Raw genomic sequence first — 144,179 nt, 5'->3', positions numbered from 1 at the left:
GATTATTCAAGTTAGTTGTGAACACGTTCTTGTAGTGGCCACTTAACAGAAACACCAAACACACCCAGTTTGAGAGGCTCGGACGGAAAAGTATTTTTTTAAAGTCTCTGCTCAATAAAGAACTTTTAAAAGCACACATTATCTGGCAACGCCTAATTTTTTAAATTGTGAAATAGATGTTTTAAAAAACGCTATTATGGGGCGCCTGGGTGGCTCAGTGGGTTAAAGCCTCTGCCTTCAGCTCAGGTCATGATCTCAGGGTCCTGGGATTGAGCCCTGCATCGGGCTCCCTGCTTGGCAGGGAGCCTGCTTCCTCCTCTCTCTCTCCCTGCCTCTCTGCCTACTTGTGATCTCTGTCTGTCAAATAAATAAATAAAATCTTTAAAAAAAAAAGCGATTGAAATTTGGTAGAATCATAAAAGAAGCAGGTTTCATATAACGAATTTGCAAAAAAAAAAAAAAAAAGAAAGAAAGAAAAAAACCCTTCAGGTTATTCCCACCAGAGATAACCGTTCTGGTGTACATCTTGGTGTTCAAGCTATCATACTATATATATATATATATATATATATATATACTTTGCATCATGGTTAGCATTCTAACCTAAGCATTTCCCCAGATCAGTCGATTCATGTTCATTGAGATGATTTTTAATTTTTAATGGCTGCATAGCAGAAAGTTGTTTTTTTTAACCGTTTTTTTTTTACATTTAGTTTGTTCCTACTTTTTGTTCTTCTAAAAAATATTTAATAACTGTCTTTGCACACTTATCTGAGTACATACTCAGATAAATGTGGCTTACTTAGGATAAATGGAGGTTTACTTAGGATAAACCTCCTATAAGTGGAATTTCTGAGTCACGGTGTAAGAACATTCTAAGCCCATGGCGTATCCCACCCTTGCTGGCTTCTCCCTCTGCATCCCCAGAAACCATTCCCACCTTGAGATCAGGTATTTGCTTGAACGTTTAGTAATGTTATGATTTTGTCATTATACGTCTGGATTACAGCCCATCTGGATTAATCATAACACTAATAATAATACCAGCTGACAGTTATCAGGTAGGTACTATGAACGGGACACAAGGCTGAGAACTTTACACACATTACCTTGCATAACCCCTCATTACCCTACCAGGCAGGAACTGTATCTCCTTGGTATTAGAAAGACACAAACTTTGGATTTAACTCGGCACATGGGATGAGGTAGGGACCTAGTACAACATATTCATCATATACTACTAATTTCCTTTTATATATAGGATCTCTTCCTGGGTTTCTTCTTCTTCTCCATTGAGCTGTCTTGTTTTGTTCCTCTCTGATTTTGTGGGTTTTTTTTAAGATTTTTATTTATTTATTTGACAGACAGAGATCACAAGTAGGCAGAGAGGTAGGCAGTGAGGAGGGGGAAGCAGGCTCCCTGCTGAGCAGAGAGCCCGATGTGAGGCTCGAACCCAGGACCCTGAGATCATGACCAGAGCCGAAGGCAGAGGATTTAGCTCACTGAGCCACCCAGGTGCCCTATTCCTCCCCGTTTTTATCACTGAAACTTTAGAATGTATTTTATTTATTTTTTTTATTATGTTTTTCATTTTAATTTCAGTATACTGAGTATGCTCCATGACATTTGTTTCAGGTATACAATACATACGATGTATCTTAATACCTGGCAGTACAGGTCCACCCAGTTCTTTTCTTCCCAGCAATTTTTTGATTCTGTTCACCATTTATTCTTCCAGCTAAATTGTTCCACACAAATGCCTTGTGTCAGGTTTTACAAACCTTAGATATTTTTATCAGCATTGCATCAAACTCATAAATTTGGGCAAATGGCATTTTACCATATTAAGAGCTCTCGATGTGATGTTTTGCCATTTATTTAATGCCCCTCAGAGCAGTTTGGTAAAATTTTTACGAGCACTGTGCATTTCCCGTACACTTATGTCTTGGTGTTGCTTTTGTAAATGGGACCTTTTTTTTTTTTTATTTTTTAAGATTTTGTTTATTTATTTGAGAGAGAGAGAGAGATCATTAGAGGGGAGAAGGTCAGAGGGAGAAGCAGACTCCCCACAGACTGGGAGCCCGAAGTGGGACTTGATCCCGGGACTCCGGGATCATGACCCGAGCCGACGAAGGCAGTCGCTTAACCAACTGAGCCACCCAGGCTCCCATAAATGGGACCTTTTGCATACGGAGCCCCTGACCTGGTGTTTGCTGCATGGACAGCCTCTCATTCAAGGGCAGCAAACACCTGACCTCAGCTCCCGGACATGACTGTGTTCAGCAAACCCTAGCACCCAGCTAGAGCTGACCCCGTCAGGTGGGAACACCTGCAGGCAGGGGCATAGAGGAGCTTTGACTCCTTATTTGAAAGCAGTGATTCTCACTGTTTGGGGTCAGCGTCTGGGGAAAAAGAACTATGGACTTTCAGAAAAATGTTCCCAATGCTGCCAACACTCCCAGAGGATTCATGGACAGCCCCCAAACACACCTAAGAACTATAATTAACACACTTGCATTAAAAGGATGGCCTGGGGGCACCTGGCTGGCTCAGCGGGTTAAGCCGCTGCCTTCAGCTCAGGTCATGATCTCAGGGTCCTGGGATTGAGCCCCGCATCAGGCTCTCTGCTCAGCAGGGAGCCTGCTTCCCCCTCTCTCTCACTGCCTGCCTCTCTGCCTACTTGTGATCTCAAATAAATAAATAAAAATCTTTATAAAATAAAATAAAATAAAATAAAAGGATGGCCCGGGAGCGTCTGGGTGGCTCACTCCGTGAAGCATCTGCCTTTGGCTGAGGTCATGATCTCAGGGTCCTGGGATCGAGCCCCGGTTGAGCTCCCTGCTCAGCGGGAACTCTGTTTCTCCTTCTCCCTCTGCTCCTCCCCCTGCTTGTGCTCTCTCAAATAAATAAATAAAATCTTCAAAAGATAGATTAAAAAAAATAGTCCAGCTACAGTCTCCTCCAGGTGGGTTGTGTTGAGCACAGAAGGCCTCGGGTCTGTGTGACCGTAGGGGAGTCACTTCTCTGTCTGAACCTTTATCTTCTTCAGGAGAAAAATATCCACGCAATGCAGTGACAGCACCATCTGGGGATCAATCGAGGTGGTATTTGTGAAAGTGCTTCGGAATCCACGGATCAGTAACACAAAGGTAGGAACCATTCGTTCCAGGAAAAGGCCGGTGACAAGGCCTGGCTCAGACACAAGGCGAAGCCGTCGCGGATTCTTAGAGAGCATTATCCACCCCTGCGCCACCACCGCCCCCCCCCACGAACTTGGCCTTCGTCCTCAGGAGAGGCCGATAAAGACGTTTGAGGCGGTCTTCTTCTGAGGTTACAAGACTGTTACGCTGACCCGGCTAAAACCATGATTAAGTGGCAGGATGTTGGAAAAAAGGCGTCGGGGCTCGTGGTTCACAGATATCAGTTTCAGGGTTGTTATAAAAATTAATAATTAATCCTTCCTTGCATGCTGGAGGAGAACAGCCAGGAGCCTTAGCGAAGCCTTGCACAGAGTGATGGAGAACAGGACCGGCCAACCGGGGCCCCGGGAGTTCTGGCTCTACATGACCACAGGCTGGCCCTCTTCTCTGACCTCCCGGGGTCCCCACTATAGAATGAGGGGCTACACTCCATGAAAGTTAATTTGCCACTGAAAAATTCTGCAAAGTGTAATGATAAATGCAAATGCCTTACAAGAGACTTTAAAGGTCTTCCAAGTTATTGTCCTGCTCCCGACAGCTGAGGCCACCTGATCTCATGCCCCAGCTTGAACTTTGGGCTCTAGACACATCAGCCCCTGTGTGTGTGTGTGTGTGTGTGTGTGTGTGTGTGTGTGTGTGTGTGTGGTAGGGATGGGGGTGGGAGCACATCATCTTGGGAACATTTTTCTAAATACAAATGAATGGCCACTCCCTTCTCCCCAGGATAAATCTGAGTGGGGGAGGGGATAGGCCCATGGTTCTTACATCCACCCCCATCCATATCCCGGACTTTCCAGGGTAAAGGGCAGAGGATAGAGCTGCAAGGGAATTAGCAGGAGCATTTTGGACACTCCACTCTCCATGTGGAGGGTAGGAGGGAAGCCTCATTCGGCTTTCATCCTCTCTCCTTGGAGAATGAGCCCTATGAGGCGTGGAAGGCTTTTCTGAATTCCCAGTTCCTGGCTCAGTGACTGGCATACAACAGGAGCTTAATAAAAGACTCTTGGACAAATGAACAAGGGCTTCTCCCAGGCTTTGCTTAAACCTTGTCATAGCCTGGGTGGTGCAGTTGGTTAAACACCTGCCTTCCACTCAGGTCATGATCCCAGGTCCTGGGATCGAGTCCCGTGTCAGGTTCCCTATTCAGCAGGGAGCCCGCTTCTCCCTCTGCCTGCTGATCCCCTGCTTGTGCGCACGCGCTCTCTCTCTCTCTCTGACAAATAAAATCTTTAAAACAAACACACCAAACCCTTCTCATACCCTTTCCTGCCCCCCTCTCTGCTACTTGGGTATCTCCTCTCCTTCTGACTTCTGCTCAAAACTCACCTTCCCAGGGTGCCTCCCACTGAACCCTCGCCCCTCCCTAATTTTGCATCCTCAGCCTGTGTCCCCCTGTCTCTGCTAATCCCACTCAGAAGCTGCCTGTGTGTGAGTTCTTGTAAATGGCCCTACAGATAATTTAGTGAGCAGCATTACAGATTATCTCTGTCTTGTCCGTTACAGTAACAAATGCACACGCTCTGCCCAGACGAGCAAAGTTACAGTTTCTGCTTCCTGTAATGAATCTAACATTGTCACAAATTCCACCAGGTAGCGTAATGGAATCAATAGGCTAATTAATTGACTGGTTTGGGTAAATATTCAGCAAATTTTAAGTTCAAAACAACGAGCCGTTTCAGCCTTCCCAGATCCCTTGGTAATGTGGTTACGAGTCCTCATGCCACCGCTCAGGCTCGTGGTGGGTCCCGAGCTGACCGTCGAGGGGCTCTCCATTCTAGGTAGCCATCTGCCTGGTCCATAAGCCAGCCTGGTTTCCCCCAGCCCTCAGCTATTCCCACTACCAGAATTCTCAGCAGGGATCAGGGCACAAAGGACCCTCTGCTTTTGCCTTACCCCTCAGTCTTCTCATCCGCTTGCCTCCTCTCTCGAGGACAGCATCCTGGTACAGAAAAAGGGGCACCCATGATTCTGGCCACTCGTGTCCCAGGTGTGGGCCCATCTTCCTCCCATAATTCCCAGGCCCAGGAAGGCGGAGCTCTTCCCACAGAAGCCTTGCTATCCCTCTCACCTGCGCGGCCGGAGAGTGGTCCAGGGACCGCGGGACCAGTATCAGCTGGGATATCAGCTCTCTAAGATTCTCAAGCCCTGCCCCGACCTCCTGAATGGGCGCTTGCGGTTCTACAAGACTCAAGGGCAGGCGCGTCACAGACCCCGTGCCAGTCTGCACAACAGGACACCTCCCAGGGCATCCCGGGTGCTCTCTGCCCTCTCCCGGCTCGGGCTCTGTACTCTGGCCCTCAGGTCCTGGGTCTTGATATTCTTGGGGCCTCAGCAAATTTAGGAAATCCTTTTTGCCACTTCCAAAGCCCAACTCCCGGATGCTGCGGACCCAGAAATCTTGCCCCAGCACCTGTCACTTTCCCGGACATGGGCTTGGGGGGGGGGCACCAGCAGTCTGCGTGGACGGGACGGGAGAAAGCGCTGGGGCCTCGGTGTCACACAGGCTGCCGAGATGTCACCTAGGAGCATCCTCCCCTCTCACCCCCATGCCCAGACAGCTGCACACTCCTTGAGCGAGCAGACGCCTGTCTTTGTCTTCCGGGCCTAGAGGGGATAACTAAGCACTTCCCCCGTTTGCTGCCGGGAACCTTCCAGTCAAATCCACGGCCCAACGGTGGTAAGTGTGTAATTCTGTGTGATCCCCTCATGTGGCTTGTTCCTGCCAGGTGGTGAAAGCCAGGTGAAGCCAGGTGGAAGAAATTTACAGGCAGGCACCGTTCTAGGTCCCTGACCTCATTTTGTCCCACTTCATCGTCACCGGGATCACGGTATCTTTTTTCGGGAGGAGGAAAGGGAGCCTCGGAGAGACTCGAGACACTAGCCAAGGGCAGCAGCTGAGTGCCTAAGTTGGGGGTCTTGGCTCTCTGCATTCAGAGTTGGGCCCCCAGGAGGGCTTTCATGGAAGGTGGGCCGACACTGCTGAGAGGGAGCCCCAGAGAGACACGTATTGGTTTGTCTTGGGCCCCAGAACTCTCTACCAGGCATTAGGGGGATTTGCCCAGCAGAAACGCTAGCTGGAAGGCTTGTTTATGCTAGGCCCTCTATTTCCCCCACTTAATTGATGATGAAGGTCCTTTTTTTTTTTTTTAAGATTTTATTTATCTATTTGACAGACAGAGATCACAAGTAGGCAGAGAGGGAGACGGGGGTGGGGGGGTGAGGGGGTGGGAAGCAGGCTCCCCGCTGAGCAGAGAGCCCGATGCGGGGCTCGATCCCAGGACCCTGGGATCATGCCCTGAGTCTAAGGCAGAGGCCTAACCCACTGAGCCACCCAGGAGCCCCCAATTTGTGTGTTTTAAATACACAGTCATATGCATACACACACACACACACACACACACACACACACACACACACATAAGAGGTCTTGAAGGAAACCTCAAACACCAAATTATTAACAGCTACTTCTGGAAAGAGAGACAGAAAGTGGGGTTATGGGTGACAGAACTTTTTTATTGCTTAATTTTTACTATATATACTTCCATACTGTGAGAGCTTTTTACACTGATGTTATCACTTCATAATTTAAGGGAAGACTGATTTTTTTCAGTGTAGTGAATAAAGTCAGCCACTGTGAACATGTCCTGTGAATGTGTGACTAAGATTGCGGAATGCCTCGTTGCATCAAAAGGGCCAGTGTGTTGCTTCAGAGAAAGTCTGAGCAGGTGGGAGGAGGGGATATTTGCTCCCTGGCTGGGCAGTTGTAGGGAGTGATGGGCAGCCTCACGAGCCTGGGGTTTTAGCAGCTCAAGCAGAGTTGCCATGGCTGTGGCCTCAGAAATGTAGGAGAGGAGCCTCGGTGAAGTAGGCAAGGGTGCCCCTACTGGTCCCTCTGAAGGCGGTGTGGAACCCAATTTCAGAGGTAGGAGGCTTCGGAGCAGCTGACCCCTGCTCCTCCATGGGGGTGGGGGCGGGGCAGAGTGACCCAGGGCGGTGGGGAAGGCCTGCCTCACACCCCCAGACTCCGTCGGCTAGCCATCCGTCTGGGAGGACGGCTCCCCTCATCCTCCTCGGTGAAAGCCATCCATCCAACATGGATCCTGTCTTCCCAGCCACCCGGTCACAACGGACGAACGGACGAACGAGCGTCCTCTCTTGACGGGCCACAGAAATTCTCATTCTTTTTTAAACAGCTGCCTTGTGTCACCTTTTACAGAACATCCTCGGTTCATTGCAGGGGGCAGGCTTCCCTCCAGTCTTTGAGGGAGCCGCCGGCCTAGGGGAATGGGCTTTGTCCTGGAAGGCCTAAGGTCAGCTGGAAACATCAAATACCCTGGGGGGGGGGCGGGGCGAGGGCTGCAGAGGAAGCTGGGCCTCTGGGCTGGGCTTTGGAGGGCGTGGAGCGCCGGGAGGTGGGATGGAGGATGCTGGGGAGAGGAGGTAAAGCAACTAGTCTGAAGCCATTAGGCCTGGGGTCTACTGGGATCCCTTGAAAGCCACCTCTCCGCCCCCCTCCCCCAACACCAACCTGTCGGTCCCAGCACACAGATCCGAAAGGCCACTGGGCCCTACCATGCCTGCTCCACTCCCCCCTCCCCTGGTCATGCAAATGTCGTGGCAAAAGCCCAGGGATTGTGACCACCCCTCATCCTTACGGGAAACTAGACGGTTTGGGGACAAAACGGACCTTTGCGGGCTTCCGCAGGCGGGCAGTGGAGGGTCGTACTCAGGACCATGAGCTCTGGGGTCGAGAACAGTCCAGAAACCAGCTGTGCGTCTCCCCAGCGGCGAACCCTGAACTTCAGCTTCCCCGTGTGAATGTGACGCTAATGATGCCATTTCTCAGGGGGTGTTCTGAGAACTGGATGAAATAACAGGAATAAGACATTTAACCAAAGCCTGCCAAGCAATCTCCCCGTAATGACCGGTCGCCAAGGCCGCAGGCCCGAGTCCGACGTCTGGTCTAACGGAGCCATGGCGCCACCTTGTGGCTGCTGCTCACAGCAGTACTTAATCGCCCTCAGATCCAAAGACCCTTTTTTTCCAATGCCCGGGAACCAGCCGTGCTTGATAAAGCTCATTGTTTGAATATGTAGAGTCTGTAATGGTGAGTATGGGATTGGTGTCCAGCAAAGCATCTCAAAAGGGTCTTAGAGTTGCCAGAGAAAGATCATTTGGGAGGGCTCTCCCCTTCCCGCCGTCGGAGATCACCTTTCATCTGTTATCATTGCCCAAATATTCCCAGGCATTCTCAGCTTTAGAGGTGAGCAGGAAGCAAGGTTTTATTAGCGTTAGCACAAGCCGGTGAGAACGTCTGTGCTTAATTTCCAAGTGCCTGTGTCTTCAAGTTCTGTGCTATTGCGCGATTCCCAGTCGAGCTCAGTTTCCCCCCCCCACCCCCCCCACCCCCCACTGGCCTGGCATTCTCTTCTCCCTCTGCATCACTCAAAACTCGCCCTTCCTTTTCTCCCCCAGCCCCACCTAAACCCTAACCTACAGTCAGCCTTCTCAACCTACACACTAAAGACTGTCTCTTCTAAAATCGCACCCTGGTTCCCTCTGCTCCGTCACTCTGCTCCTTAGAACAAGCACACCCTGTAGGCGCTTGTTTCCTCTCTGGCCCCATTTGAATGGAATCTCCAGGAGGGCAAGGATTTCCATATTTCTCCTCTGCTGTATCTTCAGCGCCTGAAACCTGTGCCTGGCTTACAGTTGGTGCTCAGTAATTGTTTGTTGATTCAATGAAGAAGGAACAAAAGTGAAGGTGGAGTCTGAGGTGGGGAAAAGTCATCACAGACTCAAAAATGAAAAGGAAAATGTTTTCCTAAGGTAACAAGGGAGTTTCCTAAAGAAACAGCTGGTTTCCTGAGAGTGAGACCAGTGCAGACATCCAGGACCCACACGTAGGAGGACCTGGCTCTCAAAAGGGCCCGGGACCCAGGGTTTAAAGGTCTGTGCTTGCAATCTTGAAAATTTGAATCATTGTATCTTTGGATGTGTGTTTTTTTAAGTAAAGTCTGATGGGACCACAGCACCTATAGGGGCTTAGAGCCTCAGCTCCTTGAAGGGCCTGCCTCCCGCTACCAGCTCCCCCACTCCCTGGTGCACCAGTCCCCCTCCAGCTTTCCCATCTTACCTGTGTCCCATGACCACTGACCCATTCTGATCCAGAGGGGCCTGTACGTGGGCAAGGGAGAGGCCCGGATTGGGGGCCTGAGGCCTCGCGGGATGGGACATGAGAGCAGCGCCCCCCCTGCCCCCAGGCCTTCCCCATCCCCACCTCCCAGGCTGGCAGCTCCATGGCAAGGCTGCCAAGGGTGACCCACTGGAGACCTTGTCTTGACAGGGGCGATCCAAGAACCCTTAACCAGGTACCAAGAAAATCCCAGCTTAGAGGTCTAAGGTTGCTTAGGAGTGACCTGTCTGCTGTATGTGGGTCCGAGGGGTCGATGCCTGGCTGGGCTGCTCCAACCTGACAGTAGGCAGGTCTGGAGGCTGGAGGGATGAGGAACTGGGCAAGCACCCAGCCAGGGGTCCCTAGACGCCTGTGTGTCTCTTAGGCTCAGCTTTGAGGCACCCGCCCGGAGGAGCCACAAAATACAGATTCTACACATGCACAAAATGCGCTGTTTCCATTTAAAACTGCCATGGCACGATATAAAAGAGCAGTGCTAAATTCATGCTAATAATTCACAATTTTTTCTTTACTTCAAACGTTAAATAGCAAATGACACTGTAAGCAGAGAGACCTTATAAAAAGGACAAGGTTTTCATGTACTTTTAATGGTACTTATTTCCTGCTTTTTGTTTAAAGAGCCCTACATTTTTATTTTGCACTGGGCCCTGCAAATTACATTCAACATTTATATCAAAGTGGTCCTGTTCGACTTAATCTGTGGGTATTTCCTAAAGGCATAGATAGTATCTATGCTTCGATAGTATCGTTTCGATAGTATCATTTGTCTTTATTGGAACTGCATTATCAACTGTGTAATAAATCAGCCATAAAATAGCTAATAAAGGGGGCGCCTGGGTGGCTCAGTGGGTTAAAGCCTCTGCCTTCGGCTCAGGTCATGATCCCAGGGTCCTGGGTTCGAGCCCCGCATAGGGCTCTCTGCTCAGCAGGAAGCCTGCTTCCCTTCCTCTCTCTCTGCCTGCTTGTGATCTCTGTCAAATAAATAAAATCTTTAAAAAAAAATAGCTAATAAAGGAGCGGTTTCTTCCCAAGTATCATTAACCCCTCATAATTTGGTCTCATTTCATGAAGCCGGAAAGATTAGCATTGCTAGGAACCCGTCACAAACTGTGCGGGGCATGGCCAGCCCTGCTGATTTGTATTAAGTCAGACGCGTAAAAAAAGAATCCATCCGAGCTAAGTTTCCTGAAAGGGTGGGGTATGTTCCAGCAAGTTTTAGCCTCCATCAGATTTCTCAAGAGTAGTACTATTGAAAGAAAGAAAGAAAGAAAGAAAAAAAGAGAGAGAGAGAAAGGAAGGAAGGAAGGAAGGAAGGACAAAGAAAAAAGCAAAGACACTATTAATAGACATTTTGTGGCGGGCGTGGTCCCACACATTGTAGGACATTGAGCAGCGCCCCAGCTTCTGCCCACTAGATCCCAGTAGGGCCCTCCCCGCAACCATTACAGTTTCTGTCTCCAAGACTGTCGAATGTCTGCCGGGGTTGGGGGGGGGTGGCTAGTTCAGGAAGACTAGCTTAGATGGATGAATGAGATGGGGGGAGTAAAATACCATCCTGGCTCTCATGAGCGTCAGACACACGTTCTCTCCTCCACCTGCTGGGGCCCAGGAAGCACAGACACAGACACCCTCCACTGAGCGATCAACAAATGCAAGAGACATAAATATAGGAAAACTAGAGCATTCTTTTATTTAGTGAGAAACAGGTGGTAAACGACAGCCAGCTGAAACACTCTTAAATAGAATAAAAAGGAAGAATATAGACAGCACAGTGATGAATTTCACAAAAGGGGACACATTTCCACTGCAGACCAGTGGGACACTTACAAGCAAGAGGTCACAGTATTAGTGGCCGGTTTGTATCCAATTAGGTTTTGTAAGCTCAAGAACATCTAAAACCTTACAACGAGGCACGACAACTGTCAGAACACCACTCAGTCATTTAAAACTTCTCACTAAGTGCTACGCCTGGCTATTTTTTTTTTCCTAACATTATTTCCCCCCAACATTTAGAATGTCATATTTCATGTTCCAGTAGTAATCACTCACAGGATTAAAAGCCCAACCCACCAAGAAAATACCATTCTTTCTATAAAGAAAGAAAAATTAAAGGTGTGTACATTTTGTACAATTGTTGCGGAAGAACAACCAAAGTAATTCTAAAATATCTTGCTCACTATACAGAAAGGCATGGCTCATGGAACCGAGTATGTAAAGCTACAGCAGTTGAATATCAATCTTTAAAAGGTAGGCAAGGCTACATACTGTACACAGCTCTGGGGCTCTCTGCTGGGCTAGCGCATGCCCAGAATCTGTCTGCTTTTCAGCTGGTAATTTTTTTCAATATCTGACAAGGCTTGGGCGCGGAGCTGAGCAGCATGAAGCCTTTTCTTCAGGTCTTTGCACTTGGATTTGGAGGTGAGCAGACTCTCAGAATTCTCACTCCTCATGATGTTCTCTTTACTTTCGCCACTGAAATGAACTTTCTTCTTAATTATCGAGGATGGAAGATCGAAAAGTTCTTTAGAAAGGAAAGAGAAAGGGTTTTAAGTTCAACTCCTCCGTACTTATCAGACTTCTCAAAAACATTTATTCTTCCCATTCACATTGGAAATCTGGGGACCTGTGTTACTTTCTCTGGGATAGGAGGCTGGGGGCGTGATGCTGGCAGCAATCAATCCATTTTTTAGCCCACAGCATTGAAAAACTTGATCCTGGAATGTGCCAAGAAACATAGTCTCTTAACAACCAACTCTTCTTTCAAGGTTAAGTGCATTGGGGATTACAGGCCACAACGTAAAACTTCTGGAAATCGATGTGATTTATCTCTATTCTTGAAAACAAGTGCTACTCTACCTAGAACACACAACTTCCACAAAAGTAAGGAAGCAGGTTGGTTTTTTTGGTTTGTTTGTTTTTTACAGAGAACATGTATAGTTTTGCTTAAATATTCAAGAACACTTATTTCAAAGCAGCTTAATTGAGCAGAAACTTATTTCAAAAAGAACCTAGGCAAGTTCATCTTGGAAAAGGTAATTCAAGTTAATGGTGTAGTGAAAACTGTGAATTGTGCTTTTATATGAAGAAAAATGTACTTGAAGTGGCTACATTATTAGCTACTGACTGAACTATCTGGGGGTTGGGGACTCGCAGTTTTGAATTCCAGAAGCTTTCTATTTTTCCTTTGTGTTCTTTTAAAGGAACTATGTTCAAATATTTACTGAGCTCACTGTATGGGCCATTGTGGACCAAACAAAGGTCCCATTCTCGTAGGAGGAGACAGACCATAAACAAGTAAACAAGCACACAGGGGGAATATTTGAGGTGATGTGGGCGGGGCGGGGGCACTGAGAAAGGGAGACAGAAGGGCTGGATGGTGTTTACAGGGATGAAGGTGACTTGTGAGCAGGCCTGATGCAAGGGAGGAGGTGAGAATCCATGTGGCTCTCTGAGGAGACACTCTAGGCCCAAGAAATGGAAAGGTTCTGGAGTCCAGCCGGTGTTGGGGCAAGGGTGGGATGGGGGGAGAGCAGGGTGGGGGCAGGCTGCAGAGAGAGGCGCTGCCCTCCAATTGTCCTGGGACTTCCCATTCCATACACCGTGCCTGTTCCAGCTGCAAAGCAAACTTGATGGCTTTCAGACCTTAACTCTGTTTCAAAGATGTCCACCTTTATTATAACAAATCTCTGTCTTCATAAACCATCAACTTGTAGATCTAACGAATAGGGTAGTTTTAGAAGAAATAAGGGTTTAGAAAAAGAATTCGTATCTCACTAAGTAAAAATGAGTTAACATTTCATTAAATAGACTAAGAGCATTTACAGAGATGCTGCTGCTGACTGGGATGATGTTGATATATTATACTTTTCTCTGATCGGAATTTTATAGCTTAAAGGCAGAGAGAGGATGTTTCCAACCACCCTGAGTGCACAAGGGCACCCACTCGTCCCTGCTTTGTTTATGACTGATGTGCTCAGTGCTCTCTACCGTCAAGTAGCTCCTAGTCCCAGGGGGTCCTTGATTCCTACAGCTCATTTCAAGTGTTCGCCACGACTTGCATTGAGGTAGGTAGGTAAAAAAAAGTATATTTATATATTTTATATATATATATATATAAATATACATATTTTTATATGTATATAGAAATATACACATTTCTATATATTTATATATATAATTTGTATATTTATAATATATTTTATATTATTTATATATTTTAATATATTTATATATATTTACAATTTACAATAAATTTATAATACATATATTTATAATTTATATATTATATATATAAATATATATATTTCTATATTCTATATTGAAACACATCATCCTGCTCTAGCTCTTTCCAGACTTTGTCCAAAGACTCTCAGGGCAAGATGGAAATAAGCTCTTTCCCCGGAGGAGCAGACCTGGCAGGACCTTCAAGAATTCTGGACAACAGGTTTGATGTGTGAAACCCACCCAGATAAAAATGTCTCCTACCTCTATCTACCACAGTGATCATAATTTCAGCCTACTTTGTCTTTGTGGGTGGCATTAAGGGAAAAACTAGAATAAATATTCTAAAGCTACTGAAATGGTGGGTAGTAATACTGAGAAAAAAGAAGATATTTCGAAAGAGATGAAGCCCAAGTTTTAAATAATTCTTGTTTTCATTTACTTCCATCACGTATCTCTATCATGTCATTATAACCATCAGATTAACTTAAGGAGTTTTTTTGGTCTGTTCCATATACAAAATACTGTCACTCTCACTGAAGTAACCAGATTCTCTCTCTGTTTACTCCAGATGGAAGGGATAGCCTTCTCCAGTGCTGCCCTCCAGGGTAGTGGGAAGCCCTAAGAGAACGCCACCGGTTTCACTGGAAAATTCAGATGCTCAATTTTTAAAACCAACAAAAACACTCTATATAAAAAAATTGGTGTCATAAAGGCATTTAGAGAAAAGAGGTTTAACCCTGTGCTTTTCCTATCATCTTAAAGACTGGATTAAGGTGGGGGGAGGGTTTCTGTGGACTGGAGAAGGCCCGTCAGAGCTGGCCCACGGGGGAGTCTCACAGAGCGGAGCGAGGGCACGAGGCCCGCGCGGGCAGGGCCCTGGGAAGGCTGACTGGTCCACGACCGACGCCGAGTCACGGGAGAAACACAAGCAGCGCGTGGAGCGATCAACCAACCACATTCTGACAAACACACGTTTCAGCGTGAAGGGGTCTTTGCAAAGATCCCAAAGTGGTGACTTGTTCTACGGTCGGTTTACCACATCTGTTAAGCCATAACTTCGGTCAAGGAGGTGGCACGTATGGCCTCCTCACGTGGCAGGAGTAAAATGCCGGGATTTCTGCTTGAAAATGGGGTAGAAATGTAGAGTTTCGATAATATACCCAGAGAAAAATCTGAAAAGCACAACATTTAAAAAAATGTCCTAACTTTTAAAACCAAGTCTCAAAAACTGAACGCGTAGTTTGATGAAGTAAATCAAACTGAAGACGAAATCAGGACGACTCATCGCCTCAAGTGTATGAACCCATGAAGTAAATCGCTGCCATCGCCGCGTCATTTTTTTCCATCGAAATGCGTACATTCAATTAACTCCATGTTAAAACGGGAAGCTTGGTCAGGTAAAAGGGCCGCCGACGTCCCCGGGGCGGCAACGCGGTGCCCTTCCCCGGGGGCCGCTCCTGCTGGCGGAGCCGCTTCTCATACCTGCACCGCTCGCCAGACGCAGGAACTTCTGCTCCTTCAGCAGGCTGTAGTTCTTCAAGAGACTCTCGGCCCGCGCCAGCTTGTCCTCAGCCAGTCTCTCCCGAACACAGAGCTCCCGTTCCTTCTCTTTAAAAAGGCAAGGGAGCGAGAGCCACGTTAACCGGAGGCGGCGGGCAGAAGGCAGCTCACAGCCGGTCACCGCCCTGCCTCACGTCTCCTCAGGACCAGCGCGCCTCAGTTTTCTGACCGGAACCCCCCGGGCAGCCCGCTGTGCTGGGTTCTAATCCAGCACCTCAGCGCGCGCGGTGCTGCCGCAGGCTTTCGCCGGAGGACCGGTTTGGGCACAAAATACAAAGCCGGCCTCCACCTTTGGTCAGGTTGTCCGAGAGGAACTCATTTTGGGAGAATAAACAACTAAAGTCCTCTCTGCTCTCCACTGAGAATGGGCAACGGTCCACTTTCCGGGCATTACCTGACCTCACAGGACAAACCCTCCTCCTTCTGGGAGAAGGAAAAAAAACCAAACAAACCCACAACTAATGAGGAGGTATTTCTTTAGATCAGCGACATTTTTTAATCCATGGCCCAGAATTCAGGAAGTTCGGATTTCAGTTGCTGTAAGAAACTACAGAATGGGGCCGCCTGGGTGGCTCAGTGGGTTAAGCCTCTGCCTTCAGCTCAGGTCATGATCCCAGGGTCCTGGGATCGAGCCCCACATCGGGCTCTCTGCTCAGCGGGGAGCCTGCCTCCCCAGCCCTCTGCCTGCTCTCTGCCTACTTGTGATTTCTGTCTGTCAAATAAATAAATAAAATCTTAAAAAAAAAAAAAAAAACTACAGAACAGTGGGGCAAGTTTTAATAAAGATTTGTTTGTTTGACAAATTCTATTGACAAATTCTACTGACAGAAGCCTCAGGCAAAGGTTTCTGGGTAAGCCCAGGTTATACTTCCACAGAAAGCCTATCTCACACCACGCTACGGCCGTCATCAGGAGGTAAAAACTGAGATGACTGCGTTGGATGCTTTCTAAGTTCATTTGAACAGAAACGTGTCTAGAGTCGGCGTCGGCCACGCAGCTGCAGAAGCCAAGTCAGCTGAGCCACGAGGGTGGCCTGACGGGAAAAAGCTGACGTGAGGCCTCCAGGCTGCCGCTACCCTGCACTGTACTGAGGGGAGTAGACAGACTTTCAACGTCAAGAACTCATTAGCACCTGATCAGTTAATCCCCCTCAGGGTGTCTGTGGGCCTCGAACACCGTGTGCTCGGCTCAGTTGACCGAACACATCGAGGCCCGCCACGTGCCAGGATTTTACATCCGGACTGTGCCGGCTCAGCCAGATCAGAAAGTGGAACTGTTGGCTTTTATTACGGAAGCAGCAAATGTGCAAACCCTCCTTTACAACGGGAAAAAATGTAGGGTATAAAGACGCGGAGGAAGGGAAAGTGTGATGACTCCTGCGGTAGGGTGGTCACGGTCACAGTGACCGCCAGTCGGAGCGACCGAGCTCAGAGAAAGAGGCTCAGCATGCAGGTGCCAGCACTCCTCGTGTACCGTCTCACGAGACACGGTTCGGTTTCTCAGGTATTTACAGGAATGTTCTAGAACATAACGCGTGTCAAATACTCCATTCAAGCAGATCGAACACACCAGGGAACCCTGCGGAGCTCTCCCGAGCTCGGCCCCGTGCGGACTTACGCTCCAGCCTCTCCTCTCGGGCTTGCAGGGCCCGCTCTCGCTCCTGCAGCTGAAGCTCCTTCAGTCTGAGCTCTCCCAAGACCGGGCTGGAGTCCTGGCGCTTCTCTGGCTCTAATCGGCGCCCTCTTCTCTCGGGATTTCTTCTTTGCTCTTCTGCAACCAGGTCTGCTATCAGAGGATTCTCAAGAATTTCTTCAACAGAAGGTCGGTGGTAATCCTGGGGGGAAAAATGTTCGGTGTTACAGTCGAGATTTTATGACACGACACTCATCCTAAAAGAGCAGGTACATGGAAAACTGCGCACATTCCCGAGGAAGAAGGAAGACTCCTTCCTGGATGAGTCTTAAACACCTGGACAGATGGAGTTCGCTGGGGGCTTTATTAACCCATGCGGTTCTGGGTCCACAAGGTAATGCAGATGTGAGCTCACCTCTGTTCCCGCTTAGCCTTTCTAACAAAAGTTCAGTCCCCGAGCTGGTGCTTGGTGCACGTCCGGGTCTGCTCTAGGGCACGTCCTGCCTCGCATCTCCAATACTATGTTAAGTGAGATCCTCTCCCTGAACTTCAGGCCTGTTAGGTGGCCATTATCCTTCTTTGTAATTCCACAGCATTGAAATCCTGCTCTTACATCAGCCTGACCCTAGGACATCTCCCTTCGCATCCCATGGCCAGATTTTTTCCACTGAATCTCTTTATTTCCCCTTGACTCTTTCTAGCCAGGCCTCCCCCGCCCCATCTTTGATCTCTGATCTGGAGAGAGAGGCAGGGTAATGAAGTCTTAATTCGTGGCCCCTTCCCTTGCCACCTGCCACACTGAGCAGACAAGGGAACTGAGGATTTGGAGCTTTTCTGCAATCTTGCTTTGCTACCAACCATCTGCCAGCAGGGCACAGAGAGAGAGGGAGGAGACAAAAGAGAGCACAGAAGGTAGGCCAGCCAGGAGGCACAGTTTGCCAAATTTACATGTTTTTAACAGAGTAGATTTAGCTAAGGAAATACAGCTAATGCCGCTTCGGTTTCAGTGCTCCGAGAGCGAAAATGTGCTACTCCACAACGTAATTGAGAGACAGACAATATAATCTTATGGTCTTTACCTTCAAATTTAACATCCTCGTAATAATGTCATTCAATTCATCAGAGTAACGATAGGGAATTCGCCTGAATTTGCCTTCTCTAATCTTGCCAGCTAGTTCTTTCTGGTTGAAAGCTGTAAATGGAGGCCTGGGGGAAAAATGTTTTTAATGTAAAAATGAAAATACGGAATAGGAACCAAATCGAGAGCACAGTTTAAGCTCGTTTGTGTTTATGTGTCTTCTGGCACTGTCTTCCACAGTTAAGTTGCCCAACCTTAGCATTAGACGTTTAGGGTGATAGAATGTTTGTTAGGGGGCCTGTCCTGTGCATCCTACAACTGTGTTTTACAACATCGCTTGCCTCTATTCATGAGATGCCAGTAGCTATGCCTAGCTGTGACATCCAAATAGGTCTCCAGACATTGTCAAATGTCCCCTGGACGGCAAAATTGTTTCCCACTCCCTGGCTGAGAACCACTGCTCTACAGAATAGTTTAGAAGGAAAAAAAGGAAAAGAATGGGAGCTCTTTCTTGTTCTCCAGTTCCCCAGACCTGTCCCCTAGATTTCTGTTTCATTTCTTCCATAGGCCAGACCTATGTGTTCTCCCCTTGAGCTAAGCATCAGTCTGGCAAGAGACGCATCAAGTCAGGTTAAAAGTGTGAACCAGCCTCAGGGGTCACACTATTAATTTGTAAAAATTTTTAACCAGCCCATCTATCTTTTTTAAAAAAATTATTTTATTTTTTTATTAACATATAATGTAATATTTGTTTCAGGGGTACAAGGTCTGCGCTGTCCATCTATCTTAATTTTAACCCAAGGTATGAGTCTTTCAGACCTGAATACACATGGATGCTCAAAAAGCTGAACACAGTGAAAGGTGACAAGCCTCTGTGACTATGAACTTCACACCAGAAATGTGTCTTCATCATACTTACATTAATGCACACAATTCATACAGCAAACAACCTAGCGACCAGATATCTGACTTCTCATTGTAGGACATGCGATTCATTTGTTCCTAAAGGGGAAGGAGAGGGTAAAAATGTAGGAGTTAAAAGTTTGTTTTAAAACTTACACAATGACCTGAGATAAAAATGGAATCTTTAAGTTTGATTATATTGACTTGGAGCAAAAAAAAAAAAAAAAGGAATATATTATAAATATTTTATATCTGTAACAAAAATATTAAATAAAAAGGCCCGTTCAGTTTATGTCTGAACCTGTATCATAATAACAAGAAATGGTACTTTATATTTTATCTTCAAATGTATAATGGAGAAAAGATAATGATCTTATCCTAATATACTTTGTCCTATACAATTCATTCACTTATTTTTCATTCATAAATGTTATTGTGTTACGATAGATCAGGGGCTGATAATTCAAACCTCTACCCTGAAGGCATTCATAATCTAGAAACTCCATTTTAAAAGAGCCAGAGAAAATTTCAGAATAACCAATACATATATCTGGCCATTTAAGTGACAGAAGCATAAATGGCTAATTGAATTGTCCATTTATGTATTTTCCCTTCAGCCCACAGTATAAATCACAGTATCAACTAATATTCTCATTTTCTAGTTTAATCATTTGCCTGTCTCCCACACAAAGTAATAGTCGACCATAGTTCTTATTCTCAACAGAGGGCACAGAATCAAGTCCCAAAACCTTCAAGAAGCATCTTGGTGTTTTAAACTCCCAGCAGGTGAATCTGATACCACTTCCTGACAATCCATGCCTTATGGAGGGCTGAACTGATCTAATTATAAGGGCAGGAGGGAAAAGGAACAAAAGAATCACAAGGTTTCAAGTTTTCCAAGAACGGCTTCTAGATAATTTTCTTTTATGTTAAAGCCTTTCTATTTGGAATCTGATCCACTGAGAAAATGACAGGGTTCTGGCAACGTCTAATCGTAGTCAACAACAAAATTTTTAATTTACCAAGTGTTATACTATAGTCAGCTTGGTGAAAATAACCCAAAAAGATCTGGAAAATCCTGGAAATGTTTGTGAACTGTTAAAAAAAAAGAAGAAGAAGAAGAAGAAGAAGAAGAAAAAGAAGAAGAAATCCCCCTCTTGATCTGCTCAGATTTCATATACAACACATCGGTGATGGCATTTACTGCTTCAAGCTTTTCAAGAGCCATCAGGTAATATCTACAGAGTCATAAACAGTTCATATCCTTTGACCTTTCAATTTCATTGAGAGCTACATGCCAAGGAAATAACCAAAAAGGAAGAACGAACAATTCACAAAAAGGTATGCAGAGCAGGGCTCTTTAGAAGGGTAAGGAATTTTGGAAACAAAATATCCAGCAACAGAGGGAACAGAGACTTAAGGTAGGTGGGCTCCCCTGCCAAAAAGGCATTAAAAAAAGCACAAGTACAAGAAGTGAACACTGTAAAAACATGTATCTGAACTGAGCCCTGAATCTGCATGCCCAAGAACCAGCCAGAGAGTGTGTTAAAAGGCAGAGTCCAAAATGAAAAGTGGAAGGGGTTGGGGGAAGCAGAATCCAAGTCCAGTGCAAGAACCAGTCACTGGATTTGGGTTTGGGGCCCAGGACTCTACATTTTAAACAAACCCTCCAAATAAGTCCAAGCTGGTGTACAGGACCCACGGCACTTTAGGAAATGTTGCTCTTGAGGCCAGAGACAAAACCCATTTCATCTTCATAATCCCAGCACTTGGCACATAGCAGTCATTCAATAAAAGCTTCTGTTTAGGGGCGCCTGGGTGGCTCTGTCAGGTAAGCATCTGACTCTTGGTTTCAGCTCAGGTCATGATCTCAGGGTCCTGGGACTTAACCCCGAGTTGAGGTTTGCACTCAGCTGGGAACCTGCTTGAGATTCTCTCCCTCTCCCTCTGCCCTTCCCTCCACTCAGGCGCTCACATGCTCTCTCAAATAAATAAATAAATCTTAAAAAAAAAAAAGCTTCAATTTAATTGCTCATCAGAAGAATTTAACAGTTTGATGATCCATTTGGAAAAATGTAAATTTTCTTCCTATAAAATGAACAACATTATTATTCCCTGGCTATTGTGTATTACTAAGCAAAGAAATAAACAAAACTTCAATTTCCCTGCATTTGAATGCTTAGCATTAGGATGTTTAAAAAGTATCTAAATTCTGAAGTACTTACAGGAGACATATAATAGGGTGTGCCAACAAATGTTTTTGCAAAACTCGTATCATGGTTTAATATTCTAGCTAGCCCAAAGTCGCCAAGCTTAACGTTTTGCTTGCCATCCAGGAAAACGTTGGCTGGTTTCAGATCCCGATGCAGCACGGTATGACCACCATCGCTCCGTCTGTGGCATTCCTTTAGGGCCAGAGTCAACTGAGTCATCACTCGAAGAACAAACTCTTCATCTAAGTATTGTCTGAAACCAAAGCAGTTATACAGCTTTGTGTTCATACACACAGACACACACACACACACACACACACACACATTATATTAGTAATATATTATTGTTAATTATTAATATATTATTATTAATATGTCATTAATTATTAATATGTTATTAATTATTAATATGTTATCAATATATTATATTGTATATATTATATATAAAGATTGATTTACCACATATATATTTATACATATATATATGACTTCTGAACAAAACCGTTAAAAAGATGGGATTATGTGAAGTATCTAGTTTTTGAAGTGTACAAATAGGGAAATAAACTCCTATTTTCAATATGAGATAGGGATGTTCATTCACCAGGGATTTTCTAAAGTACTGTGGACCCACCAAACAAACAAATACAAGAACAGTCTTTTACATTACTAAGTACTCCATCCCTAGTCCTACAACAGGATGCTTAACAGAAATGAAACTTGGCCCATTCTCAGCTTAAGTATAAAAGATTAATTTACCTTTCCTTTGTTCCCTTTGTAATTACACTAGCCAGGTCCCCTCCTTCACAATATTCCATTACAATGTACAGTGTTGTGTTGGTTCGGTCAATAATTCGATCATAGTAACGGACGATGTTTGGATGTTTCAGTTCACGGAGTAAATTCACTTCAGAAACAAGCATCTGTTTCTCAGCTTCTGTCATGGAGCCATAGTCAAGTTCTTTCCAAACTAATATCTGAAGTAAGAATTTCCAAGATATGAGTGTACTCTTTATTCTCAAAGACAAAGAATAAACATTCTAAAATTTAAAAATTTTTGAAGTCACTTCTCTATTAAATAACTCACACGATCATTATCATCTAATTTATTTAGTTCAGTGAACTTTAGAACAGCTGCGTTTATTTCCGTAACTTTACCCTAAATTTCAATCGATAAATTATGCAGTGAGAGAGGGCGGGATGAGGCACCTTAGGCCTCCCCCAACCCCTTACCCTCAGTTGCTTTGTGGCAGGTTGGCGGAAGGTACTTTGGTCAAAGCTGGGGCAGAGGCAAAGTCCCTCATCATTCCAACCAAACTTTTCCAGGGTGAGAGACCTTAGTAAAGATCCCTCCGTCAGCAGTCGAGCAGTTTCCTCTCCATTGTTTCTTCCTGTATAAGATCTACCTACACACACTGGGAAATTAAGAATCCAAAAATCCGAAGAACGGGTATTTTAAATGAGTTCTGACTGCAAGACAAAATCTCCAGGTTCTGCTGATCCTGCCTCTTTCCCATGTCCAAGAGGACTACTCTACTCTGAAAGAGCTCAAGACTCAGCTACCTGTCACTAATGGGAGGCCCTTAGCAAGTCAAAGCGGGAAAAAGGAAGAAAGGGGAAGAGAAAGGGAAGAAAACAAAAACAGAGAGATCTTAACAGATGCAGTCTCCCAGCCCTTGCGCGACCCAGGGCAGACACAGACCTGGAAGAGATGAGCTCTTCCAGGCAACCCGCCTTGGAGACCCACAGCCCCAGGCCTCCCGCTCTTCCGCCATCCCAGGGGCCGAGGGCGCTCGCCGCAGGCGGGCGAAACCGCTGCAGGGGCGGAGACACGGAGGTGGCCCGCGCTCACCTTGCCGTCGCTCTTCCTCCGGATCTTCTGGCAGCGGCCATAGGAGCCCGTGCCAATGGTGTACAGCACCTCGTAGTCCTCCGCCCGAGCGGGCATGGCCGGGCCCTCCGCAGGCCTCCTGCAGGTCGCTCCGCCGGCTCGGAGGGGTCCCCGAGCCACACTACCTACCTGGCCGCACCAGTCTCCAGCCCGGTTTAACCGACGCGGGCCCTGGCCTGGCCGCCTATTGGCCCGCGGTGAGACGGCTTCGCCTCTCTGATTGGTTGAAAGAACACAACATCCTAGGCATCTTGGGAAAGGCGCATCGCTAGGCAACCGCGTCGGCGTCGCCGTCGGCGTCGGCTTCCCTTCAGCCCGGCGCCCCCGTCGGGAGAAAGGGGCGGAGCTAAACCAAAAAGAGGCGGGGGATAGAAAGCGGGTGTAGGCGGGTCTCTGCAAGTCTGTCCCTCCCGCTGAGGTCGCCAAGGTAATCGAAGTCCGGGGAGCTCTCCTCGGACTTCTTTGCACACTGCCGCCACCAGCCACCTTCTGACCTTTGCACTCTGACCCCTTCCACTAAGCACTCTCTTCTGCACACGCCCGCCTCCTGGGTTCCTGAACCCTGAGCCTGGGAGGGGTCACACTGCAGACTGGGAGCTCAGTGCTGAGATGCAGAGTACAGGTGCTCTGCTGAAGATACGTGAACGATTCAGACTGTGGTCGGGGACTGTGCCAAGCACTTTACACGTGTTGTCTCGTTTATTCCTCAGCACAGACCTATAATGCAGGAATTAGTGTTCTTCCCCTTGAGGAAATGGAAGCACAGAAAGGTTAGATTATTTGCTTTAGGTCCAACAGCCAGGAAGAGAAGAAATCGATTTGAAAACAGTAGATGCTCATAGAAATGATTTAAAGCTTACGCACGACTTAAGGGTGTAGTCATCATAGAGAGACTGTATTTTTGAACACTAAATTTAGAGTCCTGTTTCACATGCACAGGATGTATGCAAAACCTCAGTGTAGAATTTGGAAGTCTTTGATATTTTGGAATACCCAGGAAAATATGGTGGTTCTAGGACAGAGACAGTCAGGTTTACCTTTAAGACTCATACAAAAATTTTTTTTATTAGAAAAGATTACCACGTAGGTTATTTGGGGTGCCAAACACATAATTAATTGACAATTAAGTCATAAGCTATAGCTTCTTCCCAGTGCCTCGCTCACCTAGTCAGATCAAAGAGTCCCATTTTTACCTGGGAGGGGGACCAGGCCTCGAAGGAGAAATAGTCCATTATCAGAAGACTAATAATTTGGCAGTGCATAAGTAGGTCAATTTTCTTTAAATATCTGTTCAACATGGAGTTGAAAGGAACTGGATTTTCTATTAATAAGAATTACAAACCAGTTTCTGTTAAAAATAAAGAATTTCTTATATGTACTGAATACAGCATAATTGGAATTGCCAGCCAGAAGCATTATTAAAATAACATTCAAGGACACTGTCTTACCTCAAGGGAATAGGACCAATTTAGGTTTCAAAAGTTATGTAAAGAGCCACAAGTGTCTGAGCTAATTGACATTGTATTTTTTATTTTAGTACTTCTTAAAGATTGACATGCATGGGGCTCTTTGACTGGTCTGCCCCAAATCCAGTCCTGCACCTTCTCTCTGGCCACTCTTCTGCTCTCAGGCTTTGTCCCAGTTCTCCAAACCTGGCACACTTTCTCAGCTCCCACCACCACCATCACCTTTGTACCTGTTTTTCCGCTTGCCTGGAATACTGTCCACCCAACTCCCTTAACCACTCCTTCACCCCGCAAGTCTGTCCAGAGGATACAACTTGTCTTTTGATACTCAATGCCAACTTACTTTCCTATACCCTAGGAAACCCTTTTAGCTTGCTAAAACAAGCAATTTTTCCATTTACAGTGTTCACAGACCCCCTTGTACATAAATCAATACTTCCCTTGTTATTTATCATTATTTGTTTACATGGGTCTGGCAGTAGCTCCAAGTTCCTTGCAGCCATTATAAGTCCTGTAAAAGGAGGCATGCAATAAATTTTTGTTAAGTGAAAGTATGAGAAAGTAGTTGATTAATAATCATGCAAGGATCTGGAGTGAGCCCTGAAGTACACATGTTTCAAATGCCCCAGCCCCGTGGCAGAAAATATTGGGGGACGGCCATCCCAGGAGTATGGAGAGTGGCATCTAGACACATACGTTCATTCAACAAATATTTATTGAGCACTTACTATGTGCCAGGTGTGATGATAGGAGTGGATATGCTAGGTGTTCATTAGAGAAGAGACAAGGGAGCCTTGATCACAATGATGAAGAAAAAAGTAACATAGACATGGCATGACAAACCCTGACAACCAGCCAAAGTTAGTCCATACCACTGGGGGACAGTAAGGGGCAAGACAGACCAGCAGAGTCCACTGGATACTCTGCTGGACAGAGCTCCACTGGACACTAGAGCAGAGACACTGGAGGCCAAGGAGCATATGCAGGCCAATCAGGAACACTGTACAGGAAACACCCCTTCCCCCATCACTTCCTCTCTCCTTCCTCCATTGTCCGCCAAGTTTTTAAGACTTGGATTGAACCCGGTTTCTTCCCCGAAAATTTCCCTACTCCCTTCAACCCACGGTGTTCTCCTAAAAGAGGAATTAACTGTACTTTTTACTTATTCAGAATATGCCGTTTACTAGTCTATATCCCTAGTTTCTCGTGTAACTCTATCTTCTCTGACCTATTACAACGAAAACTCTCAATCTTCAACAAACATAAACTGAGACCCTGCCAGGTGCCGAAGATACCCCAGTGAGTAGGACTCACATGCAGTCCTGACGGTGGAGAAGAGAGACGTACTCTCTCGTGCCTCATGCACAGAGAAACTCAACCACTACAAATTGTGGTCAGAATTAAGAAATTAAGAAAATAGAGAACCGAGACAGAAACCAAGATAACATTGAACAGAGAACTAAGAGCCGAGCAGTTCCATGAGAACGGGGCCAAGGCGTGAACTTCTCGCTCACACCCAGGGTCAAATTCACCATCTTCACCGGCTTCTTACTCATGTGATCAGTTTTAACGGAAATGTGGCGAAATCCCAAATAAAGAGATTATCTGCATTATGTGTGTTCGGCTCATAAGTGTTCTACAGGGTTCTCAGAGACACAAGCTAATTTTGAAAAGAAGCTAGTGGGTGGACTAGTGAGTATCTCTAACTTAATATGTTCAAAATCAAGTTCCTGGTCTTTGCCCCAAATGTGTTCTACTCACTGTTTTCTTTGTCTCGAGTAACTAATGCATGGGACTTTTGTTGCTGTCTATTTTGTTCACTGCAGTATCTCCAGCTCTTGAAACGTGCCTGGAACAGAAATGGGCACACCACTGGCATATGTACATTGAATGAATGAATGAGTGAGTGAGTAAATGAATGAAGGAAGGGAGGGAGGAACAAATGAAGGGACAAACAAAAGAACAAAGCCAGACCTCAGTGCCCTCAGCTTCCCTTATAATGTTACGTGAAAGACCCACTAGAGGGCTGTAAATCACCATGTAGTAAAGGAGGAAGCATCCCTCACGCACACCAGCCCACGGGCAGGGCCTGTCCTGACAGGAAACTGAGATTTGCATATTGAACGTTTCAAACCTCAGACAAATGCTTTGTGTGTTTTCTTTCCACAATTCCCAGGAGCAAGCTGAAGTCAGGGATTACGGAAATTCTTTCAAGTGCTTAATAAAGATTTCTAGTAGAAAAAAAAAATGGAGAGATTCTTTGTTTATAAAAATCAGAAGATAAAATATGTTTCCGAAAAAATGTGCATGACAACGTATGTGCTGAGGAGATAACTACGTTCTAGAAAAAAAGAACAAGATGTTACCAAGACTGGCCCCAATGGCGACACACTGTTTCATATAAACAGAAGGGCAAGACTCAGGCTAAGAGACAGCTTTGGATTTGATGTCAGGCAGCAGAGGGAAGAGTATGATGAGAAGCAGTTCATCTTTGAAAACCAAATAGTGTCAAGTTCTGAGCTCTACCACATGTTCAAGACAGAGAGTGTACCCAAGGCTGACTTGTGTTCAACATAAAGATAAACTTTCTGACAAAGAGAGCCATCCACAAATTTTACATGATTTTTCATGATATTTGTGAAATAAGGTTATCCTTTATCTCTGAGAATATTGAGAATATAAATTGGTAAAGAAGAAATGTCAAAACTAATCTCAGATGCTGAGGCCATGATGTGTTTCTAAGGGAGCAACCTCCGGGGAACCCTCCCGGTTCACTCTCTAAAATGAGAGTGTGAAATCAGATGACCTTAAATGACCCTTCCGGCTTGACACGTTATGATTCTCACGTTCCAGAACATTCACTGGAACTGCTGTTAGAGCCAGAACACTGGGCTGTTGAGCTCTTGGTTTGACCCCAGGTGACAGTTTTTCTTAGGTAACTATGTCTGCATTGGATTTGTCGGCATCCCCTCTCCTCATTCTTTACCTTTCCAGCAACATAGACTGAATGACAGACACAGTGTGAGAGGTCCCCTTGGAAAGGTGAGACAGGTGTAAATCAGCTCTCCCTACGCAGGGTGATAATCACTCTGGAAGAGCTTTCCCTAAATGTTCAGGGAGCTCAGGAGGAGGAGCCCGGACCTGATGAGGATGGCAGGGAGTGCCCGTCAGGGCATTAGGAGGAAAGGGACTGTGGTTAAAAGCAGGGAGGCAAGAGATGGGCTGCAGGTTGGTGAAGCAAAGCGTGTGCGTGGTTACCTTGTGAAACAGGTGGTCAGACAGGTGAGCAGGATGACCCGGGGGTGGAGGCAACCTTCTGCCAGCGTCCCCGTGGAGGCTTTGAGCAGATGCCCATTACCAGACTGTGCTCTTGAAAGGTCAGTTTGGTAACAGCGTGGAGCATGACCGTGGTGTCGTGTAGAATGCAGGTGAGAGCTTACAGAAGTAAAACCCAGGGGATAATGATACCAACGGAACTGAGGGAGTGGCTGGGGGAATGGAGAAGATGGGGGGAGGCAGCGAGACCGGGGTAGGAGGCAGACCGGCTGTATGCATGTAGGGGAGGATCGGGGACAACTCCTGGCTTGAGTGACCAGATGGATGGCCGTGTCCTTACTGCAGGATGAAATGCAGGGGGAGGAGCACGTTGGGGTGGGGAACACTGAGCTTGTGTTCAGCCCGAGGGCCTCTGGGGGAGCTGGCCAGTGGGCAGTCAGACGTGACGTTTCAGCAATGGGGTCTGGGCTGGAGACAGAGCTGGAAGAAGGTGGTGACAGAAGCCAAGTGTGGGGGTGAAAATGCCCCGAGAGGGACAGAGTGATAAGGGAGAGGGGAAGGGAGCCTGGAGGGTGTACTGGACACGAGGAGGTGGAAGAGCCAGGGAAGGACCCCAAGGAAAGTGACCAAAGAGGTAGGAAGCAATTGGGAAATAACTTGTAACCCAGCTTCCAACCCAGGAGATGGCTTGAAAAATGTGGGCATAGTCCACGGTGCTGGATATTGTCGAAAGAGCAAATAAAGTTAGGGCAGAAATGGAAACACTGGATCTGGTCATTTGGAGAGCCTAAGGGAAACGCCTAGGAGCATTTTCTTGTTTCTTCTTATTAGAGAAAGAGAGAGGGAGAGAGTGGGGGGTAGAGGGGCAGAAGGAGAGGAAGAGAGAGAATCTTAAGCTCTACTCCCAGCGGACAGCCTGACATGAGGCTCGATCCCATGACCCTGAGATCATGACCGGAGCCAAAAACAAGGGTCAGGCGCTCAACCCATTGAGCCAGTCAGGTGCCCCACCCAGGAGCATTTTCAAGGGGAATGGTGTAGCCGGCAGGACCAGATGGTGAGGGCAGATAGAGTGTGTGTGTGTGTGTGTGTGTGTGTGTGTGTGTGTGTGTGTGCACGTCCTGCGGGGTCCTGCCTTTCTGCCCGGCCCTGTCCCCAGAACAAGTGGCCTACCCCTCTCCTTGCCCCTCTCCCCTGACATCAGCCTGCAGCTGGCTGCAAGTTACACACTCACGACGGGTCACCTCACGGAGCTCACGGTCCATCACAGTGTAGGCTTCCCCGCCGGCCGTGGGTGAGCTCCCGCCGTAAAGGCTCAGACCCCACAGGCAGCACGCAGCCCCCCAGAGGCCTCGAGAGGGGCGGCATGGGCCTGCCTCTGCTCCTTGAGGAGGGTTCACAGGAAGTCAGAAGAGGAGCTTCTATTTCGACTTTCAGGGGAAAGAACTGAAAGTCTAGGCACTAGCTGGGGTCTGCTCCATGGTCAAAGCACATAATGAGCTCCCAGTGTCTCCCAGCAGCAACCAGCTTGAGCCCGGATTCCATCCAGAAGAAGAGCCCCCACACCCTTTTTTGTTGTTTCTCAGTTCTCACTCTTTGACCAAGGCCTGCGGGCGAGTAGCCTCAGTGCTGTAGCGTGTGGTCAGGAGCACAACCCAGGGCAGGTGCAGAAAGGAGAGCCTGCAGCGAGGGGCCTCGCACGGTGACTGGTCACTGAGCTCAGGCCAGGCCCTGGGCCAGCACCGGTCCCATCTCACAACTGCTGCCCACGGGGAATTCACAGACGAGGAGCTGGAGGCACAGAGACATGAACTGGCTGACTCAGGGTGGTGAGAGCCAGATGCAAACCTGACCCTGTCCAGCAAGCGAGCAGGATCCTGACAGCTGGTTTGTGGGGTTGACCTGGTTTTGTCCAGGACAGAGGGGATTAAAAAAAAAAAAAATCAACGGCAACAATCCAATGTCTAGGGTAGTTTCTGTTTAACAGCTATGCCATGAGGCCTGTCATCTGTCATCTGCCCACAGGCGAGAGCTCGCCACCCTCGCTGGACCCCAGAGAGCTCACCTACGGCAACAGTGTGGCGTGGCGGGAGTGTGAGTTCTTGTGCTCCTGAGTCACACGGACCTGAGACAGGTGCCCGGCCCCACACACACAGGTTGGATGAGGCAGTTACCCATGGCCCCTGCCCCGGAGAAAGGGGGACCTACGGCCTCCCTTGCAGGGCTTCACTGAGGGTTCGATGAAATCACGGCTGTGGTGTCGGACCTGCTGTAGACGCCCCTGGTGTGATAGCGACGGGGGTTCCTAGTATAATTCTCTTGCCGCAGAGGGAAACACAACGCTAGACGTTCTGTTGACTTCTGAGGCTCCCAACAGACACTTTTTTTTTTTTTAAGATTTTATTTATTTCACAGAGAGAGAAGAGAGCACAAGCAGGGCGAGCAGTAGAGGGAGAAGCAGGACCCTCCCGACCCTCCCACCCCCCTCACCCCCCCATTGAGCAGGGAGACTGACCTGGGGCTCGATTCCAGGACCCTGGGATCATGACCTGAGACACCTCCCCCCGCCCCGACGTGCCCGTGCGGGGCATCTCTCTAACCTCCAGCCTCCCGCCCGGTCCAGCATGTCAGACACCAGCACTGCCCCACGGGGCCGGGCTCCTCCGCCTAGCCTCGGCGTTCCTGCTTCCCGGTGGCAATCTGCCTGTCGAGGGCATTGGAGACAGGGGGAGCAGACGCGAGGCACAGCTGTTTCCAAGGTGTTTTTAAATTCACTTCCCCATTGATGAGCAGATGGAAACAGCTCCCGGGGCCTGTCACCCTTCTTCGGCTGCGCTTTCTCTCCCTCTCGCTTTCCTCTCTTCCCTCCTCACTACCTGTCCAGGGCAGACAGGCAGCCGAGGGGAGGTGAGGGAAGGAGAGGCCCTGGTCCGTGGCCCTTCAGGGCTAATTCCCTCCCTCACAGGCCTCAAATTCCAGAACTGGCCTCCCTCGGGTCTGAGACACGTTGCAGAGACCTCACTGCCTCTGGGAAGTTTGTTAGAAATGCAGATTCTCGGGCTGCACGCCAGACCCGCCCTTTACCACAGAGCTCACGTGACTCCCGTGCAGGCTCAAGCCGAGAACGATGACTTCCAGCCTCACTTTGCTCAGAAACACAATGTGGACAGCATCTGCTTCTGAGGCACTTTTTCCTGGGAGCCCCCAGTTAGACCCGGGCCCAAGCTTTGGGAAGGCCAGGAAAGTGCTCGACCAATTTGAAACCATCCCAGCAGTGAGTAGCTGGTCAGTGGCAGCCTCTCAGGGAAGGAAGGCTCCCGTGGGATCAGGAGGCCGGCCAGGCAGCTAGCGAACATTTCCTCCCTGAGGATACGGGGGTAGGGGGAGCAGAGTCAGAGGACTGGCCTCCCATCTGCTCTAACTTAAATATGGAAGACGATGAATGCATCAAAACGTTGGCACCTTAACTCTGTATGATTAGCCGGAAGGTATTTGGGACACCTCATATCTGATCTCAATATTCTATGGTTCTCAAATTGAGTGTTGACCCGAAGCCCTGTGGGGCTTGTTTTCCTAAAAACAAAAATGCCAGGACCACACTTGGGACCTCCTGCATCAGGGTCTCTGGGGAGGGGCCAGGTTTCTGTGATCTGGGGAAGTCCCCCAGGTGGTTCTAGAACCCCAAGGAGCAGAGCCTGCAGTCAGCTCAGCCCTGCCCTCTCCCTGCCATCCCACCTGTCACCAGATGAGGGTGCCCTTCCTTCCCTCTAGAAAGCACTGAAGGGACGCCTGGCCCCTCACCTACTTGGGCCAGCAGCACTCTTTGGGGGAAGGGGCGGGTGGAGGTAGGAGAGAAGTCGTGGATGGTGAGAGACCAGACTCTAGAGAACACAGACCCTCGGGTGCTTAGATGCACAGTGTCCAAATATAGAAACCTGGACTCCATGACTGACGGAGTAACAGCAAACTTCTGCTTTCTGGCGACAGACATGTTCCTTCCTGAACGCGCCTCAGGACCTGACCGACCCTTGAGCTGGGTTTTGAAGGTCAAGTAGGAGTTAGCCAGGGAGCTAGGCCAGGGTGGGGGGTAGTGCCATAGAGAACAGAGAGGCCGCCCTGGGTGTGTGCGTGTGTGATTATGCTGCTCTAGCAAGAGGCTGAAGCAGGCCTTAAAATTTCTTGAATCTCCGGAGGTTATACTCCAGCCTGACGGTGACATGGAGCCCCTGGAGGGTTCTCAGCTGGAGGGAGGGGAGCGCCGTCAGATGTGCATTGACACAGGTCACCTCAGGGTCAGAGAAAGATTTGAGCCCCAGGGGCAGGGCATCCAAAGAAGAGGTCGCTGTGGAATCCAGGGCATTTGAAGACCCCTAACCCAAGACAAGAGCCATAGAGAAGAGAGGACACACTCTGGTCATGTTTAGAAGATAGAACAACTGGGACATGGTGGCTTGAATGGGTGCAGTGAATGGGAGGGAGGCGTGGAAACAGATGCCCGGGTTCCTTGATGTGCCCCCTGGGGAATGACCGCACCGCGTAGACATCAGCAGGAAGGAGGGGTGGCCTGTGGAGGAGGTCAAGCCCTCCCTCTGGAGATGCCTTTGTGCAGCGGACAGACGATCGAGGGAGGAGAGAAATAAGAGATCTGGAGTCAGCAGCAGGTAAGTGACCATGTGGAAGGCTGGGAGGGTGGGGTGGAGGAGGGTTCCGGGGAGGGGGAACCCCAGCCACACAGGGTGTGTGGGAGGGGGCTATTTTCATGACTTTGGATTCTGTTGAACCCAAAACTGGCTAAGTTCCGCCTACAGTCATGAAATTAGGAATGGTGCCTGAGGTTAAAAGCAGTTCTCCACTAAATCATTTGTTTTATGTAATTATTGGTGGCTGCTTTCATTAAGAGTTGTTGGTAAAAGCCTTGAAACTGCATTTACGGAGCCTGCTTGAGTGAAAAAGGAAATTACAGTACAGAAGCAAGTTAGAGGAGTCCCCCCCTCCCCATGCCCAGTGCCACGATGGACCTTCACAGGAAGTGAAGAAGGGTCTGGAATGAGGACACCTAAGGCCTGAGGAAAGGCCCAGACGGGTGGCGCTGCAGCTGCTCAGCTGGTCCCACCGGGTCCTTTCTTCCTGTGACACACAAAAGAGGAGGCGGGGAGGGGGGCGGTGTTGTAATTTGCACCCAGGACAGGAAGCGCCGGAAAGGGAAGTTGGCAATGCCTGCCTGAGCCATTTGTTCCCGCGGCCACCTGGGCTCGGGCTGCTCACGGGGCAGCTGCTGGAGGAGGACAGGGGCTTCCAGCTGCTCCTGCAGGGTGGGGCTTGCTCCCTGGGGCCCCTCTGGCCCTCCGCACCTTATCTATCCACCCCAGCGAGCAGGTGCAGCTCTGGAAGAATGCCTGGGTGGGACCTTACGTCCGCTGCTTGGGGCCAAGCACCTTGGGTCTTCCCACAGTCTCACTTTCACTCCTAACCTATTTTCCTAGGGATTTAAAGGAGGAACCAACTCCACTAACACCGGGATCTTAGACTTCCGGCCTCCAGAACCATGGGACGATTTCTTGATTAAGCCACCCACTGTGTGATATCTGTTAACAGCAGCCCCGCACAGTCCGGATCTATCTGGATGACCGCAGGGGCAGGGCACACCAGGCTGCGCTTGTCATACCTGTGAAGAGGTGACCCCTTTCGAAAAGGGAGAGGGGGATGTATCTGTCTGGCAGTTAACCTTCCGGCTTCTCAGCAAGTCATGCTCATTCCTACTCCCCAGCCTGTCCCTGCCTCTGTCTGAGTTTGTTTGCTCACTTATTCATTTGCTGGTCCACTGTCCATTAGTTTATTTGGGCCATTCTGTTCACTTTTCTTGTCTGCATTCTGTGGGCCAGCCATTGTTCTAGATGCTGGGTGCGTGCTGGGGAAGGGGACAGACAGAAGGCCTGTCCTCTGGGCACTTCTGTTGCAGTGGGAGGCCGGACATTAGCTGTGTCAGTCATGTGCTGGATGCTGCAATGACAGGAGCAAGGTGTCCTGGGGGTCTTGATGTCCCAGTGAGCCCTGACCTTGAACTCCCTGCTTCTGTGTGAGCACGAAGATGGCTCAGGTGTGTATAAACAGCCTTGTTCTGCTGTTAAGTGTTCTGCTAGTCATGAAAAGCTATGCATCTTGAATACAGATGGGGGCCTTGGTGTGGTCCGCCTACCCCCTCTGTAAGCCCCGTTTTGGGGAGAGGACTGAGGGACACTCTGATCAGGTGGCATGGATGTGTGACCACTGGGACTGGATGTTCTAGCTAAAGACCACAAGGTGACAACAACCAGAGGGTCATCAGACACTCAGGGGGTCTCTGTAGGAAGTTGAGGGTCACAGGTATTGTTCAGGGCAGGGCAACTCAAAGCGTGCCTCCTGGGATCACCAGGGCCACTTGGGACCTTTGGAGAGATGCAAATTCAGGCTCCACCCCAGACCTACTGAATCAGGAACTCTAGGGTGGGGCTCCCCAGGAGTTGCTGATGTGTCCGGAAGTTGAGAAACATTGGTGCTAGGGATAAGCATGGCTCTGGGGACACACGGGGTCCAGTTTGAGAACTGGCCTTCTGCTTACTGAGCTTTTGTTCTTTATACTTAATAAAGGCATTTTGAAAATGCCTAACTTCCCCCACCGACTTCTAAAGTTGTGAAGTGTATTAGATAATGCATGTGAGTGCGGGATCCAGTACAAAGACAAGAAACACTTGTCTTATCATAATTATTATTCTCCTGTCAGCTTCTGGAGAGCAGGTTTTCCTACCCAAAGCTTTGGAGCCTCAGGAGCTGGTTAGAAACCCTCAGGGGGATCCCAGCCCTCTGTCAGACTGGCTGCCCGGCTGCCTCGGAGCTCTCTGCCACCCAGCAGAGCCGGGGAGGCCGCCTCGTTCACGGTGCTAGAGGCCTGAGGGCTTATAAGCCAAGAGTTGTCAGGAATCTGGGCCCCAACTTACTCCAGGAATTCTGGCCTAAGATAAGGCAACACCATCATTACCCCCACGCGACAGTGCAAACTCAGGGCCTCAGCAGGATCCAAACAAGGAAGCCTGGCGGCATTCTGGGCAGGAGGGGGTTCTGAGGGGAAGAGCAAGGTGATCGCTACGTGTGTGTATGAAGTGGGGGGAGCCGCAAAGATTGCCCAGGCGCCCAGGCAGTCCAGGGTTCCAGGTACCAGGGAGGGCGGGTACCAGTACGGGCTTACTGTTCCTGTTGTCTCGCCCACTTCTTGATTAGGTCGTCCCGTTGAGCACCTGGATTTGTGACCCAGAGAGGAGGAGGCTGTTCAAAGCTGTAACAGAGCTCTGTGCTTGTACCGGCTTTACGGCTGCTGGAGACAGTCGCCCCGAGCAGTTCAGAAAGGCCAAGGGAGACGGGCACACTCAGCGAGCTCACGCCCGGACCGTGCCTTTCCTGCCCTGCCCCACCCCTCCACCAGGAAATTTACTGGGTGATGCTGGATGTGGGGCTGGGGGGCACGGCCTTAGGATTCCCAGACCTGCTTACGTGCACAACCCAGCTACAGCCAGCCAGCCTCTTCTTGCTCAGGGGCTGACGTGGGGCCCATACTCCCTCACACCTTCCCCTAGCTCCTTCCCAAGATGCCCTGGGAGGTTATCCAGGTGTTGGGCCAGTATGTCATGAAGAGGCTGAAATACAGTGGCTTCCCCTGAGGTCAAAGGGCTTTGGCCCTGTCTGCACGGGTGACACGTTCCTGGTCTGCTCTTGACTTCGGTGTCCCTCTGCAGTGGGCTCTGATCCCTTTCCCAAGCATGACCCACCCCAACCCCTGCAGAGACAACCAGTCATATTCCCCCATTGACTCTCCTGGCCTCCCCTCTTGGGTTCGTCAAATGGGGTGAGAACACTAACACGCCAGCAAAAGATACGCGCAGCCACAGACAAATCAGAGAGAGGACATAAACGGTTATATATGCCTGTCCGCCTTACGTTCAGATATATATTTTCCTCCGATCATCCTTATTTACATGTCTCTTTTATTATCTGGATTCTTGAAAATGATCTAAAATTATTTATGAAAAATACACGTTTAGTGGCAATCTACTTATCTCAAAGGGGGATGAAGTGTGAGGAAGAAAATGAACCCCCAAGTCAAGGCGCAGTCTGGCTAAGGCACGTGGAAAGGGACGGGGGTGGGGGGGGCAGTTGTCTGTGCTGACTTGGCCATTATGCCCACTCAGGGTCTTGACCATCTCCCTTCCCATCCCCGCCCCCCTTTCCCCTGTTCCCTCCCCAAGAAAGAGAGGAGGATGCCACTTGCGGAGAAACATCTCTCTCCCTCTGCTCCTCACTGGTAAGGGGAAGAGCTGGGGGAAGCAGCTGCTCCTCTTCCCATCAGCCGCCCATTCCCGCCCCCTCCCCCAGCCGCCGGGCCCCTCACTGAAGGAGGCTTCTTGGCACACCCACCCTCATCCAGCCTTCCACACCCTCTCTCTCCAGCCTGTCCCAGTCTCGGGTCAGGGTCACTCGGTGTCCCCTGAGCCTTCAGCAGTGAGCCTATAAACCTTCCCCATACAGCGGTACTGGTAATTATTTTAAGGTATACAGTTCAGTGGCAGGAAATACCTTCATACTGTCGTGCAAATCACCACCTCCCAGCTCCAGAACTAATCTTGCACAACGCAAGCTCTGGAAAATTCTGACAACATGGTATAACATGGATGAATCTTGAAGACATTATACTAAGTGAAATAAGTCTGTCACAGCAGGACAAATGCTGTAGGATTCCACTGCTAGGAGGTAACCAGAGTTGCCAAATTCATAGACACGGAGAGTGGAAGGCTGGGGGCCAGGAGCTGGGCAGAGGGGGACGTGAGGGGGTAGCACTGAATGGGGACAGAGTCAGTTTTGCAAGACGAAAAGAGTTTTTTGGAGGTGGGATGCAGAACGATGTGAATATTTTTAACACAAATGAACTGTACACTTTATGTTACATGTAATTTACCATAACTAAGGGCGTACATTTTATGTTACATGTAATTTACCATAACTAAACATTTTTAAAACTAAAAAAAAATTTTTTTTTAAAAACTGGAAACTCTGTACCCTCACCCTGCCTCTATTTGCCTCAGTTTATTCATTTGTCAAATAGGAATAATCCTACTACCCGATCTCGGAGGAACGTCGTGAAGATCTGCTGTGTGATCTACAGGAAGGGCCCACGTTGGTGCCTGGCCACCTCTGTGCCCTGTGTCAGCTGGTGCTATTACTAGTGTCCCACGTGGAACAGGGTGGGAAGGGGGAGGTTAGTAGGGCTACCTTTCCGAGAAAAGGGACAGGGATGATAGGACAGGGTGGGGAAGGGTGAGGGAGAGGAGTCTGTGCCGGGACCTTGGGAATCTATCCCCCGGACGGCGGCATTCCTTAAGGCTTGACCTGCACTCCTAGGTCCCAGCAGAACTGCTGAGTCTGCCAATTATGTGGCCTCTGATCACTTTGAATTTGTGGTCCCGTATCTACAGCAGGCCGGGATTTCTGAGTCTTTTACCCAGCAGAAGGGTGAGCTGAACTCAGTTTTGGCGCAAACCAGATAGGTGAAGTGCAGGGGAGATTTTTAAATTTCCTAACAGAATAAACTACCTCCACGCCCTGCAACAGGGTTGCTGGGAATATGATTGCAAACTGTCTTACCTTCCAGTTCAGCAGACCCTCAGAGCAATTTTTAAAAATGTATTCATTAAAAAAAGCCTTATGAAACTATAAATATAATGGCATGTAATAAGTAACCTTATTTAATGGGGGGGAAAAATCACATCCTTGAAAATCTGAGCATGGTCCCCCATTATGTGTCACCGCAGTGATGCCCGGGGTCCTGGACTTTCTCCTCCTCATGGCAGCCCCCACCCCGTGCCCGCAGGACAGCGACTGAGCAGAGCCCCCCAGTCCTGCGGAAAGATTCAGCTGCAGATGGGCAGCAAAGACTAATGAAACAAAAAGAGGAGATTACTCCAAGGGGTTTTACAGCATCTGTTGGACCAAATGTTTTCTGACGTTTGTACTGATTCTCCGGGGATCTTGCTCCAAGGACTCTAATGACCTCATTCCTCTCTGACTTTGCTCTCCATCCAGACTGCAGGCAAGCACGAGCAGTCAGTCTCCTGATGCAGGGGCAGAGGAGTGGGGACGGGCTGCCTCCTCTCCCTGGGGTGGGTGTATGGTGGGGGTCAGCTAGCGTGGCGCCTGGGAGGGCGGGCTGCGGGACCCCTCAGCCTCGCCCCTTGCCTCCGTCCTCCATCCTCCGGCAGTGGCTGCAGTACTAATGCTAGGAATGCTGGAGATACCGGCTCTTCTTTACTGTTCTATAGCTTTCTCGGGTTTAAGTGACATACGATACACGGCACACACTGGAAGTGTGCACTTTGAGGAGTTTTGACACATGCGTACACCCACGAAACCATTGCCAGGAGGTACATATCTACCCTCCCTCCCCTCCACACCTCTGCGTCCCTCCCAGGCAACCACAGATTTTTTTTTTTATTTTATTTTTTCAGTGTTCCAAGATTCATTGTTTATGCACCACACCCAATGCTCCATGCAATACATGCCTTCCTTAATACCCACCTAACCCCCCACTCCCCTCCCCTCCAAAACCCTCAGTTTGTTTCTCAGTTTCGACAATCTCTCATGGTTTATCTCCTCCTGTGATTTCCCCCAACTCCCTTCTTCTCTCCATATCCCCATGTCCTCTCTGTTATTTCTTATGCTCCACAAATAAGTGAAACCATATGGTAATTGACTCTCTCTGCTTGACTTATTTCATTCAGCATAATCTCTTCCAGCCCCGTCCATGTTGATGCAAAAGTTGGGTATTCATCCTTTCTGATGGAGGCATAACACTCCATTGTATATATGGACCATATCTTTACCCATTCATCTGTTGAAGGGCATCTTGGTTCTTTCCACAGTTTGGAGATTGTGCCCATTGCTGCTATGAACATTGGGTACAGATGTTCTGTAAAACCCCTTCTTTTCACTACATCTGTATCTTTGGGGTAAATACCCAGTAGTGCAATTGCAGGGTCATAAGGTAGCTCTATTTTTAATTTCTTGAGGAATCTTCACACTGTTTTCCAAAGTGGCTGCACCAACTTGCGTTCCCACCAACAGTGTGAGAGGGTTCCCCTTTCTCCACATCCTCTCCAACACTACTTGTTTATTGTCTTAATTTTGGCCATTCTAAGTGGTGTAAGGTGGTATCTCCACGTGGTTTTGATTTGAATCTCCCTGATGGCTAGTGATGATGAACATTTTTTCATGTGTCTATTAGCCATTTGTATGTAGTCTTTGGAGAAGTGTCTGTTCATGTCTTCTGCCACTATACATTCTTTTCATGTTATAGAATTTTATATAAATGGAAGGGGACGTTATGTCCTTCTTTGGTCCACACTCACTCTGCATCATTATTTTTTGAGATTCATCCATTATGTGTATCACCTATTCATCTCTTTTTAGTTCTGTAATTTGTTTATCCATTCAAGTGTGGATGGGCATCTGTGTACAAGACTTTGCGGGGACAGAAGCTTTCATTTCTTTGGGGTGAATAGCGAGGCGTGGAACAGCGGGATCACGTGGTAAGTGCATGTTTATTTAAAAGATTACCTCACTGTTTTCCAAAGTGGTTGTGCCATTTTACATTCCCACCAGCAGCACGTGAGAATTCCAGTTGCTCTGCATTCTTGCCAGCATTTGCTACCGAAGACCTTTAATTTTACACATTCTAATAGCCGTTCGGTACTATCTTGTGGTTTTGATTTGCATTTCCCTAACTGATGATTTTGAGCCTCTTTTCATGGGCTTATTTGCCATCTGTATACCCTCTTGGGTGGCTTATCTGTTTGAATCTTTGTCTATTTTTAAAATTGTGTTGTTTTTTATTATTGAGTTTTGGGAGTTTAAAAAATATATGACACAAGTCCTTTATCAGATAGATGCACCACAGTCTGTGACTCGCCTTCCATTCTCTTAACAGGATCTTAAGAAGAGCATGAGGTTTCTTTCTAAGAAGTCTGATTTATCAATATTTAATTTTATGGATCACGCGTGGGTGTCATGTCTAAGGAATCTTTCTTCAGGGGAGGTCCCAAAGGTTTTCTTTTACGAGTTTTTCCAGATAATTACAGATTTGGTTTTATATTTAGGTTTGGGATCTGTTTTGAGTTAATTTTTATATATGCTGAAAGGCATGATTCCAAGTTTATTTATCTGCATATGTATATCCAACTGTTGCAGCCCCATTTGTTGGAAAGACTATTTTTTTCGTCACTGAATTACCTTTGCACCTTTGTAGAAAATCACCTATACATTTGTTTCCTAGAACTGCCTAAGAACACACCACAAACCTGGGGGCTTAAAACCACAGACGTGTATTCTCCCACAGTTCCGGACGCCTAGAGTCTGAAATCATGGGCTTGGCAGGAAGCCCTCTCTCCAGAGGCTGAGTCGCGAATTCTCTCTGAACTCTTCCAGCTTCTGTCAGCTCCACACACTCCTTGGTTTGTGACAAAAGAACCCCAGTGTGTGCCTCCCTCTTTGCCTGCACTCCTCCCTACGTATCTTTCAGGATCTTCCCTGCTTCTTATAAGGATACCTGTCACTGGATCTAGGGCTGATCCTAAATCCAGGATGTTCTCATCTTATGATCTCCAACTTAATTACATCTGCGGAGACCCCTTTTCCAAACAAGATCACATTCACAGGTTCTGGGTGGACATTTGCTTTGGGGAAGGGAGGAGCACAAGTCCGCCCACTACACCCGTCTAGATGTGGGGCTATTTGGCTACCACTGCTTTGTAGTAAGTTGTGAAATAAAGTAGTGTTAATCTTCCAACTTCATTCTTTTTCAAAGTTGTTTTGGCTACTCTAGTTCCTTTGTATTTCCACATTAATTAATTAATTAATAGAAAAGGGAGGGAGGGCAGGGGGAGAGGGACAGAGAGAATCTTAAGCAGGCTCCATGTCCAGCATAGAGCCTGGTGTGGGGCTCGATCTCACGACCCTGAGATCACGACCTGAGCAGAAATCAAGAGTCAGATGCTTCACAGAGTGAGCCACCCAGGCATCCCTCCACATGAATTTTAGAATCAGCATGTCAATTTCTACCCAAATGACTACTGGGATTTTTTTGAGCTTGTCTTGTATCTATTTGGGGAGAATTAACACCTTAGCAATATGGTGTCTTCCAAACTATGAACGAGGTATGTTTTCTCCATTTATTTAGATCTTTAATTTCTCTCATCAGTGTTTTGTAGTTTGCAACATGCATGTCTTTCACATCGATGGTCATGTTTATCCTCTTTTCAGGTATTTTGATCCTATTAAAAAGGGTATTGTTATTTTAGTATCAGTTCTGAGTGTTCGCAGCTAGTATACAGAAATGCAGTTGATTTGCAGATATTTACTGTATCCTGCAGTCTTACTAAACTCACTTATTAGTTTAATGGGTTTTTTGTAAGGTTAATCAGATTTCCCTCCTATCATCTGAGAGTAAAGACAGTTTTACTTTCTTCTTTCCAACAGGGATTTCTTTTCCTTGCCTTATGCATTGGCTGAAGTCTCCAACACAATAAAATTGTTGAGAATGGATGTTCTGACGGACACCTGACCTCAGGGAGAAGACATTCAGTCTTTCACCAGCAAGTATGGTGTTAGTTGTAGGTAGAGTGACCAGTCGTCCCAGGTTTCCTGGGACAGAGAGCTTGCGTGGGCTGCACCACTCTCAGTGCTAAAATTGGCCTATTCCCAGGCAGACTAGGACAGTGGTCACCCTAATTGAGGGTTCTGGGCCAATTTCAGTGATGATATTTTCTTCTCATTATAGGTTGTATTTTTCTATTTCTTTGCATGCCTGGTAGTTTTTTATCGGATGCCAGACATTGTGAATTTTACTTTGTTTGTTGCTAGGTATTTTTGTATTCTGATAAATATTCTTGGATGTGTTGTGGGATGCAGCCATTTTATCCTTTCATGCCTTTAAGATTTGTTACGTGAGATGAAAGCAGTGTTTAGTCTAGGGCTAATTATTTTCACTACTGAAGTAAGATCCTTCTGAGTACTCTACCCATAAATTATGAATGCTTCCAGTCTGACTGGTGGGAATAGGGACTATTCCCAGCCCTGGTGAGCTCTGGGTACTCTTCCCTTCATCGATTTGGGTGGCTCTTTCCCCAGCTCTGAGTAGTTTCCTTACACACATACGCGGGTCATCACTCTGCTTAAAACTTGGAGATTCCCAGGGTTCTCTCTCCATGCAGCTCCCTCCTCCTTAGTACCCTCTTGTGTACTGTAGCTGCCTGGCTCTCCCCAGACTCGCAGCTCCTTTGACTCACTCACAAAATCTGCTGGGCTCTGCCTCAATTTCCTTTCCCTGCATTGTGGCTTAGAAATTCTCTCAAGGCAGTAAACTGTGGCAACTGTAGGGCTTGCTTGTTTGTTTTCCACCTCTCGGGTGTCCTTGAACTTTGTTGCCCGAAGTCCATTGTCTTGGAAGCCATCATTTCCTGCATCCCTCTCTCACGATAGGAGCCCTCAGAAGGCAGGGGCTGTGCTTGCTTCATCAGGCTGGTGCTCCTGGAGAGCAGGCAAGACCTGGGCCTCTGCCTTCCTCCTTATCCCTCCTTCAAAGCCTGTTTTAACAGATGCTTAAGACCATAGCATTTTACTCATGGTTATATGTCGAAGTACATGTTTTGCTTTCATGTGACACAGATCAAGCTGCAGTCCTTGAGACTATCCTTTCTTCTCTCAATGATTCCCAAGATCACACATCGTCTAGAAAGTCTTCCTGGATGGAGTGAGCTAGATGACATCTCCTTGGCACACCATCTGCCCCTGAGTTTATGAATCCTTTCCCCCTGGTTTGCCACTCTCCCAGTGACTCCTGGAACTAATGTCCCCAATCTTGGGTTGTCCCAGGAAGGTCTTAATCAACCTTACCAGTTCCATGGGAATATGTGGGGGTTAAAGTTGAAATAACATTAGAAAATATTGCTGGTCATATCCTGCTCATGGAGATTCACAGAGCATGTTAAGATTTTATTTATTTTTAAAAAAAAATTTTTTTTTTATTTATTTGACAGAGATCACAAGTAGGCAGAGAGGCAGGCAGAGAGAGAGAGGGGGAAGCAGGCTCCCCGCTGAGCAGAGAGCCCGACTCGGGGCTCGATCCCAGGACCCCGGGACCATGACCTGAGCTGAAGGCAAAGGCTTTAACCCACTGAGCCACCCAGGCGCCCCGCATGTTAAGATTTAAAAGGCACTGATAAATATTGTAGTGGAGAAAATGTGTGCTTTGTTGACACATATTTGCTAAAATTTATTTGATTCCAGTAACTTTTCTTTGATCTCAGAATCTCTCTGGACTATTTATTGTTCTCACGAACATACTTAAAGAAACACTAACCCAAATCATCATGAACAAATCAGAGTTTCTCCTCCTCCGTATCTGTCTCTTCCAAGAGAACAGACGAATGTTTGTTAAGCAAATGATTCAAAGAAAGAATTTGAAATCACTCTCAACAACCCGTTCTGACTTTATCTTCACAGAGCAGGCTGGTTTTCCATGGGATTCTCTGGAGTCTCACCTCCAGTATGTTCTGTCACCTCCTCCTACCCTGTGTTTTTTGAATCTCACGTTAGTCATTTGCTCCTATGTGGAACTGGTTTGGTGTCACACGAGTAAGGCTGGGGGCACAGACTAATAAGGACACAGAAGAGGGGGGAGGACCACACCATTACACAACTTCAGGGGGCACCCTTTGTGCTGGACTCCATGTGACAGTCACTCCCCCGGAATCATGCAACATAGCAGCCCTGCAGAAGGGTTTGAAAGTAGACACTCCGTGGGCTTTCGCATTTCCAGATCTCTGACCGTACCACGGCTCTGCATGGAATGTTATTCCGCACATTTTCTTGTTAGAAGTCTATTCCAGTCATAGCTGAACGCCCCTTCAGTGAAACCATCCTGGGTTCCTCAGGGGGCGTCCACGTCTTCTTCCTCTGGACTCCCATGGTCTTATCAGAGTCTGCCTTTGAACGTGATTAGTTGTGTCCAGGCCTTTCTCCCTGGCTAGAGTGTGCATTTCATGAAAACAGGGACTGTGTCTTACTCATTTCTGTATCCCTGGCTCTTAGCACGGGACCTGGCCTGGCAGAAGCTCACAGATGGTTTAATGGGTGAGTAAAATAAATGAGTTGAGATTCAGTTGAGATTCAGCGGAAGCTCCAAGGATCAGCCGTTCTGGGAAAGTCTTTGGTGTAGCATACGAGAGTTCTTCAGGGGCTCAGGGCAGGCTGAGGAGGGAGAAGGGGTATCTGAGACATTAGGATATGTGTTTGGTTCTGGACAAAGCCAGGGAAGTGGTGAGACTCGGCTCAATGTCCAGCCAGCTGTGTTGATGTTGTCATGTTGCTGGACATTAAAACCTGTTAAGTTTCATTCTCAACGTCCTCAGTGAGGATCCTCCAGCACACATGACTAGACACATTCATGTGTGCATAGGCGCAACTTGGGCAAACACGGGAATTATCACACGTGGTCACATCCACAGGGAGATATGCAGACGTGCACTTGGATGGCTGGGCGTAGAGATGCATGAGACAGAGGCAGGGACATGCAGACGTGCACAGGCTCGGCAACCTTCGAGAGCCCGGAAACATAGTGAGTGTGATAACAGGTAGTCAAGGGTAGGGAAGAGAGAGCCCTGAGCAAGCAGATGGGCTGTTCTTGATAACCAAAGCCAAAGGAAGCTTGGAAAGACTGAACACCGAACTCCTCCCTGCCTTCCCTTCCTCTCTTCCAGAGAGTTCTGGGACTTAAGGCAACAAGCCAGCAAGATCCTTCCAGCATTGCCCCCCATAAGGAACCACAGTGTCTGATAGGCAGCCGCCAGAACCAGCACGCATCCAACTCGCTTAGACCCTTGCTGGCACAGCTCTGCACAGAATGGCAGGGAGGCCTCTGGGAAAGGGTCAACTTCAGCAAATCCCCTCCTTTGGGCCACGCTCCTGCAGTGGTCCAGCTAGTGCCAGCCTCCAGAATAATTGCTTACACCTTGCCTGTATCTTCCAGTTGCTGTCCTTAGAGACACAGTGTGTGTGCTGGGGCGGGGTACATGTGTGTAGATGTCCCCGTGTGTCCTCCCTCTGGCCAGGCGCTCCCAACAGCTCCTCTCTCTTGAGTAAAACCATGCCTCCCCGGGCTCCTCTAGAAGGCGCTGTGTTCTCCTCACCTGCACACACACCAAGGGCCCCGAATGACTGTGGGTTCTGAGTTGGGCTGTTGCCCTCTCAACCCTCTGGAACATTTGCGCAATTCTGGCTGCAGAGGACTTTGAATATGGGGCCCTGGTGAGCCTCCAGACTTCAAGTTTCAATCTCTGGCAGGCTCAGAGGCCACAGGCCGGGGAAGCGATCCCCGGCACAATCCCAGCTGCGGCACCCCAAGGGCAGAGCCCTCTCGGGTTTCTTGGCATATCTGACTCTCTAGGGAGCTGTTGAGAACCTGAGGTTTCCTCAATAATTTACATCCATGCTCCTCCCGTGACAGGATCACATGGCCCTGGACAAAGTCAGCAAACACTATCCTGGGGAACCTGATCTCCTGGGTCCAGTAACAACAACAGAGGGAACAATGCCGAGGATTGCTCTGAGTTCCAGCCAGCACCTGGGAGGTCTGGACCCAGCTGGAGGCCTGTGACCTGATAGGGCCACTCCGGCTCAGCAATGGCCTTACTTGCTGGGAGGTGGAGGGTAATTGAGAAAAAGGCAGCCAGCTGCTCTGGGAGTCTCAGGAAAAAGATGGAGGCTCAGTTTTGCCCAACCCCACTAGCCTGTGGAGCTATAGAGTGAGGTGACTGTGCCATGGCCGCTCCATTCCCCACCCTGTCTCTGTCCTTGCCTAAACTGAGCGTCTGCTGGGTCTTCCTGTTCCTTGTCCTCCCACCTGTGCTCTGGGCCCATCCCCCTCTCCTGGTTCCACGCCCAGGTCGTCCTGCATCCTCAGCCCTCTCTCTTCACTGGCTCATTCCCTCAAATAGAAACACACTCGGAACTTTGGAATCTTCTAATAAATCCTCCCTCGCCCCTCCAGTCACCACCCAACTACTCTCCTTCCCTCCTTGGATAAGGCCCTGGAGACAGACTGAGGGCCTTCCTCACAGCCCACTGCCCACAGCCCACTGGCCTCTACCTGTTCCACCAGCATCCCCCGCAATGATGAATACACCCACAAACACTCCTGGGCATCCGAACGTTCCACAGACAAGCTCTGAACTGGCTATTGTTCACCAAAAGTTTTTAAAATACCTTCCCTGGGCCTCTCTGCCTACTTGTGGTCTCTCTCTGTCAAATAAATAAATAAAAAAAATTAAAAAAAAAAAAAAGAAGGGCGCCTGGGTGGCTCAGTGGGTTGGGCCGCTGCCTTCGGCTCGAGTCGTGGTCTCAGGGTCCTGGGGTCGAGTCCTGCATCGGGCTCTCTGCTCGGCGGGGAGCCTGCTTCCCTCTCTCTCTCTCTCTCTCTCTCTGCCTGCCTCTCTGCCTACTTGTGGTCTCTCTCTGTCAAATAAATAAATAAAAAAAATAAAAAAAAAATAAAAAAAAAATACCTTCCCTGGGCCAGAAATGGAGGTATAATGTGAATGCAATTAAGGCTAAGGAGCTCATGATTTGACAGTAAGCAGAAATACGAACCAAGTGCGACAGATCTGATTGCCGAGGGATACAACTGAAACATGCCCAGAATCTTATGGGAACCCAAGAGAAGTGCCTGGAACCAGGAGGGGAGGAACAACTGGTTCGAGGAAACTTTCTGGGAGAATTAGGTTGGAACGGAGTTTTGAAGGATGTGTAAGAAGTGGATATTAGAAATTGGGATTTGGGTTATAGGAGTCTTTCATTTTCTTTCTTTCTTTTTTAAGAGGAGATGGGGCAGAGGGAGAGGGAGAGAGAGAATCTTAAGCAAGTGCCACACTCAGTCCAGAGCCTTATGCAGGGCTCAATCTCATGACTCTGAGATCATGACCTGAGCTGAAATCAAGAGTTGGATGCTTAAACCACTAAGCCACCCAGGCGCCCCTGAGTCTTTTGGTTTTAAAAGTGACAGGATGAATTTAAGCAAACCAGGGATAACTGGATGAAGCGGGCCTCTGAACTCACAAAGCATTCAGGCCCACTGCTCTCCTTACATCATCTCTGTTGTTTCTTTCTCTGTGTTGAACTCATTCTCTCCTTATCAGTTAAGCTTCCTTCACGTTTCAGGGGACAGGAGGGTCATGGTCACAGGAAATCCTAGGCTTATATCACCTCAGCTGTTTGTCCCCAGAAGAAGAAAGAACCCTCCCAGCATTAACATTTATTATTTTTAATTATTTTATATTTATTATATATGTAATATATTATGTTATATATAATATATATTTATAACATATAAAATAATAAAGTATATATAACACATAGTTATATTTATAAGTTATATCTATATGTAAAATAATACATAATATATATATTTATAAATTATATTATTTTAGTTAATAAATTAAGAATTAAAAAATTAATAGTTATAGATTTTTAAAATCCCAGAGGAGGGCTCTGATTGGCCCTGCTTGGGTCACGTGCCCATCCCGGGCCAATCATGGCAGGATGGGATACCCTGGCTTAACCAGGCCTGGCTCTCCTCACCCCTGGGGCCAGCGGGAAGGACGTGATTGGCAGCCCTGTCAGGACCCCACGGAACAAGAAAGGAGAAGTAATCCAAAGGAGAGGGTACTGAGAACACAAACAACAGATGTTCACTGCAGAGCACTTTCTAGCCAGAGGGAATCACACGTACAAAACTACACAGCAGCCATGGAATGTGTCTTGGAATAACCAGGAGTTTTATATAGCTGTATCTAAGGATGAACTTAGGGGAATGCAAGAAATAAGCCTAGAGGAGAAGGAAGAATTTGGAGGGCCATATGTGCTAAACAACAGAGTTTGAATATTATCCTGAAAGCTGCAGAGAATCTTTGGTAAATGTTATGTCAGATAATTACATGATCAAGATTCTTATATTTGAGAAGAAAACCCCTTTTGCCCATAGACCTGTTTTTTTCCTCTCTTCCCTGTTTCAGTTAATGGCATCCTCATTCTGCTGGTCCCATGAGCTAGACATCTGAGGACAACTCGGGGTCATCTCCCTCAGTCAAGTTCTTCCTGGAGCCTCTCTCCCCATGAGCCAACCCTTTCCTTTCTGTGCTCTGTGCTCTGCCTTCGTTCAGGCCTGGGTCTGTTCTTGCCAGGACTGCTGTGGTGGGCCCTGCTGATGAAGACCAAGCAGGGAGGTTTCTGCGGTGCAGCCCAGGCTGGGTTAGACCTGGTTCTCTCTGCTTCCATGGTGCTCACGGCTCGCCTAGCATGCATCCCATGGCTTCGTAACCGTGGGCCGCCTGGCTTGAACCATGCTGTCTACATATGCTCTGTGGGGCCTCGGGAGCATGAGCCCTGTTTTTCATTTCTTACCCCAGCTGCACAGATAGTGTCGGATACACTAAGACACTGGGTCAACGTTTGTTGATTAATGAAAAGACAAATGAATGAATGAGCCCCACCTCCTGCCACTAAGAGAGGCGAACACGAAGGCACCCATAGGTGAAAACAGACAATGTTCTAAGGCCTCGGTGAAGCACTCTGAAACAAGGGTGTTTGCCTCATCGACTTGCAACGGGCATGTGCGTTTTCTCTATCCTCAGAGGCCTCTTTCCAGTTTCCTTGTCCCTATCCAGCTCTCTAGCTTGTCTAGCCCTGCATGCTGTGGAACTGAAATCCATACCCTGTGTGTATACGTGTGAGTGTGCACTAAGTGCCTTTTGTTACCTATTTTAATTTTTAAAAAAATTTTCTGAAGTAGGCTCAACGCTGGGCATAGAGCTTACTTAAAATTTAAAAAATAAGACTCACTACCTTGAGATCAAGACCTGAGCAGAGACAGGAGTTGCATGTTCAGCCAATGGAGCCATCCAGGTGCAGCACCGATTTTCATTTTTTTTAAAGTAAATAATCTCCAATCTTTGGGATGTCATGATTAGTACCACTTATTGCAAACATTTCACACCTGACTGTTTGAAGAGTCTGAGTTTAACCCCCAGGAGCTCTTTACTGAGGGCTGAATCATAAGGAAGGACTCCTCCGTGTGCACACTAGCTAGGGACCCATGGCCAGCCAGCATCGGGGTCAGGGAAGCACGCAGAGCAGCCCTTCCCAGCAGCTGAGCTGAGGCTCTTGGGTTCCTTGGTCCAGAACTCACCTGCTCTGGAAAAGCTCCTCAGGCAGAGCCCACCCTCCTCCTGGCACTCTTCTCTCTCGTCCCAACCTCATGGCCTTGCATCTTCCCGGCTGGATCCGCACGTGCCTGCCCACTCAGGAAGTCAGTTGGCCTCATGCTTTGGAAACTCTGCCAATCCTTGCTTTACACTTTCTCATCCTTCCCTCCTTCCACCTAGGAGATTCCTAGGGGCGATGGCAGAACATGCTACTTTCCTCATCTGTCCATCTCCCCACCCCTGTACTGCCTGGTTCCAGCCTGGACTCACCCAAGCTCATGGTTCACCAGCGCGTGATGATCAGATTCTCTTTCATTCTCCCCTGAGGCTCTTCGGACAGGTGAGAGGAGGCTGCTGTCTGACCTTTCATTTCAGTTGTCTGGGGCAGCTGCGTGTCCCTCTGTTCAGCTTCAGTTTTGGTCTCTCCCAGGTGGAGTGGAAAGTGTGCGGCAGCGAGGCAGAAACTCTGACCTACGCTATCAAACCCACCACCAGTTAGCTCCGTGACCTCGGGGGTCATCTGTGCCCCCTGGTCAGTTTGTTCATCCATTAGGGCACAGGGTGAGATCGCTCCTCCTCTTGTCTTCTGGGACAGCTGAGACAAGTGCCTGCCAAGTGCCGAGCAAACTGTACGTTCCCTTCGGGGGGGTCGAGGTCCCAGTGATATTTTACCCCTGGTTCTCTTGTCCGTGGAACACTAAATTACAAGTGGCTTCAGCCGCGAAGACATGCCTTGTCTCACATGGCAAGGGGCCTGGAGGGAATTCCAAGACGCAGCAGCTTCACAACGTCCAGGCTCTGGCTTAGCTTCTGTACGAGGCTCTTGGCTTTCTTACTCGATGCCGCAGCTGCTCCCGGGCTCAGCCTCTCACGCCAATGGGGTTGAAGCAGGAAGGTGTGGGCAATGGCGGCGAGCGGGGTAGGGGAGCTGGTTAGAACTGTGAACCAGCTATTGTCCACTGGGACAAGACAGGGTCCGGAGTGGCCTCCTTGGTGAGGAGGAGGGAAGACTCTCCTTTGTTCCTCTCTCGGTTTTTATCAAGGACGGAGCGCTTTCCCAGAAGCTCCCAGGGGACCATCCCTCAGATTCTATTGGCCAGGCCTGGGTCTCCGGACTAAGCTGACCCCGGATATAGTAAGATTCTAAACCAATCACGGTTCGTCCATGGGGTCGGGAGGAGGGCCCTTCTGACGTGCGGGAGAAACTGGGGTTTAGCCCGCATGGGGGAGCCCATCCTGCAGCCCCTCCCCTCTCCTCCCTGCCTCAACCCAGGCTCTGCGTGTTGGGCCCTGCCGTGCTCTTCCTTTCTGGGCCCCGCCTCCCCTCCAGAGACATCTTGCCATTTTTGTCTTCCTTTCCCAGGACTCAGAAGTCCGCTCGCTGCCCTGCCGACCCACCGTGCCCGGTACCTTCATGCACCGAGCCCACGACCCAAGGGTGACGATGACCTGCTCCTCCCGCGAGCTAGAGGCTGAGTCTTTCTCTTCTGCGCCGACTTTCTCAGATGTTCCGGAAAACATTTCAGGACCGTCTAGCCCTCATGGCCAGATGTGTGCTGTGGAATCATGTCGGAAGGCCTTTATTTTTCCAGGAACAATCCCCAGCGTCCACACGGCACCGAGCGTGTCGTGTGAGCTCAGACCCATGTCCTCTATCTTGACCCCCCGGGGGGCCCCAGGAGGCAGACGGGCCGGGCCGCCTGGTCACCACCTGTGTGGGATGAATCACGAGGCTCCAGGAAATCAAGGAGCTTGCCCGAGGCCATGGGGCTCCCAGCCGCTGGGTCTGGAGCGGGGATGCCTGGCTCGGGTCCTGACTCAGGGCCTTTTCCATGGCGCTGCGACTTCAAGACAACTCACAGCTGGCCTGTTTAGATTTCAGACAAGCAGGAGTTCGCCAAGCTCATGAGTTGCAAACAACAAAGTCCCTGTGTGTGCCAGGAAGAGAGCGTAGGAATCGGGTCTGATAGGAAGCCAGGCAAAGGGCGGCCAACAAGGGTTCTAATGTGTCCCATCAACAACGTCGCTCACAGACGCTTCATCTGATGTCTCAGCAGCCCTGTGAGGTGAACATGGCAGGGCAGATGCCTGCTGCACGTGGGGAAACTGAGGAAACGTGGCCTCACTGGCTAGAAAGAAGCTGAGCTGAGATCTTAGCCGAGATTTCTATTTCCCAGGCTGGAATTCTCCCTGCTCATAGAAGAACAGGTATTATAAACCCGCCCCTCTGCTTGCAGGTTCGGGGGTTCTGGGCTGGTCATCTTGTCAACTAGTTTCTCAGAACAATACAGAAAGCAACCAGGGCCTAGAGAGTAGTTTCAGGGAAATGTGGCCAAGGGAAGAAGGCCTCGGGGAGGGAAGGAAGGGGTTGACGAGAGGCTCAGAGCACGCCTGCTAAGCCAACAACCTTGGCTGAGCCCAGGCCAGCCTCAGGCAGGCAGCCAGCTGTGTGCAGGAGGTGACAGAGGGGTAGGCTGGCGGGGTCTCCAGGGTCCTCCAGCCAGCAGGGAAGCATTACTCAGAATTTTTTCCTGGGCTTGGCGGCTCCTTCTCTAGATGGCCTCTGGGGATCAGCCTCTCCCCTGAAGCCCTTCATCATGGCCACAGCCAATCTCTGTGATGCCATCCGGGGTGTGTCAACATGCTGCCCTGAGGGGAAGAGAGCCTCTGTCTTCCCCCTCCCTTGCCCCTTTGCCAGCCCATTCAGGAAGCACACTCCGTAAACAACAGCTGACTGGCCCTAGCCTGCCGTGCCATCTCCCCTGTTCTGGGCCTGGGGAAGACGGTAGCTCCAAGAATGAGAAAATGCAGGCATTGACAAGGAACCCAGAGACCCAGGGGAGAACAATGCAAATGACGTTTTTGTCCACAGATCTCCTAGCCACCTCTGCTCCCAGATTCCGTTGAGAGATGGTCCCTAGCGAAAACTGGTGGGCCCTGTACAGACATGTTGGGGGTCCCTCCCTCTATTCCCTGGGTCCACTGTCTTCAGCTGCCCTGGTGGTAGCTGGCTCTGGTGCACCGGGGACTTATACTCACCTTGAGCACATCCTACCTGAAGCCCACTCCCTGAGTCTTTTTGCTCTTGGCCCCGTGGTTTCTCTAGTGCTAGGGGAGTCTTTCGCACCCACGACAGGAACAGCCCAGAAGTTTGGGGGAAGTTAATGGCCACAGAGGCAGCCCCTAATCAATGGGGGACAGGAGGTGATGGGTGAATGCTCAGCTTTCTGCAGAACTGAGCTCCCCCTGCCCACAATGGCAGCATCAGTAATGTCCCCAATATTCACTTTTCCTTGTCCCTTTTTCTTTCTTCTACACACTCTCTAATCCTGGACTCATTCTAGGAATCATGTCCCAAATAACCGATCTGCACCCAAAGCTGTATCTCAGGCTTTGCTTAGAGGGAACCCTAACTGGGCACCTGGGTGGCTCAGTCGGTTAAGCATCCGACTCTTGATTTCAGCTTAGGTCATGATCTCAGGGTTGTGAGCTCGAGCCCCACTTCGGGCTGCGCTGCTGGGTGTGGAGTCTGCTTGGGATTCTCTCTTCCCTCTCTCTCTGCCCCCACCTCACACCTGCTTGTGCATGCTCTTGCTCTTTCTCAACAACAAACAAACAGAAGAGGAGGGAACCCGAACTAAGATACCTCTCCCTTGGACGAGGTGCGTGATCATCTCTGCCTACCTGGGCTGCTGTAGCTCCCAGCAACCTTGCCCCGTCCTAGATGGGTTTGGTGTGGTTTTATAGGGGCAGTAAAGGAGAAGAGGCTGCATCCTGGTGATCCAGTGACCTTCCTGGACCAGTTTCCCCGGCCACTGTTCCCTTCTGGGAAAATCATAAATCACAGAGGTTAAGAGGTCAGACTCTGAGGCCAGACACTCTGCATCTGAATCCTGGCAAGCCACCTAAACTCTAGGTGTCATTTCATACATCTGTAAAATAGTGATAAAATCACCTACCTCAGGGTCATCGTGAAGGTGGTGAAGCTCTCAGAGTATGTTCTAGAACACCAGAGCTGGTATGTGTGTTTGCTACGCATCTCCTCTTCCTAAGAGTCCCTTGTGCAGTGTCTTGGGAGAGGGACAGACTGGGGGTACTGAGGCCCCCCAGCGGCCTGGCTCATTCGCATTCCTCACTTCTGCCTTGGCGGTCCTGGTGGCAGAGCTGACTTCCTAATCATGTGACCGGCACCTGTTTTAGTGCTCTGCAGTTGCTATCTTGAAATTCTGAAAATTTTTGGACCATTTTCATTTTGCCCTGGGTCCTACAAGCTACGGAGCAGGTTCTGCCCGGTCGCTAAAGTCTTGGGGAGAGGCCTCTGTGAATGACGAGAGCAAAATTAACTCTGTTCTCTGGCCAAGCTGAGCTCATGCTTTCTTTCCCCCTCCAAGCACAGCAGAAGATGCAGGCACAGTGGGGCTTTTATCAGAGTACTTGCGACAGACAATGGCTCATGGCAGGGAAGGCTGTAGGGGCCAGCTGGTCCAACCCTCAGCCAGAGTTGGGTTCTCCCACCCACCCCTGGCACAGTCTCACCCAGCTTCTTTGTGAATTCTTTTAGGGCCAAGAAAGGATCTGTTTCATTGTTGAATGTAGTTGTTACTGCCGCTCATTCTCGTGGAGTGTTTAAAGTTCTCTGAACCCTTTCGCAAGGATTATCTCATTGCGTTGTCACCAACCCTCTGTGCGACAGGCAGTTTCTAAGGAGTAGAAATTGAGGAAATTATAACTTCCAGACTAGTAGCCCTTGCTGCCCACACTCAGCCTCCCCTTCCATCTCTCAGCAATCGAAATCTCACTTCATCTAGGAAGTCCTGCAGTCTATTAAACAGAAAGAAGAACACCTTAATTCTTTGTACTAAATTATTTTTCACCCAGGCTATAGGTAATATAATAGCTTCTTTTCATATGTGCTTCATTTTGAGTAACAGTCATGAGAAAGGCATGAACTAAGCAGCCTTTTGATAAATTGAATCTTTTTTTCTTAAAATACATTCAACTTCTGTTTAAAGATGGATAAAGCAGAATCACAGAAACTCCCTCCCATTGCCCAAAGAAATAATGCAGAAATTTAGAAACTAGACAAAAACACGACAACTTCAAACAGCCACCGAGTCAATCACACAAGAACACACACTTTAAAAATGTGCTCATCAAAGAAAGAAATGGAAGCTTCTAGAACCATGTGGTTTTGTCCTTCTCCTGATTGTGCAACTACATCCTTGGAGAAAATTTTGAGCACTTCACCAGTGCCCACCCATCCAGAGGGGAGCCATGTGAGGGAATGGTAGAGCAAGGAACTCTCTGAGAGTGGAGATCCCCGGGTCCTGGGACCTGAGTGGGCAGGAAGGACTGTCCTTGGCTCGCCGTCTTCCCGGTGAGGTACAGGGTTGACCAGAAGAGCTGGAACCTAGAGGAAGAGCAGCCCCGGTGGAGAAAGCCTCACCACGAGGACCTGCCAGTTGCTAACTGCACAGACCTGTGCTACCAGATGTCTGTGACTGAGTGTGTTGCAGGTGCTCCCTGAGACACACTATTGCCTCTTGCTTGCTCAGGAGACCCAGTGCTTTCCTATTTCTCCAGCTTCTAAAAACAAAGGCTTTTCCTTCATTTCTTTCTTGTCTGCTGTGTTCAGATTCTTGTACCCACCACGACCACGCCTCCCCACCTCCACTCAACAGTAAACACCATTCCAATGGGAAACTCATGGGGCAATCTGCTGGGGCCGGTCTCTCCGTGTTAGAATCTATCCCTGTGGTTAGACAGGTCACTACCCATGGGGCTGGTAAGGTAGCCCTCTTGTTAATCCTTTCCTTCCTCTTTCAATAGCCGGTCAGTCTGAATCAGCACTCCTCCTGACACACCAGTCGTCCCATCATTCGGACACAACTCCGATTTATTCCAATTTCTCTTCCTGATCTCACATGGAATGGACTCAGAAGGCTGAGTAATCAACCATTCCATTTCTCTGCCTCCGAGGAGAAAATGCTTTATAAATTCCACATTTGTTAACTCATTCAATCCCTTGCCTTTTGTAGTAACCCTTTTGGGAAACCAAAGCCAGGTTATCTTCATCATGGGCCAGCCTAGGACTGCTGTGAATTCTGTCATGCCTCAGCAGGCACAGATGCATCTCTATGAGTCATCCTTCACGTCAAGCTTCTCCTCAGACGATGGCTTCTAAGTATCTCCAGATCTCTTCGAGGAGACCTGTTCCATAATCTCACCTTTGCCCTTCATTCCCTCCCTCATGGAAATGCTACTTCCTGGTGTCGATAACCTGAGGAAGTTCTGTGAATTCTGGCCAGACAACCTGATGGGTATCAGGCTGGGGCTCTTGTAGAAAGATCAGGCTTGCTGTGCGAGCTGCCCCTGGAGGTTCCTCTGTAGTCGACCACCACCCCACAGTAATCATAAGCAGCATCTGATTCTACTCTGTCCACTTCCTTCTCGTACCTGATTCTTAAGAACTGAGTATGCGGCCCTTAAAACTGGAAGAGAAAACGTCACCTCTCAAGATAGAAGCTTCAGAGTCTTCTTCAACGAGAGAGGAAAACATCTGTGAAATTACTGTGGCTTCCTGAATCTTCGGGTGCCTTCAGTGCAGGCTTTTATATTTGAGGATCATATGAATTATACATAGACAACTATGAGCTGGTGGACAGCTTCCAACTACTAGAAATTATATTTCCCTCCCTTTTGATAATGAGTTCAAGGTCTTCACCACAAGTGACATCATGTCTCAGAGGCAAAAATAGGTCTCTATGAAGACTATGTAATGTCTTCTGTCTAGCAGATCCTATTTCCTCTTTATGCCCTACTCTCCTTACCTTCCTAATTGGCTCTCGGACCTCAAAGCTCTTTGTTGCTGCTGTCGGGAGCCTTAAATAATTAGATGTAGTCTGACTAGGGGGAGGTTAGGAGCTTGGCTGGGCTGACTATATTTCAGTTCACCTTAGAAACCCAAATGACCTAGGGCTCTGCAAAAATGGGATGGTGGGCATTACAGCCTGGGGGATAGTGATACAATTCTTAGAAACCAAACAGGTCATTTGGACCTTAGACACAGGTACATGTGGGAATAATTTACATACTCTGTTAAACCTAACTGGGGTGAGATAAAACAGCCTCCTTTACTGGGCGTTCATTACAATGGACTTCACAGAGAAGATCTCGTGTAATACTGAAAAGAACTCTTTGAAAGTTTCCCATTTAACTCACGAGGAGAGATAGGTTTAAAGGATAAGTAAGATGCTTAATGAAGGGGTTCGGAATCACGCTTACAGGCTGGGTCCCGGGGGTTGCTGCCCTTCTGCGGACTCTTCTTGGCTACGCTCTGGAAGCTGGCGGCTGCCATGATGAAGGGACATTTGTACACTAGAGGCAGTGGTGTCTCTGAGCTTACTACCTGCTGCCTGTCATACCCAGAATTCAGAAATGAAAGGAGCTGTTATGAGACTGAGGTCTCTCCCTGCTTTGGTCTGAAGTGAGGCATTCTCTTTCTCTTCCCCTCTATGGGGCAAAGATAAACACAAAATACATTTCACTTCCACCTTCCATGAGATTAAAAGCATGGATTTCAGACTTTTTTAAGTGGCTAATTGTATCTCTGCAACAGCTGAGGGAAGAGTTTAAAAAAAATAATCTAGGGCTTGGGAACTATTACATAGACTTTAAAATCAAGGAAAAGCAAATTCTAGAAGCTCTTAAGTCCATCACCCCTTTAAGAAGTATACTTAATCCTTTAGCTTTAACTCTTAATTTACTCAAAACAGAAACCCAAACAGGCAATCTGTTGTTTTGGGGAAAACATTTCAATGGAAATCAAGAGCCCAGTCTCTAGCCCCCACAATTCTGTTAAGTAGCCATTTGATGCTACCAGCAAGAGACCAAAATTGCACCAGAATGAAATCCACCGTCTCAAAACATGGTGATTTCTGAAGTTCATGCTGGCTAAGGGTTAATGAGGTATGCATCAGTTGGAGCTGAAAATAATATAAAGATTACTCCCAAACAAAACTGCCGTTCTTTTAGATATGTGTCCTTTTGATGAATGTGATGTATATGAATGAGTGATGGACCAACAGATCTAATCCTCTTAAAGTATTCGGAAATTCAAAATATTTCCAACTATTGAAATTATGGGCAAATTTGTAAAAGTCTAAGAGTTCTAGACCCATCTAATGTTTATTCCAGTAAATTGTTTACTGTGATAGCCCCTCTTCGAACATGGTTCCTAATAAAGCCATGCCTCCCAGTATTTACACCCTCTTGTAGATCCACCCACGTTGTTTGAATCTGTGACTCACTTTCTCCAAAATGACATCATGCCAGGACTGGGTCTGAGCCAAAAGAAGTCTTGGTGGGCTTCTACTTCTTGTGCTTTTTGGAGCCCCAATCTGCCACGGCTTTCACTGCCCCACACTGAATACGTGAGAGTTTGATACATCCAATAGAGACAGTCCCAGATGCCTCGTTTCCAATGTCATCCTTTGTCCTAATTGAAATGTGTACATTTCAGGGAAAGCTGAAAGCCCTATTGTGGGCTCTAGATGCCTTGATGAAAATAAGTTCCTTGTCACCAATATTTTGAATTGTCCTTTTGTTTAGCACCCTGGAGATGCCTAACGGCTCAGAGGCACGCTTTGCTTCTGCCAAGAGGGCAGAGTAACTGAAATGGCATGTGGAGTCCTCCATAGGTGAGCCCTCAAGATGGCGGTCCTAAGACAGAGTTCTCACAGAGGTGGATTTCCTTAAGACTCACCTTGGTGCTGGAGACCCTCTGGGGTCTGCCTGTGTCAGGGGCTGTGTGTACCTGCTTAGAAAGCCACCTTTGTGCTCCCTTTGCCTTCTATCACTCCTGGGTTTCTCTTCCTAGTACTCTAAGCTCTTCTATTTCTCCACTTCTAGGGCTCTACTTTCTTGTCCCTCAAATGTCCACCAGCTGATCCGGACACAGTCTTAGTTAACTGGTGAAAAACTGAAGATAAGACCTTTGTCAGGAAGTTTTGCATCAAAAATGAAACACAGGCATGAAAATGTAACAACTGACAACTTGGGGAGGGATCCCAGCCCTATGATTTCTCAATGACACCAGGAAGACAGCTGCTGTCATCACAAGCATGGCCCAGTGTTCTCCCTTGCCCACGGTAAGCGGTAAGAACTTTACCACCATCTCTAGAGCAAATCTCACACCTAAAAAGGCAGAAGAGACGCCAAGGACAAGCAACAGAAACCCTCTAGGGGAAAACTCAGAGATGAGCTTCATGATACAGTTATGTTTTCTAGCAAAAAGCAAAACAAAACAAAAACAAAAAAACATTGTTCCATTTCTTCCTTTGTAAAATGGGTTTGAGCATAACTAATTTTTCTGATGATGAAAAGAGCCTGGCTCTTTTCTGGTGGTTAGCTAACCCTTCTCCCTTCCATTTGTGTGTCATTTATATGTGACCTGGATTACTGATTTTTTTTTAAAGATTTTTATTTATTTATTTGACAGATCACAAGTGGACAGAGAGGCAGGCAGAGAGAGAGAGAGAGAGAGAGAGAGGAGGAAGCAAGCTCCCTGCCGAGTGGAGAGCCCGATGCGGGGCTTGATCCCAGGACCCTGAGATCATGACCTGAGCCGAAGGCAGAGGCTTTAACCCACTGAGCCACCCAGGCACCCCTGGATGACTTATATTTAATGTTTCTTGTGCCTCTAAGAGTTAAGAACAAGGTTATACAAGTCCTGAGAGGTAAAAATTTATTGATTTATATATCAGCATGTTATGATATGGTCACACCTGCTCATACAGCTGACTTTTTCTTATAGCCAAAAGAGGAATTTTTTTTTCCTTTTAAAAATACATTTTTTTTCCAGCAGGAAGAAACATTTTAAAAACAAGCATTTTCATATTAAGTGGAGATTTAAAACAATGGCTTTTTTTCCCCCAACTCATGAGAAATAGGGCTGGTCAGTGAGAGATCTCTGAGAGCTTCAAATACGCCTTCTGTCTTCTGCTCTCGATTTGTTCTTCGTCTTGGACAGAAGCAACTTCTAGAGGGGAAAAATTAGAACCTCAACTCAAAACAACAGCCTGAATCCAAACAGAAGAGGTAGACTGAACTGTAACATTTTAACTTATTTGGTAGATTGTAGTATGATATTTTAATACATTTAAATTTTTTCAGTGGGAGCAAACATATTCTACAAACAATGATCTAAACAATAAATGTTTTAAATGCTCAAAACAAAATCTCAGAGAGGCTCATATCACCGTCTACTTCGCTTTGAGACCCGAAAGCACAGAATCAGCTTTAGAAATAGGCAAGCTTCCCATGCACTTCAGGAAAAGTTTGCTTTTGTCAAATTCTTCAAATCAAAATCATGCTGTTTAAGACCGATGTGAATGCTTCCCCACCTTCTGAAGCCCCTGGAAGGGTCTGTGGCAGGAATTTCCTGAGAACAGTGAGTAGCTTAACTGTGAGAAATTTATTCAGTACTAACAGTGAAACCAACAGAAAAGACAGGGCAGTGGTATGCTGGAGATCGCTCCGACTGGCTCCTGACCATACAGCCGATGGTTAAATTTTATAATTTTGCCAGCAGTTGTTAAACAGCTGTTACTAAAATTATATAAGCTTATAATTAGCGCTGAAGCTCAAAGTGGTTCACTTTAATGAGTAAAATTTGTACAAGGGTAAGAAATAGTTTAGCAGTAGATCACATCTTGGGTTGAGCGACAATAAATTTGAGAGATAGGTGAATTAGGATGTTATTCCATTTTTCACATCACAGGTTGGTGACAGGAGTTCAGCAAACTCAACTAAAGCATCCTGGGAGAATCACTTGGCCATACAGAATTTACAATTAAGTATATTTTATTATTATCTATTAATTGTGTTCTATATTCTTGTATCAGGAAAATTTATAGCCATCTTATGTACATTTGCACACATCATTTTTTTTTTTTTCCAGGAGAGCGGCCTGTTCAACATTTACCAGTATACCACCAGGATAGCAGTATCTCCGCCATACCAAGGGGGAGAGTAGGGAAGGAGTGGAGGAAAGACTTTAAAACCAAAGAAGGAAGTACACTGTTTTTTTCATTTGGTTTTCAGTTTGCCCTCAGCATCCAGCTGCCACGGTGTGCTCCCAAGTACATGTCCACAGATGTTCATGCCAAAATACCGCCAGAAACACACAAACACCCCGTCCCCACCACTAAGAAGTAAAAGCACTTTACTTGAAAAAAATCAACTTTATTTTTTCTAGGTTAAAAAAAAATAGAACCAGCTATTCATTTTTTTTGTTGTTGTTTCGAGAAAATGCTTCTTTTGGTGTTCACATCTCAATTTCTGAAAAGGTGATCCGGTTACTAAAATAACCCGTATGCATTCATAAACCAGATCCGCGTGTGACCAGCCCTTTACAAAAATTAAAGACAGTTGCCACAGCCTTTACATTCATTCTGAGCATACATTTCAACATGCAGATAACAAAGAAAGAGAAACAGGTCAACAAGCAGAAGTAAACATATGGCATCAGGAAAACGAAAACCCATCTGTATAAAATAAATACAACTTTGTAACAACTGTAAGGAAAATGAAAGCACTTAATGCAACAATGGCAGGTCCGTGTGTAACTGTTTCATTACCCAGTCATGAGATAAGTTACTGTAAAATGCAGACCCCTCATGTGTAAAGAGCTTGTACACCGGTCCTGTGTTCAACAGTTCTACACAATAAAAATAAAGCCATTCAAAATACGTGTGCCTACTTTGCAACTAGAATACACTGAAAATTTTTTTGCTCTTTCAATTGTTTTAAAAAATATTAAATGTAAAAATCCTCCAATGGAAATTTTGCAGAAAAACCCCAATTTTATCTTCCATATGGCTACAACGCCCCCTCCCCCAGCAGTTCAGCAACCCTCAGCTTATTCCCAGGGTCCAGTTCCTAATTGTTGAGGATCAATGCAAAATGATTGCAATAAAGCACCAACCAGTAATTGCTCCAGAGAGCACCCGGCCCCTCTGTGATCTAGAAATGTCCCATGTCGGTGGTTTTGGTCCCAAACATATTAGTCTCCACCCCCTCATATCATAAACCAGTGTACCTTCTGCTTTGGATTTGGCCTTTCACGTGAACAGACATAAGGTTCCCAGTATTACATGGCAAAAACGTAAGACTAACCATTTTTAGTCATCCTTGTGGACTGGAGTGGACCCACTCACGATGGTAACTCTGGAGTGAAATCCTGTGTCATGAAGAAAATAACTCACCCTTCCTATTCAGCAGTGCAAATAACATTTCCTTGTATCGAAAGAATCCAGTAAGACTGTCCATGATTAAAGACTGCTATCTCTGATTATGACCAGGTCCCACTAGTTCACAAGAGTCTTTAGAGAAGTGATTGTCAAAATGTCACTAAAGACAAACCCACAAGGAGTAACACGAACAAAGAATGAAGAGGCATTTTTAACATCAGTCCCCACGAGAGACACACGAGGACGATGCTCTGAGGCCTGTGTTGGGTGACTTCACATCTCATTTCCATTAAAGGCTTGAGCATCACTGCAATACCGCCAACTCTTGATTATTTGGGGATTCCTTTTCTAGCCCATGGATTATTTAGGCTTTTGTGTTCCCTCTTTCTGAAGCTGTCTTCTCAAATCTTTCACTACTCATTAACACAGTCATAAATACATAAGAGAAACTAATGAACAATTAAAATCATTCTTTTAAAAATCAGCAAGCATCTCTAGAAGAACAAAAAAGCCTGATTTTAAAAAACCCTCAAACTCATAAATACACATTACATTTTTGGCTAACTATGATGTATCACTGGATTAATTATCCAGCAATCCCTAGTTCCTTCACTGTGGGAAAGTCATGTTTGATTGTAAGATTAAAATCTACTTAATAATATGACAGAACTGAACTCAGAGCCATCTTTTTGTAAAAAAGCTATTTAGATTCTCAACTAACTTCTTGGCCCACCCAAAACGTCATTTTCCATTCTGTCATTTTTCTTTACCTTCCACTGGTGTATAGGTTTCTCCATCATATGTCTACATGTATCATATCTGTGTATTTCAACACCAACGACAGTTTCTCACGTCAGGAGTGAACCCCCGGTGTGGTCACTTCCGTATGTGCTGCACCTGCCCTCGGCCCATGGCCCAGCAGGTGCTCTATCACTGTGACGTGTTGGGACGAGGATCCAGAAGGGAGTTCTCACGCCCCTCTGTTGTAGGGATCTAGGCAGGTCAGCTGAGACCAAGCAGTGCTGAGACTATAAACTACTGGTATGACACTGGCATGGTTTTATTCTCTCCCCCCTTAATAAAATGTGTATTCCCTAAACCTCCTTTCATCTCACTTTGCAAAGAAAGTACAAATTTGGAATTTTTATTCACTTCTACACAGTGGCATATTGCTGCTTCCCTGATTTGCCACAGAACCCTCTCTCCACATTCCCTAGTGCAAGCAGCTGCCCTCCAGTAACTGGTAAGGAGAGCGCGATCGATGCTCTAGGACGAACAAAAAAGAGAGAACACACTGATTAACAATTGGAGGGGGATACGCAGATCAGTGACACATCTATTACAACTCACAAAAAATGAACTCACATATCTATTGGTATTTGTCACTCTACAGACTGTTGACATGACTCTGCGCTTGAAAAGTAAAGCGTCTTATAGCATAGCTGGTTTAATGTGTACAGTATATTAATAATAGCACGTTCCTTTGGAGCACAGCGCTGGCAAAAGTGGCCCTGACTTGCGTTTACGCATGCGCGTATGCCTCTCTCGCCCTGACAGGAGAACTGGCCACCCCTTGCTGTGGCTTGCTTTAGCGATGAGGAAAAGGCCTATCTAGCTAGGACTGTGTGTGCCATACTTGACAGCGAGCACCTTATTCCCCAGATAACTGACTAACCTCTCAAATGAACAATTTCAATTCAGCCTGGATTCTAGCAGCGTTTGCTGGACCTCAAACAGAAGCATCGTTAAGGCTTCCTATCACCATCCATGCCTCTGAAGCCAGATCAGTTTCACCTACTCACTGTCCCTGTAAAACACAGTAAAATGCTTAGGTTTCCAAAAAAAAAAAAAAAAAAAAAAAGAAAGAGAGAAAAATTGCATCTTGTAAAAACCCCTACCAAAGCATATACAATAACTGTCTTTTGCATTTTACCAGTAGTAGCATAATATGCAATGAGGTATTTCATTAACACATTATTCTCTTTCATATATGCACGGAATTAACCCAAAGATGAAGCTGCTGTGGGCTTGTATTTGGTGTTGCTTTACTTTTCCCACATAACTGGGAGAAAATTCACATCTTTTCAGTTTTTTGTTTTTTTGGTTTTTTTGGTTTATTTAAAAATAGAAAACATTAGCCTTTATTTTTCTTTTCTGGCCTACTTCTCCAAATTGCCATTTGTAGGATTAGTGACAATGGGGCATCTACAACGCTCATATCACAGGAAACTGCCACTGACCTTCTAGGATCTTCAGAGCCTACAATCCCAAACCAAACACCAACTCTGTCTCAACGCTGGGAGTGCGGGTGAGGGACAGAGGCCATCCCAGCACTTTCTGAGAAGAGTCTGGTTCGACTGTGAGGTAAATCATAGTTGGGGGGGGGGCTGTTCTCTAGAAATAGAAACTTGACTTTATCCTCTTTAAAGCAATTGTAAAGAGATTGGGAAGCCTTTTGTGCAGGTCTGTCTGATGGTTATACCACCCTGATGTGGGCAGCGACTTGAGGTGATGACAGAACACAGGTTTGGGGGTACCATGTGAGAACTTATCACCATTTTAAGCCTATGCCTGGCTCTAACTCTTATTTACTCTTATTTTTCTAATAAAACCCCTATCTCACTTAAAACTGATCATTTAAATGTTTAGCATTAATCTGTTCCAGCCCCCCCCCCCCAAATACAGTTGGTGCTAACAAGCCAAAGTGGGCAGAACACAGCCTCTGAGCCAATGGAAGGCTCCTGTGGGCGCTCCGTGTGGGGGGCGCCCCGGTACCCACGCAGAGACGAGACAGCCTCTCAAGAATCCCGTTCACTGATTATGCTTACGTTTGTTTTCAGGCTATATTACTAATCCTTTGCTATATATGCATCTGATAAAAGTGCATTTGGTAAAAGACAATTATCAATCTATGATATGCCTCTATACGAAAAGAGAAATCAAGTGACTCCCCTCATTTAAGGGAAAGCACTAGCGCATGTAAACACGATGTTGGACTGAGCTAGCCTTTTTAGGAACACATTCTAGTACCGGAACGTGTCCAGTGGACACTGCTTCTCCCCCATGGGCATGCCGTGCCAGATACCGGAGTGTCACTGCGAACCACAGGGGAACAGTTCTTGAGGGCGCCGCTCCCCTCTAGGCTCCCCTCAGGCTCCTAGACACACAGCCAGAGTTGGCGGAAATGAGGGCGCTCTACAGCTCTGCCCTGACGGAGACTACTAGCTAAGAGGAACGAATACAACTCTCTGAGCTGGAACTAGGTCATCAAGTATGTCTGGTGGCAATGGAGTTTCTCTCAGACGGTCTTCTACGATGAGTTTATGATTTCCTCTTCTCCAAATGTGGTGTTTGCTTAAGTGTATGGTAGAGTGTATCTTTTAAAACGTGAAAGGTCCTTAAAACATATTAGCAGGTCATTATATTACTGATCCTCATTTTAGTAGAGTTTTAAAATATCCCAAAGGGGGATAAATATTAATCCATCCATTGAATTTCCTTTGCTTTTTTTTTTTTTATATTCTGATTTGCACATGTAAAATAATGCACACTTATGAAAGTCTGAACTCCTATGGTGACCTTGACAAGTCCAAGTCAATTCCTAGAACAGGCAATGGTAAAAATACTGGATGATGTTATACCACATGTAGCCTGACAAAAATGCGAAAGACTGTATGAGAAATATCCACATATTGCTGAGGGTCATCTCCCGGGAAACAGCTTCCTTATGGCCCTTGGGAGGTGGAAAAGCTCCTAAAAGACAAGACAGAAATATTCATTTACTTACTGTGGTGGTAAGGTCTCCTGGAACAAAAGTCGAATGTTAGTTCACTTAGAATTGTTGTTGTTGGTTTTTTAAAGCATCTTCTGTGACTTCTCATTGTTCCTGAAGAGAGATCTTATTTGAAATATAATTTTGGAACTGCTGAGCCCTCTCCTGCCTCTGAACATTTGTGTTTATTCTTCCTGCCTGAGATGCCTTTCCTCATCTCGGGGAAAGGCAACCGCACCTGCATTCTTTCAGTATCAGAAAAAATACCACTGGCACCATCCCCCACCAAGTCAGTCACAGTCTTCTCCACCGTTTATTTCCTTCTTAGCACTTTCCACGATCTGTAATGATCCCGGTCTATCTTTTCTTTTTTCTACAGACTTGTTTACTCTCTGTCTCCTTCTGGAATTTAAGCTGCATGAGAGTAGGCACTCTGGCTGCCTTGCTTCCACTGTAACCTTAAGAGAGTTCTACAGTGGCTAGGACACAAGATGTGTGAAATTGAATATATATAAAGATTTTATTTATTTGACAGCAGGAGAGAGAGAGAGCGCACAAGCAAGGGGACCAGTAGAGGGAGAGAGAGAAGCAGACTGCAGACTGAGCAGGAAGCCCAATGAGGGGCTCAATTCCAGGGTCCAAAGGCAGACACTTAACCAACTGAGCCACTCAGGTGCCCTGAAATTGATTTTAAATAATTTCTGAAATGACATAATTGACACCAATTCCTCCATTTACAAGTTAAATGTTTTTGCCACAAAAAAAGCGGTGGTAAATCATTGGTATTCTTTTCAAAAGGGAATATTATTTATGAAATATTATCTTAGTAATTAAAAGGAGAAAGACAAAGTAAACAGATGTCTTCAAATTCTTTTCTAGAAGGGAAAGCTAGACCACTTCGGGGCAATATTACCTAAGGTCATCTTGATAACACTTCAGCATTTCAAATAGTCTTTGTCCTTGCTGATAATCCCTTTGGGTAAGCTGATTCATGCCCGGATTTGCTTCTCACAAGCAATTTACAGAGAACACTTTCAAGTTTCAAGGTCTATTATACAAATAGCTTTCTTAAAAAGAGACTTCCATTATTGTTGCTACAATTTAGGCTAAATACCATAAAGCAAGAGACAAAGACTGAGAAAGAAGAAAGATCTTGTTGACTCTTAATCACCACATGCCTTCTTACACATCTCTCCTATTTTATCTTCAAAGAGATTTTGAGAGTAAGACCAAGAACTGAACAGGGTAGAGAGGGGCATCTTGTTCAGTGAGTCTTACTAAGAATTCTAGAGACAAGCACAGCGTCCAGCCCCTGTCATATGAGTATGCACTAGCCCACAGCTCTGGGGTCAAAACCTTAGGATCCCGAAGGAATCCTGTTGTGGGTAATGTGAAACAAACCTAAACACAAAAACAGAAGCATTAAAGGTAATTAACAGCATCAGTCTTTGTACACCCTCAGGCCTTCCACAGTCTGATTTAACATGAACATTAATTCTGAACCAAAAAAACTGAAGTGGGAAGAAAACAGCACTTTCTGTTAATCTAAAATCTCACAGCTACCATCTGACCTGAAACAACTTTCTCCTGCCCTTTTTCTTTTCCTAATGTAGGTTCCAGAGAATAAGCCTACAACATATGTAGTTATTTGTGAAAATACTTTGGTAATGCCTGGCATTCTACCAACGCTAATTTCCTTCTTTCCTAACTTCCTTTCTTCCTCCCTTCCTATGGCTGTTTCAACACACTGCAGTTTTCACATAAGGTAGAGAACATTAAGTATAGATAAGGGACCTTCCGGTAAATTGACTTTTTTCTCTCAAGTAGAAAAGTATAAGGTCTTATCCGTGAAAATGTAAAAAGTAAGCTTTATCCCTATATGTAAAGAGAAGAATAAGCATGTAAAAACGCAGTTCAAAATGATCTCAAATGGTATTTTTTAGATGACGGTATTATAAACAATCACATACAATGCCAAACCACAAATGTTATTTGCTATTTCATAAAACAGCCCGTGTAATTGTACATGTACGACTGTAGTCTTCTACATACTGTGTACTGTCTCGAATTAGTTCCACTTGCACATTTTACTCATCATGTGATCTTGCACACTGGCTGCTGAAGTAAAGGCCTGAATAAATTTAACATTAACATTGTCCTAATGGATATTCTAAGCTGGAATTCTTAAATATAGAAATAGTTTGATTCCTCTAGGGTATCTGAAGACTGAAAAAATGGTTATTTCCCCTAAAGTATATCTTTGGAACGATCACCAACTTCAGAAATATATGTAATAGGATACTGTGTACCTGTTTCATAAAAATGTGATAAGAGTTCTTCTTTTTCAATGAAACGTTGATAGAGCCAATCAGCAAGGCCATCCGTCTCCAGGGGTACATCTTTAATTGGAAAGATCCTATGAAGAGTTAGAAAAGAAGCAAAAAACTACTTTAATTCAGAAATCAAAATCATTCAGAAGCACAACTTAGCTTTGGTTGACTGAAATGCTGAAGAAAGTTATGGAATCACCTGTGGCTTTTGCAAGGGTTCATTTCTGCAGCTTCTCAGGGCATCTTGGTTTTTAAAAAATTGTTGGCTATACAACAGAGTCCATTCATTCATTCAAACATTTGCCAGCCTATGGTATGTTAGGTCCAATGCCAGATGATGAGAAAATACTAATTAATAAACTGTCCTGTAGCTACAAATAATGACCGAGAGATGACTGTCTTCCCGCACTTATGGGTTTAAGAAGAAATGGTGTTCAGAACAGATGAGATTTTATTATTTATTATTTATTTTTTATTTTTTTCAAAGATTTTATTTATTTATCTGACAGACAGAGATCACAAGTAGGCAGAGAGGCAGGCAGAGAGAGGAAGGGAAGCAGGCTCCCCGCCAAGCAGAGAGCCCGATGTGGGGCTCCATCCCAGGACCTTGGGATCATGACCTGAGCCGAAGGCAGAGGCTTTAACCCACTGAGCCACCCAGGCGCCCCAAATAGATGAGATTTTAAACTGTAGTTACTGGGGTGCCTGAGAGGCTCACTCCACTGGGCGTCTTGGTGTCAGGTCTGGTCAGATCTCCCAGTGCGGAGATAGAGACCTGCTGGGGTGGGGCTCTGCATTCATTGGGGAGTCTGCTACCCTGCTTGGCGCGTGCACCCACACACTCTCTTTCTCTCAATTAAATAAATAAATCTTTAAAAAATAAAATAAAATAAAAATAATAAAATAAAAAAAATGCAGCTACTGTAAGGACACATTTAGCATAGTCAGAGGCTTGGCCGAATAATGCATCTTAGCGATGCTCTTTTGGAGGAAATGTCTGTGAACCAGACAGAATCTGCCTAAACTGGTGCCTGAATTGTATCAGAGATAGAGGTTTCCTGAGCAGGGCTGCCTCTTACTGGAGCACGAATGTGCAGATTCTGTGAATGGGTCCCGAATCACCAGGAAACGGACCGGGATGATTAGGGATACACACATCCGCGGGACGTGAGGGCAAAGGGCAGCTCGAGTACATACTATGTAGTTACTGACGCTGAAGTTTCCTTTTTGTTTTCCAGTTTTGTGGGGGAGTTAATTTTATTTTAATCAACGGTATAAAGGGGCACAGTTTTAAAAGCCTGCAAAAGGTTTGTTGAAAAAATAGTGGTCCCCGTCCCACAGCCGTTGTTTCTCTCTCCCCAGAGGAACTGATTTTTACCTCTTTGAACCAAGGATTTTGATATCTATTGCCATATTTCCTCTTCAGTTTTAGGGCCAGCCTACTGACCTCCCACTACGATAGAGGAGGAGTAAGCGCCTTCTTCCCTCTCCCACCACACATTCATATCCTTCCCATCTTCCCAATGCAGCTGTAGGGTAACTGCAATGAGCAGAGTTCTAGACATTTACATTATTATAATCATGTAATCAAAGCTAAGCCATGTAGCTTAGTAGTCAATCAACGCTACTCTTCCTTTCCTGTCCAGTTTTTGTTCTCCCTAACTTGAGCAGTTACATCATTTTCTGTGTATACAGAACTAATTCAACCATAAGCTCTTGTCCATCTAGAGTCAATTCTCTAGAGCGTGTCTGCCAACTTTTTCTTAAAGGGCCAGAAAGAAAGCATTTGGACTCGGCAGGCTTTACAGTACCTGTTGCAACTATTCAACTCCGCTTTGGTGGTGTGAAAGCAGCCGTAGACCCAGGTGCAAGTACATGGGTACAGTTATGTCCAAGTAACACTGTACCTGAAAAGCAGGCAGTGAGCCAGACTGACCGGTGCTCAGATCTTCTCTCAAGGCGTTTGTGTGCATCAGACATTCTTTCAATTTTATCTTCCTGAATACATTTCACCCACACTGTGGGTTTGTTGCCTGTAGTTTTCATCCTGCCAAGGTCCCTTACTCTGTCTTGGTGATTCTCCTAAAATACATTTAATGTTTCCTACATCCCATGTCTTCCTTTTTCTGTCTTTACTCTACATTCCGGCGGAGCATGTCCTCCAGTGGTTCCTGGAGATAAAGGGTTCTCTTGAAATCTTGCATTTCTGCCGATGTCTTTTTTCTGTCCTCACACCTGGTTGCCAATTTGACTAGATAGAGGATTCAGGTTGGCAGTTCACTTTCTTCCATCTCTGTCTTTGTGTCCTCCTTTCTGGGGGATTCTTATTTAATTTCTAATCTTTTCTTTTTCCTACTGAGTTTTTGCTTCTTTTCTCATATTTTTAATTTCTTTTTTTTAAAAGACTTTATTATATATTTTTTAAGATTTTATTTATTTACTTGACAGAGATCACAAGTAGGCAGAGAGGCAGGCAGAGAGGAGGAAGCAGGCTCCCTGCTGAGCAGAGAGTCCTACATGGCGCTCGATCCCAGGACCCTGAAATCAAGACCTGAGCCAAAGGCAGAGGCTTTAACCCACTGAGCCACCCGGGTGCCCCTCATATTTTTAATTTCTAAGAACTCTTCGAATGTTCCTTTTTTATTGTTTTACTGTTATTGTTTTTGCTACAATATTACAATATTGTTGTTTCATTGTTACAGTATCTTATCTCTATGAGAATTACAACAGAAACTTTAAAACATGCAGGAAAATACAGAGAGGAGGGTTAAGGAACTAGCCGATTTCTGGTAGCTGTGCTTTTCCCGCCCCATTCCTCCAAGTCACTTTCTTCTGTTTGTTTTAGTGTCCATCTTTCACAGCAGAGGCCGATCAGATGACAGAGTCACCCAGTGAGTCTTTGTCACTGGCTGACGCACATTTACGGACAGGGGATTAAACAGCAGACTGACGGCTCTCAGCGCCGAATGCGCTTTGTTGACTGGGAGCTGCACAGAGGATTATCTGGTTGGGCCATTTAAGTCAGTCTTTCCTTGTGAACTTGCCATGGCCGCAGAAGAAGATCCTCTAGCGTCCTGCCCAGACAGTGAAGGCCTCGTTGTTGGCTTTCTGGCAGCAGAGGGAGAGAGCAGGGCTGCGGTCTCAGCACCTGGTGCCATGACATCACTTAACCATGCCATTTTCCTTGTGGGACCTTTGCCTCAGCTGTGCCAGGCGTCTGTGCGACCACAGAGCCTCTGGTTCCCTCTCCGGAGTAAGCCTCCAGTCCCCGCCACAGCAGGGAACGAAGAATCCCCCAGCCGTGGGATGGAGGGTAGGGGCGCTGCGGATCTGAGTTCCTCAACAGATTTCAACCAGACCAAGTGTAACAACCCTTTCAACCTTATTTCCACGGGCACTGATCTGCCAGTTTTTCAGTTCTGTGGCATAAGGTTGGCTCCTGGTCATCCCCCCCGGCTTAGGGTTCTGACGGCTCATCTGTTTCCCAGCTTCCGACTTTTGTTACTATTGCTTTTCCTATTTTCCTCATCCTTGTGGGTTTACATTTTAAAGAAATCTCTTCAGTGTCATTCTATTGGAGTTCTGGAAGGGCATACAAGTTGACATGAGTCTGAGCCACCATGTTCTTTAGGAAGCTGTCCTGTTATTTCTGAAAAGTCCAAGAAGATTTTCGATCTTGGGCCAGTGTCTACTACTTGGCATTCTACAAAGGGGCCTATATTACTATTTCAAGTTTAGGCAAAGTGTGTGTCAGTCACTCAGTAAGGATTTGAAAATTATAATGAGGTATACCCATCATAAAAACATTCAACAGCTTCTACAGTTTATCAGTAGAACACAATGTCCAGACAAGTCAAGTAGTACAAAGGATTCTAAATGACCAGGATGCCCATGCTCAGACTCCTTCAAAGGCTTCTTAAAAATTACTCATGTAGCACGGTCATTTGCATAAAAAACAATCAGAACATTATTTATGCATTGCATTATAATCAGATCCCTTTCTCTTGTTATTTAAACACTTAAATACCACATTTGGGATATTTTAACACCCCAATATAAGTATCCATGGGCAGGAAAAAGAAGAGAAGAAATGAAGGAAAAGTATGATATGAAAAAAAAACTATTAAAAATCAATTTCAGGAAATCACAGTTTTGATTAAAAATTTTGCTTTTAAGGGGCGCCTGGGTGGCTCGGTGGGTTAAAGCCTCTACCTTTGGCTCAGGTCATGATCGCAGGGTCCTGGAATCGAGCCCCACATCGGGCTTTCTGCTCAGCGGGAAGCCTGCTTCCTTCTCTCTTTCTGCCTGCCTCTCTGCCTACTTGTGATCTCTGTCTGTCAAATAAATAAAATCTTTAAAAAAATTTTTTTTGCTTTCAAAAAATTGAAAAGGGTGAAAGGTAACCAAAATATAGTTTCATTTCCACAGAAAATAAGTTTCCCGATCTTAGTCACCTTTCTATTCCCCTAACTATAGTCCTATATTGCTCTATGGCAGTAATATAGAAATGTTCTGGTTTATTAAATATTTTAATGGGGTAGGAGATCCTGAGGTCCAGAAACTTCATGTTTCAGCTTGCTACTATAAAATCCCCTACCAGAATTAGATTTTCTTTTGCTTTGAAAGAGCTAACCACAAAAAGAAGAATTAAAGAATGTCACGACTTTTAAAGAGAAAAAATACTCGAAATGCTTACACTACATAAAATCATCCCATAGGCTAGTATTTCTTAGCCCCTTTAATGCCTATACTCCTAGGTGATTGGAAGATCTCTTTCAACTCAAAATGTTTACCTCTGCACTCTCTCCTGTTCTCATATGTCTCACTACAGTGAGAGTGGGGCTCCATGGCTGACATTCCCTTCCACAAACAGCAGAGGCTTTGTTTTGGGTTTTGCTTTTTTTTTTTTTTTTAAGATTTTATTTATTTGTTTGACAGAGAGATAGAGAGCCACAAGTAAGCAGAGCAGCAGGCAGAGGGCGAGAAGCAGGCTCTCTGCCGAGCAGGGAGCCCGATGCGGGGCTCGATCCCAGGATCCTGGAATCATGACCTGAGCTGAAAGCAGCCGCTTAACCAACTGAGCCACCCAGGCGCACCTTGGTTGGTTGGTTTGTTTGTTTGTTTTTTTCAAACGTGTGGAGTCTTTGCTTTTTAGGCATAATTAAAATAATCCCAGAAGGTAGTGCGGCATAATGACTAAGAGTACAGACTCTGGGACAGACTGCCTGGGGCTGAATTCTGCCTCTGTGGCACTTGCAGACTACGTGACTTGGGGAAAATGGTTTAACCTTTGTACAACTCAGTTCCGCCATCTGTAAAATGGGGTCCATAATAGTATTTACCTTACAAAGTTGTTATATGTGTATACTAGTGGGCAGAGGGTGGTGGCATAACTTGGCATACCTTGGCAGGGTGGTGGGTGTTAAATGGTAAATACTTTGTGCTTTAAAGTCTTCTGGGTTCAGCAACAGCGGTAGTGACTGGACTGGACCTACAGCTGTTATAAGGGTCTGACGATCCATGACTGTTTGCACACAGCATAATACTCTACCCAGATAGTCTGTGTGCTGTGTGTACTTCTGTACCAGTGGGGCTACAATGAAGCCAGCCTCAAGCCAGTCAGGTAAAAAGATAAATGTGGTTACCAAGTACTACAAAGGTGCATTCCTGACAGAGATGCTCAAGAGTCTTAATATTAATACTGATCTAATCAGAAGAGCAGAGACACAGAGACACAATTTCAAATAAGGCGGCCCGAGGCTATTTAAACAAGTTTGTCTTTCCATTCCTTCAAAGGGTACCTTCTACTCTTTGAATTATAAGGAACCCTCAAATTAGACATAATATTCCAAGAATTTTATTGCCTCCTCTTTTTCCTCTCCCCATTTTAACTAAGAATGCAGATCCCTTGGGGGAAAGTTACAGAGGATATGAAAGCTATTTCCACAGACCACTTCTCCTGCAGTGGACATGGAATCCTACAGAATTTAGCCATTAGGCAAACATCTATCTATCTTTCTTTCTTTTTTAAATGTTTTATTTATCCATTTGAGAGACAGTGAGAGAAAGCACGAGAGGGGGAAGGGCAGAGGGAGCAGCAGACCCTCAAGGAGCTGGGAGCCTGATGCAGGACTCGATCCTGGGACTCCGGGATCATGACCTGAGCTGAAGGCAGTCGCCTAACCTACTGAGCCACCCAGGTGCCCAGGCAAACGTCTTTCTATGGGAAAATGTCCTCAGTGTTCACCACACAACAGTAAGCTCACAGCTCATCGGTTACATCTTTGTCCTTGGCTGCAAAAGGTCAAACTCCCTGTCTGAGGACACCAATCTCAACTAAGAGTGGATTTGAAATGATGATTTTTTTTTTTTTAAATTCAGTTTGTGAAGTAGCTTTTCTTAGCCTCTTCCCTTGTCGGAGAAGTCTCTTCAGGTACCTACTTATATGAAATAGCCATTTATATTGTGAAGACGGCATGACCATGTCCACCAACCAATCTTATAGGTAGGAAGATTACCTTAATCTACAGGAAGGAAGATGAATTAACACAAATGATGACAATTTTGTTTTTACCTTTTCTGTACTCCTTTTTCTTGTCACATTGCCTGATCAGAACAATACTGAATAGAAGTGGTAGTAAGAGCTCCCTTGTCCCTCATTTCTCATCTTTCAGGGGGAAACATTCAATAGTTCACCAATAAGTACGATATTTACTATAGATTTTTTTTGTGCATACCATTACTATAAATGCAATTAAAGAACTCCCCTTCTATTCCTAGTTTGCTAAGGATTTTCTTTGTTATCATGAATGGGAGTTAACACTATCAAATTTTTTTTACATCTATTGACATGCTTATGTAATTTCTTTTTTTATTCTGATAATGTGATGAATTAAACTGACTGATTTTTAATGTTAAACCAAACTTTAATTCGAGGAATATATACTCTCAGTACATAATCTGATGTGTTTTTTATATATCACTGGGTTAGTCTGGAATTTATGATCATGTAAGATATTTGCCTGTAAATTTTCCTTCTTAAAATATCCTTGGTTCAGGTTTTGAGATCAAAGTTATGCTGGTCTCATAAAACAGGTCAGAAACATCCCTTCTTTTCCATCCTCTGAAAGAATTGTACTTAATGTCCTTTATTGTCCTTTTAATGACTACAGAATCTGTAGTACTGTCCCCTTTATCATTCCTGATATTGGCAGCACTGGCCTTTTTTTCTTGATCAGGTTTGCCAGGAGTTGATTGATTTTATAGTGCTTTTAAAAAAACAATTTTTTGGTGTTATTCTTTCTACTGTATGTTTCCAATTTTAATAATTTCTCCTTTATGATTCTCTACTTTTTATTTACTTTCCATTTAATTTGCTTTTTTTTCTAACTTCTTGAGACAGACATTTAGATCACTCATTTTCAGTTTTTTTCTTTTCTCATAGTAGCTTTTTAAGGCTACAAATTTTCCTCTACACACAGATTATGTTATTTCCCATAAATTTTTTATAGATTATATTTTCCTTATCATTCTGTAAAAAAATTTTTTCTAATTTCACTGTAATCTTGTAATACACAGTAAACATGAAATTCTTCTTACTCCCTAATGATGGACAGTTTCTCATCTTTTGTTATTCTAAACAAGGTGGCTATAAATAACATTATGCAAATGTCCACTCATATGGTTACAAGTATATCTACAGGATAAAATTCCAAAAATAAAACTGCTAAATCAAGATTAAATACATTAGTAACTTTGAAAAATACTACCAAATTGTCTTAAGGATTATACCAATTTACATTCCCACTAGCAATTTATGAGAATGCCTCTCATGGAAAGATTTTTTAAGATTTATTCATTTTTAGAGAGAGAAAGAGAGAGCATGTGCACAGGTGAGCACAAGCACGTGATGGGGGCAGAGGGAGAGAGAATCTCAAGCAGACTCCCTGCTCAGTGCGGAGTCCACATGGGGCTCCATCTTGTGACCCTGAGATCACAACCCTAACCAAAATCAAGACTCTGACTCCAACAGAGTGAGCCACCCAGGCGTCCTTCATGCAAAGTCTTTGAACTGGAGAATAATAAAGTCAGATGCTCTGCTTTAGAGGAGAGCTAGCAGTACTTCGCAATTGGGATATGCAGATCTGGGGACATATTCTTGGGGATCCATTTATGAGTTCTCTTTAAGTATACAGAGATCTTGTGTTTTCATTTCAATATGAATCTTAATAAAAGTATTCTAAATTATACAGATAAACATTTTTAAATAGTTAAATTTTTATTTTTATTTTTTAAATTTATTTTTAAGATTTCATTTATTTGGGGGCGCCTGGGTGGCTCAGTGGGTTAAGGCCTCTGCTTTCGGCTCAGGTCATGATCTCAGGGTCCTGGGATTGAGCTCCGCATCAGGCTCTCTGCTCGGCAGGGAGCCTGCTTCTCCCTCTCTCTCTGCCTGCCTCTCTGCCTACTTGCGATCTCTTTCTCTCTGTCAAATAAAGAAATAAAATCTTAAAAAAAAAAAAAGATTTCATTTATTTGACAGAGAGAGAGGGTACAAGCAGGGGGAGCTACAGGGAGAGGGAGAAGCAGGCTCCCTGCTGAGCAGGGAGCCTGACATGGGGCTCGAACCCAGCACCCTGGGATCATGACCTGAGCCAAAAGCAGCCGCTCAACTGACTAAGCCACCCAGGCATCCCAATTTTTCAATTTTTAAATTAAAATAAAAATTTTTTAAGTAGGCTCCACACTGGGCATGGAGCCCAATGTGGGGCTTAAGGTCATGACCCTGAGATCAAGACCTGAGCTGAGATCAAGAGCCAGAGGCGTCCCCAGATAAACATCTTTTTTTTTTTTTTATTGGACAAAACTTTATTTTATTTATTTATTTTTTTTAAATTTCTTTTCAGTGTAACAGTATTCATTGTTTTTGCACCACACACAGTGCTCCATGCAATACGTGCCCTCCCCAATACCCACCACCTGGTTCCCCCAACCTCTCACCCCCGAGATAAACATCTTTTAACTAAGTCCCACCATGTGCCTTCAGTGCCTGTGTGTATAGTCACTTTGGCACAATGCAGTGCTACTATAAAAGGCAAAAAAAGGCCACACTGGAGGGCAAAATCTATTCTTTTACGTCTTAAAATCTGAGATTTAGCTGCAGCTCTCCCTATGACTTATGATAGCCATTAAAATAAGAGGTGAGTTATGTTTTTTCCTAATTGCAGAGTAGTTCACAGGTAACAGTTATAAATTCTGGACAAAACACAAAAAGTAATTAGTGGAAAGCACTGCGGAGTGACTAAAAACAGGGAGATGCTGGAGGAGAGTCAACACTGGGAAGACAGGAATGGCACTGGGTGCATTTTTCCATTTTTTCCAGCTTTTTATCTGAGGATAATTCCCAGTTTGCGCCACACAGGGAGGTCTAAAATTTACATGGAAATATGTAGTCTTACTGACTGAAGAATGAAAGGACAGATTATCAGGACGACCACAGCAGTTGAAAGACAGGAATCCCAGAGAGAAGCACATACAAAAGGGGAGTCATGACTCGTGAACGATGTATGTGCGGGGCAGACTCCAAGGAGAAGGCCTCACAATCCGTAGCCTGCACAGTTCCAGGCACAAGAGTGCCCACACTATGCAGGAAGCTTAACTATTCAGGAAATTTAATCATTTCTTTCTTTTTGTTTCCTCCAAATTAGATATCCTTAAATAGTTGGATTTTCCAGGGAAGTCCATTACACTTCATCCTGATACTAGAGGAACGTTTTAAGATTTAAAACTTAAGTTTAAAAATTGGATTTTACTTTTTAAATGAATGGCATTACAAGTTACTGACTTTTTACTTTTAGATAATTTAATACTATCTTAAAACAGCTTTGCAATATAGGTAGTGCTCTTTGCTCACTTCTACCACACTGAAAAGCAGTCAAACGGTTTGGGGGAATTATTTGCATTACTTTTTAACTTATAAACATATACTCTCTATAAATATAAAATCAGGCCTGCTCAACCTAAGGATAAGTTAGCAAGAGCCATAGGGCTGAAGGACATTTGAATTATCTTTATAAGGAGAAAAGGGACTAAAAATATGGCTGAGTTACACAGAGAAGGTTGGGTTTAAGAACCCTCAACTCTTGAAAGGACATGGTGAGGCTGGCGAAGTATAAATTGCTTTAAGTAGGGGTTGGTGTGGGAATGCGGCTGTGCTTTAACAGAAAGCCTCCCCTACCATCTGCCTCGAATAGCTTGGACATTCTCTTGCCTTAGGAAACAGCCAGGAGGGCAGAGCAAATGCTCCCTCAAGACCAATCTACTTTTATTACTCTGTTTGATCACTGTGGGATTAAAATATTAAAACAACTAATCCCCTAATATGGCAAAGTATCAAACGCATTCAATACTAGTCCTCTTGGAAGCAAATGAAAAGAGTTCTTGTGGGATGTAAACAAACAAACAATCAAATAAACAAATAAGGGAAATAAATCTTCCCAATCCTGGTGGCTATCCGAATGAGAAACTAGCTTCTCATTTTCAAGAAACAAAAATTCGAATGATCAGTAATCCAGAATGTGCTCTTAAATACAGAGTATTCTACTCAAATCCACTGAATCAGATTCAAGAGCACTAGATGAATTACACTTGCAAAAAAAAGATATAAATAATGCTTAGCAGCTGGCACCTCTACATATTTGAGTTAGAACATTTGAATTTTCATGCTACCAAGGATCCAAGATGGGAGCTGACAAACAACATAGCTAAACACTCAATTCACGTAAGCCAACAACAACTAAAGGAATTAAAAGCACTGAGGGAAATTTTGAGATGAACAGTTCCTGCTTCCAAAAGCCTAATAATCTAGCAGAGGGAAAAAGAAAAGTAAACAAATACCGAAAAACCAGAATACGATAAATGTTACACCAGGAGTTTAAAGAACTTCTGTGTAAGTTTAAAGGAAGGGGTGTGTGTGTCTACTTATAGCACAGGATACATGGAAATGACAACATCTGAGCCTAAAAGAGTAAGCAGGATTTAAAAGTCTTTTTAAATAAAGTAACAAATGCATATAGTTTTTAAGAGTCAGAGTACTACAAGGTTGACAATGAAAAATAACCTTTTTCCATTCCTCAGACACCTGTTTCCCAGATACGGTTTTCTTCAATTTTCTTTTGCTATTTACCTCCATCGTGGTTATAAACATGCTACTACCCCTACTTCTAGATTACCCAGTTTCAAATATATTCATTGACTTGCCTCTATGGAAGATTAAGGATTTGGATTTGGGTCTCTTACCCCTTTGTTCTCTTTTCCTTCAGTTTCCTCCTCCTTTTCTCCTAGAGCTAATACTTCCTTCTCAGGGCCAACTCTGTCCTTTGTAACTATGCTTATTAGTTTTATGTTCTATTTACTTTCTTACATGTCTGTTCCTTCTATCAGACGGTGCTGTACTCATCACTGCATATCCAGTGTGTAAATCAGTGCCTAATCCTTCATGGGAACTCAAGTTTGTGGAACGGAATTAAATGAAAGTAATCTGCCAGCCTAAAACTTAGGAGGTGCCATCTGTAGACAGCCATCAGTACCCTGGGAACAGAAAGTGACACCACCAGGGTTGGTGTGATAAGAATAACTCGGAAATGCAGAAGCTACTTGTCACCAAAAACAGATTTATGGACAAGAACAGATATTGTCAAATTTAACATATCAGAATATCTCCCGGCATTCAAGTCCCAGAAGTTTTGGTTTGAGCCATTGTATTGAGGTAAGCTGCTCAAGGCTTCATCCTCAACATACCAAAATGTAGTACTTAAACAAGCATAGGACTGTCTTTTTTTTTTTTTTTTAAGATTTTTTATTTATTTATTTGACAGAGAGAGAGAGATCACAAGTAGGCAGAGAGGCAGGCAGAGAGAGGGAGGGAAGCAGGCTCCCTGCTGAGCAGAGAGCCCGATGTGGGGCTCGATCCCAGGACCCTGAGATCATGACCTGAGCTGAAGGCAGAGGCTTTAACCCACTGAGCCACCCAGGTGCCCCCCAAAATGTAGTATTTATAGCTTCCCCCTGGATCCACTAGCAAGGCTTAAAAAGAAGAAGAAGAAGGAAAAAAAAAAGAAGCCCACTTGGTTATCTGAAAATAGAATTCACCAACTCAGATACATAAGCTTTTACCCACTTCGGCACAGGGACAAATCAAGGCTCTGAGGCAGCAAACGCAGGGTCACAGAGAATTTCCAGTGCCTTGAATGCTGATGTTCAGGAGAAAGACGGGAGAAAGCCAAGTAGCAACTTGACCACTGCGTCCTCTCACAGTCAGTAAGTTCAGCCTGGGACCCCTTCCCCTTGAGCCCCTCTCCTTGTGATGGTGGAAACTGTAGTAAACCAACATGCCACGTGAGGGTAAAAACAGTGAGGGGGCACTGTTCAGACCTCAAGTGTATTTACTACATCTATCTTTGTGTTCTGCCTTTCGAGACATAGTAAGGTGCTTAACAGATAGAGGCTTGCTCAAGGGACTGAACCGTCAAGTAAGCAAAACACGACACTGGTATGTTTGCTTAGAAGAATCACTATTACACCCTCCCTGAGTCTGATTTTTAGAAATTTTTTGTTAAGACTATTTTGAGGGGGAGGTCGTTTAAGGTTCACAGCAAAACCCAGGAGAAAGCACACAGAATTCTCCCTATCTCCCTAACGACTTTAGAAAACTTTTTGAGATGATTTCATGCTCAAGAAAAGTTGTAAAAATAGAACAAAGAATTCACATATATGCTTCACCCAGGTTCCCAAAATATCACTTTTCCCCATATTTGCTTTACGTTACCATCCTTTTTCTCCATATATGCATATGTATCTTTCTGATATATATACATATGATTTTTCAACTTTTGCGAGGAAGTTACAGAGAGTGTCCTATAAGTACTTCCACGTGTATTTTCTAAATACAAGGACAGTCTCTAAGATAACCATAGTTAAATGATCAAAATCTGGAAATTAACAAGGATATAGTACTATTATCTAACCTATAATCTATACATTCATTCAAATCTGCCAATTATTCCACTAATGTTTATTTAAAAAAAAAAAAAAAAAAGAAGGGGCGCCTAAGTGGCTCAGTGGGTTAAAGCCTCTGCCTTCAGCTCAGGTCATGATCTCAGGGTCCTGGGATCGAGCCCCGCATCAGGCTCTCAGCTCAGCGGGGAGCCTGCTTCCCCCTCTCTCTCTGCCTGCCTCTCTGCCTACTTGTGATCTCTGTCTGTCAAATAAATAAATTAAAAAAACCTTTAAAAAAAAAAAGAAAAAAGATTTCATGTTTTGGGAAGAAGAATATAGCAGTACAATAAATAATGATTGAAGATGGAACCAATATTAATAAAGGGAATATTTAATAAGCAAACATACTTCAGGTAAAAGGTAATGAGGTGAGCTTGGCTGCGGCATTTAGATTAAAAAAAAAAGGAGAGAAAGAAACACTGCAGAAGTCTCCTTCACAGGAACTGGCAGCTGATTTTGAGACAGAGAATTAAATTAAAAAGTCAAAGAGTCAAAGGAACTCCAAAATTTTCATTCTGGGTGAGCGCAGAATGATGTTAATATAAATCCCATTGGACAGCCAGGAGAAACAAGTTGCATGAAGGAAAATGAGTTCAGTTTTAGAAATACTAGGCTTGCAGAAGCAACAGGCTATCCTGGTGGAGGAAAGGAAGTGATGCGAGGGTCTGGAACTTGGGAGAAGGCCAGGGAACTAGAATTGCGTCTGCAGAGAAGCTGTTTCTGTTTACTCTTCTACTATGAACTCAACCTCCACAGACAAAAGAGGGCTAAAAACAGTATCCTGGAGAAGTCTGTATTTAAGCACTCTGTCATGGGGGCGGGGGGCGGGGTGGGGAGAGAGAGAGAGAGAGAGAGAGTGTGTGTGTGTGTGTGTGTGTGTGTGTGTGTATGTAAATCTTGTATTAATGAAAAGTTAGACAAAGCTAGCCATGCCACTTCTCAGATTCAGTTCAATGACTACAACTAACTAAGAGATAGTGATCATCAGAGTTATGCTTAACCATTATTCAATTAACAGTTAAGCGCTAAGAATTTTTTAATTTGGGGGACATAATACTTCCAACAACACTAAATTTAGAAAACAAAGAGTAGTTTTTGAATACCATTGGCAGTCACTGTGATTGACCTTGAAGAGACCCAAAAGTGAAAAGGACAGGGGCGCCTGGGTGGCTCAGTGGGTTAAAGCCTCTGCCTTCGGCTCAGGTCATGATCTCAGGGTCCTGGGATCGAGCCCCACATCGGGCTCTCTGCTCAGCAGGGAGCCTGCTTCCCCCTCTCTCTCTGCCTGCCTCTCTGCCTACTTGTGATCTCTGTCTGTCAAATAAATAAATAAAATCTTAAAAAAAAAAAAAAGTGAAAAGGACATTGGGAACCCCACGGCGCCAGGGAGACTGGGAGAGAGCCCTTCATTTCCAAAGCTTATCATAGTTCTCCAAATCCTATTACGTCCAGATTCATGTACTGAAAATAACTTAGTAAATCAGATTTGTAGGTTGTGGTCTTTGTTCTCAACTATGCTAACAGTACAAAATTTCTTCCACGAATAACTTTTAATAAAATTTGGAAAGAAATGACGTATGTCAGGGCACCTGGGTAGCTCAGTTAGTTGGGCATCCGATTCTTGATTTCGGCTCAGGTCATGCATGATCTCAGGGTTCTTGGATCGAGCCCCGTGTTAGGCTCTGCGCTCAGTGAGGAATCTGCCTGTCCCTCTCCCTCTTTCTCTACTCCTCCCCGTGCTCGTCCTCCCCCCCTCTCTCTTTCTATATATATATAAATACACATATTTATATATATATAAGTAGGTAAATAATCTTTTTAAAAAAAGAAATGAAATATGTCTTCTAAGCAGAGGATGATTTTATCTCACTTGAAATGATGGTTCTCCTCTTTCAAATTTCACCTTCATTACAGAAACACAGAATTCAACCCACAACTCAGTCAAACTGCAATTAAGATGACTTATTCAATGCCTCCAGCATCCTGACTGGTGCCAAACTAAAACGTTTTCTTTTCTTAAAGGGAAATTTAAAAGTTCACTTTTAAATTATGGATAAAACTGCTGGTGCGGAAAAGAAGAAAGAACTTGTGGGTGGTGAACATTCATAAAAACAGCCAAGCACAACTAAAAACTTGAAGATTAAATTTAATATGTAACTTTCCATTTTTCAATTAGAAGCTCTCAATGGTGACTGATGACTAAAATGTCCAGGGAAAAGCTAGGATACAGAGGCAAAGCAATAGAGCACAAGAGGTGATGAGAAAAGCAGACAGGAAGAAGAAGAGAATTATTAGAAACAGCACAAGTAGGGGTGAAATGAGCAATGATTCTAAGCAAGGACAGAGAAACAACCTAGTATAAGAGAAAGGAAAGACAGGACACTGTTTTCTTCTGCTAGGAGAAAAGAAAGCCACTTCTCACTCAGGAGGCAATCTTAGTACCTCTCAGGTGGTAATTCTGGGGTGGGACAGAGGGTAGTAAAGCTCTGAGCATGTGCCATTACTGCCTAAGCACGTGTCACTCAGGTGTGAACTACTCCAGAGTTATTCACAGTTACTGGGAAAAGGTGACCTGAAATTTGGTTTCCATTAAGTTAAATAACTGATTTTCACCATAAATTAATTTTATTCTACTTTATTTCAACTTTTACACCAAAAAAGTATAGAAATTGAAGTCTCTTTAATGTTCAGCCTTAAATCATGGATAAAAGCACTAGAATATGAAAATCTAAACTATATAATTTGAGCATTTCAATATGCTGGATTTAAAGGGGTAAAATCTATTTCATGTCTATAAAATGGTATTTATCTTAAATGTGAATTTATTAAATTCTTAAAGCTACCTGATGAAAATGTTTTTGTTGCAATTATGCAAAGGATTATTAAACCAAAATTCTAAATTCTGAAGGCAATTTCTTTCTTCGCTTAGTTTTTAAATTGAAGAATTAATATATTCGTGTTGTTAAAAAAAAGAAAAAGAAAGAGAAAAAAAAACCTCAATTAGTATAATGAGATCCCTCCTCCCCGCCAGAGGCACTCACTGTCAACAGCTAAATAGCAACTCTCCAGCAGTCACTGCCCTATAGAGAACCAAGGGGTCCCAAACCACTTCATTTATTGAATAGTCTGTGTCCTACTGATACGGGATACTTACTTAATCATACACAAGTCCCCAAAGAAGTCTGGATTTTCGAATCTTTCCATTGATCTGGTCCTGCCCTCATCCTACACTGTTTTAATTACAGTAAGCCTTGACATCTGGTAGGAAGAATTCCTCTGTTTCTTTCATCTTCAAACTATCTTCTCTGTATTCAGTTATCTTTACTCTCTCAAATGAATTTTAAAACCATTTTGTCAAGTTTCCAGAAAAACCCTCCTGGATATAATATAATTGCAATCATGTTACATTTATAGACTAATTTGGGAGAACGGACGTCTTGCTAATTTTGAGTCTTCCCCTCTATGAGCACAGTCTCTCTTTCCATTTATTCAGCTCTTTTATGTTCTTCAGTGAAGCTTTATATTTTTTCTTCATACAAGTCTTACACATTTTTTGTTAAGTTTTATTGTGAGGTACTTTATAGTCTTTTTGCTTCTGAGAACAGTCTCTTTTTAAAAAAAATTATGTTTCTATTTATTGCCAGGCTAAGGGATACCACTGACTTTTCTGTAGTGATTTTATATTAAGCACTGGGTATGATACGCAACTGATGAATCATCGAACTCCAAATCTGAAACTCATGATGTACTATATGTTGGACAATTTAATTTAAATTTAAAAAAAAAAGATTGCTGATCTGTAAATAGATGGTCAACTAGGTAGACTATTGTGATGGTTAACTTTATATGTCAACTTGACAGGGCCAAGGAATGCCCAGATAGCTGGGAAGCTGGGAAACATTATTTCTAGGTATGTCTAGCAGAGATTAACATTTCAATTAGTAGACTGAGAGGATTGCTCCCACCAATGCAGGTGGGCGTCATACAATCTGTTCAGTGCCTGAACAGAACAAAAACTGGAAGAAGGGTGACTCTTCTGTCTCCGCTGGAGCTAAGACATCCATCTTCTCCTGACCTAGGGACAATAGTACTCCTGCTTCTTGGGCTTTTGGACTCCGACAGGGACTAGATAGACATCATCTCCCCCTTCGCTCCCTTTTGCAGACCATGGGACTCAGACTGAGTTGACCATTGGCTTTCCCGGTTCTTTAGCTTGTAGATCACAGACTATGGGAATTCTCGGCCTCCATAATCACAAAAGCCAGTTCCTAAATTGAATTTCCTCTCACAGATCACTCTGTATAACCTATCAGCTCTATTTCTCTGAAGAGAACCCTGACTAAAACAACCAACAGTCATCTCAGTGGATGACCCATAGTTCATTTTCAATTAAGTTTAGAACATCACCAAACCTTTATAGCGTGGGACACGGGGAAAAGCCCTTTCTAATGGCTCACAAAATAATATAAGACTATGAAAAAAACCCCAAAAAACCCCAAAACCAAAACAAAACAAAAAAATACTATAAGACTATGGTGCTTCTTATATGATCATAAGGAGGGTTTTCAGGCAAAACTGATGCTCATTATGTGTTCAGTGCCAGAAGAGGCCTCAAATCAAAACTGAAATTCCTGACATTATTGTTTGTGGTTAAAGGGATGTAATAAGGAAGTACCATTTTTTTCCCTCAAAGCATAGGATATATTTATTTTGAAATTTATTTTATTTTATTTATTTATTTTAAGTAGGCTCCATGCTGGGTGCAAAGCCTGACGTGGGGCTTTAACTCACAACTCTTGAGATCAAGACCTGAGCTGAGATCAAGAGTCCAATGCTTAACTGACTGAGCCATCCAGGTACCCTGTTTTGAAATTTTAAACTAAAAATCGCATTCAAAAACTATATCTGACAGACAACCAGACATTATATGCCTCCTGATGGAAGTAAGCATCACCATTTATGGTATTTCTTGTCAAGTAAATTCAAACTTCAGTCTGATGAAGTTTTAGTATCTACCTACCAATTAACAGGAAATAGAAGGGACAGAGGAATACACAGGACAAAACTGGCAAAATCAAAATTGTAGCAAACTCTACATGGCAAATAATCTGGTATCCTTAAAAAACAAACTCGAAAGAAAAGAAAAAGAAAGAGGAGGGAATCAGTAAATAAGAAGAAATGTAAGAGATATACTGACTAATTGCAATCTAACTGAATTCAAACGGTTTTTTAAAAATCATTTATGAGATAATTCAGAAAATTTGGTTACTGTCTAGATATTTGATGGTATTAATGAACTGTTATTAGTATTTTTAGGTATGATAATATGTAATGTTTTACCAAAGAATTCTTATATTTTAGAGAATATGTAATGAATTATTTACAAATGAAATGATAAGATATCTGAGACTTCCTTCAAAATAATCCAGCAGGATCTGGCAAATAGCACAGAAAACAACATTGCCCATAAGAGTAAAACAGGTACATGAGGCAGAATTTATAGGTTTGATATTTTCCATAATAAAAGTTTTAGAGGGAAAAACTATTTCTGAAATTATAGTCTCTAAAATGTATAAAAACTTGCGACTTTTTAATTTTGTTTATTGTGAATTTTAAATTTTGTTGTTTTAGGAAGTAAGAAAAAAACAAAAAGGAAAACCAAAATGACATAATAATCATAAATATATTAGGTTTATGCATAACATTACTAAAATATTATACTGGTTTTTTAAAAAGTTTTTGTTTATTTATTTGATGGACAGAGAGATCACAAGTAGGCAGAGAGGCAGGCAGAGAGAGAGGGGGAAGCAGGCTCCCCACTGAGCAGAGAACCCGACTCAGGGCTCGATCCCAGGACCCTGAGACCATGACTTGAGCCAAAGGCAGAGGCTTAACCCACTGAGCCACCCAGGCGCCCCATAAAATATTATGCTGTTTTTAAGTGTTGGTAATTTTTCTCAAAAATAAGTTTTCCCTCATCTCTCTGACAATCACCCTCCCCATTCAGATGTCATTTTAATAATACTCATCAGAAGTATTATGTTAATACTAACATCAGAAGTAACAGGTTAAAAATATCTACTATAAAGGAATCTAAAATGCAGGGTGGAGGGAGCTATTATGTAAGAACTAATATATTCAGCATGGTGTCATTAAAAGTCAAAAATAAAACCTGACAAGTCTATGGCTAATGAGGAAATGGGTCATTAAATGTATACACTAAGTAGGAATTGGAAAGTCACTAAAAATGTAAAGACTTTGTAATAATATTTTTAAATACTTATAAAATTTGTAATCTTAACACCTAATACATAAAAAGTATGGGTACAATGTTCATTAAAATGCTATATGGGAAGGGTGCCTGGGTGGCTTAGACGGTTAAGCATCTGCCTTTGGCTCAGGTCGTGATCCCAGGGTCCTGGGATTGAGCCCCATGGGCTCCCTGCTCAGCGGGGGGCCTGCTTCTCCTCTCCCTCTGCTGTTTCCCCTCCTTGTACTCTCTCGCTTTTTCTGTCAAATAAATAAATAAAATCTTTTAAAAAATGTTATATGGGAAAAGTAGAATATAAATGAACTTTTATACATACTGTAGCTAAAGCTACATTAAAAACATATATAAGAACAAATATTAAAAGGAAATATTAAGGAATTTTATGTGAGCATGCTGGAGAAGCGTTTACCCTCTACGAAATATTTTCCATGATCGCATACTTCTTTTTTTTTTTTTTTTTTTTTTTTTTTAAAGATTTTATTTATTTATTTGACAGACAGATCACAAGTAGGCATAGAGGCAGGCAGAGAGAGAAGGGAGGAAGCAGGCTCCTTGCTGAGCAGAGAGCCCGATGCGGGGCTCGATCCCAGGACCCTGAGATCATGATCTGAGCTGAAGGCAGTGGCTTAACCCACTGAGCCACCCAGGCGCCCCATGATCGCATACTTCTATTTTTTAAAATAAACTTAGTACTTTACAGAGGATATCTAATAATGTTAAAGAAATGTAACCTTTTAACCCCTCAAATCTAAAATATTATCACTTCAACATGTCATCAAGAAGAATTACTGAGATATTTTACAGTCCTTTTTCCTACTAGTTGTTGAATCCAGTGTGTGTTTTACATTTACAAAACATCTCAGAGCAGACTAGCCACATCTCAGGAGCTCAATGGCTACATGGCCAGTGGCTGCTCTCACTTGAAAGTGCGTGTTTAGACCGCATGAACTCTAGCCTTCACACATTCGTTAAGTACTGAATTTCTGCTATATGCCAGCATTGTTTTGGGAGTTGTCAACAAGACGAAGTATCTTCTCCCAAGGAGGTTACGTTCTAGAGGGGGACGACAGACATCAGTGAGTGAACCAGTAAGATTTCTAACGGTGACTGAATACCTAGATAAAGATGCTAGCTTCGCCTTAATCTTATGTTTTACGGGAATGTATCTTACTATCAGGTTACAGGATTATCACTCATTTCATAAATATGAAACCCGAGGACTAAATAATGATATAACAGGGCACCTGGGTGGCTCAGTGGGTTAAGCCTCTGCCTTCGGCTCAGGTCGTGATCTCGGGGTCCTGGGATCGAGTCCCGCATCGGGCTCTCTGCTTGGCAGGGAGCCTGCTTCCTCCTCCTCTCTCTCTGCCTGCCTCTCTGCCTACTTGTGATCTCTCTCTGTCAAATAAATAAAATCTTTAAAAAAATAATAATACTAAATAAATAAATAATGATATAACATTTCAAATGTATCACATTTGCAAAAGTTAAAGGTGATGATTTTTACATATTGGAAGAGATGATCTCTTACATACTGCTAATGAGATTGTAATCTGATGTAACCACTGGGAGAACCACTTGACTATGCCCAGGGAAGGTGAAAATGCACACACCCTATGATCTAGCACTTTCACGCTGGGCACACACATTCCCTACTTTAATGCTCACTTGCTAGCACATGCTCAGTGAAAGAGGTATAAAAATTTTCACTGTGACACTGTTTATTATAAAAGCAAAAATACTGAGAAAACAGGTATCCAACAATAGGAGAAAGGACTGATGATGTGTGACAATCATATCACGGGAATAGTTAAATAGTTAAATAGTGATAGTAGTTCAAATGAACGAAAGGGAAACAAAGATAAAAAAAAACTAGAAAACACTGCAGAGTAGAAAAATACATGTTGTAAAGTGATAAATCACCTATGATTACCTACATTTAAAAAAACATGTACAGAATATTATATATTATAAGTGTATCTGTGTAATAAAAATATTAGGACAGGAAGGCTACACACCAAGTTATGATACTTCAATGGTTGGGAAAGAAGGGGATGGAATTGGGAGGGGACATAACGGCAGCTTAACTTCACAAGAAATGTTTGCTTTCGTTAATAAAAAATCTTAAAGCAAATATGTTAAAATGTCAACATTTGTCCCTTCTTGCTAGTGAGCATATATTTTTTTTTAAGATTTTATTTTTAAGTCATCTCTACACCCAACGTGGGGCGGGAACTCACGACCCCAAGATCAAGAGTCGCATGCTCACTGACTGAGCCAGCCAGGCACCCTCAGTGAGCATATTTTCTTTAAAAATATGAGTTAAAAAAATCCTTTGCTGAATTAGTTCCCTCCCTCCAAAACTGAAAGTAAGTTCTTGCTCAAAGTCCCTAGTGGAATGCCTTCTCCAAAGTCACCAAAATTCCAATCAAATAAGACATGAAAGCAGCACGTCTGCCTTTCGTAATCTATCTATGCTACTACCTACACTCAAGGTTAGATCTTTTTTTAAGATTTTATTTTATTTATTTATTTTTAAAAATATTTTATTTATTTATTTGACAGACGGAGATCACAAGTAATCAGAGAGGCAGGCAGAGGGAGGAGAAACAGGTTCCCTGCTGAGCAGAGAGCCCCATGCGGGGCTCAATCCCAGGACCCTGAGATCATGACCTGAGCCGAAGGCAGAGGCTTTAACCCACTAAGCCACCCAGGTGCTCTTCTCTTTCTCTTTTAATGTGGGGAGGCTGGTAAGAAAAACTGAACAGCACTGACTGGTTAAAGCGGGGAATGGGCGCCCAGAGGGAAAGGAAAAGTGTTCAGGAGACTGTCAAGTTCACTGAAAAACAGTAGTTTTGCTTAATGTTGCCTTATCTTCATCCATAGGTAGATTTTAATAATTATAAATTAATGTATTTCTTTCCTGCAATTAAGCATAATTTATCCAGAACTTTTCTATTAAGCCATATGATGCAATTTTGTTTCATATTGTGTAGAAAGTATTTATTTCTTCTTAGCCCCAGCTGACTTTTTTATTTTTTTTTTAAATAAAGCACTCTCTCAGTCTTAGAGAATATAATTGAAATGATTACCTGGTGATTATGGTGTAGCTGGGCAAGTTGGTACTGTTGCTAGTTTTTTTCAGCATAAGCTAGAGGAGTATACTTGTGAGAGTCAAAAATTAATTACTCTTCTGCTCAGCATTTATCAGATCCCACTTAGAACACTATATGTATTTTAATTTCTCTATTTTAAAAGAAATTATGCAGCTAGTAGAAGGTTATGAAAATACCGAATATATATAAATCCTGGATCACTAGTACCACTTGAATGACCATTTTAGATCAAACCAAAGCAAATTTGGAGGTGGTAATAATTAAATGAAACATAATTCTAAGGGAAATTCCACATTGGAAATAGAAACAGGCTAAGGAAAAATTTAGCAATTCATAAGTACTAAATCTGTAATAAGTTTCTGTATATGTGACGTACTTTGACTATATTTTAGGTAAATTTCACGAAGGGCAGTAACTGTCCTTTCCTGTGGGTAACTGTCCTCACCCTGTGCCTCTGGGTGGCTGGGGTACTATTAGAACACTGTTACGTTCTTGACCATCAGAATGTACTTGGAAAACAATACAGTTGTGATCATTCAACATTATTTAACATTAATCTGTAGTTGGGCCATTTTTTATTTCTTTAATACATTTCTCTTCTTGGAAATTATTGTCAAGGCTGCCAGGTAAACTCTACTCCCTGTTCTGTACCTCATCGGAACATACTGTGACAGGTGTATGGAGATTTCTGAGCAAAAAAAGGCATTTTTGGGGGGGCACCTGGCTGGTGCCCTGACTGGCATCTGACTGAGGTACATGGGACTCTTGATCTTGAGTGATGAGTTAAAGCCCCACATTGGGTGAAGAGATTACTTAAATAAATAAAAATTTTTTTTCCCTGTAGAGTGAATCCACTTATAATATGTTAGTAAAACTAAATGCTTAGAAAACATGTGGTCTTTATTTAAATAAGAAAAGACTAGATTACCAGAAGGTACAACAGAATATTCATCCAGATTTTAAGTTTCTATACTGATGCTTAGGAAACAAGCATAAGAATGCAATAGCTTACTTGAAGTGTTCTGAAACAAACTCTTTTTTTTTTTTTTCCCCAATAGCATTGGGAAATTGTCCATTCACTTCTTACTTCTTGGGTTTGTATGTTGATTTTAGGATGTTGTATGTTGTATAGGATTTCTGGAAGAGACAAACCCTAAAACTGTAAATATATATGTTACTATGTGCTATAAAGTACTTTTCTAAAATACCACATAAAGGAGAAAGTAAACATTTGTGACGTGGTGTATACTAGATTGTACCTTACAGATAGATAGCGTTGTTATCTGTCAAAAGTCAAACTTTTGAGGCAGGTGCTTGGAGCTTGTTCCTTAGAAAACTTGCAGTAAGTGGTGACTCAGTACCCAGACCATTTTGCTAATTAAACCCAGCGCATAAGGAGCCCCTCAGGCAGCCCGTCCGAGGACCTTCCTGGCTGGAGGTTGCGCCTGTTTCAGTGAATGCATTGTTGGAGCATCAGATGATACACTGATAAAAATGTTTTTAAAAACCACGAAGCACCTTACTAATACAAAGTACTATTTAGGAAGATATATAAAGTATGTATGGATTATTGATAAGCCCAATGTTAGTAATTTACCATTCCCCACAGATTAATCTTAGGCCACTTAATTAGTTTAAAAGATGGCCTTTCTTATTCCTTATTTCCCGATATTATGTATTGTTTAACTAGGGGAGTATGTCTTATTAGTAGGCATACAACCACACTATTGATCTTCTTCAAAAGCAACGCTTGTTTTTAAAGAGGAACTAAGCCTTAATTATAAGAAACATTTGAGGGGACAACTCTTTCCTCCCACTTTCCCTTTTATATTATTACTGTCACACTGGAAGATAGCTTCTTCCTATTAAAGACGTAATGGGCATGACGTGCTGCTGTTAAGGACTTAATAGGAAAATTAAACATGATTAGATTTTAACTACAGGGATGGAATGTTTACAAGGATAAAAGCAAAAGTAATCAGTGCCCTTAATATAAATGTCTGCTTTACTCCAGAGTAGGACAGTGAGTTTGAAAAAAATGGTCTTCTTGGGCAGAAGTAGCTTATATTTTTATTTTTGAAATTTTAAATGGGGTGCCTGGGTGGCTCAGTGAGTTAAGCCTCTGCCTTCGGCTCAGGTCATGATCTCAAGTTTTAAAAATATAATCAAACAACTGGAGAGTTTGAACAAAAAAACCAATCTCTCTGAGAACAGGAAATAAAAAAATGGGTGAGGAGTACCATGTTTATTTAAATTTATTTTAATTTCAATGGTGCTATTCCTACCAGGAAAAATCCAAGGTAAGCAATAAACAGTTTATTTTGGGATTGAGAAAACTGGAGGTAGGGGGAAGCACCCCCCAAAGCCCAACTAAACCAAACAACAATCCTTTTTTCCCTATCTTCCAGGGTATCCAGATGGCCTAGAACAATACAGGAGGGGATCGAGTCAAAGTGTGCGTGATAGAGATTTATCCCTGGGAGCTGCCACAGTCACAGCCCACATCCCTTCTCACGAACTTCTTGCAAACCCTCAAAACGATCCTGACGCCAAGACACCTCTTTCTCTCTGGCCCCTTTCATTTCCCCCCCCTTTTCTATCTGAACACAGGTCCTTTCCTTTTCCTAACATTGGTTAGACAACAAATTCTTTTTATTAAATTTCCGTGAAGAAGAGTTTATCTCTTTACCTGTCGAAAGTCTCCTAGGATGTGTGTGTGTATGTGAGTATGTATATATAAATAAATAAGTGGGCATAACGTGTACTATTAATATTTTGGGATATGATTCTACATCATGATTTAATCTTTGCTAATCTAATATTTTAGAATTTTCTTCATTATTTCTATGTCTAATAATAAAGTTTCTATAATCAAACATATTTCTCAAAAGCTTCAATTTGATCAGTAGAAGTATTTTTCTGTATCAAACTAACCATTCCACATCCTTTATCTACTATTTGGTTTTGATCTCTAAATCAGGAGTCCTTAATCTTTTTTTAAATCCTTAATCTATTTTGAGACTAGATCAAAAGCTGTGAAACTTCTCTGCAGAGAACTGCAGACATATACAACATTTTGCATAGAGACTGGGTTAAAAAATTCTCTGAGTTCAGATGGCAGCTGCACTCATGGTGAGCATAACAGAGAAGCTGAATCACTGTGTTGTACACCTGAAGCTAATGGGACACTGTGTGTCCACTATACTCAAATTTAAAAAAAAAATTTAAATTAAAGTAACACCTGATTTTGAAGGCAAAAAAAATATTCTGAGGTCCATCCAGGTTAAGAACCCCTGCTTCAAGTGACTTTAAAGACCTTGAACTTACTCCTGTTAAAATAATTTTGTGAAAAGTTGGGGCACCTGGGTGGCTCAGTGGGTTAAAGCCTCTGCCTTCGGCTCAGGTCATGATCCCAGGGTCCTGGGATCGAGCCCCACATCGGGCTCTCTGCTCAGCGGGGAGCCTGCTTCCTCCTCTCTCCTCTCTCTGCCTGCCTCACTGCCTACTTGTGATCTCTGTCTGTCAAATAAATAATAAAAAATAAAATCTTTAAAAAAAAATTTTGTGAAAAGTGGACATTTCTTCAATTTCTTAGATCCCTAATGATTCCATGCATTTTTTTAATCTATAAACTAAAATTGTTTTCTTTTTATTGGTTAAAAAAGAAAGCAGGGTCAACTATAATAAAATGCCTATATCGTTAATGTTCCTTTTGGGTGTGCTGTGCTAGGAAAAGTTATGTATACCCCATGCAAATACAATCTACACATGTCTTAAACATATACCCAAGAGTTGTATGTTTGGGCCTGGGCCCCAGAATTGAGTTTCATTTATAGATTACAGTTTAAAAATTTACTGAAGGCTAGATAAGTTTCATGTATATGAAAATGAAACTCTTCGTGGAGAAATTCTTGCAGGGCCTAGCATACTGCCTTATCCACAGGAAGTGCTACGTAGGTAAAATGGACAACATACATGGAATGGAGTCCGTGCAGTCACCAAGAATTACCTTCTTACCTTAAATATGACCTTCACAATCTGGCAATGTAAGTCACATAGCGGAATCAATTTGATTTGATAATTTGATAGTTATCTCTTTCATATCAAAACCCCAAATTGTAACACTTAAGTTTTAAAACTTTAGTTCCAAATTATTCCAACTCTGTACTTCTATTTGTAAAATTATGATGGTTTACACATATGAAAACATGTACCTATTTACTTTCAATGAGTATGTAATTTGAGTAGTTTTCCTCTTGAATTGAGGGCTTTTGTGGCAATTGTGATCCTGTGGGGGACCAACTGCTCACTTTGTTTTGTTTTTTTAAGTTAACATATAATGTAATACTTGTTTCAATGGTACAGGTCTGGGATTCATCAGTCTTCCACAACACCCACTTTGTAACTAGTTGCCAAAGGTTGAGATCTTTGACCAGGAAATTAAGATAAATGGCTCATAAAGCGACCAAGTCTATTCAGGCTTCATCAGCGTGGCACTTTGCTATGAACACCTTTTAAAAAAGCAACCTACATTAAAAAAGTCTCAAGAAGCTGGTACAGAATAGTCAATAAATGTGTTTGCTGTTGTTTATGCAAATGCCATATTAAAATGTTAAATATTAAAACATTAAAATTTTAAAGTGTAAGCGTAACTAAATTCTCAATTTAATCATTTAGAAAATCTTAGGAAACTGCATGATTTAAAAACAAATTCCATTTCTATTAATAAAAATCTACTTAGCCCAAATGAGTATATATATATATATATATGCTTGATGTTTGCCTTTAAGTACTTCTGCTCAGAGTGTCAAGCAATCAAGTAATGACAGTGCCTCCAGAATGCCATTTTTAGAGACTTTTATCACTCAGTGAAAATAACTACTTCAAATGATATTTTCGTGTTAAGAAGTCAGCATAAGAATGGTTTTGAGCCAACTATTTTCACTATCGATTAAAAATTTAATATTAAACCACTGTCCTGAAATAGTACTTTATGTTGGGTATATACTGAGTTACTAACACAGAATTCTTACCTGTAATGTACATGTGTGATGGTTGGTTTCCTGTACCCGAGGATCCAGGTCTGAATATCTATGGGTTCAGCTTTGGGATAAGCTATAGTTGTATCTATTATCCATTGGAGGCCTTTTGATTTGCTACCTGAGGACACAGCAAAAAACAAGTTAAAATTGGATCAATTTTTTTTTTAAAGATTTTATTTATTTATTTCATAGACAGAGATCACAAGGAGGCAGAGAGGCAGGCAGAGAGAGAGGAAGGGAAGCAGGCTCCCTGCTCAGCAGAGAGCCCAATGCGGTGCTTGATCCTAGGACCCTGGGATCATGACCTGAGCCGAAGGCAGAGGCTTAACCCACTGAGCCACCCAGGTGCCCCAAAATCGGATCAATTTTTATACTATTTATAACAAATAATATAGTATAAACAAAGCATATTGATGTATCTTCTGCTTTATGAAAACAGGATGAACTCTGGTGTTACTGTTTCATATGACACACTTAGGATGATATCAAGCATTTCCTAATATGAAATGGCTGACTCTCAAACAAATAAGCAAATAACAAAACACTATTATTTATTGGACAAGCACCATTCAAGCATTCAACACAACAGTGCACTGTCAAGGTCTAATTTATATTTTATCGCTCATAAAAACTGGCCTATGAAAAAGTCAGAAGCTAAATTATCACATTACAAAAGTAAAAAAAAACAGTTCTCAAAAGAAATCCATTCACCAAATACAATACAGTATAATATAAACACCAAGATTTGTGATACCTGGAAGACAGTAATAAATGCTGGAATAAGGCCCCCAATTAAGCATTTTATTGACATAGGACTGTCAGTTGCTGTTCTTATTTAACATAAACAAACAAACAAAAAAACCCTCCCACTTTAGCAAGAGTTCTATGCAAATAAAGCAGTAAAACCATCCACTCTTTGGTAGGTATGGCAGGTAACTGCAATTATCCAGAGGCTGCGGGGAAGTTCTGTTTACTTTGGCTATCGGCCTCCTGCTTCTATTCCCAGCATGGAGTACAAAGTTGAACAAGAATTGAGAGGGAATCCTCACAGAGAATGCGGAGACCCAGACGTGGGTGACAGTCTGTCCGTTGTTTGAAGTATTTAAGAGATCTCTAAAAAAATAAAACCTGTTCTGAAACGTAAGTCTAAATGTGCATTAAGAATCAATGATATTTTACTTGTGTACATCGAATAACTAAAAAGTGACCTTAAGCTTTAAAAAACTTTAGAAATATTCTGAAGGGGAAAAACACCCACAGAAATAGGTTTTAAAAAAATGTTTAAATAACCTACTGCTAAAGGAACAGAGTTTATGTCAAGAAACACATTTTAACAAGCTATCAGTGATATACATGCTGAAATGTTTAGGAGTAAAGTATACTGATGTCTGCAACTTATTTGATTACACTAAAAAACAAATAAGGTGGACTAATGGATTGATAGAAGCATAGAAAAAGACAGAATAAAGCAAATACAGTAAAATGTTAATTATAGAATCTAGTTGGTCGTCTAGTGGATATTAACTACAAAATTCTTTCAACTTTTAACATATGCTTGAAAATTTTTATAATAAAATTATTGGGAAAAATCACCAGAGTTCAGTTTAATATCTATTAAATCATATAATAAACAAAAAAATACTATCCCTTTTAAAGTTAATCAGACACAACTTTGATACATATATGCATCCTATACATATGTGTGTGTGTGTGTGTGTGTGTGTATATATATATATATATATTTTTTTTTTAAAGTAGATTCCCCTCCCAGCGCGAAGCCCAATGTGGGGCCCAACGTGGGTCCCAAACTCACGACCCTGAGATCAAGACCTGAGCCAAGATCAAGTCAAATGCTTAACCTACTGAGCCACCTGGGCGCCCAAGTATATGGATCATATATTAAAAGAGAGACAAAGGCATGTTCTGTACTTATATGGAACAGAACACTAAATAGTAAATATGAACACTAGAGAAAATAAAATACAAAATACCAAAACATTGAGAAGAAAATGGTAAAAGACAAGCGAAACTAGTTTTGGGGTATATAACTTTCTAGAACTTCTTATAATTTTTCCTAAGCAGCTAGAATAAAAATTCTAACCAAGTTAAGATAAACAATAAGCTACTCTGCTTTCATTATAAAAAGAAATTATTTCTCTCCAAGAGAAAAAACATGTTGTCATGATTGTGTGATCAATATGACAATGGCCCCCACCCTTGCAATCTAGAACACCACAGGGTATTACTGATTGCGCAGAACTATTTAAAAAGCAGCAGTCTTTATTAGTGCAACTAATCCTATTTGGAAGACCTTTGCCTTCAAGCTTTGGCTTGGCTGACATTGCCACCATGTCTGTCTGAAGCTATCCTGAACTTTCCTTTTCTATTAAAAGACCCTTTCAATTTGTCTTTTTAATAGACGATGAAAGATTAAGAGAGCTGACTGCCAAGCAGCTTAAAAAAAAAAAAAAAAAACAAATGAAAGGAAAACTCAGTGCAGTCTTACAGGCATTCTCTCTATGTCTGGTCCTAACCATCATTAAAAACACGTATTTCTGAGGGCCAATCCTTTTCATTTTTACTTTAGCTAGAGAATATATATTTTTTTAATAGCAAAATACTACTAAAGGAAACAGGCCTAGTGAGTTTCTTTCAGTTTTTTAATTTATCATTTATTACCCAATTTCACAGTCTCCAATAAACTTGTTCAAAACAGTCTTTGTGCTGTTGGCGCAAATTCTGCAAACCTTCCCAGTTCACCAGGCTATCTCCAAAACAGTTGCATCTTTGAGTATGGTTTGCTTTTTCTCGCCATAAAAGTAATACATACTCATTATTAAAAAAAAAAAAACAGAAGTATTCAGAAATGGGGGGAGATCATCCATAATGTTACAACTCAGAGAGACAACCACTGCTGACATTTCCTTTCACTCATTTTCCACTGCTTATTGCTGACATATTTGAGCTCACAATGGTTTCACAAGAGTTGTGTGTTCCTCCCACTCCATTAACATGATAGAGAATAAGCACTTTCCAAGCCATAAAAACTCTCTACAAACATCATTTGTAATGGCTGTGTTGTACTGTGTTGGATGGATATTTGATAACTTCTGGCCTGTTCTTCCTTCTGGCTATTCCAAATTTTTGCTGTTAAAAATAATGCTGGGGGCGCCTGGGTGGCTCAGTGGGTTAAAGCCTCTGCCTTCGGCTCAGGTCATGATCTCAGGATCCTGGGATCCAGTCCCACATTGGGGGGGTCTCTGCTCAGCAGGGAGCCTGCTTCCCTCTCTCTCTCTCTCTCTCTCTCTGTCTGCCTCTCTGTCTACCTGTGACCTCTGTCTGTCAAATAAATAAATAAAATCTTTTAAAAAAAACTTTCTAAATTTGATAAATGAAAAAAACATACATTATTACAATTTGCATTTGCATATCTATGATTACTTTTTCAAATTAGTGATTTCTATTCCTGTACCATTAACCTAGCAATTCCACTTCTAGGAATCTATACTCCAGACTACACTTCCACAAATATATGAAGATATTTACAGCTTACTGCAGCAGTGGGAATGGCCAGCAGTAAGGGTGGGTGGGGTCAAGGAAAGACACCTTTGCCTTTGTGCATTTTGTATTACTTGAATAAATTATTGTAAGCATGAACTAACTTCTGTACACAGAAACACTAAAAAATTAAATTTGCACCTTCTCCCTGAGTATTATTTCTGTTTGACAAAAATTATAACTATAAAAAGAACAATAATGTTATCTCCTGGAACTCCAGATAATCCCTGAGTTCCAACAAAAGAGTGCTAAAAGCCATCATACCTAATTCTTTAGCATCTCCTCCTGCTGGACTTCCATTTTCCTGCCGTGCTACAAGCGCACTCAAGATAATGTTTGTTGCCCCAATCCTTGGCAGAGTGACATGTGTAAGAAATGGCAAGTTATTTTTTTTGGCAAACGCTTGACTTGTTTCTCGCCTCTTCCTGAGGAAGCCCCCTTCTGGAAACAAAACAATCCACTTTCGGTCTCTGCTCCTGTAATTCTTTTCTAGGTGCTTTTTGAGAAGAAGCAGCTGCTGGTCACGATGAGATTTTCCCTAAGACGGCAGACACACATATAATAAGTATAGGCACATTTGAAATTAAAATGCTACAAAATTAAATAGAAATAACACCTTCTAAAGTAAAATCCCATTCACAGATCAGAAGAGCGATTTTCCCCCACTTACTTCCCCCTTTGACCAAAGCGGTCAAAAGAAGTGATTAGCACTTACACGACATTAGCAAAACGACTGCTCTAATTGCCCCCGAGAGTTCACTCATTCATCAGCTCAGTGACTGTTTACTGAGAGCCCGAAACTTGGCAGGCACTGTCCTACACACTGGAGATAGAGAAGTAAGAGACCCTCGTGGAGGTTACTCGAGTGGAAAAGATAGGAAACTAATAAGTGTAAATTTGGATGGTGATGTGTTAGGAAGAAAACGAGTAAGAGGATAGAGAAGGTCAATGAGGTCAGAGAGAACAGCCCCAAGGAGGTGAACCGGGAGCAATGAGCTGGGAATGTGAAGGAACGAGTCAAGTGGAGAGGAGAGGCAGAGTTCTCCAAGGGACAAGAACAAAAAGGACAAAGGCCCCGAGATGGGAACAAGCGCTGCGTATTCAAAGAGCAGTACCAAGGCCAGTGTGGCTGATTTGTGATGAGTGAGGAAGACAGTGGTAGGAGAGGAAATTGCAGAGAGACGTGGGGGACAGAGAGGAAGGGCCTTGAACTTGGTAAACAGTTTGGGATGAGAAGTCAATGGGTGGTTCTGAACAAGGGAGGGTCATGATGTTATTTACATCAAAAAAAAAAAAAAAATCTGATGGCTCCAGTGACAGAAACACTCCAGCAGATAAGCCGGCAAACTATTGCAGTAGTCCAGGCAAGGGGGTGTGATGATAACTGACTATGGTGTATTGATGAGAAGTGGATAGATACATTCAGGAAAGTCTGAAAGTAGAGCAAACAGGGCATTCTAATGGACAGGACCTTAGTGTGAAGGAAAGAGAAGAAAGAAGATGACTTGGAGACTGAAACAGGAATCCAGAAAAATCTGTAGGAAAGCCCAAAACCCACAGACAAATATTACAAAGGTTACTCCTTTCAGTATATTTGATTCATTAATAATTTTCCAGCCAACACAATTACAGAAGGCCCCGAAATAATCTGTATGCATTCAGTCTTTAAGTTACTCCAGTGCGAAGACAGTAAGACATTTATTTTACTGAGTTGAACTGATCATGATTAAGCTTTATTAAGTCCCCAAGACTGCATGTAAAACATTTTTATATTCTTGGAAATACCTAGTAGTAAAGTCCAAGAGACTTTCTTTAAAAATGGTAATTTCTCTCTCTCCCCCCAACAATGTTACAGATTTTTATTACTATCTTATCGGGTTCGGAAGGGGAGGAAGGGTTGCTCTTTAGAAACAAACTTGCAATATTTCTGGTAATTCTGAAATACAGTCTTTAAGTATGTAAAACTTTACATTGCGATAAAAAGGAGAATGTTTTGGAGGACCTTATTTTCTACGCTTATCTCCTCAAAGTACACCCATCACTTAGTGTAACTTAGTGTTGCCTCAGGGTCATCAACAGGGTCAATTGTTAAAATTGTGATCATTTCCTCATACTCTCCTGATGAAAGGGCTGTGCTTTCCCTTAGACCGCTAAGCTTCAATGGCTGCTTCTACTTCTCCCCCTCCTGTGGTGCTCTAAAGTATTATGCTAATTTCTTTGTTACGGTGAGTTGTTCTAATCACCGTTTGTTCATTTTGTCTCCAGCTTGTGGCCAGTCCTCACTGCCACTTCCCCCTGGGGTCCCCGCACAATGCTTGCATTCGTCTTTCTGCTCAGAAGAACCAAAAGTGTTTCCTAGAAACTAGATCATGGGTACAGCATGCGGAAGAGAAAATGTTCTGTACATAAGTGTCTGGAGTAAAGTATATATGTTCTGTGACACCTACAGTCATCTCAGAAGTTTCTCTACACACTTCCAGCTTATTTCTGAACCTGTGGTCTCTGATGAAGCTTAATCAGATTCAACAGTTATTCAGTAAGCTGCTACATATATAAATACCAGATAAGTGTGGCATTGCCATACGTAAAAACTCCTGCATATCATATTTCAGTTTTTGAGAAAATCAAGCCTGTGATACCAGTGGCATACCAGGGAAATACTGTGATGTAATGCTGACTTGATAAGAGGGTGTGATTCTTTCTAAACTTTCTAAACTTGTCCCTAATGCCTGGGACCCATTCTTAATCTACCTTCCTCTATCAAACTCATACTTATTTTTTCTCTAAAATTTTTCTGAGTTCATAAAAATCTGATGGATTCACTTTTCCTACAATGAATTCCCCAAATATGTTCTTCTATCTGCCTACCTATCTACCGACCTACCAGCAATTTAGGTACCTTCTCTATCATGTGATAGTGACTTGTTAGTAAAAATAATGGTGAAAATATAGATGACGATAGTGGTAATCATGATAAAAATGATGAAGAAGGGACCAGGCATTGAGTAATACACTTCAAGTGTATTACTTCATTTAACCCCCACCCTATGAGGGCAGTGCCTCTTGTCATCTGAAAAATGAGGAAACTTTGAAAGTTTAAATTAGCTGCCTTATTCACATAGCTAAGAAGCAGAAGAGCTGAGAACGGGGCAGCGACTTGATAAATCTTTACTAAACATTGTACTGTTCAGATGGGAGAAGGAGGGTAGAGATTAGAATATCTGCAAAGTCACCATTTTACTGCTTGAGCATACGCAAATTCAGCTCGAAAAAAATGTTTCAAGGAACAAAGATTCAGAGGAAGAGCTCCCTGAGATACTAGAGCTTGCCCTATGTATTATAACTGGTTTTGGCCTATGTTTACAATAAAGGCTCAGCGTGATCAGGCTATCACTGTGAAAAAGGAACGTTTATTACTCACCTGTCTTATAAAGAAGTCTCCGTGAATTAGAGAAACAATTCCAAAGTTTGTGTACTTAAAAATATGATCCATCAACCACATCATTTGAGCAACAACCTAAAATATTTAAAAGCAAGAAATAATTACATGGTAAGTATTAGAAACCTGCTGTAGTCTAGCCAGGGCTTTAAATTTTAAATAGAATCATCTAAGCATCCTCTTAATTAACCTATATATTTTAAATCCAGTGTTTATTTCTATAATTAAAGCACAAAATCTCCATGAAAAATTACTGATCTTGAGCCCAAGTCTTGAAATCTCAGGTCTCAAGTAATACATATTACTGTGTAACAAATAAAGTTGAATTAACTTCTTAAATCTGGACTTTATGATTTCAGATTTGTTCTACCCTAAACAAAGTCTCTGGTGATTCTTATATAACTTGTAAAATTATTTTGAAACAATAAAATGAAGTTATTGAATGAGAGCTCTAAGTTTAATTAATAAGCACTAAAGCTTTATAAAATGTGACTTTAATGGCTAAAATATTAAAAATTATAAATTATAAACATATAAATGTAAAATTTTAAATTTTATAAAAGTTCAAAAATGTCCAAAATAAAAGAACATTCAAGTTCATTTCATAGAATGATTTATATATGTGATTACGTTAAGAAGATTTGTTAGTTTACGCAAGGCCGTATTCTTTACCAGCATAATAACATTCATAGCACCTCAGTTCTTAAACACAGAAATAGTATCCCTTTTTGGTAAGAGTCAGTACTCGTATTAAGAGCAAAAGACTTGGGATGCCTGGGTGGCTCAGTCGGTTAGGCCACTGCCTTCAGCTCAGGTCATGATCCCAGAGTCCTGGGATCAAGTCCTGCATTGGGCTCCTTGCTTGGCAGGGAGCCTCCTTCTCTCTCCACCTCTGCCTGCTAGCGTGATCTCTATCTCTCTCTGACAAATGAATAAATAAATAAATAAATAAATAAAATCTTTAAAAAAAAAAAGAGCAGAAGACTTTATTTCAAACAAATTTCAAAATTAAATGTAAAGTGTAAACAGGGATCTAATTAATAAACTGGGTAATTATTACTCCCTGCTGAGGAAATGGCATTCCTTGTTATAATCCTTAAATAAATGCATTAATAGCTACAGCCTCAATCAAAAGAATGCAACAGAGCCCCTTTTGTTTCTATGGGAATAACGTACGTAAACTTCATCTCGAAGCACCAAATTATATGAATTTACATATGAGGAAAAAATGAGCACTGACATCGCTCGTGCTTTTGCAAAAACATTATAAAAGCTGACAAATAATATAACATTAATGCTTCTGCCTTAATTTTTCAGCATCACTAAATAGTTCAACTACACAACTCCTTCCCCATGAGCTCTACTATGTTAAATCACTTTAAAAAATAAAGATATGTGCCCAGTGAAGAAATGATTCCCCAAGGCAATTAATACAGAATAAAATGATTGCCATCATCTCGTTTTTTCAGTCTTGTTTTGCTTTGTAATGATGACTACTTTGTTTAAGTAAATTGAGATTTGAATTAAATGGAATTTGCTGAAAAGTGTCCCAAAGAACAAAACAAAAAGCAAGTTGCTTTAACCTATAAAATACTTGAGCTTTATACACAGTAGGAGGTTTAGTGGCTATTTATTGATTTCTGGGTTTAAAATACCAACACTAAAGCCACGAGCTTTTATATTTCACCTTACATTTACAGTGGATTTATCTCTTCAGTTAGAAGGGCCACCTAAAACAATTCATTTCAATAAGACAGCCAAGCTACCTTCTGAGATTTGTATGGGTAATTCTGTCTTAGCTTATTTTAGGGGAAATGTTACAAGTCAATAAATGTTTATTATATGTCTAAAAAAGTTCTTTTGACAAAAATAAAAATTCTTAGTTTTATCATCATTTCTCATAAAAGGGCACAACTCAATTCACAGATACTTATTTTTAAAAGGTACCAGCACATTTGGAAAATACAATTAATCCTTTGTTTCATATTCCTCAAAAGAGGGTCAGTAAACCCCAGCTGCCTGAAGCAACTCTCAGTGTTTCATAGATCTGTCACTCAGAGCTCTGTTAGGTAATTCCAAGAAACAGAATTGGCCCACATCAATTATTCTTTATCTGGAAGCATGGGTTTTCTACATATTGAAACATCTAGAGAGGCTTACACGAAGGACTATGTTCTTTATATCCTTCGGAAAGTATAGTTAAGTCAATGGTTCTCCTGTTCAGAAATCTGTAAGGACAATTTGGGTTGTCACGACGACTAGGGCGGGCTACCAGCATTTAGTGGGTAGCAGGCAGGTATGGAAAACAGCCAGCAATGCCCCGGACAGTTCAGGACAAGAGTGCTGTCCTCCCAACGGGCCAACGGGACCCCTGCTAACAGGAAAGGCTCCTACAAGAAGTCTCCTGAATTCCAAAAGCTATGTTACACTCACATAGCCATTAAACTAGCATTTTTTTAATTGGCCCACAATTTAGCATTAGCCTTCTTTCTTTGAATGTACCCACGGAGTATGCAGTAAGTCAAGTGAACATTTTTACTGGTAAATATAAATTAATATTGCCCTATACATATTAGGTAGGAGGGAGAGATTATGGTGCTTCCAGTTTTATATTTCTCAATTATTCTTTTATGAAAGAAGATAAAAAGAATTCTTCAAGATTCTAAGTTACTCACTAATAACAGATTATAAAAAAATGTTTAGTATAACTTATCTGAAAATAAAAACAAAATTACTCGGGACAGAAAAATGAACCTAAGTCAAACTAACAGAAATCTTTTTACAAAAGCAAACAAATAAGACAAATTTTCTTTTATCCACATAATTGGTGAATTTCAGATTACCTAATATTCTAGTTAATATAGTTATCATCCATGCCAAACTTGGGTGAGAATGATTAAGCTGGGCATATTTATACTGACCGCTGTAATCATTCTTTGAAATTCAAAAACCAATTAAGGACACTGTAAACCTTCAGAAATTTCACTATGAATGTAATGACCATATCCTTAAGAATAAAAATGTTAACTGGGGATTCTCTTTGATGAAAACCAAATAAATTAGTCTTTACAAAATTTTAACATCGCAAGTAATAAATATTAATATAAGAGCAAATATATTTATACGGTGATATTCTTTTAACAATTCAAGATTCTGAATATAAGAAAGGATAGAATTTATTCCACATTCCAGCAAGATTATGCCTCTGCTTTTCAGATGGACATGAAAAACAGATTCTACAATAATCAAACATTTTCCTTTACTCTTACCTCATTTTCTGACGCCCACCCTGACCTACTGAATCAATATCTCTAGGACGTAAATATACCAGGCTTAGTCTTGCCTTGGTGTTGCAGCCAAGACTGTTTCGCTAGAGAAGGCCTTCTTGCTTCACCACTCTTAACTAGGCCAAGTTTATGTCCTCTCTCCTCTACAAAGTTTTCAATACCTGTCATACATGGGGGGCTCACCTTCCACTAAACACCTTTCACTTTGCAATTAAGTATTGTTCACTATACTTTCCCTCCACCTACGCGGGACTGTTAGCTCCTTTTAGAGGACAGTGTCTTACAGGACTGATGTTCAATCCTTATAGTCACTGACCATGAGTATGAAGCACTTAATAAACATCTATTGGTTTCATTGCTATTAGGATAAATATGAACTCCACTAATTTATACACTTTCTACTTATTCAGTTTTCTATGAACACAACCTCTTTATCTTCTAAAGTGATAATTCTTTTAATGCTAAAGACTGAATTTATTTTAAACTCACCCCTTTGATAGATGTATTTAGTGATCAACAAAAGTCACGTGAAACCAACGTTCATACATAGCCTAGTAACACCTAACAAAACTGGCCTGATATCTTTCCTTCCAATTTGCTTTGTAAAGGAAATCCAAAATATTTACCTTTTTTTCTTCTGGCTAAAGAGCCTCAAGATCAGCTAATTCACTGACCAACTAGACTCTTCCATCTTAAACAATACTGCTTTTTGTGCCTGAATTTCCCAAACCAGTGACCCACCATTTCACCTCAAGACAGCTCCCAATCTGAACATCTTAACTCTGTTTTACCTCAGTTACTTTTTCAAAAACATCTCTCTGGAGATATCATTCACATTATTTTCCAGTTACTTTTTTGAAAGACCACATTCCTGTCCTGGAGCTGGAATTGGAATTATATATATATATATTTTTTTTCTTTTCATTTTTCTCCATTTTTTCTTTAAATTTTCTCAATTTTGGAAAAGCATAGATATTCAAGTTTACGTTCCAAACCATAGTAAGATACTCAAACAGATTCTTTATCAACCTCCCCCTCCTGCGTCTACGCCTGCCTTCAGGGTGCTTACCAGGCCTTTGTCCTGGAGGCACATCATCAGCGTGCAAACATCCCCTGTTGCCTGATGATTCACCAACATCACTGCTTCATCTTGTGAAACGGCTTTAATATCGTCCCCCCATTCCATCACTGGAAGAACAACAAAGCTGTCACTTTAAAGATTTTACATTACTAGAAACCTTATATTAGACAAACTGGTACACATCAATGATGAGAGATCACTTACCTAAAACTTTAAAAGTTTGAACTAAGTTTACTTCCTATAAGTATCAGGCTGTTGATATAATATTTTATAAGGTCCCCAAACATCCATTAAAATGTAAAAATGCTCATCCTTTGACCTAGAAGTTTTACTTCTTAGAAATTTATCCCACAGAAACATTTGTCCAAACAGGCAAAGACAGATGCGTAAAGGATGTTTATTGGAACTTAAATGTTCACCAACAGGGGAGTCAATAAGAAAGTTATGATATAATGGAAGAGCATGAATCCTCTGAAAGAATAGAGGGTATCTCCATACACTAACCTAAAAAGGACTTCTTATCAAGAAAATAAAGTAAATCACAAAACAATATATATAGCCTGATTCCACCTTTTTAATGAAGGAATAAACTTTGTTATTTAATACAGTAAAAAAAAAGTCTAGGGGAATGAATTCTAAACTACTGATACCAATCACGATTAGGACGAGGTTTCCAGAGCCCCTCAGATTGCACTTTATAATAAAATGCGAAAACATTCCAAATATATGCAAGTATTTTCATTTTCAAATAAGGAAACTAATGAAGATGTTATACTTATTAAGAACCTCCAGACAAAAAGTCATCGTACCAGAACCTATTATGTACACTCTAAGGAAAACACTGGCATCTCCGTGTAGTTATGTCTCATTTAACAGTAAATCCACGTCACAGAAAAAAGATAACTGAGCAGCAGTTTTGAGCATCAGGATTCTACAAGTCAAAGCATCCAGGGTTCCTCAAACGTCTGACATGAATTATGAGAGGCTGATTATACGTTAGTATTCACTCCTCTCACACACACGGCTAAAAGGGAAAAAGCCAACCCGCCTGCCTGTAATAGTTCTGGATGCAAGAGGCATGGGGAGTTGTGGAGCTCAGCTGCTCTGCCTCCCCCAGCCTCCGTCCTTTTCCAGCCATCTTTCACTGTCACCCCAACATAGCAGAGCTTCTCATAAGAGCTCATATGAGAAAAGGGGTCTGCTAATTGCTTCTTTCTGTTAAAACCCATTTAAGCAAGGCATTAATCAAGTTCATTGATTTTAAAGACTTTAAAATTTGTATTAAGGAAATTTTCAGCTGAGCTAAACACAGTATTAAGTTGTGGGACCTCTTTGCAAAGTGAGGTATTCTAATCATTACCAACACTCAAATGTTACTACCAACCCTCAAATAGCTTATATGGTATAGGAAAATTTTTATTTTAGTTTCTTTTAAATAAATGCAGCATAAAACTACACTAAAGGGATGTCAAATAATCCTTGAGGAATAGAGGTAGAACCCTGGGAGAGAACCCAGCCCGGCCCCTTGAAAAGTGCAGCAGCACCAACTTTCCTTCCAGTGGCCTTTCCTTCCCCAAGTTCCAATTCAGCTCAGCTGACAAGCTAACTACTGAAACATATTTAAACAGCTGCTGTATCATACATTGCTGTGGGGAGTATGAATTGGTACAACAGTTTGGGAAGTCAATTTGGCAATATATATCAAAACTGAGAAATGCAGAAATCTTTTTATCCAGAAAATCTACTTCTAGGAATTCAACTTACAGATACACTTATTTATGTGCAGACTGACACATATGCAAAACTGGTTACTGCAGCCTTATTTGTGAGAGCAAAGAGGAAGGGGTGCCTGGGTGGTGCAGCTGGTTAAGCGACTGACTCCTGGTTCTGGCTCACGTCGTGATCTCATGAGCCCCATGTCAGGCTCTACGCCCAGCTTGGAGTCTGCTTAAGATTCTTTCTCCGTTGCATTCTGCCCTTCTCTCCCTCTCATGCCCTCTCCCCAAAATAAATAAATTAATTAATTTTAAAAAAAAAAAGGAGGAACGAGGAAAACAACTCAAAAGGAAGATTAGCTCAAATTCATAGAAATTGAAAACCAATGGTGGTTTCTAGGAGGGGGACTATTCAATTTGTAGAGCGTTTCAGTTTTGCAAGATGAAAAGTTCTGGAGATTGGTTATACAATAATGAGAATGTACTTAATGCTGAACCATACACTTAAAAATGGTTAAGAGGAGGGATGCCTGGGTGGCTTAGTCACTTGATCGATTGACTTTGGTTTCAGCTCACGTCATAACCTCATGGGTTGTGGGAACAAACTCCCCAACCCCCACGGGGCTCCAGGCTGGTGTGGAGTCTGCTCAAGATTCTCTCTCTCCTTCTTCCTTTGCCCCTGCCCCTGCTCATGTGTGCTCTCTCGCTCTCAAATAAATTTTTAAAAAATCTTTTAAAAAATGGTTAAGATGATAAATTTTGTGTTATGTATATTTCACCACAATTAAAAATTTTAAAAGGAGACTAATTAAATTATATCTATGTAAAGGAATATTATGTAATCATATACTTTGTATACTAACATGGAACAATATGCTATAAGTAACAAGAGCAAAATGCAGAACACTGTGGCAGGGATGCCACCAACTGGGTTTTAAAAAGGATGGAGGGAGGGGCACCTGGGTGACTCAGCAGGTTAAGCATCTGACCCTTGATTTCCGCTTAGATCAATATCTCAGGGTCATGAGATCTTGATTTTGGCTCAGAGCAAGATCTCAGGGTCATGAAATCAAGCCCCACTTCAGGCTTGTGCTGGGTGCTAGGTGTGGAGCCTGCTTAAGATTCTCTCCCTCTGAGGGTGCCTGGGTGGCTGAGTTGATTAAGCAGGTGCGTTTGGTTCAGGTCATGATCCCAGGGTCCTGGGATTGAGCCCTGAGTTGAGATTCCCTGTTCAGCATGGAGCCTGCTTCTCCCTACGCCCCTTCCCCCATGCATGCTCTCTCTCTCTAATAAATAAAATCTTAAAAAAAAAAAAAATTCTCTCCCTTCCTCTCCCTCTGACACCCTGCTCACACCACCTGCTCACCAACCCACCCTCAAAAAATAAAATATAATAAAGTAAAAAGAATGGAGGGAGATATATTTGCTAAACAGAAGTTCCCCCATCATGCCTCTGTTGATAATCCACACATGCAGACACACACACACACACACACACTATTCTTTTATTAATTCATTCCTCATTCAATAAGTCAGCACCAGGCACTATTAGGTGTTGTGGATATAAAATGAAAAAGTCAGTTGTACTTCTATACACTAAAAATGAGACAGAAGAAAGAAAAATTAAGGAGTCAATTCCATTTACAACTGCACCAAAAACTATATGATACCTAGGAATAAACCTAACCAAAGAGGCAAAGAATCTGTACTCAGAAAACTATACAGTACTCATGAAAGAAATTGAGGAAGACACAGAGAAATGGAAAAACATTCCATGCTCCTGGACTGCAAGAACAAATATTAAAATATCTATGCTACCTAGAGCAATCTACATATTCAATGCAATCCCTATCAAAATACCATCAACTTTCTTTCCACAGAGCTGGAACAAATAACCCTAAAATTTGTATGGAACCAGAAAAGACCCCAATAGCCAGAGGAATGTTAAAAAAGAAAACCGAAGCTGGTGGTATCACAATTCCAGAGTTCAAGCTCTATTACAAAGCTGTAATCAACAAGATAGTATGGTACCGGCACAAAACCAGACATGTAGTTCAAATGGAACAGAATAGAGAACCTAGAAACTGACCTTCAACTCTATGGTCACCTAATCTTCGACAAAGTAGGAAAGAATGTCCAATGGAAAAAACACAGTCTCTTCAACAAATGGTGTTGGGAAAATTGGACAGCCACATGCAGAAGAATGAAACTGACCATTTCCTTATACCATACACAAAAATAGACTCAAAATGGACGAAAGACCTAAACGTGAGATAGGAATCCATCAAAATCCTCAAAGAGAACAGAGGCAGCAACCTCTGTGACTTCAGCCACAGCAACATCTTCCTAGACATGTCTCCAAAGGCCAGGGAAACAAGGGCAAAGTGAACTAGTGGGGCTTTATCAAGATAAAAAGCTTTTGCACAGCAAAGGAAACAGTCAATAAAACCAAAAGACAATCCACAGAATGGGAGAAGATATTTGCAAATGTCTTATCAGATAAAGGGCTAGTACCCAAAATCTACAAAGAACTTAAAAAACTCAACACCCAGGAACATATAATCCAATCAAGAAATGGGCAGAAGACATGGGCAGACATGCCTCCAAAGAAGATATATCAATGGCCAGTAGACACATAAAAATATGCTCAACACCACTCGACATCAGGGAAATACAAATCAAAACTACAATGAGACACCACCTCACACCAGCAGAACAGCTAACATCAACAAGTAAGGAAACAACAGATGTTGGCGAGGATGCAGAGAAAGGGGAACCCTCCAACATTGTTGATGGGAATGCAAGCTGGTGCAGCCACTCTGGAAAACAGCATGGAGGTTCCTCAAGAAGTTAAAAATAGAGCTACCCTACGACCCAGCAACTGCACTACTGGGTATTTACCCCAAACACACAGATGTAGTGATCCGAAGGGCACCTGAACCCTAATGTTTACAGCAGCAATGTACACAATAGCCAAACTATGGAAAGAGCCCAGATGTCCACGGACAAATGAATGGATAAAGAAGATGTGAGATATATATATATACAATGGAATATTACTGAGCCATCAAAACAAATGAAATCTTGCAATTTGCAACAACATGAATGGAACTAGAGGGTATTATGCTAAGCGAAATAAATTAATCAGAGAAAGACAATTATCATATGATCTCACTCATATGTAGAATTTAAGAAACAAACAAAGGAGGATAGGAGAAGAAAGGAAAAAATAAAATAATACGAAATCAGAGAGGGAGACAAACCATAAGAGACTCTTAATCATAGGAAACTAAGGGTTGTTGGGGGGATAGTATAACTGGGAGATGGACATTAAGGAGGGCATGCGATGTAATGACCACAGGGTGTTATACAAGACTGATGAATCACTGATCTCTACTTCTGAAACTAATAATATATGTTAATTAACTGAATTTTAATTTTAAAAAAGGGAAGTAAGGGAAAACAATAAAATAAAATAAAAAGAATAAAAGTATTATTCTAATAGTAGTTAAAACATTTAAGAGAAGTCTAGCTTGGTTCTATAAACACTGAGCTACTAAGAGTAATGTGGAAAGTCTTCTGGCTCCATATCTATATAAACAGAGGTTTCATAACCAAATATTCCTTTAATGCAATTTCTGCCACATGAATGGAAAATGCTAGATACCTAGGTCTATGTAGTGGGAAAGCATGTAAGTGTATTTAACTGCAAATAAGTTGTTGTTGTTGTTGTTGTTTACATAAAACATATCCTACCTGTTTGCTTTACATAAAGTAGATAAATCTAGTGTGTTAGCTTCAATCTCTTAAATTGAATTTAGAACCCTCTGATGTGGCTTAAATAGCTTCCTCCTCCCCTCCCCAAATTTACATCCATCTAAAATCTGTAAATGGGACCTTATTTGAAAACAGGGTCTCTGCAGAGCTCTTACTGGATTAGGTACTGTACTTTAAACATCTAGAATATTTTAATAGACATCTAATGTTATGTATTATAAATGGCTCTTAATGTTCATTTCTATAATCCTTTCAGGGTACAATCATTAAGAGTAATCCAATGTATATTTTATCTCTCATCCATAACTCAGCCAAAATTTCTTTTCAAACTAAGTGTCAATTTACTAAGACTCACATAGCATACTGAATCAAACAAGTGAAGGTAGCTCAATCAAATTTTTATTAAAAAATTATCCTGATGTAGCAATAAAGTCATGTTGAATTTTGTAAAATCTCAATTTTATTCAATAAATTTAGTCTCCAATATTTATGCTATTCTTTTATCATATATATGATATATATCATATATATATATCTTATCATTACATTCTTCAAAGATCACTGTTAGAAAGTCACATGACCAACAAAACCAAGATAAAAATGCTTATAGAGAAAAAGCATTTATCTTTTTTTTTTTTTAAGATTATTTATTTATTTATTTGACAGACAGAGATCACAAGTAGGCAGAGAGGCAGGCAGAGAGAGAGAGGAGGAAGCAGGCTCCCTATTGAGCAGAGACTCCGATGCGGGGCTCGATCCCAGGACCCTGAGATCATGACCTGAGCCGAAGGAAGAGGCTTAACCCACTGAGCCACCCAGGTGCCCCGAAAAAGCATTTATCTTATGTATGAAGTAGCTAGGTTCCTCAGTTTACACCTTGCTTTCCCAGAACCTATATGTATAATAATGGAGCCAGTATCTTAACCAAGGAATAGAATTACTTGCATGTTAAAGAACAGAAGTTCTGGATGCCTGCCAGTTCTTACACTGTACTGGACTGGAAGAACAAAAATATTTTAACACGCTGTTCTATGAAATGAATTTTCAAAAAAGAACTAGGTCAGGTCCACTATTTCCAAAGAGAATGAAGGACAGCTGAATAAAATCTGGAAGAAAACCTCTAGTTGTAACTGAATTTTTAAAATTCTTGTTAAAAACTAAAGCCAAAGAGTATCTCTCTCTCTCTCTCTCACACACACACACACACTTTCTCTCTCTTTCTTTCTAACATAGCATCAATATCATCAATAAATCTCCCCCAAATGTTATATACTAGTATTGATCAAGATAGTTCACAGCTCAAAGAGAAAATAAAAGCAGTATGAATCCATCCGAATTTCCTTAAAAACAGTGATGTTAAGGCCACTATACTGATTTACAAAACAGAATTAACGTGGGGAAGGAAGGCTGCTTAATATATGACCACAAGAGCTCACCTTACTAAGTTAAAAAAAAAAAAAAATTACGCCTGAAAATTCATGCCACAAACCGTTTTACCATTCAGTGCTTCATTTTTCTTATTTATGAAATATTGATATTATTAATGCTACTCAAATATAAAGTGAAAATGAATGTTATATAATTGATAGAATCACAGAAGTCCTGGGTAACTGGATTACATGACAGCCGAAGTCACTTGTGGAATCACCATTAAGTAAAAGAGTCATATTTCTACTGTGTCACGTAAGGTCAGGTATTCTAAGATGAATAATCAGGATTAAAGAGTGACCCCTCCCCACCAAAAAGAGGTGAAAGAATTTCACATACCTCAAGAACTACGGCTATTAATAGCCCACACTGGAGGCAGACTGACTGGGTTCATCCAAAGTTAGGGGATAGCAGAGCAAATGAGGCAAGATAGAAAGGGACCGAGGGTATGTACTAAAGGTAGCTGGGAGAAAGCAGGTACTGATTAATGGAGGGGACACTAGCTGGTGAGGAAGAACCAAGCAACATGGAGATTAACTAAAAGAAACGAGAGAGAGGGCTCCTCTAGTAGAGATACTCAATCCATAACCTACCTCCATTCTTACCCATCCTATTCAGGCTCCCAGAAGCAGGGCTCAGATATTTAGGAAAAGCTCCCTATGCCACTTCTAGGCATATATCTGAAGAAAAGAAAAATACTAACTGGAAAAGATATGTGCACCTCCATGTTCATTGCAGCGGTATTTACATCAGCCAAGATGGAAACAACCTGTGCTCATCAATGAATGAATGGATAAAGAAAACACACACACACAGACACACACACACACACACACACACACACACACACACACACGGAGGAATACTATTCAGCCATAAAAAAGAGGGAAGTCTTGCCATTTGCAACAACACAGATAGACCTTGAGGTGTTTATGCTAAGTAAAATATGTCAGAGAAAGACAAATACTGTATGAACTTTTTAAAAAAAGATTTTATTTACTTATTTGAGAGAGAATTAGAAAGAGAGAGACTATGAGAGGGGAGAGGGTCAGAGGTAGAAGCAGACTCCCCACTGAGCAGGTAGCCCAATGCAGGACTCGATCCTGGGACTCCAGGATCATGACCTGAGCTGAAGGCAGTTGCTTAACCAACTGAGCCACCCAGGCACCCTGTATGATCTTTTTTTTTTTTTTTAAGATTTTATTTATTTATTTGACAGTCAGAGATCATAAGTAGGCAGAGAGGCAGGCAGAGAGAGGGAAGCAGGCTCCCTGCTGAGCAGAGAGCGGAGAGATCGAGAGAGGCTCGATCTCAGGACCCTGAGACCGTGACCTGAGCCAAAGGCAGAGGCTTAACCCACTGAGCGCCGCCCAGGCCCCCTGATCTTTTTTTAATGCAGAATCTTTTTTAAAAGCAAGCAAACGCCAAGCTCACAGACACAGAAAGCAGACTGGTGGTTGCCAGAGGGTTGTGGGAGTGGGGAGGGGGAATGGGTGAACTGTTTTTGTTTTTTAGTTTAAATAAACTGTTAAATTTTTTTTTTTTTTAAAGCACAGACATGTGTTATTACCAAATACCACAAAAAAGCCCTTAATATGAAAGACAGAAACAGAAAAATAAAGGACCCGGAGGGAACAAACACATGAAAAAGAAAACTTCAAAAGAGACCAGCATCAGTGTATTAATACACTGATATAAGAGGTGATGATGATGATGATGGCGATATAACCTTGAGATAATAACAAGATGCTCAAAAAAAAAAAAAAAAGGAACATTTAGGGAAGAAAAAAGAACTGCTGGAAATCATTATGTTAGCAAAAACAAAAATCTTAATAGAAAGATTGAGAGATAAAGTTGGGGAAATCTGGAAAGTAAATAAAAAGACAGATAAAGGAGAGAAAAGATATGAATGTGAGAGGGCCATTCCATAAAGTCTAACATTCAAATAATAGAAATTCCAGGAAAAAAGAACAAAGGAAAAGAAATCAAATAATTAACATCTAAGGATGTCAATTTCCAGATTGACAGGAAACATCCAGCAACCAGTGGAGAATGGATGAAAATACCCACACCAAGGCAAACATACTCAAAGTTTCAGAACAACACAGCCAAAGGGAAGATGCTACAAATGTTCAGAAAGAAAAAAACAGGAAACAAAGGTAAGGAATCAGATTGGCTTGGGAAACAGCTACAGAAAGTTAAAGGATAGCACAGTTAACAGTTAAACAGTTTCAAAATCCTGAAGAGGAACTATTTCCAACCTGGAATTCTCTACCCATGCTCTCCATCACGTGTGACAGTGAAAAAATATTTTCAGGTGTGCAACATCTCAAAAAACAAACCTCTTGTTTGCAGGAAGCTGGGTATGTACTTGCCAAATAAGGGGATAAACCAAGAAAGAGAAAACTATGATGTAAGAAACTGGGAATGCAAATCCAGAGACAGGCAAAAGGAATTCTCAGATGACTGGAAAGGGAGGTCCCAGGTGTTAGCTGCATACTAGACTTACTGGATAGCCAGTCCAAATTGGAGTAATTTAGGGGTTTCCCAGAGAGACTGCCCAAAAAGATGAAACTGACAGCATCTGAATGACTTGAGAACTCAAAAACTGACAAGAAGTTTGGAGTTGAATTAGTGATCATTTCATAGAAAAGTAAGTAAAGAAGGGGCGCCTGAGTGGCTCAGTCGTTAAGCATCTGTCTTCTGTTCAGGTCATGATCCCAGGGTCCTGGAATCGAGCCCTACTTTGGGCTCCCTGCTTGGTGGGAAGCCTGCTTCTCCCTCTCCTACTTCCCCTGCTTGTGTTCCCTCTCTCACGATCTCTCTCTCCCTCTCTCTGTCAAATAAATAAATAAATAAAATATTTTTTTAAAAAAAAGAAAAGTAAGCAAAGGAAAAATAGAAGAAAGAACAAAAATTACTAATTCTAGGGAAAACATCGTGTAGGAAAGTGAAAGTATACACAGTTTTAGTATACGGCTCAGTAGTAAACAGATTACATATTCATAATTAAAGAAAATCTCTGAATATTAATATCATAAAAATTATAATAAAATTCAAATACAACCTAGAAAAATTACCTTTTAAGGTATTACTTAAAAATATGGTGAAGAAGTAATTCTAGTGAATTAAAATAATACTAAACAACACATAGAAGAAAATCACCCAAAATTCCACTGTCCAGCGATAAGACACTATTAAAAATTTTGTAGTATATTTTCCAATGATTTTTCTATGTGTATAAATTTATATAAATTTAATATAAACATAAATATAAAAGCAAAAAAGGAATGATACTTAAGATATTATGTTATACCATTTGAAATTTAATATATCATATAAAATTGCTATCATCAAATATGCTTCCACCTTATTTTCAATGCTATATAATAATTTATTACATATAAGTCCTATAGCTTAGTTAAATCCCTGATGCTGGGTACTGGCTATTTATTATATAGAAAGTGCTAGATAAATAAGCATACAAAGCAAAGAGCTATGGGGTTTCTGATCTAAAAACTATAACTTTCTTAAAACAAAGAGTAGAAATGTTTCTACTTACAAATGTTAATTTACCAAAACAAGTAAGTTAAAAGCACAAAAATGTATTTTAGCAAGTAACAGAACTGCTGTATATCTTGATTGTGATGGCAGTTATGTAACTGCATATGTCTGTCAAAAACTCACAGGCTATAAACTATTGGAGGTATATTTTACTGTTGCAAATTATACCATGATAGAACTGACTGAAAAACACATGCACAGATTTTGAAGACATGACTTTTTAATATGTTCTTTGAGTCAGTGAATAAACTCACTGAAATCTAAAAACTTTGATGGATGTAAATAAGTTCCAAATGGGTAACAGAGTTCCAAAGAATCAAAACAGCAGAAACCAATGAAATCGATAAAATGGAAAACAGAGAAAGAAAATCAATGAAACCAAAAGAAGCTCTTTAAGAAAGTCAATATAATTTATAAACCTCTAGCAAAACTAACCAAAAAAACCACCCCAAATTATCAATGTCAGGAATGAAAGAAAGGACATCACTATGCACACCACAAAGATTAAAAAAATTAAAGGTATATTATGAGCAACTTTACAAAGAGAAATTTGACAATTTGAGTGAAAGGACCAATTCCTTGAAAACCACAAACTAACAAACTCATCAAAGTTTAAATAAATAACCTGAAATAGTATATCTCTATTAAAGAAATTGATTATAGTAAAAAATTTCCAAAAGTAATTCCTCCAGCCCAGATGGTATTATTGGCATATTCTACTAAACATTTAGAAAAAGAATACCAATTTTAAACAATCTCTTCTAGAAGACAGAAGAGAAAACTTTCAAGTTTATTTTATGAGACCAGCATTACTCTGATATCAAAGCCAGAAAAATACAAATGAGAATTACAGATTAAAATCCTCAACAAATATTAGCAAGTGGAATCCAACAGTATACACCACAACCAAGTAAGATTTATCACAGGAATGCAAGGTTGGTTCAATATTACAAATCAATGTAATCACCATGTTAACAGTCTAAATAAGAAAAACCCTGCGATCAGACTGCTATGGTCTGAACAGCTGTGTCCCCCTAAAATCTGTATGTTGAAATCCTAACCCTCAAAGGTGATGCTAATAGTCAGTGGGGTCTTTGGGAGGTAATTAGGTCATGAGGGTGTGGCCGTCATGAGTGGGATTAGTGTTCTCATAAGAGATCCCCCAGAGTTCCCCAGCCCATTCCACCATGTGAGGGCACAGTGAGAAGGCCACGAAAGATGGAGAGAGCCCTCACTAGAAGTTGACCACGCTGGCACCTTGATTTTGGACTTCCCATTCTTTGGAACTGTAAGCAAGAAATTTCTGTTGTTTATAAGCCACCCAACCTGTGATATTTTATTATAGCAGCCTGAATGGACCAAGACATATGAATTGATGCACAAAAACATTAATGAATTTCAATATCCACTCGTAATAAAAACTCCTAGTAAACTAAGAATAGAAAGGAATTTCTTCAATATAACAAAGTGTTTCTACACAAAACCCATAGCTAACATATTATTTAGTAGTAATTATATATTAATGCTTCACATGATTCAGATGATTCAGAACTGGTCAAGAATATCAAATTTCCTCTCTCTTATTTCACAATATTCCAGATGTCCTAGCCAGTTCAATAATGCAAGGGGAAAGAAGTCATACAGGTTGGAAAGGGAGATAAAACTGTTCATATTCCAACGGCATGACTGTCTATGTAGAATATCCCAACTAATCTACAAAAAGATCTCATTGACGGGTACATGCACCCTGATTTTTATAGCAGCATTAACAACAATAGCCAAACTATGGAAAGAGCCCAAATGTCCATCAACTGGTGAATGGATAAAGGAGATGTGGTATATATATATACAGCCATTAAAGAGAATGAAATTTTGCCATCCAATGACGTAGATGGAACTAGAGTGTATTATGCTAAGTGAAATAAGTCGGAGAAAGGCAAATACCATATGATTTCACTCATATGCGGAATTTAAGAAACAGATGAACATATGAGAAGGGGGAAAAAAAAAAAGAAAGAGGAAAGCAAAGCCTAAGAGACTCTTAACTATTGAGAACAGACTGAAGGTTGATGGAAGGAGGTAGGTGGCCAATGGGCTAAATGGGTGATGAGTATTAAGGAGGGTACTTGCTATGATGAGCACTAGGTGTTATATGTAAGTGATGAACCACTAAATTCTACTCCTGAAACTAATTATTACACTATATGTTAACTAACTAAAATTTAAATAAAAATTTGAAACAAAAGAAAAAAAAACTCTCATTATTAATATGAGTTTAATAAAGTTGCAGGATATAGAATCAACATACAAAATGTCAATCTTTTTTTATACTAAAAATGAACAAGAGGAAATAAAAAAATTTTAAATCCCATTTACAATAGTTAAAAAAATATACTCAGATATAAATGTAAAACACATTGATGTGATCTGTATGCTAAAAACTATGAAACAGTAGGGGAGCCTGGGTGGCTCAGTGGGTTAAGTCTCTGCTTTCAACTTAGGTCATGATCTCAGGGTCCTGGGATCGAGCCCCACATTGGGCTCTCTACTCAGCAGGGCGTCTGCTTCCCCCCCTTTCTCTGTCTGCCTCTCTGCCGACTTGTGATCTCTCTCTCTGTCAAATAAGTAAATAAAATCTTTAAAAAATAAAAAATAAATAAAAACTGTAAAACAGTGATGAAAGAGATCACAGAAGGCCAAAATGAAATGAATATCATGTCTATGGATTGAAAGATTCAACACAGTGAAGAGCCAATCCTCCCACAAAATAATCTACAAATATAATGTAATTCCAATCAAAATTCCAGTAGGAATTTTTAAGATACCGATAATAGAATTCTAAAATTTATAAAGAAGGACCAACAAATTAGAATAGTCAAAATAACTATGAAAAAGAGTAAAGTTGGAGGAATCACACTACCCGATTTTAAAACTCACTATAAAGCTACAGTAATCAAGGGGCGCCTGGGTGGCTCAGTGGGTTAGACCCTCTGCCTTCGGCTCAGGTCATGATCCCTGGGTTCTGGGACCCAGCCCCAAATCGGGCTCTCTGCTCAGCAGGGAGCCTGCTTCCTCCTCTCTCTCTGCCTGCCTCTCTGCCTACTTGTGATCTCTGTCAAATAAATAAATAAAATCTTAAAAGAAAAAAAAGCTACAGTAATCAAAATGGTGTCTGAAGGACAGACATAAAGATCAACAGAAAAGAGAGGCTAGAAATAGACCACACAAATATGGCTATGTGATTTTTGAAAAAGGTGCTAAGTCAATCTCATGAAGGAAAATAAAACAGTCTTTTCAACAAACAAAATTACAAAAACATGAAATCTCAACCCATACATTATACAACTAATTCAAAATGGGTCAGACAGACAAATGTAAAACTTAGAACTACAAAACTTCTAAGAAGAAAACTTAGGAAAACATCCACTACCTGGGGCTAAGCAAAGTGTTCTAGACATGATATAAAAAGCACAATCCATAAAAGAAAAAAAATCAGTAAATTGGACTTCATCAAAACTTAAACTTTTTGCTCAGCAAGAGATACTATTAAGGGGATAAAAAAGACTGGGAGAAAATATATACAATCACACAGCCAACAAAGAATTTGTATCTTTGTATCCAGAATATATAAAAAACTTTGAAAACTTAGCAGTAAGACAACAAGCCACCCAATTAAAAACTAGGCAAAAAACTTGGATTCTTCACCAAAGAGCACATAAGGATGGCAAACGACTATGAAAAGATGTTTAACCATCATTAGTGATTGGGGAAATACAAATTAAAACCAGGATGAGCAACCAGTAAATACTTATTAGAATGACTAAAATTAAAAATACTGATAATACTGAGTTTTGGCAAGAATGCAAAAAAAAAAAAAAAACAAAAAAACAAAACCAACCCTGGAACTTGGAGATACTGCTGATGGGAATGTAGAAAAGTACAGCCATTCTGGAAACAGTATGGCAGTTTCCCATAAAGTTAAAAATACACTTACCATATGACACAGGAAAATGGGTATTTACCTGGAGCAAGGATCAGCAAACTTCCAGTAAATACTTGAAGCTTTGCAGGCCACATATGTCTCTGTTGCATATTCTTCTTTTGTTGTTGGTTTTTACAAATGTTTACAAATATAAAAGCCACTCTTGGCTCACAGAGCCTTACAGAAACAAAAGGAAAATGTGGCCCATGGGGCATAGTTTGTTTACTCCTATTCTAGACAAAGGGGAACTTACATACACAGAAACCTGTACATGAATATTTATACTGGCTTTATTCATAATTGCTAAAAACTGGAAACAACCCAAATGTCCTTTAATAGCTGAATGGATATAGACTGTGGTATGTTCATTCAATGGAATACTACTCAGTAACAAAGAAGAACATTCTAATGATACACGCAACAACTTGGGTGACTTTCATAAGCATGCTGAGAGAAAGAGGTCCATCTCAAAAGATTCCATTTATATGACATTCTCAGAAAGACAAAGTTATAGTGAAAGAGAGCAGATCAGGGGTTGCCTGGGGGCTAGAGGCAGAGGGTAAAATGTGATAACCAAGAAGAGTGATTACTGCAGCATGGCAGAACTACAAATGATTTTTGCTCTGGTTTTTCTCCTTTCTTTTTCTTTTTCTTTTTTTTTTTGTTTTGTTTTGTTTTGCTTTTTGTTTGTTTGTTTTTCTACTTTCTTTATATTGTTCTGTTTCTCCAAGTTTTTGGCATTTGACTTCCTACTTTTGTAATTCAGTAAGTCCTTCCCCCACCCCAGAACAAAGTAATAATGAAAGGTTGTACTAAGGTACTACATTCTTATTTGTTTCTTAAGTGTCCATTTTCTCACATTCATCAACAACCTCTCCCCCACAGTAGCCTGGTCCAAATTTATTCTGTTAAACCACTGAGAACTGAAGTAGCTAAGACTTACCTCTTAAGTTTCTTTTGCTAGTATGTTCCAAAAGTACTTCACTCTTTGCAAAGTCCTCAATTTGCTCAGTTTTGTTTTTTCAACCTTTTAAATAGCTTCTTTCAGTTACCTACAGAACACTATACTAAATTCAGATCAGAAGTTTAATCAAAGCTACTTTAATTTGATTCCACTGGGACAGTTTAAGCTGTAGAATTCAGTACTACCTGCCTCAGGTTCCTGAAATGAGTAATTGGAAGAAGGGAAATTCTAACTTTTAAAGATTACACCAAATTGCCAGGAAATAAGTGTGCAATGTAGGTACTTCTTTGCTTTGCTACTAGAGCTTTAAATAGCTTTAGAATCTGACCATTAAAAATGGTAGGCATTTTGATTTTAATGAAGTTTAGAATTCGAAAGGAATTTAGAGATATCTGAACCCAAATCCCTCCCTTCACAGATATTTTAAATCAAATGCAAGAAACAGAACTCTTAGGCTGCTTTTTGCCTGACCAAAGTAGTTATAAAGAAAAACATACAGATGGTAAGTATAATTAATTTGCATCACCTCCTGCTCACTATCCCCCAAAGCACTGACTGCTGTATTCATTCATTCAACTAGTTTTATTCTCTTCAGAGAGAAACAGGCTCTAACACTGTGGGGACATAAAAGTATCCTGGGATTCCGTCACAAAGAAATTAACTCATGAAAGTCAACTACAGGAACTTGGCAGAAAAAAAAAAGGAGAGAGAGAAAAAGTACAAAGTAAGGGAAATGAGAAATGAAAAAAAAAATGAAACAGAGAACATTTTAAATAGCACAGGCAATTCTGCCTGCCTTTCCAGCCCACAGATGTATGCCCTGGAGTGAGCCTGAGACCAGAATCATGGATCCACTGTTCCTTGTCATTTGCACCTGTCATGTGCCTAGCCTCATGCCAGCATCTCATTCACTAGCATCTCAATGAGCTGTAATTTAGTTATTTAAAAGATACATTTTCTCCCATATGACACTTAAGCAAACTTTCCAATGGATGTAACATGATCTCTGCCCGCAAGAAGTTTGTTCACTTATTGAGAATAAAAGACACACTGGGGAATAATGCATTATCGATGAAAATATGCACCTCAGGTGGTAGGAGATGAAGAAATAAATCATTGTGAGCTAAGACATGAAGGGAGGAGATACCAAAGACATGGGGGAACAAGGAACACCTTCTGGAACAGGTCGCTGGTACTGAGAAGGATGAAAAATAAGGCTATATCTGTAAATACGAGGTCAGATGACAGAGATACTTTTGAAAGTCAGATACTAGAATTTAGGCCAGGAGATAGAAAATTCCTTTTTTGTCACCAAGCAGGTGACAAAAGTGAGAGAAGTGGCATCCTGAGAGGAGGACGCAGCGGGACTGTGTTAAAACAGCACGTGTCCGGGGCGCCTGGGTGGCTCAGTGGGTTAAAGCCTCTGCCTTCAGCTCAGGTCATGATCCCAGGGTCCTGGGATCGAGCCCCGCATCGAGCTCCCTGCTCAGCGGGGAGCCTGCTTCCTCCTCTCTCTCTGCCTGCCTCTCTGCCTACTTGTGATCTCTGTCTGTCAAATAAATAAATAAAATCTTAAAAACAAAACAAAACAAAACAAAACAAAACAGCACGTGCCCCACCCGAAAGAGGGCAGCTACTGTCCAGCTCCAGTCTCTTGCCGGTATCTGGGAGCGTGGACCCAGATTACCATATCCTCCAGCTTCGGAAGTATAACTGGAAACGTGAGAGTTTTTATGAAAGTTAAAGAAAGAGGACGTTAACACTGGAGGGAGGTTCCTCCTGAGCAAGCAGGAAGGACTGGAATCCAAACAAAGGGACATTTTGCACTGTAACTGGAAGAAGGAAAGGAAAGGAATACCAAAAGATAAAACTGAGCAGCAGGCTTGGGCCAGTGTACTAGAGCACCAGAATTTTGAATATTATCTTATAAACCACAGAAAGCCAGCAGGGAAAAGGAACCGGCAGTATGTGGGATGGAGGGAAAGAATGAGGGGCTGTGGGGATGGAGGAGAGTAGCTGTTAAATGAGGGGTGAGTTTCAGGATGAGAATGTGTGTAATGTCTTTATATCCTGGAAGACTAGGGCAAAGATAGAAGGAGACAGTAATCAGTGAGATGAAGGAAGAGGGATGGGCTATTAGCTTTGGATAAGAGACTATCCCTAAATGAATGAGAGCGTGAAGAAATGGGGAAAGGGGCTAAAGGAAAGGGGGAGTCTCCAGAGCCACCAACCAAGCCCATGGCAAAGACGCAATGAGTTAAAAATTGACTTAGGAGAGAGAACTGGTCAGAAAGTGATCACATATGTAGATATCCTAAGCAGAGCTGAGCTAGACTAAATTGGGGATGCCCCTGAAAATTTCTGAAAGAGAGGAAAGCAGATACAAGCACTCACACCAGCCAAGCACCCAAGAGGTCTTTAGCAAAGAAATTCAGAGTTGGAACTAATACAGCCTCTGGTTTGAGGCTTGACCATATTCCTAAACTTTGAAATCTAGGATAGCTAAAGAAGAAAGTATTAAAAATATAATCAAATGAGAAACTAATTAATTACATGACATATTAGTAAAATTTGCCAATTTTGAAGAGCTTTCATTCATATTCTCTCAGTTGCTACAGCAGCCCCGTGAGGCACACAAGCTGGGTGTCACTCTTACTTAAAGCTAAGGATCTGAGAAGATATTGAACAAGGTAATGCCGTAAGTAAGCACTATAAATCCCACTGAAATCCAGGTCTGCTGGCCCCTGAAAACTGAAGCATAGACAGCCCCTGTCTACTGAGGTTACTAAGCATTCAACTAAACGAGAGGTGTGCTACGTTTTCATGGGAGAATCAAAACAGCATTGTCCCTGGCAAGCTCTGTCACCCGCACTGGACAAGTTACTTAGCTCCCACCGGTCTTCGTGTTCTCATGTACTTAATGGAGCTGATAGGACCCTCCTCTGAGGGCTGGTTTCAGATTTAATAAGAAGGCACGTGAAAGCACTTGCTTGAAGGCCTGGCACATCGGGTACTCCGGGTAAGCTTCTCTTCTCGCTGGAGGCATTACTAGTTACACATGCTTTGCCAGAAGTTAGTTTCCTTGCTGCAGAATTCAGTAAAAAAGCTTGGGGAAAGCTTTTCTTTTAACAGTTAAATCTTATCAGAAGATAAAGGGTTCCTAAAGGAAGCAGAGAAATTAACTCAAAAAGTGAACTCTAAATTGAAGAATCTAAGGTCACGAGAAGAAGACAACATCATTTCAAGATCAGGATGATGAACGTTAGAGCATGACAGGAAGGAGAGAATAGGGACTAATAACTAGAATACACTGTAGGCGTAGGTGCTTCTCACTGAGCAAGTTCAAACCTGGAGTCTATGGAGTCCATATATGGACTTTAGAGAGTTGTGAATCCCTTGAAACTGTAAAACTGAGCCTGTGCAAAGGTGCTGTGGTAAGCCCCCAAATGTCCACCCCCTAATCCCCAAGGTATCCATGTCAAATCTCTGGAACCTGTGAATGTTACTCTGTAGGGTAAAAGCTGTGATTAAACTAAGGATCTTGAGAGGAGCTTACCCTGGATTATCAGATGGCCCTAAATCAATGACAAACGTCCTTATAAAAGACACAGAGAGAAAAGACATAGAGGAGGCAGCAATGTGCCCCAGAGACAGAGATTGGAGTGATACAGCCACAAGCCCAGGAATGCCTACAGCTACCAGAAGCTGGAAGAGGCAAGGAATGTCCCTAGTGCCTCTGCAGGGAGTGGCCCTGCTGACACCTTGATTTCAACTTGTGGCCTCCAGAAATGTGAACAAGTAAGTTTCTGTTATTTTACACGCTTCTGAAGTAATTTGCTATGGCAGTCATAGGAAATTAATACAGGGAGCACTTCGGAGAGGGGGGTGTAACTTCCATTAGATTCTAAAAGCAGTTATCGTGAATCCCAAAAGGTAAAGGAATTACTGCTGTAGGGGATAGAGCAAAACTATCTATAAACAAATGAACTAGAAATTGTGTAAAAACCTGCAGAACAAGTCATTACTTGGAAAAGGCCCCACAGTTCATAAATGTTGAAATAAGAAAATAATCGGCTGTCTCTGGCATCTAATCCAATATCCATTTCATTAGCTCTCGGGAGTTTAACCGTACAAATGCACCAGAAGTCAGTGATTCCTAAACAACCATATAGCTTATTAAAAATACAGGTTCCCAAGTTCCATGCCAATGTACTGACTCAATCTCCAGGACAGAGGAAAATATACATACATAAAGCCCCTCCGATAATTCAGATGTGCAGACAAATTTGGGAACAACTACTCTAAGGCAGGGGTCAGTAAACTTTCTGCAAAGGGTGAGACAGTAATTTGGGGCTATAGAGGCCAAGAGGCAAAACTGAGTATATCACATAGCTATTTACATGACAAATTTGTTTTCCAACATATTTCTACACATTTTTTAATGGACAAAATTTAAAATATAAAGCTGAATACAACTTTTTGCAATACAGGCCTACTAATAAGAAGAATGGAATTTTTTCTTGGGAGGGGTCATGTTTCATTTAATTGGGGTTCGCAGTGTTTCCGATCATCAGACTGACTGCAAATGGTCATCTGTAAAAACTAGGAGCTGGAGATTTACAAAAAAAAAACAAAAAACAAAAAACACCAAAAAACCAAAAAGAGGCGATGGGCTGGATTTGACCCAGGGGCTATGGCTTGGCCAACCACTACAGAAAGATAAAAGGAAGAACTATAACCCTTGCCCTTAAGCAACTGACAAATTAAAGAGACAGGAAGAGCAAAAGCAAAGCAACAGTGAAAAATGTGAAGTGGAATTCGGAATGCTTTCTGTCAGAGGGCAGTGCGTCCTAACTATTTCAAGCATGAACAGTCTTTTTTAACGTCAAAAAAATACGGCACATATCTATACAGTAGTTCTTTTACCACTGAGTGAAAATATCCATCACAAAAAGCAGCAGCAAAACATCTATGCTTTTAAGGGATTTATTAATTAAAACAGCAGCTACATGTATTTGAAAAAGATTAACACACATTTACAAGACATATTATTTATTCACCCACAGATGGTACTTAATAGATGCATGGATTCCCACCCCCCGGAGAAGTCTGGGGTGCTGCAGCCCAAAGGTTAGGAACCATAATTACAGAGCAGATGCCGGAGAGGCTCAGAAAGAAAGGAACAGTGGAAGCTAGACCAGTGGGAGTACAGGGATCGTGGAGGCCCACGGGGGGGGGGGGGGGGGGGGGCGAGGGGTCCAAGGCGAACAAGAGCGCCTGGCTCCAGGGGTCCCAAACAGACCAGCTTCCGCCACCTGCCACTGACAAAACACACAGACAGAGAAATGAGTGGGAATGAAACACGAAAGAAATGTATTTCAGGGAGGCCAACACTGAGAAGACAGGGGACTCATGTCTCCAAAAGGCTGGAAATACTTCAGGCTTCTATATGGAAAATATGGGACCAAGGTGGGCAGGTAACATGCAGGCAGGCAGCGAAGGTTAAATTGATCATCCTCTTGGGGTCAATCACGGATGGGGACTTGGTGGCTCAGAGCTGTCCTTGTTGCTTGAGGGGGTGGTTCTGGTCCCCATCATGGGAACGCTTTGCCCTTAGGATCTTCCGCCTGAGCCAAGAGACAAGCTGGAAAGAAGAAACCAACTGAAAAGTCTGAGGTCAAAAATGGAGGCAGCCCAAGTCCTCTTTCAGGATGTCATGGGTTTAGATAAGGAGGTAGAAATTTTCAAGGAAACTGAAGAACAGATTTGAGGGTGTTAAAAACAAAACAAAAACAAAAAACCGCACACACACAAAACCACAGGCCCAAAATGGTTGTCACTTAGATTGAGTTGCCAAACTGGTACTTAATATGTAATCTAACTGTAGTTCCAGCTTCCCCCAGAACTGTAGTCTTAACCAGGCCAGCCAGGAATTTTTCAATCCACACCAATGAGTCTGCCACTTGGGCCCTCACCATCCCCCAAAGAAAGATGAGGAAATCTGCATAAGACATTTTGCCTTAAAAAAAAGAAGACACCTTGCCTTTCCCCCAGAAAGTGGCTTTGCCTGGAACAATCCTTTTCTTTTGCCAATAGCTTTTTCTTGCCCTCCGCCTTCTATAAAATCCTTCCGTTTTTGTACAAATCATGGGAGCACCTCTCTACTTGCTAGACGCGATGTTGCCTGATTCATGAATTGTTTAGTAATTAAATCTTCAAGTTTACTTGAATTTTGTTATATAACAGGGAACAGGAAGAACATCAACAAGAGAGGGCAGGAGGCTGAGGGGACGCCTTCGTAAATAAGAGTTCAGAACAGGGGACGCCTGGGTGGCTCAGTTGGTTAAGCGGCTGCCTTCCGCTCAGGTCATGATCCCAGCGTCTTGGGATCAAGTCCCACATCGGGCTCCTTGCTCCGCAGGGAGCCTGTTTCTCCCTCTGCCACTCTGTCTGCCAGTGCTCTCTCTCTCTCTCTCTCTCTGACAAATAAATAAATAAAATCCTAAAAAAAAAAAAAAGAGCTACTTTAAAAAAAAAAAAAGAGCTCAGAACAGGATCAAACTAGCAGGTGCTGCGTCTCGGCCTGCCTCTGCCACCAGAGCCAACATTTAAGTGCTTTCCACGAAATGTATCGAACTCTGATAAGTGGTGCCTCATTCAATCTCCTCTAAGAATAGTTTCCTCAATATGTGAGTCGTGTAAGTAAATGACCAGGGTTTCATCATGTACCAATCTAAGTGGTTCAACATCTAGATTCTTCCATCTCAAAAAGTTTAAACAAACAAACAAACAAAAACAACAAACTGAAAAGCTTTCTTCTGACCCAATTTCTCTCTTGTAACTATTGCCCCTAGTCTTTCAGAGCCACACTTCTTGGAAGTCACACGTTCACGTTTCCATTTGACCTCCTCCCATTCATCATTCACCTCCAGTGCACTCCAGTCCAGTGTCCACTTCTACCACCTCGAAGAAGCTGCTCTTGCCAAATGCAGCAGAAGGCTAATAAATCAGCTCTCATCTTACAAGACATAAACTGTCAGCAGCAATCCTTCAGCCCCTCCCTTGGAACGCCGTTGACTTCTGCCACCGCGCTCCTAGGGCAGGCACTCCTTCCATTCCTCTAGCTGTTCTCAGAAGCTCCAGCATCCCACTCTCCCCCACCGCAAATGTGGGCATTTCCTCAGTCTGATCCCAGGCCTCCGATCCCTCAGTACTTCCAGGCACCTACAATCTCCCTGGGGGATTTCCTCCAGCCCCCGGCTTTAAATACCTATAGGGGGCAATTTCCCCATTCACCTTCCGAGCACGGCGCGTCTGTGGTTACTGGCGGGCTCCACTGAGATGCTTCTCATCCATCCTATGCTGAAGTTTTCTCTTTCCTCTTAATGTTGCTCTTCTCTGAGCTTCTCTAACTACCCAGCAGCTCACGCCAGAAACCTCATGGTCATCCCTGTCCCCTGCCCTTCTACCACATCCTCTATGGGCCATGACTCAGAAAGTCCTGCCCACCTTCCTCCTAGGAAACTCTCCAATCAGTTCACTTCCTTCCACCTCTACCGCCATCTAGAAAGGCAACTGTTACCTCACCAAGGTAAAGCGAGAATCTTCCTGAAGGCAGCCCCTGCACACCCTCCCTTTCCTCTCATCCATTTCCACAAAGCAGGCAGGGTTTGGAACTATAGGTATGAGTTTGAGCCCATCATTCCCAGATGTAAAATCCTTCAATGGCTTCCTCTTAGGATAAACTTCAGAATCCCTACCAGGCACTACAAGACCTCAATAGATTTGGCTTCTTTAGCTCTTCCTCATCCCCCACCCCTGCTCCTCTTCTCATTCACTCCCTGCTGCAGCCAACCTGGCCCTCCCTTTGTTCCCACCAACCTTCTTCACCTTCTGAACATGCCGCCCCTCCTCCAGCATCACCAGGACAACTCCTACCTACTCCTCAGCTCTCAGTCTCGCTTTCTCAATGAAGCCATTCCTCCCCGAAACCACTTGTCCCCAGATTCAGCCCCTATTACTTGCTCTCAAAGCCCCTTTTCCCAGTTGTGATCACACGGTGGTCATGTGACTCCTGTCGTCTCCCGCAAGAAATGTCAACTGCAGAAGAACAGATGTGCTGTTTTATTTGCCACTGTCCCCCACCACCAGCACAGCACCTGGCAGAGCCGGCACTCAAGTATTTAGTATCAGAATAGGTGGCTGAATTAATTAGAAGACAGTTAAACATAAGTTGCTTTGAAGATTTCGTAATTTATAAACATAGATGTTAATATTTTAGTTGGACTATGGCTTAAATAACTAATGACAAATTATTTTTATTTACTGATTAAAGCAGAACTGTACTGAGCTACATACTATTACCTAAGCTTGAGTGTCCTCAAATGTATTTCTCAGACTATAAAAGCTAATCAGGTTAGCTTTTATTCATTTAGACGTACCTTTCCCCAGAGGTTAACAGAGTTGTTTTCCTAGGCATTAATATAATCATAACCATAATAACGATGATACTATTAAGTTCTTTACAGAATACAAAACGCCATGCTATCCACTAAACATTAAGGCTTCACAAAAGATAAATAGGACCTCTATTTTTACCAATGATGAAATGGAGGCTCAGATAGGTAACTAGCTCAAAGTTATACAATTAGCAAGTGATGGCGGCAGGAACCAAACTCATACTACTCAGAAGTCAGTACTTTTTTCTAACATATCATGCTATCTCTAACCTCACACTTACTTAGCAATATCTATTACTTGTTCAAAATACATCTGTATATACCTATCTGAGGTTTAAAATGGCTTTAAATGATTATTTCAGTTTTGAAATGATTGCTGGTGTTGGGGGGAAAGGATAAGATAGGTGAAGGAGATTATACTTATCATGATAGTCACTAAGTAATGTAGAGAATTTGTTGAATCGTATTATATACGTGAAACTAATATAATACTTTATGCCAATTATACCTCAATAAAAATTAAAATAAGTAAAAATAAAATGCCCAACTTAGTCTCTCACATACAAAAAGCAATTTCAGTCTACCCATAAAAAGACAGCCCACAATTCTTATTCAAATGACGCCCTTGTTCTTTATCGATGTAATCTATACTTTATTCTACAAAATAAATTTGGCTTCCAGTTAATTTTCTTCTCTGATTTAAATTAACTTTAAAAAATGGAACCCTCACATTAAGGGAAAATGTGCGTACTGATCTCTGTTTTTCAGAAAACTTTTCACAGGTGCACTTTGGACACACAGTTGATAGCAAACTCAACTATTCCCAAAACCATCTATGAAAAATAAAAACTATGCCAAAAATCCTTTTGGTTGGAATAACCTAGATCACACTCTCTGGCACAGTACCTTACAAATAAGTAACTTTATTAACTGGCAGTGGGTAGTTGATAAAGATTTGATTGATCTATCACACAAGATACTTCTACAACTAATGTCCTGTTTTCTTGAGAGAACAGACTGGAAATAGTTATTCCTTATAACCATATTTCTAAGATAGCTACTAGCAAAACACATAACTATGAAGCATCTCCTCAGTTAAGAGGTAAGGGGTCACTTAACCCAAATATGAATATTAATTCATACTGATTCCAATTAACCCCAGCTGATTTTCAACAAGAGTGCCAAAACCATTCAACATGGAAAGAACAGTTTTTTCAACAAAAAATGCTAGGACAACTGGATGTCCACATGTCAAAGAATGAGGTTTGGACCCGTATCTTACAGCATATAGAAAAATTAACTCAAAATGGATCAAAGACATAAGTATAAAAGCTAAACTCAAAAGAAAACATAGGTGACAATCTTCATGATATTGAATTGGGCAATAATTTCTTAGATCTGACACCAAAAGTGTCATCCAGTGAAATCAACCAATGAAAAAATAGATAGGGGTAATATACAGAATATAGAAAGAAACTTATAACTCAACAATAAGATGACATATAACCTCATTTTAAAAATGGGAAAAGGATCTGAACAGACATTTGTCCAAAGATTTACAAATTGGTAATGAACAAATAAAAAAAATGCTCAACATCATTAGTCATTAGAGAAATGCAAATCTAAATTATCATGAGCTGCCACTTCACATCCACTAGGATGGCCAAATTAAAAGAACAACAAAAGGCTAGACCATAATAAGTTTTAGTGAGAAAGCAAAGGTCCTGGAACTCTCCTACATTGTTGGTGGGAATGTACAATGGGACAGCTGCTAAGAAAAACAATTTGGCAGTTCCTCAAAAAATTAACACAGAATTATGATATGACCCATAATTTGACTCTTAGGTCCTGGAGAATTGAAAACATGTTCACACAAAAACTTGCACATGAATGTTCACAGCATTATTTGCAATAGCTAAAATGTGGAAACAACCCAAATGCGCATCACCAGATGAACGTAAAAACACAATGTGGTCCACCCATACAATGGAGTATTACTCAGCCGTACACAGGAATGAAGTACTCATACATGTCATAGTACAGGTGAACCCTGAAAACATGCTAAGTGAAAGAATTCAGACACAAAAGACCACATTTTATACAATTCCATTTATATGACATGTCCAGAATAGGCAAATTCAAAGAGACAGAACGTAGATTCATGGTTGCCAGGAGTTGAAGGGTGGAGGAAATGGGGAGTGACTGTTAATGGGCTTGGGCTTCTCCTGAGGGTGATGAAATATTATGGAATTAGTCAGTGATGATGGTTCTATGATCTTGTGACTATACTAAAAACCACTAAACTGTACATTTTAATACAGTGAATTTTGTGATATGTGGATCATACTTCAATTTAAATATATATTATAGATCCTTAACACCAAATCTATACTGATCATAGTCTTCTGATGATTCAGAAACAACTTGGTGTGTTTAAATTTACAGATGTTTTTTCCCTTAAAGTGTCAAATAATGCAAGCTTCAAATTAATAGCATATGCAAAATATATCTTATGTACACGATTCATAATGTTTCTTAAAGTTTAATGAGTAGGAAAAAAAAGTCTGGGAAAGGTGTTATGCTAGCAAACTTTATCAGAGCTATTAAACCATAAGAAAAAGTATAACCTCACAATTAAAATTTATGCATGCTTTTTACAACAGCAGGTTTTACTATAATTTAAAGATAAAGATATCAATTGGGATTGCTTTTTTTCATATTTTAAAACATGAAAAGCAAAGAGTAGTAACTAATTTTAATAACGTAGACTTTATGGGGCGGTTGAGTGGCTCGATCCATTGAGCGGCCGACTCTTGGTTTCGGCTCATGTCATGATATCATGGGTGGCGAGATCAAGCCATGCATGGGGCTCTATGCTCAGCAGGGAGTCTGCTTGAAGATTCTCTCCCTCTGCCTCTCCCCCACTTGCTCTCTCTAAAAAAAATCTAGATTTTATATGATTATATTCAGAAGAAATGAAGCTTCTACTAATTAAGGAGTGTACAACAGTAGCAAATACTTCACCAAGTCAGTAATATAGCACATGAAATTTGAAGAACCTTGTGACCATGTTCTTACTAATGGCACTTCATTTCTCAGTTTCCATCACATGCCTTTGCTACATGAAACCCACAGCTGAGGTCTCTAACAAACTTCCAGTTTTTAAATGGTAGAGCTTATGAGCTTACAGGCACTGGTAAAACATATAAGTGCAAAATTATCATATGCCTAACAGAAACAGACTAGTAATTGTTATTTGAGGTTTTTTTTTTTTTTTAAAATAAACATCACCTATGCCTCTAGGGTCTAGGCAAGTAATGTAAATGAGCAAAGCGGTCCCAGAGTTAAGACAAGGAAGCAGTGGGATATCTCGGGTGCACTAGAGATCATAGGCTCCATCCGAAGGGAGTGGCCATCACTTAACTCAGGCAAACTTCTGCCAGACAAGAATGAGGACCCGGCACAGCCAGAACTCTAATTTCTCAAGGAAGTTTTGGTTTTATTTTTTATGTTCTGCGAAATCTCCCTAATTGTGAAATGTTGGCAACTAATCAGAAAAAGCTGAAATAGTGCAAAGGCCAAATCAAGCTGGTCAGCTGCTGAATACGGCCACTAGTTTGCAAGCTCTGAAAGGAAACTCTTGAAACTAGTTTATAACAAATAAACTATAAATATAGTATAATATACTTAGTATGCCATATATTATACATATGTCAAATATATTTAATATGTGTAATATACTATACATGTATTTATCAAAGTTTGGGAGGCACTGGTCACCCTTAAAGTTCTCAAGGTGATCCACAGACCAGATCTAGTATTAAGATGACATTTCATATACTCCTTACTGAAGTACCGAAGGTGACTCACTTCTTCAGTTCATTTTGGTGACACTTTTTTCCTGCAGCCAAGTGGAAATAGAGGGGATGTCTTAACTATACTCTACTGGCAAGTAGCCCAAGAATCAAAACAGTTTGGGAAACACTACGAGGAAAAAAAATTGGGGAGGCTATTTCTTGCTTTTGGACAGATCTTAAAGAAAATTAATTAGGGGAGTGCCTGGCTGGCTCAGTCAGAGGGGCATGGGACTCTTGATCTTGGGGTTGTGAGTTTGAGCTCCATGGTGGGTACTGTGATTACTAGAAAAAAAAAAAAAGAAAAGAAAGAAAAGAAAAAAAGAAAATGAATGCAGTGGTAAAACTGGTCTCCAGTTTGTAATAATCAACTAGTAGTACGGTAGAATAGTGACAGAACTATCTGAATTATAAACACATAGTTGAATAAAAATCCTGTGTTGTTGTGTTGTACTTTCTGATATGAACATGGTGGAGTTACAGATATGAATCTTCCTAAAAAATACACATAATAACAAGGAAAAAGGGAAAAAAAAAACTTTACAAAACTCCTTTTTTTTTTTTTTTTTTAGCAAACCTAGGAGAAAAAAATATAAAAACTCCAAAATACATAAAATCAGGGCTAAGATCAAATAAGGCCGTTATCAGAAACAACCTATGATGGGAATGAAGAGCCGAGACAGAATGCGGCATGTGATGAGGATCACCCAGGAGTGGCAGATCTCCAAAAACAACAGTAAAAATGCACTTCTTTAAGGAGAGAGGTTTACACTGGCATGGGTCCCTCCAGTCACAGCTACAAAGGAAGGAGTAGGAAGTCCAGAAGGGGTAGCAAAAAGCCACCTAGGCTCAGTCTGGTTTGGAGAAGCAGAGGACCTGTGGCAACACAGAGAAGCACCCCCAGGTGCCATATGTAAAAAGATTTCCTCTGAGACAGAAGTCTGGAATCTACCCTGGCCTCCTACAAAGAGCTGACTGAGAAAAATCTAATTCGTTAAAGTACAAGGAATAAAAAGGTAAGTGGCACAGCATTCACTTAGAGACACCATGAGAAAAATGGCAGGAATGAGCAGCATAATGTACTGACTGTAGAAGAATGTTCACTAGAAAAATATTATAATGTATAAGATAAAAACTATAAATATTCTTGCATGAAGGTAAGAAAATCAGTAAAGTTACTACCACTATGAAGACAACCACAAAGCATAAATAAAAGAACTCAAGGAAGAAATGTCTAGACAAGAGGAACAGTGAAAGCACGAACTGGAAGAACTCATGAAAGAAACAGAAGAAACAAAACCACCACAGAAATGAAGAAGAAACTGAAATGAGAACAAGGAAAAGAGATATTGCGTAAGACACAGCAAGAGACATTAAAGACAAACATACACAACATGAAAAAGTTTTAAAATGACTTTAGAGAAAATGACAGATTTAAAAAAGATACACAAAGGGAGATCCAACAAACATAAAATCAGGGTTGCCAAAAGAGAAAACCAAAACAAGCAAAAGAAATAAATATTCAAAGATATAATTAAAGAAAACTTCCCTGAAATAAAAATAGATTTAAAATACATAATAAAAGGGCACACATGTGCCAGCTTATCCTATACCAGCATATCCTAGTAAAATTACAAAATATTAGAGAGAAAGAATCCTTTGGGCAGATAGGCAAAAAAGATCCAATCATTAATATGGGGAAAAAATCCAAGCTGGCTTCACACATCTTCGCAGCAACACTTAAGGTCAGAAGACATTTGTATACACCTGTATTACTCAAGGCAAAGGTGAGCCAAGGATTTCTTTTTTTAAGATTTTATTTAATTTGACAGAGAAAGACACAGCAAGAGAGGGAACAGAAGCAGGGGGAGTGGGGGAGGGAGAAGCAGGCTTCCTGCCAAGCAGGGAGCCCAATGTGGGGCTCGATCCCAGGACGCTGGGATCATGAGTTGAGCCGAAGGCAGGCGTTTAATGACTGAGCCACCCAAGTGCCCCTGAGCCAAGGATTTTATTACTTGCTAAGCTGTCCTTCAAATGTAAGGGTAAAAAAGAAAGGAAGTTCTAAACACGTTTGTAAGAATAATATTCTCATATCATTGCCATGATTCTTTAGGAGAAATTACTAGAGAATGAACTTCAGCCAACCAAAGAATGACTGGGAAAAACTGCAAAAGTGCTTGGGTGAGCATCATATTTAACTGTAGAATTAGGACTAAAACAGAAGGAGGTAGGGTGATAAACAGAACATAAATATTATAGGCCTTGACAATGTATAAATGCAAATAACAAAAAAATTGGGAGAAAGCAAACAGGAAGTGTCATAAGCTTACTGATTACCTTGACATAATAGCAAGGAGTCAGTGGATAGTCTTAAAGCTCACAAATCAAGTACTGAAGTACAAGCATACGTAATATTACAAATGCAAATACTACTGTGAATAAATACTATTGCTATTGACTAAGATTTGGTGATGGAGAAGAAAAAGGGGAAGAGAGAAGATTTAAACAGAATTTTACCTTTGTTCCTTGAAAAGAACCAAGAGTTACTATCAGAGAACCAAGAACATCATAATAAAGCAACAAGACCAAAATACAAACCTACCTAAATATCACAACAACAAAACTACAAAGAAAAGCAAACAACACGGTGAAAGAACTAAAATGTATGTGTATATATATATATAGAGAGAGAGAGAGAGAGGGAGAGAGCGAGCACGCAGAAAACATAAAATGCCAGAGCCCAGATAAAGCAAATCTGACATATGAATAAATGTAAATAGATTCAACTCATATGAAAACAAAGAGATTTACAAATTTACTCATAAAGCACCTGGTGGCCCAGTTGATTAAGCATCCGTGTTCGGCTTGGCTCAGGATCCCAGGAATCAAGTCCCACATCAGGCTCCCTGCTCAGCAGGGAGTCTGCTTCTCCTTCTCCCTCTGCCACTCCTCCCCACCTCTGCCCTCTCTCTCTCTCTCTCTCAAATAAATAAATAATAAAAATTAAAATTAAATAGATGTTCTTAAAAAAAACATTTTACTCATAAAGCAAAACCTAACTCCATGTTGGTTACTAGACATACATCTAAATCAAAGTAATTTTAAAAGTTTGAAAACAAAAGGATGGGCAAAGAAAAATCAGGCGAACATAAAAAGAAAGTAGGAAGTGTTTTCCCCAGCTCTTTCTGACTCCAGAGTCTATGGTGGTAACCACTACAAACACTGCAAATACTGCTTCAGGTTTTCTGTAACAGTGCATACAGGTATGTGTGCAAGAATGAGTATACTTTGACTAAAAAAAAAAGATCTAAATTAACTACTCAATTATATATGATCTTTGAAATAAGACCAGATATCAAATTTAGAGTACTACCAGATTGCTGAGTTTAAAGCACTAAATAATATTTACATTTAATGGTGTTTTTCCATATAAAAATCAAAACGCTGTCCTGAACACTCCTTTTCTGGATTCATGTCCATGATGCCGTGGACACATCATCATGCAGTAAGTCCGCACTTGGACGGCAATATAGCATAAGCACTCAAGAACTAAAATCCCAGTTGAAATGTTCTCTGTAAGGGTGGAGATTCAAGGAAGTGGTATTTCATCAATTTCGTCCAAAAGTACACTACAAATAGAAGCAAGACTTGTTCTTAACCTCCTGCAGAAATCCCTAGCTATGACATTGTTTTCAGGTGTTGTAGTTTTGGAAAGAGTTTCATGTCTCAGAAACAAAAGGGCATATGGGTAGGGAAGATGAAGAGACTCTAGGAATATTATATAAAGGTCAATAATGACTCTGCCAGTGGCAACATCAACTCAGTGCTCAAGAAGTTAACAGTGACCCTCGGTGTCTGAATTTCAAAACCAATAACAAAAGGAAGGTATTGTTATTACACCAACCTGGTAAGACTATTGTGAGCATTTAGTGCCTGAAATCTTCAGGACCCTGCCTGGCTTATACTTAGCTCATATTACCATCATGAAGATCCAGAGTTTAAACTGACATATTATGCAAAAGTCTTTTAAATCTATTATAATTACCGATTATCCAGTTAGTCCCACAGAGAAATGTCTCCCTAATGGGGAAAAAAAAAAAAAGGCATGTAAAGCCTTTCAGTCCCCAAATTCCCTATTCCCTGTCGGCTACCACCTACCACTGATGCGAGATCAGGAGACCTTCCTCTTTAATCCCATGGTACATGTCTATGCGAGCATTCTACCAGGATGTTTGTGCTGTTGGTGCACCGACTTCCCCAACAAGGCGTCTGCAAACTCCTTAGAGACAGCCTCTATGTCCTGTGCACCTCAGCAGCTCCACGACACCTGTTTCCACACATAACAGAAGCTCAATAAAGGTGTGTTAAATTAACAAATGTGATACCGTAGGAAATGGATATATATGCATATATTTGTATGTGTGAAGAACACCATCCAGTTCAGGGTCTGTGTTCTGTGGACTGCAGTGCCCTTGCTCTCTGATGTTTCAGGAAGGTAGGCAGCCAAGGCACCTCAGCTAGGACCAAGAAAGAAAAAAGCAATCGTTCAAGAAACACGTAAGGGGCACTCTGTGAGCTTCAGGCAACAGACTAGTCTCTAGGGTTATAAAGACCACATTTCCATCTGTAAAGAGCTCCCGGCCCCATGGGCACTTATCAGGTGAGGATCTCACCACCACCAGAGAGCAGAGATGTTAAAGTTAAAACCAGATTAAACCCTGTGACTCCCAGTTATACATTGCAGGGCTCTTTCCACTAGAACAATGCCTTTCAAATGTTGAGAGGGCTCACGGTAAAAAACCCATTCTGTAGCACTCCCTAGTATCTCCTAGGTTCCTTGAAACACATCTGATCTTTTCATCTTCACTCTATTCTATTTCACTTTTTTTTTTTTTTAATGTTCAGCCCGACACTAAATGGCTTATGACTCAAAAGTGGAAAAATACTGCTCTAGGAGATATATTTTTAAAACTTTCTCTAGAATTTCAACATCAGATATAATTCCTAATAGTTTTTCTCATGCAATGAATTCGTACCACAACAAAAATAAATAAATAAGACGCTATCAGAGACTCAAATAACCGACAAAGACTAACAGAGTCATGACAGCTGCCACTTGGGGAATGGGAGGAAGCTAAACCTATCTCCGTCAGCTTTCCCTAAAGCCATCAATCCAAGGGAGAGAGCATTTGCTAGGCAAAAACAACCTAGTGGCAAGCCTCCTGACACCCCAGCTCCTTTCCAGCCAGACTATGGCCCAAAAGACTCTTATCCTATATAGAAATTCTGGAGCTTCCATTTACAATGAATTTTTTTTTAATGATTCTGTGTAAGAGACTTTAATGAAATGTGTTTGGATGAGGAACAATGAATTTATTAAGTTAAGTGAATGAAAATCAAAATAAACTATTTTAAACACATTTTACTTAAAAAAAAAAAAATCTCTCTCTCTAATTTGCCAGTCCTCACTTCAGTTGAGGGGAGAAAAGTGTAATGATTTATCCCAGATCTGAATAAAACATGCAGAAATGGATCATTAGTTACGTTAGTATGTCTTCTGGTTTGCGCTCTGAAATATTAGGGTAAAGGCAGTACACAAATTTTCCTCAACATGAGATGTTTGTACAACACTTGCCATGAAAGGAAATGTGGCAGCAGCAATCATCATTACCCAGTAGCAAGCTGGAGATGAAAACCCCAATGTCACCAGAATTCTTTCAAGAATTGTGTTCCCCTGGAAAGTCTCAAACAGGCAGCAAGACCAGAAAAGCCCTTTCTCCATGTTCTAGGTCCACAGGCAGTACTCCAGCTCTGAAAACACCAAGTATAAGAATATTCATTCAAGGTCTTGGGCTGACTAGCCTCACCATTCACCATCCAAGAAGCAAGTCTGAGTTTATAGGACTCATTTTTGTGACATTTTATAAAAGACAATTAAAAAAAAAAACTTTAATGAACCTTCCTGTCTTCCCAAGAGAAACGTGTTTAGAACTGTGTTTAGAAAAATATCCTTTTTATAAAGATAAAATCTATTTTCCTAAGAAAAAGGAGAAAGGCATACTATTTGTTAGATTTGTTAGACTTGCCCAATAGAACTTTCTGTGGCAATGCAAGCATTCTGTGTCTGTGCTCTCCGGTACAATAGCCACTAGCCACCCAGGACTGAGCACTTGAAAGGTGGCTGGTGCGATTAAGAAAGTGTATTTTAAATTTTATTTCATTTTAATTAATTAAAATTTAAAGAGCCACATTTGGCTAAGTACCTACCATATGGGGTAGTGTAGATTAGAGAATCAACGTAAGCAGCAGAGCTGGCTAACTGACTTGTCTCAGACTGAATATCACAATTTGAAAAACTGATATTCAATATCAATATTCAATTTTCAGCTTCCCAATTAACATTTAATTAATTAAGTTTTCCTCAGAACTGGTTTTTCAACAGTTTGGCAATTTTTATTCCAAAACATGAACATCCCAGATCTGCTGAGCACAATTCCTCTGGCAATGTTCGATTTTCCATCTGTGAAACTTAAGCAGAGGGGAAGGGAAAAAACTGAAACCCACCTTCCTCTTGATACAAAGGGAAGAAATGGAACACATAATCCAGACCAAACGCTAATTTAACCTTCTAGGCTCTCTCATGGATACATCTGCTCATCAGTCCCTGCTTGTGTTGCTCCTTTAACCCAGCTGTGGCTTTCCACAAAAGTCTTTCCTACATTTGTTTGACCTCTTGATTGCGTTCCCTTATGATCAGGCCATGACCATGACCACCACCTATAGGAAAACCAATTAAAATATAAACACTAAAATATTCTCTATTTAAGTGGTCAGAATGCAGTAGCCTGAAGGGAACAGATGCTTCGGAAAGACTAAAATATGCAGATCACGCCAAGACCACTTTCGAAGCAGGTGGCAAAAGAAAACTGTGCAGTTCCATAGTCAGCGAAGGAAAGACAACGCAAGAAAATATGCTCAGAAATGCGTTGCAGCCATGCTGTGGCCAAACGATAACTAACTTCAAGCAGCATCACTGCACTCAGTATAGTCTCAAGGTCAATGCTGAATGTTGTTCGGCTTCTCATCATGCTAAAGTCTATACACAAATAAACCACACACACAAGCACAAGCGTTTCACTATTTCATTGTGTTTAAGTAGAATGAACTTCTAGAACTTTATCTAAAAATACTGTGAGTTGATTTAAAACCAACAAAGGAGTATATTACATGCAGAGCGAAGTCACTAGTACCACATACCATATTTGGTGATGCTTAAACTATACAGAGCAAAGCAATTCTAAGATAGCAGTGTAACTCAGGTAAGAATTCAGCATCATAGCTGAGACTTCATTTTTTTCCTCTACCACTACCACTACCACCGCAAGGTCCTAAAAAAGGACTTAGAAGCTCACCTACTCTATCCAAAGAGTATCAGGGTCTCAATGAGACCCAGAGCAATGCATACACTAGCCTGGGAGCTATGGGTCTTGCAGAATAACAAACAGCTTTGCCAAAAGGGAAAAACGCTCCATCTAGGGCAAATGAGAGCACTCTGACCTAGCAAGAGTCTGTCAGACTCCATAAAACCTAAGCGTTGTCAGTCCTCTTCTTCTGTGCATGGATAAAATCTACAGATGCAGCCTGGGCAGGAAAGAAGGAGACAGAGAATTTAAAATGGGAACTGCCATGCTGTTTGACCCTGAGAAGTAGCCTCATACCCTCCTCACTCTTCCAAGCTATGCACTACAGACTCCACTGACCGCAGCATCTGCGGCATGGTCTCTAAGGAAGCTATCAATTATGAAATTCTATGATAAAAGCCTCAATGTGTAAGACAAATGCTAGAAACCTCAATGCTTTTTTTTTTCTTATCATCTTAATTCTTAGGGGAAAAAAAGTCAAATAAATGTAATAAACAACACAGAATTTTCACAGCAGAGGCCCAAGTTCTCAAAGCACGGAAGGCTTATCAACAGAAAATAAAAATAAACACTACTTCTCATTTAGTTCTTTAAAAGTCCGCTTCAGAATAGCATTACTTCTGTTCCCCAAAATGCAATTTAAAGGCAGAAATATAAATCTACTTAAAGACATCCAGAATATAAATTAACATAGATAAAACTTAATTCTTATATTTAAGTCTCATACAGATTTATGAGATTAAAATACAGGTTCCAGTAAACAAAAGAAACATACGTAAGAGAAAAGAAAGCCATGTTTTGCTTGACTTAAGGTGTTAACACAGTACAATACGACATTAAATGAAAAAACTTACTAAACTATCTCAGTACAAATATGGCTCAGTCCTTCTTCTAAATTCCTACTATATTTATGGGCTAAATATGTTATTTCATTTTACAAGCCCTCAAGTCCTATATAACCCACTCCTATTTCTCTAGGTGAGTTTTGGCAAACGGGTTTTGATAAATGTCAAGCACATTAAAAGCATATTATTTAACAGATTTATCAGTATATAACTATGAAATTACGCATCTGAAAATATCATCCTCCCTAAATTGGGATTCTGAAAAAAACTCAACAGAATTGTTGTTTTTTTTTTTTTTACAAGCCAAAGCAGCAAAGCATCTTTCAACCCAAAGTGTAACATATATTTAATCATGGCTCCTGACTTAAGCATAACATTACAAATTGTTTCATACGCGTTAAACAAAAGTGCTCACGCTCTTACCTGTATATCCAGCATACCATCCCCAAGAAGCCACCATTCCTAAAAGCCATTTATACATGATTCCTTCAATATACCAGAACCGCTTACTGTCCAGCAGTCGAAGGGGCTGAAGTATAATTACATAGCAGATGTAGGATGAAATAGCAACCAGGTTGTTGGCGACCATGAAGGCAAACCTCATCAGGGCTTTCACCAAGATCCAGCCCAGCCACGGAGCTTCTTCCAAAGTCACAGCCATGCTCACATTGGCGTCCGTCCTGTCTTTCTGAGGTGAAAGAAACATTCATTTAAAAAGGAAAATGGATTATACACATCCAAATAGTCACCAACACAGAAATCCGCCTCCAGCACAAAAACACCAGAAAAACCGAGGATCTAAGCTTTCCCGGTGTAGTACCTCGGTGATCTCTCCGGGAAATTCCAGAGGGGGACAGAGAGCGAGGGAGGAGGAGCCGCACAAGGTCAAGGGAGCTGTTCACAGAGGCACAGGGTATGTCATAATATATTTAGCAAATGATAATACTATTCCCACTAACTAATCAGCGGCTGGCCCCGCACCGCGCCTCACTGCAGTCTGCTGTGGGCACTTTCAGGAAGAAAAACAGACCCACTTGCTTCAGACAGCCTCAGTCTCCCCAAACTGACGACACGAGTGACACAAGGCTGTTGCAGGGACCCGATCCCCTTTCCCAGCTGGGAGAACCTGGGTACCCCCACCACCACCATTCCCGGACATCGGTCGTGCCTTAGAAAGCTCTCTCGCATTAGCAGAGAGTTATGCCAACAGTGTTCGTTTGCGGCAAAGGGGCTTTTGCCCACCCCCCTCTTTTTTTAGGGGAAAAAGGAGAGGGGCCTAGAAAAGAGGGCAGAAAGGTGAGAGGAAGAAAGTAGGGGCTCACCCGGCGAAAGGAGGAAGGACGGGAGTAGGGGGAGGGGAGCAAAAGCCCGAAGGAGGTGAAGGCACCGGGGCCACGGATGAGGAGAATGAAGTCCCCGAGCAGAGGGCAGACGAGCGAGGGGTGATGGAAGAGGCGCGGAGGAAGAGGCGACGGCAGCGCCCGGGGGGGTGGGGGGATGAGGGGCGCCCGCAGCGGTTTCCGCCGCCCCGGGAAGGGGTCGCGGCGGCGGGGGCGGCCCGCGCGCGGGGCTCACCTCGGCGGGCGCGGACGGCGGGCGGCGGAGCGCGGGGGCGAGCGGGGCCGGGGGCTGGCGGCCCGGGGCGCGGTGCTGCGCGGCGGCGGCGGCGGCGGCGGCGGCGGGTGTCCCCGGCCGAGGGGTCGCGGTCATGGACGCGGCGGCGGCCGAGGCGCGGCGCGAGCGGGCGCGCGGGCGCCCTACTCCCCTCGCGGCTGCCTGCGGACAGAGGGACGGCGGGGACTCAGAGGCCGGACCTGTCACCGGGGCGGGTCCGGGGAGGCGGGCGGATGCCCCGCGCCCCCGCCTCCTCCTCGGGGCCTACCGCGCCCTCGTCCCTCATGCCGCCGCCGCCGCCGCCTCCTCCTCCTCCCCGGGCCGCACGGCGACGACACCCCTTCCCCGCCCCCTCCGCACCTCTCCGGGCCCGGCGCCGCCGCAG

General features: G+C 42.5%; 2 protein-coding genes across 3 annotated transcripts; both read right to left on the bottom strand.

Annotated features, from left to right (window-relative positions):
- Positions 1–11,062: 11,062 nt before the first annotated feature.
- On the bottom strand, positions 11,063–23,049 carry NEK2 (NIMA related kinase 2). The gene is made up of 8 exons (XM_080824665.1): positions 22,856–23,049; positions 21,763–21,980; positions 21,019–21,259; positions 18,810–18,892; positions 17,892–18,018; positions 16,798–17,014; positions 15,103–15,228; positions 11,063–11,917 (listed from the first exon to the last, which is right to left on the bottom strand). Exons 1-8 carry the CDS (start codon positions 22,949–22,951, stop codon positions 11,691–11,693), a joined length of 1,335 nt encoding a protein of 444 aa, XP_080680791.1. The 5' UTR covers positions 22,952–23,049; the 3' UTR covers positions 11,063–11,690.
- Positions 23,050–64,736: 41,687 nt separating this feature from the next.
- LPGAT1 (lysophosphatidylglycerol acyltransferase 1) lies at positions 64,737–143,863 on the bottom strand. Of its 2 annotated transcripts, none has more exons than XM_080824704.1 (8): positions 143,756–143,863; positions 142,604–142,864; positions 106,160–106,278; positions 101,786–101,881; positions 98,629–98,902; positions 94,798–94,924; positions 67,301–67,407; positions 64,737–64,972 (listed from the first exon to the last, which is right to left on the bottom strand). In XM_080824704.1, the coding sequence occupies exons 2-8, from the start codon at positions 142,839–142,841 to the stop codon at positions 64,821–64,823; spliced, it is 1,113 nt and encodes a 370-aa protein (XP_080680830.1). In that variant the 5' UTR covers positions 142,842–142,864; positions 143,756–143,863; the 3' UTR covers positions 64,737–64,820. The 2 variants fall into 2 exon arrangements, with proteins under 2 accessions (XP_080680830.1, XP_080680829.1); XM_080824703.1 differs by having other exon boundaries at positions 142,604–142,868; positions 143,756–143,850.
- Between the last annotated feature and the right edge of the window lie 316 nt (positions 143,864–144,179).

This window comes from Martes martes, assembly GCF_963455335.1.
Source record: "Martes martes genome assembly, chromosome: 15".
NCBI lineage: Eukaryota > Metazoa > Chordata > Mammalia > Carnivora > Mustelidae > Martes > Martes martes.
This window is presented reverse-complemented; position numbering and strand designations above follow the sequence as displayed.

Bases quoted from the DNA above. Each gene is read 5' to 3' on its own strand.
- NEK2 (XM_080824665.1), bottom strand. From the start codon at position 22,951: ATGCCCGCTCGGGCGGAGGACTACGAGGTGCTGTACACCATTGGCACG. The intron at 21,981-22,855 runs GTGAGCGCGGGC...TTCTTACTTCAG, and splicing joins GGAGGAAGAGCGACGGCAAG to ATATTAGTTTGGAAAGAACT. The intron at 17,015-17,891 runs GTAAAGACCATA...TTTTCCCCCCAG, and splicing joins CGAGGATGTTAAATTTGAAG to GATTACCACCGACCTTCTGT.
- LPGAT1 (XM_080824704.1), bottom strand. From the start codon at position 142,841: ATGGCTGTGACTTTGGAAGAAGCTCCGTGGCTGGGCTGGATCTTGGTG. The intron at 98,903-101,785 runs GTGAGTAATAAA...CTGCCGTCTTAG, and splicing joins GAGACTTCTTTATAAGACAG to GGAAAATCTCATCGTGACCA. The intron at 94,925-98,628 runs GTATGATGGCTT...CTGTGTCCTCAG, and splicing joins AGGAGATGCTAAAGAATTAG to GTAGCAAATCAAAAGGCCTC.